Source organism: Leopardus geoffroyi, chromosome C3, assembly GCF_018350155.1.
Source record: "Leopardus geoffroyi isolate Oge1 chromosome C3, O.geoffroyi_Oge1_pat1.0, whole genome shotgun sequence".
Taxonomy (NCBI): Eukaryota; Metazoa; Chordata; class Mammalia; order Carnivora; family Felidae; genus Leopardus; species Leopardus geoffroyi.
The window spans coordinates 27,264,272-27,405,495 of record NC_059338.1 but is presented as its reverse complement, the minus strand read 5'-3'; the positions used below and the strand labels follow the sequence as shown (position 1 = coordinate 27,405,495).

The window sequence follows — 141,224 nt, the reverse complement described above, 5'->3', positions numbered from 1 at the left end:
TTCTGTGTCTCCCTCTCTCTCTGCCCCTCCCCCGTTCATGCTCTGTCTCTCTCTGTCTCAAAAATAAATAAACGTTAAAAAAATTAAAAAAAAAAAAAAAAGAAAAAAAAGAAGAAGAAAAAAAAAAACTCAGTAAAGGGCCACTGGCTGTGACGCTGACCATTCAGTACCTCTCAAATCCCAGAACTAAGACGAAGCTCACCATAAGAGAAGGAACTTGCCAGTGACTTGAGCTGTCCAGCCAAGGCACAGGTTGCTACCCTGAGTAGTGAGTCCTCCATTGCTGGAGGTATTCAGGCAGAGGCTGGGTGCTCACTGACTGCTGTAAAGGAGGCTCCTGCTTTGAGGGAGAGCTTAGGCCAAAGGATCTCTGCGGCTCTATTGGCAGGAAGATTCCCAAATCCATGGTTCAGAGTCTATGCATGCAACAGGCCCTCTCGGTGCGTGATGGCCCAGGGGCTGAGGGCAGAGCGGCGGACCCTTCCTTCCACGCTCTGCATTCACTGATGCAGCCGGCCTTCACCTGATCAGCCAGGTGGCCTGGTCATGACTTTTCCTGGAGGGCTTGAGTAGACACCTAAGGAAAACCCCAATTGTTCTGGGAACAGGAAGAGGAATTACAGAGGCTAGGACAACCACTTAGGGTACTGGTTGAAATGAAGGGTTGTGTCTCTTGAGAACCAGCTAAGAAGGTGGCTTTGTTTTCTCCGAGATCCAGGGACGGAGAGAGGCGGTATCTCTGGCCGGGAGAGAAGAGGGTCATTGTCAGGAGAAGAAAGAAAGGAGAGGCAATACCGTAAGCCCCCTGGGATCAGGGATACTGAAGTGTCTCACAACCCAGGCTACTGAGAACGGTGTAGCACCTGTGCCCCGCACAAGGGTACCCCACGGAGCAAGCAAAGTGGGGCTGAGATCAGTCACACTCTGCAAGCCAAGCAGTACATCCCGTGGGATAGGTGCTGCCTGGAGGAGGTGCCATTTTGCCAAATCTCCCCAAGTAGTGGCCCTGCTCTACTCCCAGCCCCACATTGATCTCCTGGGATCTTCCTACAGTACAAGTCTCACCATGACCTTCCCGGCTTAAACTTTTCAATAGTGTTCTATGAGGGGAAAGGCAGGTTTCTTTGCCTGGTTGACAAGACCATGAACCCCTGCCCCTCCTCCAGGTTTGGTTAACCTGTTTTCTTTACATCCTTACTGCACTCCAGCTACATCATCCCGCCTAGCTTTCCCCAAACCCCTCTCTTCCAGCTTCCTCGACACTTTTCCCAGCACAGGCGAGGCAGGGAACTTGGTTGCAAACAAGAGAAACCAGCTCGCACTAGCTTCAGCAGATAAGGAATATTCTGAAAGCGAAATCCTGGCTCAAGAATGGATGGGCAGGTTGAAACAGCAGCTCCCCCCAGAGAGGAACCAAGGGAGGCTGGATGGCAGAGAAGGTCGGTGACAGGGGGCATCTGGTTGGGACGCCTGCCGGTTCTGCCCCTTCCCTGCCTATATCTCTCTGCCCCCAGACTAGATATTTGCTGCTAAAACTCCAGACCAAGCCACCATTGCTGTGACTGATTGCCAACTGTCCCTGCCCTCCCTGTCACTCTCCGGAGTTTCAAAGTCCCAAAGACCCCGAAGGGGGCATCAGATTGGTTGGGCTCAAGTGCCAGGGCCCACGCTCCCTCTGCCCTCCCTCCGCCCTCCCCCTGCTCGTGCCTGTGCTTCAGGGAACACCTGGAGACCAAAAATCTGCCTCCTCAGCATGTGGTGTAGAATATGGAGTCCCATCTCCACTGAGACCCATGTGATGGGGCATCCCTCTGAAACAGGAAGGAGGTTCAGATCCTGGGCAATCACATACATGACAAAGCCCCACCCCCTGTCCCGCCTCATCTGCCCCATCAATTCCCATTCATTCCTCAAATGTCTCTTCTGTAAGCCCTTCCTCCTACCGAGGCAAGCTCGGGCGCTCCCTCTGTGTTCCCACAGCACCTGGTACTTCTCTTACCGTATTAAGATTTGTTTGCAGGTATGTCTTCCTGTCCAGACTGTGAGTTCCTTTGGATCTCACAGCAGGGCGCCCTCATCCATGACCTCTTGTCTGTATCCTCTGTCCCCACTCTAGTGGGGAGCGTTCGGGGGAGCTCAGTAAGTGTATGAGCACATGACTGAATGAATATGTGTGTCCCTGAGGCTCCTCGCGTTGTAGAAGTTCAGCTTACCACACCTTAGAGGCCTGGCTGAGTGTGATGAAAAAAGTGGGGTCCTTACTACAGAGATGGGGTGCTGAGGAGAGCCCAGGAGCAAAGCTAGGTCCTTGTTAGAGGAATCAGAGAAAAAAAGCCTATCGGCAGGTGAAGGTACGTCCTCCAAAAGAAACTCCAAAGAGCGGCCTGATGGGATACGCATTCCAGATCTTAGTTGCTGTAAATCCGGAATCAGGTGGGTTGAGATGAAAATGCTTTACTGTCATTAGGCCCCATTGTGAAGGTAATTATATCAAGTCCTGTTGCAGACACCTGGGCCAGGAGTGGGCTGGAACTGCCCTGAATGGCCCCCACAGGGGAGAAGAGTGGGAGAGAAGCATCTGGAAAGGCAGTGAGAACTGTTGAAAATAGAAGGGAAGAAGCAGAAGAGAAGAAGAAGGAGCAAAGCCCAGGGACAGGGACAGGGACAGAGAGCGGGGGAGGGGGGGCGGGGGGCTCCAGCCACGGGCGGGAATGTACGTACTGACCGTGGAATTGGAGGTATGTGCTTGGGTTTGCTGCGGGAGGCAGAGAGACGCAGCTAAGTCAGCAGTGAGTGGTTCCCTCAGTTAAGCAACCACTGATTAGTGCCTACTCTGCCCAGGCACTGTGGTAAGGCACTAAGGACATAAAGGTATATAACTGTGCATAAAAAATATGTAGGGTGCCTGGGGGGGCTCCGGTCAAGCGCCGGACTTCAACTCAGGTCATGATCTCACAGTTCGTGGGTTCGAGCCCCGCATCAGGCTCTGTGCTAACAGCCTGGAGTCTGCTTCTGATTCTGTGTCTCCCTCTCTCTCTGCCCCTTCCCTGCTCCTTCCTCTCTCTCTCTCTCTCTCTCTCTCTCAGAAATAAATAAACATTAAAAAAATTTTTTTTCGATGTGTAAACCTCTTACCTTCCAAGGTTTACAGAACAGTTAAGGAGGCAGACACAAAAACCGAGATTTTAAAAACCGTTTGGTCGATGTACAGAGGCATGTAGGAGAAAGAATACAAGAACACATTAATGGGGCGCTTCTCCTAGCCTGGGGGCTGGGGGTGCCCCACTGAGCTGGCTGGTGAAGGACGGGTTTGCCAAGGCAAGAAGGGAGAAAGTGGGTTCCTGCCAGGGAAACAACCTGAGCAAACACACGGGGACATGGGCCAATGTGGCAGGCCCGGACATGGAACGAGCTGGAGAGACAGGAGCCACGTGTCCCCAGCTGAGGAGCGGGGAACTGCAGGTGACTGGGAGCCACTGACAGGTTTTCTCGGGGCATGACACGGTAGGATACGCCTTTTAAGGTCGTCAACTTGACTGTAGTGTGAGAGAAGGATTTATCTGGAGGAAGACAGCAGTCCGGGAGACCCATTAGGAGTTGATTGGGGTTGTCAAGGTGAAAGATGGCAGGGCCATTACCTGAGGCGGATCACACAGAAGGAGGAGAACAGTCAGTGGGAGGGCAGGGAGACGATGGCGTGTTTGAGACAAGTGAATTTCGAGTATTTGTGAACCGTTGAAAGGCACGTCACACAAAGGCATGTGTGACACAGGCATTTGAATGTGAGCCTCTGAAACTAAAGGAAGAGACGGTGGCTGGAGACATAATTTGAGCCTCATCCCCAGGGAGATAGTAGTTTTAGTCAATGAGAGTGGATGGGCTCTCACAGAAAGAAAACACACAAAGCCACGCAGCGGGCCCAGGCCAAGGACAGAATTGTTGGGGAAGGAAAGAGAGGACAGCAGGGTCCGAAGCAGGAGACAGTCCAGGAGGTAAAGACTGAACGGTGGCCACTGGGATTTGCCAAATGGAGGTCGTGGATGCTGGTTTTTAAAAAAGGGAGGGATGTGGGGCAAGAAGTCAGCCAGTGGTGAGTCTGGGTAAAGATTACAGGGGAGCCCCTTTACCATGCTTGCAACTTGTCTATGCGCTTGAAATTGCATCAAAATAACGAGTTAGCAAAAAACAAAAGTGTTTTGTTTGAAAAGAACACAGGTACATTGGAAAGCATCAAACAATTCTAAAAGGCACCAAACAGAAAATGAAACTTCTGCCTTTTCTCTATCTGCCTCCAAATCCCACCCTCAGGGGTAACTGTACCATTGTTAATAGTCGGTGGTTTCCTTCCAGATTCATTTTATTTCTTTATCTGCTGTGATTGTCACCGGAATGGAATCGTACTGTGCGGCCTGTTTTGCGACTTAAAAATCATATTGCAGGCATTTAGTCATGACAGAGGACAGATTTTTCCCTTCACTCTTCAACGCTGTGCGGTATGCCGTCATGTACGAAAATCCAGGATTAACTTTGGAATCGAAAAACTCAAAGCAAAGCACGGAGAATAAAATAACGTACACCCATGTGCCCGCTGCCCTTTTAAGATAAATGCTAACCATTTGACATACATATTTCCGATTCTTTTTTTTTTTTTTTTTTTTTCAGACTAGAGTAGGTTTGTTTGAATGGGATATGATTGAAAAACCCAGGGTGCCCGGAAGTTGCCGACGAATGCCAACCTGACCTCATCACATCTTTGCCTCAATGCTTCCAATGGCTCCCCACCGCCTCTAGGGTCAGTCTGAACTCCATCTCACATGGCGTTCCCAGGCACTTGAACCCCAAGCCCCTCTCAGCTTGCACTGCCTCCCCACCCCCAGCTCAGCCACGGTTGGCTGTTCCAGTGCTGGCACTTTCCAAACAGGCATTTCATCCGCCCTTTCCTCGGACTCCTCTCTTTGGCTATGTTAACTCCCCACTCCACCTGCTACCCCACCATCAATCCACCCGGAGGCACCCCTGATGCCCCAGTGCCTGGCACACCGGACAATTCTCTTCAAATAGCCTTGTGGACTCCTGAATCTCTGGTGGCAAGCAACAGTTTAGGTGGCCCCACCCTGTTTCCAGAGGCCTCCAGAAATAAGGGTGCCTGGGACCACTCTGGATCTCCCGGGTCACTGCCTGCGAGAGCCCTGCCCCACTTTTCCCTGTGTCCTAACTGAGCTGAGCAGCCTCAGGCCTCTCCTGCCCATTCCCTAGCTCACCCGCCCACACTACCGGCCAGATCCCCTCTCCACAGAGTCAGCAGGGAGCACTCAGCAAAGCTCATTACTTAACGGTCAATGGCCCAGACTCCCATCTCCCCCATGAGCCCACAGAGGCTGTTGGAGCCCAGCCCCGATTCCTGTAAATGGAAAGCGATTTGCACTCATTCCCAAGATGAATCATTTTGTTTTAATCGCCCGTCCTTTTGCTGGCACTCCCACTGCCACGGCTGCCTGCTCTGCCTTTTGGCCGTCTATTGGCAGGATGCCCTTCCAGTCTCCGCTAATCACCAAGATGAGAGGTGCAAGGAGGAAGAAGGAGAGGAAGCCCCCGGAAGGAATGGGATGATGGGTAGGAGTGAGCCAGAGCTAATGAAAATAACATGATTGTCCTCTGGAACCCAAGCAAAGATCCCAAATGGGCAGAAAACAGCTCCCAACCTGTGGCCTTCGTGAGGGGGTTGCCCCGGAGACCAGATGGCTAATATGATGGAAGCTTCCAGTGCCCCCCGCCCCTAGGGAAAGCTTCCCAACCTGGAGTTCTGAGCTGGATCAGCTGGGTGACCTGGAAAACCATGGGGGAAGGGGCCTAATAATGAACAGGGAAATTCCAGGACCCATAACCAGTTCCCTGAATTTTGGTATGAAATGGGTGCCATGTTAGGAGAAGTGAGTCAACATTGGTTTTCCTTCTCGGGCAGCATTTCCAGAAGACCACGCAGAATGCAGGCATGTTTTCTTTCCGTCTACAAGAAGGTTCATTCTCGATCTGTCAGGGAAAATCCAGCCTGCCATCAGTAAACGGGAATGCTCCTGCCCAGACTCTGGCCTCTGACCATGGTACTGGCACCCAGCCCCACGGGCTGTTCCGTGCCAAAGCGTAGGGTCCAGGCTTCATGCGTTCCCTCTGAATAAAGAAGAACCCAAAGTCACCAGAAGTCCAGGAGCGTGCTAGCTTCTCCCAGTTAAAAGAATGGACCTTTAACCTCACTCAGGTCCTGACCTGGCTGGAAAGGGGAGATGGGGGAGCCAGGAGAGGAATTCCTTATAAGAAAAGCACGGAGATTGAACTGATCAGATTGAGCTGATCTCCCTCCCAGCTTGCCAATCTGGAGACACCCAGGGGGCCTGCAGCAGAGGGATGACCTAGATGACTTCGGGGAACTCTTCCTGCCCAAGGGTCCCGGGACTTCTAAAGTTTTAAAGCACTTCACAGCATGACATGGGCAAGGGGAGGAGGGAACCATGGTCATTCCAGAAGAGGCATCCTATACCACAGCCCAACTGTCTCTAAAGCCTTTGTGGAATTCAGGGGAAACACTTGTTTGCAATAACTTAAAACTCCCACCAGGAGCACCTGGTTGGCTCCGTTGGTAGAGAGTACAACTCTTGATCTTGGAGTTGTAAGGTCGAGCCCCACTTTGGGTGTAGAGATTACTTAAAATAAAATCTTTTTATCAATCAATCAATCAATCAATCTCCCACTGAAGAGGGCAGGCTTTCCTCGGTCCCTTTCTGCCTTCTTTCTCAAAGCCCTGCCCCTTCACCTTATGCAGCACGATGCCTGCCCCCCACACCCCCTTCCTCCTGTGACCGCATCCTCTGTGATGCCAAGCCTCAAGGGAGCGCCTGTGTTTGGAGTTTGCCAAGAAGAGCTCTCTCCCCAACCCTGCTCTGCTACGCCGGAGGAAAGGACAGGCTGGTATTTCCACAGCAGGTTACTGAGTCTGCTGAGAAGCCAGGACCCCAGGGAAGCTATATGAGAACAGCCAGGACCTCCACCTGCTCCCCACACTGCAGCTGGGAGCAAGTCCAAGGGCAGAGAGATGTGGGCTTCCTTGAAAACAATGTCTCTCCCAGGGAAGAAAGGATAGCGGGCTCGCTCGGCGAATATTTTCTGAGTGCCTACTGTGTGCCAGGCACTGTTCCAGGCACAGCTTCGTACAAAACAGGCCAAGTCCCTGCTCCCACGAAGCTGATTATAGAAGGTCAGAACTGGCCCAGGCCTGAGGAGACAGCTCCTGGGCTCCCACCGAGACGAAAATGAAGCCTCCAGAGGAAAAGTGAGTGAGGAGTGAGTGGGGACTAGACCCCAGACCCCCAGCCTCCCAGTCAGCACCCAGGAGAGGAAAGATTGGGCACAGGCTGTGACCCCAGCTCCGCATCCTTCCCAGAGGGCCTGTCAAGAGCCAGGGTCCCTGTGTCCATTGGGGAAAATGAGAAGTGTTGAGTGCCCTAGGCCCCTCTCCTTCCCCCTTCCCTCTTCCGTGCCTCCCCCTCCCTTCTCCCTGCTCCCCTCCTCCTTCTCCCAGCCTGTCCCATAAGCCTCCAACTGGCTTTTCTGCTCCCTTCCTGGCTTAGAGTCTTAGTCAATGCTGACCAACAGGTCCTGACAACCTGTTCCCTCAATGCTGCCCTAGGGGACAGAAAGTCACAGGGGCTACAGACCTGAGTTCCAATAGTCCCAGACAGAGGAAAAGTAAACAAACAGGGAGAAGTTGGGAGGCAAGGACTGCAGACGTCTGGGTTAAGTGCAAAGGAGATAATGTGTGTGAAAGCTTTAAGCAGAGAGAGCCTGATGTATGTCACCACTCAATAAATATTAATCTTCCTTCTTTCCTTCCTTCCTTCCTTCCCTGTCTCCACTGGACAATACCTCCAATTCAGATGCCTTATTAATCATTTATAACATCACCGATCGTAATAAGATTCATAAAAATTCAAAGTGTAGGAGCATCGCTCTAGCCTTCTGGCTTCAGATTCAGAGAGCTACTACACATCTCGCCCTCCGCTAGGGAAGGGGGCAAACTCTCACCCCCATTTAGGCTTTTAATTCAGATTGTCCCACCCCTGAGGGTGTCCTTGAGAAACCCAGGTATCAGTGCAAGTGTCTCATCTATGCAGACGTGGCTGAGATGGGGACAGACAAAGTGACCGCGGCTAGGCCCCTGATTCTTGCTTTTCTCTGGCCGCAGTTCCAAGGGCCCCATGTGGCAGGCGTCAGACGAGATGCCAAGGATCTCTCCCTGTGCCTGTCCTGGGTCCTGGCATCGGATCTCAGGCCCGGCCTCCTCTCTGCCCCTTTTCTGCTCTTCATTTACTGCTAATGGATCTCTCCCACATGAATTCTTAGCACCCGCAGATGTATGCATTGATTTGGATGAAGCCTTTATGTATTGCCTTCGATTTTAAAGATACCGACAACAGCAAGCTTAAACTCTAATGTGATCCAACAATAGCTCCAGCTCCCAGAACAAGACAGCCTCCCGGGGGGATTCCGAGCACTTAACAAGTTCTTTCTGGTACAGGCAACTGTTGTCCCCATTCCCCGGGAAAGTAAGACCAAGGGCTGCCTTGGCTTGTTTTGGGAAGAAGGGTGTCAAGGAGACGGGGTGGGGGGGGTGTGCTTCCTGGAGAGGGTGGGAGAGAAGAGTTAACATTTTGAAGAAATCAGTACCTGCCACCTTCTTCCATTTTTGGAAACCACCCCCGGGGCCCCCAGTTTGGGCCCCAAGTGAAGGTGGACACATGATAAGCAGTGGAAAGCGGATCCCCATGGGGTGCGCTCAGGACTTGGCTCAGTGCCCCAGAAGACAGGGCCACAGTGCCTCTCCTGGGCTCCCTCTGTCCCTCCCCCACCACCCGTTTCCATCCTCATCAGCGTCAATTTACTTCTCCCCTTCCCGGCCCTACTCCTAAAACCTTGAGGGATGTCACTGTCAGAAGCAGGAGACTGAGTGACCAAGGACACCTCAGTCCCCTTCCCCACCAGCCCTCCCTGACCTGTTCTGCCGGATCTTTCCGTTTCTGCCTTGGAGAGGCCCCATCCCTCCTTCCACGCCAGCCCTGCTGTTTGTAACCCACCCGACCCTCTCTCCCCACCAGCTGCTCTGGTGGCCACAGCTGCCTTCTGATCTCAAATGGGCAGTGACCCGTCCATCCCTAGGCTCAGTGGCCTCCCTGCAGTAGCCCCTGCAAGTCACCCCGTGGCCCCTTCGACAGCATTCTCTACCTGCCCCTGCCCCTCCGCCTCACTCCCCTTCTCCTTTTCTTCTATCGGTCCATCTCCTTTTACAGTGTTTGGAAACCTGTTTTCAGCCAGACCAGTGCTTCTGTTCTGTATGCATGTAGCCCCTTGTCTGACCTGTCTCCCCACACAGCCAGACTGAATTATTCATTAGCAGGAGCCAGCCAGGGAACTGACTGCAGAAAACCACCGATGAGGGCTTGGTGAGCTATTTAAGTATCTTATCGATGCGTTGAGCTATTTTCCTAACTTGCTAATAACATCCTACCAAATAGGAGTGGGGGGGGTGGAGAAGCTGACGATTGGAGACAAAAGGGCTATGTGTCGAGCCAGGACTTTCTTACTCCCCGGTTGTATGTTTGGCTAAACTTCTGGGTTTCTCGGGGGCTTCCCACCCTGACGGAGAAAAAAGGGTGGCTTTGTCCTCCGGTTTCCCAGACATCATAGGAAGACATGTAGATCTTCTTCATAAAGTGCTTTAGAGGTTTCTTGGGAGGTTTTTGAAGGAAAAGCTATGCTTTATGTTCTCTCCTCACCTTCCTGCCAACCCCGGGGACTCCAGGCAGGAGGCAAGTTTCCTAAGCATCAAAACCAGATAGGGAGCTCCATTCTGAAGACTTATGGTCTCTACCCTCAGGCAATTTCTGGTCTGGGAGCACAGAAAGGCACCGGGAAACAAAACAAAATAATAATGACACACAGCCCCCTAAACGGCAAGTAAAAGATAGTTACACTTCTTCTGTGGACCATGCATAGGACAGGGAGGGGGCAAAAGCAAGGAATGGGAACAGATGTGAGCACACAGCCCCAAGCTCCCCCCCCCCCCCGCCAGCCTGCTCCTGGGCACCGACCCCCAGCCTGTTGGCTCTATTGGTAAGAATCCACAAATCACCCCCTGGGCCACAGCTCTCCTCTCCCAAGAGAACAGATGGGGAAACTCAGGAGGACAGCTTCAGACCTCCGGTCCCTGCCTTCGGAGACTGCTGCCTGCAGAGAACCAAAGGCTCCCTGAGGGCAAAGGGCCAGAATCTTGCTTAGACTACTCTTCTCATCCAGGGCAACCAAAGCCTCCTCTGACTTCAGAGCGGGCTGCTGGGCTGCTGGTGCTTGCTACGGGCCTAGCTCACCCCCTCCCTCCCCGAGCCAAAGTGCTTGCCCACCGAGCCCCCAGCCCCCGGGCTGCAGCGGTAGGAGGGGCAGAAGGCAAAGGGAGGGACGGAGGGAGACCCAGAGAAGAATGGGGAGGAAGGGGGAAGGTGCAAACCTGGGGATCCCGGCCTGGCTGCTGAGCTCCTCTGGAAAGGGCAAATTCAAGAGAGAGCCAGGGAGATTTCAGATGTAAGGAGTTCCTGCACCGGTCACAAAAGAAGCTTTGGTGAATCAATCCCTAAACAACCACCCATCCTTCGGGCCCTCCTCTCCTGCAGACACTGTCTTTCACCAGCCTAGTCAGAGAGGACAGCAGATCTTCTCCCCATTCGATGATTTATTCGATTTGATCTGGGCCTGGTGCTCTGGCAGCCAATTTGGCCAATTTGAGGCCTTACAGAGCAGAGCAATGCAATTGGGCTTGGCCCGCTCCAAGGTCCCAGATCCCACCCCGTGCTCAGCTGGAGGGCTGGCCTTGAAAGAGAAAGCCTGGGCATAACCAAAAGGGGTTGTTAATAAAAACAGTAGGGGGTGGCCCTGGGACAGACACATACATGTGTATAGACCCACACATGCCCACCCATTGACACAGATTTGCCAAAGCACATCTTTTGCAGGTATGAAGACACATATACCCTCATAGAAGCAGGGACACACAGTTTCAGGTCCTGATGTACCCTCCCGCCTCCCCTCTTTCCCCCTCCTCCCCTCCCCACCCCCCCCCCCGCACCCCGCCACATACTAGACAGTCATGGGAGATCAAACACCTTCCACCCCACTCCACTTGTCCCTGCCTCCTGCAAGGTGGGCTTCTTCCAGAAAGCAGCCAGCCATGGGGAAGTAACTGACTTCACCTGCCACAGCCTGACAGCCTGACATCCCTGGATTTCACCCAGCTGCTCGGGGGAGACATGTCTTTCTCTGGCCCCTTCCCAACAGGTCTCATTTCTTCACGATGGTTCTTGGCTCTGGCCTGTCGAACTAAATCCTCAGTCCCTGAGTACAACACAACCCGGGTACCCCGACCCACCCTCTGAAAGGATCCAGGCCACTATTCTCTCTCTGGATGTCCTCCCAGCACCTTCTCTCAGGTTCTGTCCCATACCTGCCTCCTCCAAGAAGTCTTCTCTGATTCCATCTGTTCTGTTCTAAATGTCATGGCTCCTAAGCACCCCGGAAGAACCGCTTTCTATCTATTGCTTGTTGTCTGTGCTTGGGTTAGGTCTGACTCAGGTGAGTGCTGTCTCCCCCATGAGATGGGGGCGTCCTGATCCTCACAACAGTGTCCCCACCCTCCAGGGTCCTGCCAAATCCTGTCCTGGGAGCAGACTCAGGAGAGGGCGTCTGCTGTCTGGGCAGCACGATATTCGAGACCTCTGCTGCTGGTTTGCAGAAGACCCCGATGGATTTGGCTCCAAGAGTTAAAAGCTTTGCCCAGAAATGACTGTAATTCTCTGTGGAGAGCAGCTCCCCAGCTGGTTTCTGAGGCGGGAGATGCTTCTCACTCATTTCCGTGAATTCCCTGAGGAAAGTCATCCTACGCCGTGGAACAGAGGAGCATGGAACAGAGCCAGCAAGGTGAGCAGTGCCGGCAGAACAGGGAGGAGGGAGGAGGGCCACACACTCTGAGGGCCTGAGGACAGGCGTCAGAAAGGAGAAAGGGGGGAGGACAAGAAAGCGTGGAGTGGAAGACAGCAGAAAATGTTGTGGAAAAGGTAAGAGGAGAAGAGAAACAGAAAAAGGGAAAAATGAGGAATGACCAAAAAACAAAAAAAAAAAAAAAGAGCTATGACAGAATGAGAAACTAGATGGCCCAGAAACACATACCAAGACCGGGACGAAACTATAAGAACATCTCCCTCCACCTGGAGCTTCAGGAAGTGTTCTCAGGAAGTTCAAGTGTCCGAGCAGGGGGGCTGGGGACTTCAGCACCCGTGATAGGTCAGTGGCATTCTGTTGGACCCGTTAGCCTTGTAACACCCCTAGGGGGTAAGCACTATTGTTAATGACTTTTTACAGATCAGGGAACCCCAGATTAAAGTGGTGAAGTGACATCGCCCAGGTCACACAGCTGAGACGCGTCAGGGCTAAGATTCAAGTCCAAGTTTGACTCCAAAGCTCGTGCGCTTTGCAGCAGGCTTCCTCAGTTTTCTCCAGCTGTGAAGGCGCGCTCACCTAGGCTGACTTCTTCCCCAGCAAGACAACGAGCATTAATTAAGTGCTTGCTGTGTGCCCAGCAGCATCATAGAGGAGCTCCCTGCCCCCACAGAATTTACAGTGCGGCTGGGATTACCAGAGTTCCTCTGATGTTTGATGGCTTCGTCTTGAATCTCCAGGCCGATAGGGTCCTCCTACAGTGGAAATAGCTGTCCCTTTGCTTCGGAGTCATGCCCAAGTCACTGACAGGGACAGAGGGGATCTCAAACTCTTTCTCAGTCACCTGATCCGGATCCACCAGATAGGGACATTTTCTCATGGAAGTTCTTAATCTGCTCTGTCCCTAGTCCTTCATGAGGGCATTGTCTCGGGACGATGGGAATAAACTAGGAAAAGAGGGCGGTCAGAAGGTCATCTGGCGGCTGTGCCTTCTCTCCCAAAGGCCCCCTTTCCCCAAAAGGCCACAGACATCCCTTGCCTTGCTGGCTGGTCACACAGTGGGGCCAGTGGAGCGGGGGTAGGAACCAGCATGACCCAGAGGAGTCTGAGGGGCACTGAAGGAACCTACAGGGGCCGCTGCCCAGAGCCCCCTGCAGAGGCTCTCCCTCCTCACACCCAGAAGGAACACCTTCCCCTGAGCTGGGGGAAGGCACCTAGCACTACGTTGTGCTGTGGTCTTGGGAACTCCTTTAGCCTTAGAGCACGACCAGTTTCCAGGGGGTTACTGAGGTCTTGCCTCGAGGCTGGCGGAAGGATTCCATGAGCTCTCCAGGTCACTAAACAAACTGCCTTATGAACTGTTCAGACATTCAGAACACATAAAGAACAGGATCACAAAGGCACATCGTAGCTGCTCTTGGCTTCCATAAATAAACCGCTGTGAATACCACTGCAGGCCCTGCTCACTCCCCTCTTCCTCCCTAAGATGACCATTCTCTGGGATTTGGTGTTTACCACCCTCCAGAGTATTCGTCACCCTAGGATCCCTGCCTCTTCCATGAGGAACAGGCCAAAGAGGTCCTTCGGTCAGTCTTCGGCGTCAGGACTCCACTCACCCAGGGCTGCCTGCTAGGGATGCCCCTCCCACCCCACTTCTCTCTCTCTCTCTCTCTCTCTCTCTCTCTCCCCCCTTTCTGGATGGCCGAGCAGACAATCAATATTTATGTGAATCCACCAGGCCTGCTGGACAGGGAGGCCCAGCAGACAGAGACAGGGTCCCCATCCCCAACATGGGCAGGCTGTAACCCAGACACAAAGCAGGTGACCCAGGAGCCTGGCACTCAGGCTGGGCCAGGGGCTGGCCAGTTCCTGCGAGTCCGGGGAGCCACGTCTGATGTGCGCTCCCTGTGTCGTGGGGGGCGTCTCCTCCCGCCCCTGCCTGAGCTTTGTGCCTGTTTGCTCTGGCAGTAGGCAGGACGAAGTCCCTGGCTGAGACCACGGAGAGAATAATAAAAGGTTTATAGCCCCTACCGTGCAGGAAGCAACACAGCTGCCTGGCTGGGGGAGTTTGGGGAGAGAACCCCCGGCACCCCCAGGGTACCAGCCTACCCACCAGCAGCGCTCTTTTCTCCAGCTCATCATATGCACATCACAATCCCAAAGGGACACCTGCTCTCCCGCATTCTGCACGGGCCACCCGCACCCCTCTCAGCGGGCCTCCTGGTTCTCGTCCCACTGGCTGGGCCCCGTCCTCCTCAGGAAGCCTCCCTGGCCCTGAGCGCGGACCCCCCCCCCCATTCCTTCAGTTCTTACACAATCAACTGGCACAATCTCCTCTTGTGAAAAGAGAGCCTTGTGAGCTATGAATGGTCTTCCCTGCCCCACTATGAGCTTCTAGAGAGCAGGGGCCATGGCTGACCCATCCTGGGCGTCTTTCACATGTTCACAAGTGGCTCCGTGAGTGTTTGTTGAATGACTCAATGAGCTCTACCACCGCATCCGCCTGAGGGTTTCTCGAGGATGGGGCCACCCATGTCTTATCTTTTCTCAGAATCTCCCAGTAGAAACACTCAAAGGGGCACCCGTTCCTGTTGTTGAGTGACTAGAGGAAAGCCCCAGAAAAGTCTCTGCGGCCAACCCACTCAGCTTCCCTTCCCCCCACTGCTCACCGGCCCACCCAGAGGCCCCTTCCAGGCAGCAGGAGCAGCACCAACCAGTCTCCTCAAGCTCTGAACCCCCTGGCTGATCCTGTTTGGGCTCGATGGGCCTGATCTGAGGGTTTGTCTACTCACTTGCCGGTCTCCCCAAGTGTTTGCATCCCAACCATCCTAAGACAATGAAAGCATGCTCCGTGTGGCTTTCCTGCGTCCACACTAACACAGCTGCAGCTCCATTCTACGGATGAGGAAACTGAGGCTGAGGACACAGGCCTTCTGACTCGAGTCCCCCAGGTGGCCCTGAGCCCCCCTCTGGCTCTCTCTCCTTCCCACGCTGGATGCCACAAAACACAGCCTCCAGGAAAGGCGTCGATGCCTTTAGGCTGGATAGAGAGGTCTCTGAGGATAATCCAAAGCTCTCTGCAAGAAAGAAAATGGAGAGAGCCTTCGCGTCTGTGCAGACCCAGTGCTGCTCTCTGGGTTTCAGGCCAGCCAGAGATTTGGGTGGGGCCTGCAGGTCCCTGATAGAGGTCAAGTAGGCGCCATGCTTCCTCCCAGCCGCCAGCAACTGGGACGACAGCAGATTGCCAAGCAGCACGGACACACTCAGGGGTGATCTGAGAGGCCTTCTCAGCAAGGCATCCTCACTCTTGACCAGACACCCAGACACGAGAAGCACCCAGCATCCTTCTCTTGATGACCACGGTGGTCACAGCTGCCACAGCCTGAGCATACAGCTCAGACGGACACTCTACCTCACCGTGTGACCTTCCCCTTTAGAAGAGCCTGGAAGGAAGGAGAATCCCTATTTCCACTGGAGTGGGCTGGGACTCAACGACTAAGTAACTTGTGGGAAGACTTGTAGCTACTAAATGTCAGCCTGCAGATCGAAATGTAAGTCCTTCTAAAGCCGATACCCCCGCAGCCCCTTCACGACCTGCTTCCCGTGAACTGCCACCTTTCCCCCGTTAAGACTGCACCTCACTGGGGTGCCTGGGGAGCGGGGGGTGGGGAGCTCAGCCAGTTAAGCATCCAACTCTTGGTTTTGGCTCAGGTCACAATCTCAGGCTCCTGAGTTTGGGCTCAGGACACGACCTCACGTTTCTTGAGTTCAAGCCCCGTGTCGGGCTCTGCGTTGGCAGTGTGGAGCCTGCTTGGGATTCTCTCTCTCTCTCTCTCTCTCTCTCTCTCTCTCTCTCAAAATAAATAAAGCAACTTAAAGAAAAGAAAAAAGACTGCTTGCCTAGATCAGGACATTTTTTAAAAATATAGTTGACACACAATGTCACATTAGTTTCATCCAACAGGTTGATACCAGAACACTTACTTTTCATTTTACTCCTTTATTTTGAATGGGTCGTGCCTTCAAAAAGCCCCAAACTCACCCACGACAAAAGCGTATCCGATGAAGTCTTCCTCCCATTCTCGCTCTTGATAAGCTGCAGTTATTCTTCCCAGAAATAACCCCCGCTGTCTGGAATATTCTTTCCCCTATCCTTTTCAAAAAAACGACAGGATCTTACACACATTGCCCCGTGCTTGCCTTTTCTTCTGAACACTGTGTTCTGGGAAGCATTCCATATCCATACATCAAGCGTTCGTCATTTCTCTCGAAGACTGCACAGAGCATTGTATGGTCTACCCATCCATGTAACCAGTCCCCCGTGATGGGCATTTGGGTTGTTTCCGATCTTTTGCTGTGTAAAAAGGTTGTTGCTGCCAGAAACTGCGTAGGTAATGTCACTGTGCCCATTTGCCAGGGCACCTGTGGGATAAATTCGTAGAGGTGAAGTTGCCGAGGAAGGAAGGGTCTGGAATTCAACGTTAGCAGTGGGAAGCAGAATGGATTGGTGAATGGTATACGGACACCCTTCACCCTGGCTCTGTCACTTACCAGCCGTTTGACTTCCAGCAAGGATAACGGAACCTCACTCCCCCCCTTGGTTTTCTAGTCTGTTAAAGTGTTGGCTTCCTTGCAGGGTAGCTGTGAGGATTCAAGTGAAAGAGACAATGTAAGCAAGACGCCCGGCACAAAGCCTGGCTCATGGAGGTACCGAGGAGACAGAGCAATGACCATTTCCCCTGCTTCCCGGGCCTGGGAAGGAACTTCCCACACTGACCGGCCCTCTTGCCCTCCCCATTCCTCTCCTGTCCCATGCACTGTGCTCCCAGTGACTCCTTCCACCATCTGCCCGACACCCCGGTTCTTCGTGGAGTTCACTGTGTCTCTTGCCCACCAGGTAATAGGCTTCTAGAAAACACAGACCCTCTTAATCACTTCTGAAACACCCTCAGGCTTGGTAGAGGCTTGGTAAAGGTTTGCCGAATTGAAATCAGCTCTGGAATGGATCCCTCACAGCTCAACCTTCCCCAATCTGGGTACTTCAGCAGAGAGAGACAAGGGTCACCTGCAGCCAGCAGGCTGAAGAGGCGGCCGGCCTCCGTCGCAGGCTCACAGAGACTGGGTAATCGGGAAAGGTTTCTGTGCCATATTTAAAATCCCCAGCCTCTGCACCCCCATCTCCCACAAACCACCCACACCCCCAGAGCCTGGTATAAAGCATTCAGATATTCTACCTCTGGGGAAGGGGGTGAAGAATACTCCCTGGCCCCTGTTCAGCCCCTCCCTCATGTGTCCCCGGTTTGGACTGCGCACAATCAGGGAGATGATCATCGCTAGGGACCGTTGCCCAGAGAGCGTAGGGAGGTGGGAGGAAATCATTTTGATTTCTCTCTGGGAGCATAAATGCTTTTTTAATTGCTGTCAAAGGCAGCTCCTCGGGAATGTATTATTGATAGCGATTGAAATGAAAGCAGCAATCTCTGCTTTGCTGGGAGGTGGCCCTCCTGCCCCCACTCCACCTTCCCCTGCTAGACTTGGGGCCCCGAGGCGCCCACCCCTCTCCCCACTCCCCACTCCCCACTCCCCAAATCTCTCCTCTCACCTGCCTTTCCTTCTTTTTGTTCTTTTCCTGTGCCCCTGCCTTGCTTCTGCTCCTTAGGAGGGCTCCTCTATGGCCTGCTGCCTGTAGCTCTGTCACCGTCACTCTCTGCCTCTTCCATTAATGCCTGTCCCTCTGGCTGTCCATCACCCCCTCTTACTTTTCCTTAGCTAGCCGCCCCCCCCCATTCTAAATTCCCACTCTGTATTCTCTCTCCAACCAAGAGAGGGTGGCATTTCCTGACCGCCCCCACCCCTTCCTGGGATAGGGCGCTCTTTATCCCATCTTCCTCTTGTACCCAGACTTCTACCCATTTCCCGAATCCCCCCAGCCTGCAATTCGTGGTTCATGCCAGTTGGTTGGGTCAGTTTCCATCCGTGTGGGGCCAGCACCAGCAGAGCCCAGAGGAGCTGTCCCTGAGGACTCTGGGTCCCCCAAGCTCCTTCCTGCACGCAAGCAGTCAGCTCACTTGCCATCGGAGGGCTTCACCTGTCTCCTCTGACTGGAAGCTGCCCGGGGGCTCCCGTGTGGGCTGGGCGGCGGCCTCCTGTGCCTTTAAGAAAGCACAAGCCTCCGGGCACCACCAGCTCCTCCCCCACCCCTTCCCCAGTGGGGGAGGGGAGCCAAGCTGGATATACCTGAAGTGCCCCCTCCAGACAGCTCATAAATAATGGCTGATCTTCCCTAGGGGGACAGGAACTGTTCCGCTCTCGCTCTCGTGGAGCCTGGGAGAAGGGTGACAAGGCTCGTTTATCTATCTCCTCCTGTGCTCTCCTGCTGGCACGAGCAGCTTCTTGCCTCTTTCCTCTTTCCCCCTCTTCCTCTTTCCCCCTCGCCTCTTGCCTCTTTCCCCCTCTTCCCTTACCCCTTTCTGCCTCCCAGAATCTGTGAGAAGGGACTGGCATGAGGAAGAGGGGCGAGTTTGTTGCCTGCTTCCCCTGAGGCTTTCAATATGCCTGCCCCACACCACCGCCCCCAAATGTTTACTGAGCAGCTACTAAGCGCTGCTCACTTAGAGCAGCAAATCCTGCCCACCCTTCCCCCCCCCACACACACCCCAAATCCACCTTTTGCCCCAGGGAGCCAGGGGCCCTGATCAGAGCCTCACTCCACATCCCAAGGGGTCAGAGCGATAGACTCCAAAGGACTTGATGGGAAAGCAAACCTAGTTGCATCTGATGTGAGCATGGTTTTGGACTTTAGACCAAAGTGCAGTGAGTTTCCCACACCTCTCTGATAGCCCCCCAGTTCCTGCCTCCGCTCCCCTGTGCTGGGGCTTCAGCACCCCCACCGCCACCCCCCCCACCCCCCACTCACCCTGCCAGCCTGGTCTGGTTCTGCTCAGCTGGGTCAGACCCTCCTGATTGGGTTCCAAGTCAGCGCTTCAACCTGCCTGTTACCCCCACGGCCAAGGCCAGGCGGGTGTCGGGAGCCCGGAAGCAGATTTCTCCCCAGAGTGTCTGAGGCTGCACCCTCTCGCTCAACCGTGCTGGAAACCCACTCAGAGGGCACCAGCCACCTCCATTACCAGGAAGTGCTCCCCCCACCCACCCAAGGCCACCGGCAGACCCGAGGGACCCTAAGCTGCCTGAAGTGCTGCCCTGGGGTTCAGCTAATGGCAGGCCTGGCTCCGGATGAGGATGTGGGGAAGCGGCAGGCAGGGATGCAGAGAGGCGGCTGCCTCTGTTCTAATCGCTGCAGCAGGTAAGCAGTCGCCGAGGGTTGGGGTATGTGGGCCGGGCGCCAGCCTGGAGCCCCCTGTGTGTCACCCTGTGCACCACCACCCCCAAACCACCCCCCACGCTCACGCCTTTCACCCAAACAGAGCTGGGGAGGTCTCCATCTCCTTCCCTGCAACTCCTGCCTCTTCCTCCCCACCTCTTCAACTTCTGTTCCACCTTCCCTTCTCTTTCTTTGTCTCTCTCCCTAAGTGATCGCTGCCTCCTTTCTTTCTCCCTCCACCCTTCCCTTCCCATTCTCCTCCATGCTCTCTCCCTCCCTCTCCTGAGTCCCTCCCCACCCCGCAAACCCACCCCACCTTCCCTCCTACCACTATATTTAGCTCAGAGCCAGGGGGTTGGAAAGGCACACTGGGCTGGCAGCTAGTCTTGAAGGGTCTGTCAGTGTTTCCATGAAGAGGCCCAGCTGGGATGAGTTTATAACTGAGCTGTTTCTTTTTCCAGCATCAGGCCCCCGGGGCCGGGGGGGGGGGGGGGGGGGGGGGGGGAGGGGGGGAGGGCAAGGAATGGAGGCAGGGAGGGAACCTTCAAGTACTGGGGTGCTCTCCCCAGAGGTGGGCCAGCTCATCAAGGGAGAAAGGAAGTGCAGATTCATTTACAGAGTGGATCTGCGCTCAGGCTCCAGCACAGGTTAGGATTCTGTCCTAGGTTAGGACCTTGGGGAGACTGAGGACAGAGCCCTTCCTAACAAAAGGTGGACCAAAGAGTTGTTCTCCTAATGTGACCTGAGGAACCTTATTTTTTTTTTTTTAATGTTTATTTATTTTTGAGAGAGAGAGAGAGAACACAAGCGGAGGGAGGACAGAGAGAGGAGACACAGAATCTGAAGCAGGCTCTAGGCTCTGAGCTGTCAGCACAGTGCCCGACGCAGGGCTCAAACCCATCAACTGTGAGATCATGACCTGAGCCGAAGTTGGACACTTAACCGACTGAGCCACCCAGGTGCCCCGATCTGAGGAACTTTAAAAGATACCTTTCCCCACAGTATGACACCAGCGTGCTACGGACTCTGAAATCCCCCCACTACAGCCATTTCTTTCTGTGACACCAACACATTTAGAAGATCTGTAAAAATCCTATCGATATCTGAGGGACACTTTCCCGCTAACTACGTGGTTTGAACACACCCCTGCTTTTTTTTTTTTTTTTTTAATTTTTTTTTTTTAACGTTTATTTATTTTTGGGACAGAGAGAGACAGAGCATGAACGGGGGAGGGGCAGAGAGAGAGGGAGACACAGAATCGGAAACAGGCTCCAGGCTCTGAGCCATCAGCCCAGAGCCCGACGCGGGGCTCGAACTTGCGGACCGCGAGATCGTGACCTGGCTGAAGTCGGACGCTTAACTGACTGCGCCACCCAGGCGCCCCCACACCCCTGCTTTTGATCCTCACAATTACAAGATCAGGAGAGAGAGCTAATACGGTGACATAGGACATAGCTTGCTTGAGGACGCCCAGTTTAGTATGCGCTAAAGCTTGAACTTGAACGCAGGTCTGTCATCTCTAACTGTTGTGTTCTCTTCTGCTGCAGTGAGTGCCCGCCCCCCACAGGCTATCAACCACCAGGAAGCACAACCAGAAGGTCAGAGCCCCCTCTCCCCGCCCCCCTGCAGCAGGATCAGACAGAGACCTGGATACAATTCGGTTCTGCCACTCAATGCTGAGCCCCCTTGGATAGTTCCCTTCGCTCGTGTGAGTCCCACAGAGGACTCACGTGAGAATCGAAGGAGATCATGTTCTAAATGCTTGGCACATATTAGGCATTCAAGAAGGCAGAAGGTATCCCTGGTAGGTTAACGTAGGGCATGGATCCCCGAAGGCAGAAGACATGGGACAGCCACATTTCAAGGGGGAGCATAACAGGGTCCACCAGGTGTGGAGTATAGCGGGGTAGGTGAGCGGCGACCCGGTTCGCATACAGCAGGTGCACAAAAGCAGCAGAGTGGAGGCGGCTCAAATGCCAACTGCTGTCTCATCCCTGGTGTGGCCCCAAAACCTGCGGCGTATAAACAACATTCACGTCCATCTGTTCATTTGCTCCTAAGGGTGGGAGGATGGTTTGGAAGGATGGACAGGGTCAGAATTATAATCCCCATTTTACAGGTGTGGAAACTAAGACCTAGAAAGGGGAAATAATCTGCTCAAGATCACAGCGAATTATTTCACTCACTCCTTCATCAGATATCTAGTGAGTGTCTACGATCTACAGATGCTGTGTTATACCTTGGGCAGACCCAGAACACAGGGTGGGAATACCCAGTCCTCTGAGTTCTCTATGCCAAGACCCCCCTGTGGCCTGTGGGCCAGACTTACTGGTTCAAGTGGTGAGAAGTGGTGGTTGAGGCTGAGCACGGAGTCAAGAAACAGCCTGATGTGGACCATCTCCAACCCTTTGGCCTTACCTCTCACCAGCTTCACGGGGCTCCCGCTGCCATGTTTCTCTGAAAGGTGGGCAAAGAAGAAGCAGGTAAAGGGAACCCAAGTCAGTAGACTTCTTGGTCTCTTGCGCCCTTCTAGGTTCTTTACTTTTCTAAACCCAACCACAAAAGCCATATCTACCCCCCGTGGGAGGATGGCTGTTCCCCCCGGGCTTGGGACCCAGGAGTCCTGACTCTTCATCCAGAGCAGGGCTTGAGAGACTTCAAGCCAACCAGGGGACAGGTGGGAAGAGACATTCCATTCCATCCATTCCTCAACCCTCTGGGACAAAGGAAGTTACTTCCCAGCTTCTTAAGCTACACCTATGGTTTCCTCTTGGGCTGGGATGGCCATTTGTCATGAGATAATGGGATGGCCACCAATGGCCATCAATGAGATAATGATGTGTTAAAGGACAGGGGAGGAGAGAGTTGTCAACGGACCATGGGATAGGGAGGGTGTTACCTGAGTAGATGCGCAGTTCCCCCATCCGGGCATCCATGCAAACACTCTCTCACTCCGCACTACAAGACAGCTGTTGACATTCATTTCCTGTTCCTCTTGCTTCTTTCCTCACAAGATGCGTGGGTGGGAAGCAAGGAGACTTTCCAGAAGTCACCTCTTCCCTCCATCTCCCTCTAGGAAGAACCACACTCACTCCTCAGGCGGATAAACCGATTCCCGCAAGTAGCTCACGCCTGGAGTGAACAGTCTTTAATGTCGAGAAGCTTTTACTATGTTTAATCCGAAGGCCCCTGCCAGCTAAGCTGTATCTGCCACCCTCCCTCCCCCCCCCACCACTGACCCCTTTCTCTCTCCTCTTTGCTGTTCTGTTTTCCATTTGCTTCCTTATTCCCGTGGCTCCTGGGAAGAGGCGAGGACTTGGAGTCGGAAAACCTCATTCTGAATCCCAGCTCTATCGCTCACAGAGGAACGGGCACAGCCTTAGATTCTTCGAGCCTCAGTTTCTCCATCTGCAAAGGGAACATAATAATACCCAGTTGCTGTGAGGGTCAAATGCAATCATGGGCCGGAAGCTGTTTTGTGAACGGTAAACTACCATGCTTGAGGGAAGGCTGGTCATTAATTCCCCTTGTTTCTCGGGCACCAAAGAGAGGAGAGCTGGGGCAAGCGACGGGACTCCAGGTCAAAGACGGAGACTGCGCATCTGAACGCCAGCCCTGCCCTCTGGCTCTCCAGGCCACCGTGGGAAAGCCGTGGGGCCTCTCAGCCTTGGTTTCCCCATCAGTAAGGAAAGAGTCATTAGGCGCATCTCCTTCCTCCAGCTGAGGAGAGGAGTTTGCTCGTAAATGACGGTTGCTCACTCTCTCTTTTAGAGACGCTGTGAGCTCACCACCGCCAATTACGGTTTATTGAGCACACATGACTCCGTCTTCCGCGCTGGATAAACAGACCTTTCAAAGGCGTAGGCCTTGCCCAGGAAGGGCTCCCAACCAGCCCTGCCGGGGGGGGCAGAGCAAGGCATCATCTCTGTGCTCCTCTGCTCCCGGATGAACTCACCTGAGCAGAAGCGACACCTGGGTGTCACCCGTGGCACCGGCCACCAACAGCCAGCGGGACCCCAAATGATCAGAGAGAAGGAAGGGTGTCCTCCTCACATCTGGGACGACTTGGCTGCCAGGAGCTCGGTGTCCCTTGCAACTGTCCCTCATTTCTGCTCCTGCCACCCCCCTGGAGGGGCTTCAGGGTGGTACTGTTGAAGTAACCTCCAAACTCGTCCCCACCCCACTCGTCTGGCTTTGCCTCTCTCCCCCGCCAAGCCCACCCACTGCTGTCAGATGAATCTTCGAAAACCCTCCTTTAGCATCTCAGTTTCCTGCTCGGCACCGTCGGTCATTCCCCGGCGTCTAATGGATACAGTTCAAGGGCGACGCAGTGTGACACAAGGGTTAAAACCACTTCGGGGTCAAGAGAAGCCTGGCTCTGCCCTCGATGGGTAGGTTGCTCCAACCTCTGTCTGTCTCCTCAAGGGCAAAATGAGGCCAAGAGCACTGCTGTTCTGCTGTGATAAAACCTTACAATGTGTGGAGGCACCGTGCCCTAGGTCAGAGAAGTTATTCGGTACAGGGGCGCCTGGGGGGCTCGGTCAGTTACGTGTCTGACTCGTTTTCGGCTCAGGTCATGATCTCACAGTTCATGGGATTGAGTTTGGGATTTTTCTCCCTCCCTCTCTCTCTCTCTGCCCCTCCCCTGCTCACACGCTCTCTCTCTCTCTCTCTCTCTCAAAACAAATAAAGAAACTTAAAATAAAAAAAGAAGAGGCACCTGGGTGGCTCAGTCCGGAGTCCTGAGACTCCGGCTCAGGTCACGATCTCGCGGTCCGTGCGTTCGAGCCCCGCGTCGGGCTCTGTGCGGACAGCTCGGAGCCTGGAGCCTGCTTCGGATTCTGTGTCTCCCTCTCTCGCTGCCCCTAACCCACTCCCATTCTGTCTCTGTCTCTCTCAAAAAGAAATAAACATTTAAAAAAATTAAAAAAAAAAAAGAAGTTATTCAGTCTACGTTAGCCTCCTTCAGCTTTCCTTGCTATGACTTCCCTCCACATCTTCCCCGGCAAGGGACACAGCGTGCTCCTACCTGCACGCTCACCCTGGGGATTCTGGGAGACTGACACTGACAACCAAGGCGTCATATTCTTAAGGGCTAGGAGGACTGGAGAAGAAGGTAAAGGGCTTTGGGATGATAATCAGGCTGCTGACATACCAAGCTTAAGGCTCCCAATGGAAAGATGCAAGTCTACCCCAAGTACTGCGAGCATCGGAGGCTCCAGGAAGGCAGGAAACTCACCCTGAGATAAGAACACTGGTCCTTGATATACAAGAAAGACTCCTCGGATAACCGAGCATGTCATTTAAATGGCCTTGGCACAGCTCCTGGGGAACCCGGTCCAAATTCTTTCAAAGAAGACTATAATAATAATAATAAAACAGCACCATTGGCTGCAGAGCTCCAGCCCGGCAGCCAGGAGCCCGAGGAGCACAGGGACAAGGGGCCAGTGGGCACAGCACAAGCACAAGCAGCAGCGTGAAGATGACTTCATTTACCGAGTTATCAAAAACCACAATGTCTGCCAAGCAAGAGTGTGAGTCACCAGGACCCACAGGAAAGAGGGCCCAGTGACAGTGTGGGGTGGGGTGGGCACCAAGTATTTCGAATCCTGACCCAGTTCTGAGACCTTACACTCTCTGAGGCTCAGTTTCTTTATCTTCAAAAATGGGGATGATCTAAACGCTGACTGCATCGCCTTGTTTGGGAATTAAATGAGTTCATGTGTGTAGAGGGGTTTAGCAATACACATGACTTATTTTGATAGCCGAGTTCTTGATTTACCCAAAGTTGGCGGGGGGGGGGGGGGGGGGGGGGGGGGGGGGGGGGGGAAAGGCCCCGTTCTTTCTTCGTCTTCCACTGCCCCTGGCAAGAGCCCTTGGCTTCGATTAGACTGACCTCAACTCTGACACTCTTTGGAGGGGAGATCCCCCAAAGCTCTGGCCTTCCTGCCTCGGTTTCAGCCATCCCCTGGGAGGCCAGATGACCGAGTCCAGACTTTCGAAAGAGTCAGGGCCTGCATCAACCCTGACACCACAGCCTTCCATAACTCTTCCTGTGGCTACGACAAAGCTAGGCACACACCTAACACTAATGCTGTTTTGAATGAGTGAATGAGCTGAGCTTAGAGCATTAGGTTGCTGAGATCAGTGTGTGGGGTTCAAGCTATCCGTGGCTCTCAGAGTCCAGGCCACCCTTGCTGCTCTGTGCTGCTGGTCAATCAGGGATGGATGAGTGAGTGTGCATGGGCCTCCCACCACGCAGCCGGAACAAAGGCATGTGCCCTGCAGAGGGGTCCAGAGCCTTTCCCCCCTTCACCTTACTGCATTCTGCGATAGTGATCTAGTTCAGAGTGACGGGGGCCACGTAGGAAAAGAAATAACCAGATAGAACCAGACTGAGATGGCAGCAGAGGTGCTGCTGTAGGGGGTAGGCTGGGGAAAACTTCAGACAGGCTACGAATACAGTCCAAGCGAACACGTTCCCCTATGCTAACATGAAAGAAGTTGGTGCCGGGGATCTAATCAGCTTAATAGGGCATAGCAGACAGACAGCCAATTGTCTGGAGCCTATGAGAAGTGGTGGCCACTGGGAGAACAGTTCAAATGCAGAAGGAGCCCGGCCAAGGGGGCATCCAGCCTTGGGGAGGCACTGTGGACTGGGCCAGAATGAAGCGAAAGACTGAAAAAGCACTGGTCCCCTGTCGGATTGGAAGGGGCTCTCAGAGGGGACACAGGAGCCCGGCAGGCGGGGCTGCCTCATTAATCCTAGGTTGGAACATTCTTCAGCTTGCCTCCCTCAGGCATTTGCTAGTTGGGATAGGATGTTCTTCCTCTCATCTAAGCACAGAATCTCCACATGAAGAAGAGGAGGCCAGAGGGGAAGAATACTGTGGAGGTCATTAATACAAGTCCTGCTTCTCCCAGTGGTAATTCAAAAACTGGGGCTGGCCAGAAGCCAAGATGGGTGCAGGTGCCAGGGAAGAGAGGGAGGGAGCAAACAGGAGCGACTGGCACATTGCGCTGAAATACACCAAAGAGCAGGGTCCTCTTGGCTTCATGCATTATAGCAATATCTTACCTGACAGGTAGAGAAATCTGTGACCTAAGATGTGGCCTTGAGATTTGATGACAACACCGGCTGAAGTCCCTTTGCGCTTGTGGGTAAAATCTCCCCCCGCTGATTCTCTGAACGGGAGGAGCCTTGGATTGAAAAGGAGGGGAGCAAGGCCTCCAGGTGTCCCAGGGTCTCGAGGCAAAGAAGATAGTCGTTCGGTCTTGGGAACGAGAAGGTACAGGGTGAACAACTTCTCAGGAGGATGTACGATTGTCTACTGACCAGCTGCCACTCCCCTACCTAACCCTGGCAACCTAACATCCTTAGGGCTGTTCCTGGGATTCAATGCAGGCTGGGGTCACCTCAAAAGGAGGGCTCCTAAGGCAGGCTGCTTTGCCTCTGAATCCCCATGGCCTTGCCTGTCCTATCAGGACAATACTGCCTGAAGGCTTGACCTTCCTCCATCATTGACACATTCCACCATGCTTTTCCTGATGAAATCAGGTTAAACCAAACTCCAGGGACAACTCAGAAGGGGCAAGGAAGTAAAAAATGGTCAGTGTATAACAGGAGAGGTGGGGAGGAGGAGAAATTCACTCTTGTTCCCTGGGACTAGTGGAAAGAAACAATATACATATTTTAATGAGTATGGGTCTCAAGTCCAAAATTAGTCAGGATTTTTTTTTTTTTCATTGCAATGAAAAGAAGCACAACTGTCCCCGGCTTGAGCTAAATCTGTGAATATATCAGGCTGGCTTCATACAGAGCTCTCAGCATGGTCAAGACCGATTTCTCTCCAACTTATAGTTAGACTTTCGTCTACATTGGCTCCACTTTCCGGCAGACATTGGCAAGGTGGTCCCAGGAACCCCAGGTGTTAACCCTACTAGCTTTCATTCTACTGGAAGGAATTTTGACCAAAGTCCCAGATTTGAGTCTTACTGCCCAGTTCGGGTTTACATCCCCACTCCTAGAGTCAGGTGTGGGATCATCTGCTCCCACACTACAAGATCGGAGGGTGGAGGGGCAGTACTTTTTCAAATAAAAGTCAAAGTGCTGTTACCAGAAGCAGACAAAGCAAAAAATATCCACCTCCGACCCCATCTTGGATCAGTGAGTTAAGCTTCCTGATAGGAGGACAGCAAATTAACCACGTAAATATGCGTCAGGGTTAGGGGAAGCATTTAAGCAGGTACATGACATGAGGAATTTCTACCATACTGCCAGACTCCCCCAAGAGCTAAAGGCAGTCTTATCCACCTTTGTCCTCAGTCTCAAAATACAGTCTTAAAACATGAGGTCAGACCATTTGACTTGAACTGCCTCCAAGGCATTTAGGAAAACGGAGTTCAAGAAAAGTGAAGAATGTTTAGCAAAAATGTCATTTTTCCTTGGTGTCTAAAAGAGGCAGAAATGACTCGGAAAATCCCAGTTTCCCTAAGTCAGGGAAGCTGTTTAGTTAGCTCACAGGTTGAGTCCATCCTCTGTATTAAGAGAGGGAAAGTGGACCTAGGGAGTAGGGATGGAAAAAAGGGGGAGGTCCAGGAGCCATGAACTCTAGGTTTTGGAAGAGAAAATACAGGCTCTAGAGTGAGGAAACTAGGTTTGAAACCTAGTAGTGCTATTTTCTAGCTATGTGACCTTGGGTAGGTTACTAAGCCTCTCTGGCCTTCTGTTTCCTCTTCTATAAAATGAGGATAATGATACTAATCCCTCAAATTGTCATAGCTCAAATACAACAGCATAACTAAAACCTTTATCATAGTATCTGGAACTTCAGAAAGTATATTATCAATGATAAGTAGAGACTCCACCCAAGATTTCCTATTTCAAAGGTTTTTTTTTAAGATTTTGACATTTGTTTTGCCTCAGGCAGCCTCAGAAACAGCTGAGGGAAGAGGCTGAGTTCTTAGAGGGAGAGACATTGACCCTACTCTTCACTTTCTTGCTTAGTATCTTAGTATCTCCCAATGATATCAGAGACCCATAGCGTTGTCCCCAGGCTTGGTTAAACCCAGGATTAGCTCAGATCAGGCAGATGGCATGTCGTTCCTTCTTAAAAACCTCCAGGTAATGGATTTCTTGGCTTCCTTGTCTCTAGAACTCCACTAGGTAGGATGTTCTTCCTTGTGACGAACTCCAAAACCTCCAGCATCAACCACAGTTTACATCTACTCATGAAGTCGTTCAACTGTTGATTCGTTCTTGCTCTCATAATTATTGGGCACCTGTTATGCCAGGTACCATGCCAGCTACCGGAAATACAAAATTGAGTAAGATGCTCTTGCCCTCAAAGGGCCTGGAGTCTAGAGGGAAGGAGCACATCCATGGAGAGTCATTGTAGTACACAGTAAGCACCTTAACAGAGGTCAGCTCTGAACACTTGGGAAACCCCAAGGGGCATCTAACCTGGGTTTGGGAGAGGGAACTCAGGGAAGGCTCCTTGGAGGAGGTGACACTCGAGCTGAGTCTCAAGGGACTGCTGAGCAAACAGATCGGAGCAACAGTTATTTTGCAACCATTGTTTCTCAGCCTTTATCACATAAGAAGCCAAACGTTGGTTATTGTTGAGCTCATTGTCACATGGAGAGGATAGCGCATCGACCGCACGGGGGTAGTTACCCAGCAGAAGTTATGGTCCGATGCCTGTGATTCCAGGGTGATGACAGATTGGGCACTAAGACCTCTTGTGGTGAACGATGTCCTACAGTCCTGAAAGCGGGATGCACTATAGAGGTTGAGGCAGACTCCACCTTCAGTGGAAAGTGTGGGCATGGAAGCCGGGTCCTCACAGAGATGGGGAGGGGCGGCTTGCTGGGGTGGAGCGTGCAATCACCTTTTTCTCCTGATCCAGAATCAGCTACGGTGTGGATGGTAACAAAGGCCATCTTGCCTAGAACATGGAAGGGAAGAACCAGATGACCTCTAGAGGTCCCTTCTTATCAGGGGAGAGGATCCTTTAAGAATCTGGCTATTTCTAACTTACCCCAAGGATCTTGGCTCAAGGTGCTCCTGTTCTCCTTCCCCTCCAATTAACCAGCCAGATTTTACACCACAATAGGAAAGGCATCTGGCTCCTGGGCTGAAGATGTGGGGAGCCCGCAGAAGCCTTCAGAGGTTGACCACTTTGCAAAAGGCCACTCAGCAAACCATAAAGAGAACGCTGGCGGGGCACCTGGGTGGCTCAGTCAGTTAAGCGTCCGACATCGGCTCAGGTCACAAACTCGCGGTCTGTGAGTTCAAGCCCCGCGGTCAGGCTCTGTGCTGACAGCTCAGAGCCTGGAACCTGCTTCGGGGTCTGTGTCTCCCTCTCTCTCTGTCCCTCCCCCACTGGCGCTCTGTCTCTGAAAAATAAATAAATATTAAACTTACAAAAAAAAAAAAAAAAGAATGCTGGCCACTAGCATCGGTCAGAGAAGCTACACTCCTCCATTCAACGCAAAAAGCAACAACTTTTCTTGCCTACACACTTTCGCCCCGCCCCAAACACCAAATCCCGGAAAAAAACGGAGAAGATAAATGAAGCCAGATTGCAACAACCAGTTGAAACAATCCCTCTTAACCTCCCCTTGGCGGGTCCCCTTCCCCCATCATCCACACCCTGAGTTCCAGTCGACAAAGGTGCCTCTAAGGTAGAACCCTTGGCCACAGCTGTCAGTGTGGAGCGAGGTGCTGGGGAAGACTCAGCAAAAGTCCCCAAGTGTCCCACATCTCAGTTACTGTCCTCTTTCTGCTTCTGGTGGGTGCCTGTCAGAATTTTTTTTCAACGTTTATTTATTTTTGGGACAGAGAGAGACAGAGCATGAACGGGGGAGGGGCAGAGAGAGGGAGACACAGAATCGGAAACAGGCTCCAGGCTCTGAGCCATCAGCCCAGAGCCCGACGCGGGGCTCGAACTCAAGGACCGCGAGATCGTGACCTGGCTGAAGTCGGACGCTTAACCGACTGCGCCACCCAGGCGCCTCAAGAATTTTCGATAAGAAGGGCTCCGGTTAGACCTTCTGAAGAATCTGCTCGCTCCTTACAGATAAAAGCAGGAGTGTGTAACCGAAGAAGGCAGCAGCCTTCCCAGGGGGATTTTAAAGAAGAGCGTTCTCTACCTGTTGAGTCATACGCCACTCTGCTTTGAGACAGACAGAGTGACTTCCCCGGAGCAGAGGGCACCAACTTCTCCAGAGGGAAGGGTTCTCAGGACCCTTCCCTTCACATTTGGGTCTGCCCCTCCATTCCCCCCCCCCCCCCCCCCCCCGCTCTCCTCTCTTCACCCCTTCCTACTTCCCAGGTTAAATACAGAAAATAATTATCCCCTTCCCTCCTCCTTCTTCCTCTGCTAAGAGCCTTTGCAGGGGGCGGGGACGGTTCTGCCATCCTTAGTTCCTGCCTTCTGGAAGCTGTTAAACTGAGAAGGACACACAGAGGAGCCAGACATTTAAAATCTCTCCTCCCTGCTCCTGCCTCTGGGTTGGGCCTGGATACCGCCCCCTCTCTTTGTCTTTTCTTTCTTTTCAAGTAGCACGGAGGGGTGAGGCAGAGGCAGAGTGAAGGGAGCTGGCCCCTGGCTTTGTGACTTACTGGTCATCAGGCCTTTCTGGGCGTCATTTCCCACGAAATCAGCGTAAGGACACTGGCCTCTTAGGGTGGCCAGAATAAAAGGAGATAATGCAAGAGAAGTGGCTCACCCATTGTTTGGCACATAATAGAGATCAATAAATGGTAGTTGAATGAATGACTGAAAGGTAAATGCCCAACTCAAGCACTTGCCCGGGCCCCAGTGGGAAGCCTCGGTTCTAGGAGTCTCGAACATGGGGGTGGGGGGGGGGGTGGCTAAGGAGCTGCTTAAATAATGGGAGAGACTGAAAATGCTAGATGCCAGGGGAAAGGGCCCTCACCTGTGCCACAAAGCAAATTCCACTCTAGGTTTCTGTAAGGGCCTACCTCCCGCGGTCTTCACTGGGTGAGAAGGTGAGGGAAGGGGAATTTCTGGAATCCAGAATCCAGTCTCAGCTTGAGAATAAACCAGGAGGGCTAGAATTCAATTCCTGGAATGGAGGCAGATGCCACTGATGTCTCTTCTTCCCCGCAGCCCCTCCCAGCAAGGCTGCTCCCACAGGTCTCCCCAACCCCCTCCCAGTCTATGGATCCTGCAGCCTGAGGAATCGGCCTGAGTTTCCGTAGGGTGAGAAAGCCCATCAGCTCAAAGTAGGGGAGAAAAGCCCTGGGCCTGCCACCAGAGGACCTCTGTTCTGTTCCTTCCAAATGAATTGTGTGATCCCTTGCCGGACACTAATTTGCTGTACATGGAAACAAATGAGAGACACAGATTTCGTTAGAAAGACAAATCACGAACCAGACTTGAGTTTCAAAAAAAACAACAACAAACACCTGGTTACTGAGTTCAAGGCGAAATTAAAACCAAACCACTGCAGCTTCCGAACCAACTGAACCAGAAGAGAACTGGAACCACATATCATCAAAGGCCCTGCATTCAAAAGATGCTCCTGGACCTCACCTCCGTGGACTCTGGCTTTCCCACATCGGATTCTGCACTCGTTCATTTCCCAGGAGCATATGGTCCAACAGACAGGTTTTCCCTCTGCAAACACACTCCGACTGCCCAGCTCGAGTGCCTTCCCCGTCATCAACACTGCTCTGCCCGAGATCGCAGAGTAAAATGGAGCTCTTAGCACCCCCCACCAAACCTCGTTATTGCCAGAATCAGAGCACGAAACCGTCAACACAACAAAACACCAAAACCCCAACCAACAAAGGTCGAGCCACAAAGACCTCTGTGGTGACAGAGATCTGCGATCCTCTGAGTCCAGCTCCTCTAAGCCAGCAAAGAAAGAGGGCTGTGATTTAATTCTGCATCACCCCCTTGCAGATTCAGACACCCCGCTTTCTAATGAGCTCAGTAAAGGCTGTCCCATCCAGTCCTCTCCCCAGGAATTGCAGGAAGTGGGAAAAATGAAATTGCTGCTTGTCAAGAGTAGATGACCACCCACACCCAGCAAGGGGGTGAGCTGGGAGCCAGGCCTCCCGTGGAGGACCCAGCAAGGTTCCTGCAGTGGAAAAATGGGCCGGCTTGCTGCTGAGACAGCTGCTGAGATTTGCTCCTCTCTCATAAAAATACAGCCGGAACTGTCCATCCTTTGTCTCCCTCGGACCCTCCCAGCTGAAGTCACCATTGCCTTCCAGGGGCAGAGTCCTCCCTATCTGGTTCCAGAAGCAACCCTCACCACAGACCTGAGAGTTAGCTGTTTGATTACACTATGTTGGGAGATGAACCTTGGCTGTCTTCATACCTAGCTGCAGCCTCCTTTTATCTCCTGTCATCTTGGCCCAGGCCGATATTATGGCCTTCTGTCTTGATATATCTGCCTGGCCCTCTTACTCCCAGTCCCTAAAGGGGCAGCTTTGTCCCCAAGCCTTTAGGCCCAACCTGGAGCTACATTAGTTTCCCAAACTCTGTCTTCCTGGATCCGGTTTCCTCCCCTTGCCCTGGGTTATGTATGACAAGGACTAAGGGCATGGGACAGATACTGCCTGCCTTCAGCTATCACCAGACTCCTCCGCAGGGGAGTGGGAAGAGAGACACTGAGAAGAATTTCAAAGTCCAGCTGGAGCCCCACCAACTGTAAGAAGCTATCCCCCAAAGGCTCCCAGCCCATCTTCAGCTTCTCCACTAGACTTTCCATGGATTTTTCACCTAGATCCAACTTTTAGACATGATCACACAGTGTTTTGTTGTTATCTAGTTTATGTGTTTCCACAACTCGATCAGATGCTTCTAGAACACAGGGACAGTGTCATATAAAACTATGTTATATCGGGGCGCCTGGGTGGCGCAGTCGGTTAAGCGTCCGACTTCAGCCAGGTCACGATCTCGCGGTCCATGAGTTCGAGCCCCGCGTCGGGCTCTGGGCTGATGGCTCAGAGCCTGGAGCCTGTTTCCGATTCTGTGTCTCCCTCTCTCTCTGCCCCTCCCCCGTTCATGCTCTGTCTCTCTCTGTCCCCAAAAAAATAAATAAACGTTGAAAAAAAAAAAATTAAAAAAAAAAAAAAAAAAAAAAAACTATGTTATATGAAACTGCCCAGAATTGCCCTGGGCATGGACCATCCCTGCCTGCCACCTAGGTTTCCAATCTACCTTCCACACTGTTGCCACAGCGAGCGGGCTCGATGCAGACCTGGAGAGGCCACTCAGGGCCCTCAGTAGTCCAGCCCCAGACGGTCTTGCCAGCCTTCACTCCATTCTTCCTACCTCTGTACCCTTGCTCATGCCATTACCCTCATAGCTTCACCTCTCCCACCCGTCCAAAACAGATTACAGCTTACTCTTCAAGGTTTTTCAGGTACCTCCAGATACCGTCTCCTTTCTAGAGCCTTCTCACATTCCTGTCGGAAATAGTCACTCCCTGGAGTTTCCACGGAAGTGTGGTAGCCTCCCCCACCAACCCCATCCACAGTTGTCCTCCCCACGATCTCAGCTACCCACAATCAACCACACTCCGGAAGCAGATGATCCTTCTTCTGATGTACCGTAAGGTCAATAGCAGCCTGGACGCCATGTCACGGGGCCTACGTCAATCATCTCACTTCATCTCATCACATAGACATTTTATCATCTCATGTCAACACAAGAAGAGTAAATATAGTACATTAAGATATTTTGAGAAAGAGGGGCACCTGGGTGGTTCAGGTCGGTTAAGTGTCCGACTTCAGTTCAGGCCATGACCTCAGGGTTCATGAGTTGGAGCCCCACATCGGGCTCTGTGCTGACAGCTCGGAGCCTGGAGCCTGCTGAGGCCTTGTGTCTCCCTCTCTCACTGCCCCTCCCCACTGGTGCTCTGTCTCTCTCTCTCTCTCTCTCTGTCTCAAAAGTAAATAAACATAAAAAATTTCTATTTTATTTTATTTTATTCATGTATTTCTTTTTAAAATATAATTTATTGTCAAGTTGGCTAACATACGGTAGTATTCTTGGTTTTGGAGGTAGATTCCCATGGTTCATCGCTTACATACAATGCCCAGTGCTCATCCCAACAACAAAAAATTTCTTCAAAGATATTTTGAGAGGGAGAGAGACCATGTTCATATCACTTTTATTACAGTATATTGTTATAATTGTTCTGATTTGTTATCAGTTATTGCTGTTAATCTCTTACTGTGCCTAACGTATAAATTAAACTTTATCATGGGTATATATGTAGGTACATATAGGAAAAAACATAGAGTATACAGGGTTCAGTACTATCCATGATTTCAGGCATCCACTAAGGGTCTTGGAACATATCCCCCATGTATAAGGGGGGACTACTGTATTTTCATACTTCACTTTTTATTTTTTATTTTTTTAGATATTTTTTGAAGTTTTTATTTATTTATTTTTGGGAGAGAGAGAGAGAGAGAGAAAGCATGAACAGGGGAGGAGCAGGAAGAGAGGAGGACAGAGGATCTAAAGCAGGCTCTGTGTGGACAGCAGAGAACCCCTGACCTGAGCCGAAGGCAGATACTTAAACCGACTGAGCCACCCAGGGGCTCCCCCAACTTCACTTTTTAATAAGTACTACCTGGCACATAGTAAGCACTCAACAAATATGTTTCAAAGAATATAACACCTTCCATTGTGGTTACTTATGCTATGAATATATCTTTTTCCTCCACTAAACAATAAGCTTTATTATCTCTGTATATCTTGTCTGGACCCAATAGATGTTGAAGCAATAGACACACTGAGTTGAATAGTACATATTCAGTAATGAGTAGAATGAATAAATAAAATTCATTGAAATGAGTGTACCTAAATGGTAGATACCAGCTCAAAAGGTTTCTATATAACTTTCCTTCCATTATATATATATTATATATATATATAATATATATAATATATACATATACACATTATATATTATACATATATATATGTATATATATGTGTATATATATATACATATATATGTATATATGTGTGTATATATATATACATATACACATTATATAATATATAATATATACATATACACATACGTGTATGCATATATTATATATATTATAATATAATATATTATATTATAATATTTTATATATAATATAATTTTTTTTTTAACAGAGAGAGAGGGAGAGCATGTGTGCAAGTGCGGGAGGGGCAGAGAAGACAGAAAGGGAAAGAATCCTAAGCAGGTTCCACACCCAGCATAGAGTCGCACTTGGGGCTTGATCTTACAACCGTGAGATCATGACCTGAGCTGAAATCAAGAGTCAGACACTTAACCGACTGAGCCACCCCGGTGCCCCTACGTTACTTTCTATATTACTTAATACAAGGGACAAAAACCCAATTCAGTGTAGCTTATGCGTGCATAAATGAGTCATGTAACTAACTCATTTGTAGGAACAGGGAGGGCACAGTAGGATATGAGATACAGTTGACTCAGATGCTGCCAGTCCTCTCTTCACCTTTCCTCTTGGCCTCTCTCCCCACGTAAGCTTTATTCTTTCCCACTGGCAACCTTCTTTCATGTGCAGGAAACATGGCCGCTGATAATTCCAGAGCCTCACTCCTCACGATGCACACTGCTGGAGGGAATCAAGACTTGTCCTCTCTGTGGTCTTAGGTTCAAGAACCTCAGGAAAGGATGTAGCTGGCTCAGTTTGGGTCAAGTAGTGGTGGGACCTCTAATAAAATGACAGTTCCCATGTTAACAGTGAGGAGAAAGAGCGTCTTAAAGAAGCGGGTCTGGGTGCGGGGAGGATGGTTGCTGTTCTAGACAGCAGATGCTTCCAGAAGGGAGAGATGCAGCTTGCATTCCAGGGAGGTGAGGGCAAACAGCAAGTGTGATTTGGGGACCTCAAGATGGAAGCTCGCAAGAGGCCAGAGGAGCATATTATGTTCAGCACCTAAGGGAGAGACAAGGTCGACTGCATTTTCTTCAAGTGAGAGGAGGAGTGGGGACAGGGTCCACAGTGGTGGCCTCCCTGCCACAACCGGCCTGCTCTGCAGACGCCATGGCCTAGCTGAGGAAAGCCAGGCTGGAACTAATGAAGCAGAGAACGTGTAAGGTCAAGGGGGCAGTGTGGATAAGAAGAGAAAGGGGCTATTCAGAGGCTAGGGCAGCTAGCCATACACAACAGCCCAATCAGGAACTTCTGGTGTTGGAGGCAGTGCCCTCCCTCTTGCCATGGTAGGGAGAAGGGGCGCAACTCCAGTGTCATAGACCTCAAGCCTGCTGCTGGAAGAAACAAGGCACCGAGGCTTCTTGGTTTCCAGAAAATGCAGGTTTCGGTGGCTGGCTCAGCTGTAGACACCAGGCTGCAGCTGCCCTAGAGCCACCTTGACCTACCCTCTCACATCCTTGTCTCCTGCCTACACAAGGGCTGGGGGGTTGGAATAGGGTGGAAGGTTCCTCTTCTCTTATCCCACAGCCCCCACCTGGGCAGGGGGAGCACTAGGCTCTGAGAGAAGGGAGGATCTACCTAAAGGCTACCATGGAAGCCATGTTCCCGGTCTGCCCGTGAATCCCAGCCAGCCAGAGGTGGGACACACCTAAGATCCTCTTTGGTGGCACCTCCCCAACAGGGCCTGTCTCCCTGGGACCCAGGGAGTTTGAAGAAAGGATCTTGCCTTTCAAACTAACTAACTGGCTACGAACTGGCAGCATGTTCCAGCCCCCACTTGCCAGGCGGCCAAAGTAGACTTCTCCTTTAATGGGACCACACATCTGGCCTAAATTGTTACTCCCCCAAGACAAGTTTACTGAACAGTTAGGCAATGCTTCCACGCACAGCCACTGCAGAGAAGCTTAAAATATACTCTAATACATTTAAAGCACCATCCTGGAGACCGGCTTTCTCATGATAAAGATGCGACTGACCGACACTCATTGGGCTTTAAAATGTCAAGTTATTGCAATCCAGCAGGGAGCCTGACAAGGCATTAAATCTGAAGCTGTGTTCGGCTGATTCCTTTCCTCCCATTTCCCATGCCTTCCCCCCAAAATTGATCTGGGCTCCTGAAGCTGACATTTTGGTAGGACTTTCTGAACCGTAACAAGGTATGGTCTCTATCCCTGCTTCTTCCATGGAAATGCCCTGGGGAGTGGGGTGGGAGGGCCCAGAGAAGTTGGGAGGGGGGCAGGGAGTGAAAGAGGACACATCTCACCCTTGGTGTCCTCTAAGTGCCAAGGAGGGTGAAACTTGGAAAAGAAGTCCATGGATGGTTTCCATTAGAAGGTGACCCTAAAGTCCCCTCCACACCCCTGCAACGTTCCACCAGCTGGGCTGGAGAGGAGAGGCACGGGACAGGCAGGGGATTATCTTAGACCTGGTTCCCAAGATAGATGGTGATGGCATGGTGGCAGGCAGTCTCCCGCACCACATTCGGGAGCTCTAAGTGCTGAGCCCAGCGCAACAAGTCTAAAAATATGTCCTTCCTTTGATCTGTTTAACTTTCCCAAGGTCAGAAATAGGATGCAGATGGGTTACTGAGAAACAGTAGGATAGGAAAATAAAGAGGGGGGGAGCGGGGGGAAGGACCCAAATGTTAGGAAATTGGGGAGGATGGTAAAGGCCAGGAGGAAAGTAAACCCTAGGAGTGTAATTCACAAGTCGGTTTCTGCATGTGCAAACGGTTCTTCATCCTGGGGCAGGGAGGACAGGATGCAAAGCAGGACAGGTGCAGCCTGAGGGGCTGGTTAGGATCTAAGAGGCTTCTTCCCCAACCCCTGAAGCTCTGGTAGGTCACCTTCTTCACTACACAGTGTACAACTCAAACCTGTGAAGTGTATGTCAACCTGCCCTCCACAAGCATATGAATACAAATGACGGGTGTGCTGAGGTAGGTGTGGGAATATATCAGTCAATACAGATGTGTTCTGTGAACCAGTTGATGGTGCATGTTTGTACTTGAAAGCCACAAGCAAAATCCAGGCGAGAGCTAGAGGTGGTACTCTTGCACAATGTTGGTGGGGGTGTGGCTGTGGAGGTGTGATTAACAGTTTCTAGGCTGCATATAAGTGTGCGTGGATGTCTGCGTGTGTGCAAATTAAAATGGAAATGTGTGTCGGAGCATGATACAAGAGCGGGAAGGTCCGTGGGCTTTGAAGTCAGTCTGACTTGGCTTTGCATCCTGGCTCTGTCATTAATCAGGTGTGTAACCTTGGTCCAGCCACTGAGCCTCAATTTCCTCAACTCTGAAATGAGGACAATAAGTACCTTCCAAGATGGCCAGGAGTATTGGAAACAATGCCATGTGCTTTAGCCCACACATAGCAGGGCTGAAAAGAGGACAGCTGTTATCATGCACTGTGGATGGGCCTCTGGTCGGCAGAGAGGCAAGAGGGAGCAGAATATGACCCAGGATTGTGTGTGCGAAGTCTGGGTGAGGAGATGTGTGCTAAGATTTATGGGTAAGCAAAGCTGTGTACCTGTGTGCACCCAAGGCGATTCCTTCTCCTCCAGGGAGGCCCCTTTTCTGCAAGGGTTCGGAGTGGGGGGGGGGGGCCGGTGGCACAATTTCCGAAGACACCTTGGGCTTCTGGGTTCTGGGTCTGAGTGAGTTAAGAGGTTGAGAGGCCCGGTAGGAGCTGCAGGAAGCCAACTGCCAGCCGAGGCTTCCTTTTTTCCCTCCACCCAGCAACGGCTGAATACCGCCACCCACATCCACTTCCCACCTCCAACCCCCCACCCTTACTTTCCTTCCCACAAGTGACATCAAGGGCGGGGTGGAAACCCGAGAGAGGAGAGAGGATTTCTCCCCTCCATTTCGCCATTCCCCCTTAAGACAAACCAGGAAGCAGCTGCGGCTCCAAATCGGGCCACCTTAACAGTAGAGTAATGGTCTGGCCTCCAGCCAAGCCCCACCTCCGTTCCAGCTCTCGCTCCTCCCCCTTCTCCTCCCGCACTGCTCCGGGAGAGCTGATGAGCCGGAGTCTGGCCCGAGTTGGCTGGAGCTGTTGCCATGACAAGCATTTTCTTAAGAAAGCTCTGCTGTTGAGACCGTCCAAAGCTGGGGGTTGAGGAGGGGAGCACGAACTTCCTGGGAAACGATCTCTCCGAAGAGAGCTAGGCCGGAGACACCCGTCCAGCTTCCCTGCACCCATTTTCTTCCAGGAACCTGAGAGGTCCTTCCCTTTGGGAGCGCTGGGGGAGGAGACCCAGCCCACTCCCCGGCCGTAGCTGGAAAGGCAAGAGAGCAAAGCCAGCATCTCTAGCGTGGTTGCCACACTGGGGAGACCGGTGGGTGGTCACCCCCACCCCACCCCGTCCATGGAAACCCGGAGGGAGAGTCCCGCTTGGAGAAGCCTGGATCTTTGCTAGAAAGAGAGGTAGGCTTGCAGAGAATGAATTGAGTCGCGATTTGCAAACTTTGTTTCTTTCTTTGCTCTCAATGGCTTCTAAAAACTCCCTGAATTTCCTCTTCCTAGCATGTTTCTTGCGACTGGGTTTGGAGTGTGTGTGTGTGTGTGTGTGTGTGTGTGTGTGCGCGCGCGCACACACACAGATTTGTCAAATACTGTGTTTCCTAGATTCCGTTCTGAGAAACCATATAATCAAACAAGTGATTTCTTTCTCTTTTCCTAGTTTTTGTCATTCCTGGGCTGTGGGGGTAAGGAAATGGAGGCACTGTCTTTTTCACACCCAAACTGAGCTTTTGGAAAAAGCATTTATTTTCCCCCATCCGTTCCTGCCCTCCCCCTCCCCCTTGGCTTGGGAATGAGACGCAGAATGGAAAACTGTTGCAAAAATATTTTCCGCGTCTGTTCCCTTTCTCCGAAGCCCCAAAGAGAGATGGGAAAAAAAAAAAAAAGAAAAGAAAAGAAAGAACCGAGTAAGAAATCTTCAACAGGAAGGAGGGGCTGCCGTGGGGACCGGCCGAGGGGCTCACTGGGGGGTGGGCGGAGGTCCGAGAAGGAGGGGAATGGGAAAGGGGAGTGCACAAATTAAATTTCTTTAGCTTTGTAGAGAAACCTCAGCAGTTTCTCTGCCGCTTGCAAAACATCCTCAGACTTTCACGTCTATAATTAGCTGTGGAAAAAGCTGGGAGTTCCCTCGCCCCGCTGTTGTTGAGTGTGTGCCGAGCGTCAAGAACCAACTGTATGAGTGTCTCTGAGGGCACCGCCCCACACATCTCGGGTCCCGGAGGAGAGGAAAGAGCAGGGGGTGAAGTTGGAAAGTTTGCAGATCCAAGGCCGGTGCCTGTGGGGCCGGTGAGCGTTGGGCGGCTGGGGGTTGGTCCCCGGCGTCCTTGGGAGGGTCCCTGAGCGTCCTGGGCCACTGCGCCCTTGCAGAAGAGCTGGAAATGAAGGCTGGGCTGGTCGCTCCTGCTCTCCTGCAACCCGCTCGCTCCTTCGCATACTTGGCTGGCTCTTGGGGTGGAGGAGGCCGGCTGGCACCCTCCCCAAGGCGAGGCCCGCCTCACGTCTGCGAAGGACCCACCGCTCCTCTCCAGCAGCGGGGGCGGGAGGGGGGAACGCGGGAGTGGCCTGCGCATCCTGGGAGCGAGTGGGCACTCGGCTGGCCAGAGACGCCTCCCCCGGGCATTCCTTCCGGACTTACAACAACTTGCAGACGCGGTGTCGGCGCCGGCTGGCCTGGTAGGGGGGATGTCAGATGGAGAAACCGCGGGCACGCAACTGACGCGGCGGGGGAGGGGAAGTGAATCCCAGGCTACAGCGCCATCTCCTCCTCTGGGTGGGGTGTCTGGCAGGAGGCTGCAGATCCTCTCCCTCCTGGAGCTCCTCCTCAGAGATGCCCCTTCTCGACCTTCCTATACCGAGCCCCGCTTCAGCCCCCTGAGCGCCGGGCCCTCTTTCTCTGGAAGAAAGGGAAGAGAGGGTCATCCAAGGCAGGGACAGGCCGTGGAGAGGGGCCTAGGGGTCCGGACGGACTGGCTGGGAGAAGGTGGAGGAGGAGGAGGACAGGAGGCGATGGTGGCTCCGATGGCTTAGTGAGCCTGGTTCCCTGTTGGCTAGGGGTGGTGGCATGGGGGGCGGGCTCCGGGAGGTGGGTCCTGGACCCCACAGATCAGTGGGGTCAGTCTGGGGTAGGGAGGGAGAGGAAGCACCTGCCCTCTGCCCCGGCTGGTTTGGTTGGAGGGGTGGTAAAGGTGGGAGCTTAGAAACTGGGAAGAAGGAAGCAAAGGACTCTTGGAGGAGAGCTTAAGTGGAGGCCCAGGAAACAACAGGATTCAATTTTCATTTTGAGGCGTTGGATGATTGATCTGACTGCACCCCAAGGGCACCCTTGTCTTCTGATCCAGAAGGGAATGAGGCCTTCCCCAGGGGCCGAGGACCCAAGACAAGATCCATGCCCTTGTTCTGTAGGCAAGGGGGGCGGAGGAGAGGAGTCCTTTTTTTTTTTTTTTCCTCCTGTTGGGGAGCCCTATCCTCCCTGCCACCATCTTGCCGAGGTACAACCTCGAAATCACCAACGCCCCCCCCCCCCCGCGCGCGCGCCCTTCCATGGTGGGGGCCGATAATCCCACCCTCCCAACAGTTGGCCTTCCTATTTGCAGTTTTCTGACTAGGGGCAGATTCTGGTGGGCTCGGGGAGGGCTTCTCGCTGAGGAGCAGGTCCCTATTTAGCGCACACCGAGGCGCCTGCCTACCCCTCCCCCCACCCGCTGTGGCCTTGAGTCGCGGGGCGGGGGCGGCGGGGGACACCTTCTCTCCCTTCCCGCCTTGGCCGCACCAAACCCGCTGCCCCGGGGCCCGAAGCTGCCGGCGGCCCCGCCCCGTCGCGGCCCCTCCCGCAGCTCGGCCCCGCCCCCTCGGCTCCGCGCTCTTGCGAGTACTTTGCGCGGGAGGCGCTCCGAGCCGCCGCAGAGCTCAGGTTTGCTGCCTCCCGGCCTCCCCCAGCCTCCGTCCCCTCCCCGTCCGGCTGCCTCCTCCGCGTCCCTGGCCGGATTCAAGGGCAAGTCGACGGAGGCACAGGCGTAGCCCCGGGGCTCCCAGCACCTAGCGCGGTGGCTGGCACGTTCTAAGGTGCTTGGGCAATGTTTGGTGAAAGAAGGAAGTGACATTTGGGGAGATCCTGGGACCGATTGCCTAGCTTGCCCTGTGGGCTTCAGTTCCCCGCCGCACGATGGAAAGCCCGCACCCACTGTAATGGTGGGAGGGCGTGGCTGAGTCAGATTTGTCCGATTTCTGTGATCTTGGGTGTCTGAAGAGAAGTCAAAATGGGAACGCCCAGTTAGTTTGCCCCAGGTATGAGTGCTGGAAGACGGAAAGCGGTGAGGAGGAGGGCGTGGAGGTCCCTGAGCCATGATAACTGGAGAGCCTCACTCTTCCCCAGCATCGTTGGCTGGAGGGTCTTCAGAGGAAGAGGGGCACTGGGGGCTGCTTGGCTCTGACTCAGCTGCCCCTTGTCGGCAACTCAACCCTCCACGGGAAACTGCCACCCTTTAGCTTCTCCCGGGAATCCTCATGGACCCTTTTTCTCTTTTTTGCCTGTGTTCTCTGTCTTGGACCCAGCACCCAAAGACATGGATAAGCCCTGCCCTTGTGGGGCCTTCCAGATCCAGGAAGCTTTGGAGGGAGGAAAGGAAGATGTTCGTTCTGGCTCCCCAGGACCTAAGAGTCGTGTTTGGCTTAGGTTGACCCAGGTGTTCGGTTTGACCTTGAAGAAAAATGCTCTACCCTGGGCCTCACTGCCTTGGTGGAGGAATTCTTCCAGCCCTTTGAAGTCTTTCCCCCAGCCTAGCCCTCAGACAGTACTCTTCCCAGCCCGGTTCCCTGCTCCTCGGACTTGCGTTCATTCCTATCATCCGCAAATGGTACTTGGTCAGACAGGATGATATCCTTTCCCCACTCGTTTCCCCTTTCTGTAGAGTGGGTCATAGAAATGAAGCAGGCCCTCGGGCTGGAGTCCCCAAGGCTTGTGTGGAATGTTTGGTGCTTCCTCTTCCAACATCCCTTTGTCTCCTCTTTCCTCTTTCCCTTGTATGAGCCAGTCTTGTTCCACTGACTTATTTCCTCTGCACATATTAAAAGAGAAATGACAGAGACTTTTGAATTCTGCCTCCACCTGAAGCCAGTTCTCTGTGTTCAGCCCACAGGAATGTGGGTTCAAGAGGGAAACCAGGCAGGATCAAGTTAGGACCAGAGCCAAGGGCTCCCCAGGAGCAACACAGGAGGGGTTCGAACCAATTTGTGTTGAGGAGTGGTGGGTGGGATGGTGCAGAGGCCAAAGGAGAGAAAAGGGAGGTGAGGACTTAGGCGACCAAAGGCCAAGGATCCCTCCTTTCTTCTCCACTCTAGCTCCTCTCTGGCTGAAGTTTTCAGCCCCATCACTTCTCTGTGCTCTGGTTTCCCAAGTACAGAAATCTCTGGGACCATTCACATATGGGGCACCTGGGTGGCTCAGTCAGTTAAACGTCCGACTTCTGCTCAAGTCATGATCTCACTGTTAGTGGGTTCGAGGCCCGCGTCCGGCTCTGTGTTGACAGCTCAGAGCCTGGAGCCTGCTTTGGATTCTGTGTCTCCCTCGCTCTCCACCCCTCCCCCACTCACATTCTCTCTCTCTCTCTCTCTCTCTCTCTCTCTCTCTCTCAAAAAATAAACACTAAAAAAAAAAAAAAAAAAAAAATCTCTGGAACCGTTCAGAATGTTGAACTGGAATGGAATCAGTGAGACCCCTTTGCTCTTGCCTTTCTGCCATGTCACTAGGACCAGAGGATCTTGAGGCAGTGTGTTTACTGATGGGACCAAGGACTCTCAGACTCAGGGAAACTCTCAGCTCAGAACACCTCTAGCAAGATCCACCTAGGTTGCAAAATCAGTGCTCAAAGTGCAAACCGGTACAACTCCTACAGAGGGCAAGCTAGCACTATCTAACAAAACAACATATGCATTTACCCAGCTATCCTACTTCTAGGAATTTATCCAGAAAGTGCACGTTCACAGATACAAAAAGACATATGCACAAGGTGATTCTTTAAGGCATATTTGCAGCAGGAAAGGAAATCACTGGAAACCACCCAATGCCCATCTTTAACAGACTGGCTGAATGAACAGAAGTACGGCCACACAGTGGAGTACTATGCAGCCAAAAAAAAGAGTAGGAGCCCTGTGAACTTACATGCTGTGATTTCTAGGATATATATTTTTTTAAATATTTACTTATTTATTTTAAGAGAGAGAGGCAGAGAGAATCCCAAGCAGGCCCCACGCTGTCAGCACAGAACCTGACACAGGGCTTGAGCCCACAAACCGCGAGATCATGACCTGAGTGGAAATCAGGAGTCGGACACTTAACTGACTGAGCCGCTCAGGCATCCCTGTAGGATATGTTGTTAAATGCAAAATGCAAGATGCAAAAGAGTGCGTGTATAGAGCATGGCACTTTTGTTGAGAAAACAGGAGAAATCAGAATACTTTTTGCAAACACACACACACACACACACACACACAGGATAAACCAGAAATTAATATAAATGGTTCCCTGTAGGGTGAATAGGAACAGGATAGAGAAGATAGAGATGGCAATGAAACTTTACTAATGCTACTATTTTAGACAGTTTTGACTTCTGAACCAGGTAAATAGTTTTTCCTGGTTACATAGATCCAAAAGAAAGAAAAAAGCAAACCCTAAAGCCAACCACAACAGAAACAATGAACCTGGGTATCAATTTGATTCCTCTACAAAGAAAATAATTAATTCGAGTAATCTTTTTGTTTAATGCCTTGACTCTTAGTGGAATGTATATTCTCAGGATAAAAAGCACTACCAAAAAAAAAAAATCTTGAACTTTACTCTCTAATTGTGTTATTGGTCATGGGGTTGGCATCATAAATTGGAAACGGTTTTTTGTTTGTTGTAGGATAGTTCAGATGCGTATATTGACATCTCTGGAAGTCAGGGTTTTGATCTGGAAGAAGAGAGTCGAAAATACGGAATGGGGGAAGGTGAGGCAGAACCCTGTGATTTTTTATGTATCTCCTAGGTCTGTTCACTGGAAGGGTCTAGAAGTACTGCTACCCGGTAGCACAGAAGACACCTCACGCCCAGATGTTTATTTCTAAATACCACTTGCCCCTAAGAGGAAGCAGTGCTCCATGGAGAAACGGCTGATTCTAAATCTGGGACTGAGAAACCCACCGGGCAATTTTGGGACACACTGAACGTTGAAAAGAATAACAGTAATAGATTATAAGACGCTGAATAAAAGATGTCCATTCTGACAGCGAAAGCCGAGCAGGGAGGGAACACTCTTCACACAGGGATGCCCGCTAATGAAAGGTGGAGGCAATAACTTTAAATGTACTAGTTTGCAGCCCCTCATATAGTCACTGGTTCAGGCTGGGCTTGCTAATGAATGACACAAATCATTAGATGAAAGGTTGATCTCAATGTGTCACCTGGTGGATTGCTTACTCCTTGCAAAAAGAAAAACCTGTCTTTGCAACGGGGACATCCGGCACTGACCGTCTTAACCAAGCGACCAAACATCAGCAGTAGTGGGACCACCTGGCGTGAGTTCTTCCTGATGTGCTCTACGTGCAGCCACATCAGCTATAGTCTCGCCAAACATGTGTCTGTGGAGCCTAATGACGAGGAGACCAAAGCCAAATCTAGAATGTGAGCGATTCCACAGGACAACTGATTGAGACTTCAAGAAAGTGAAGGTCATTAAAAGAAGCCCTGAAATGATATGCTTGGGGAGAAGGGCAGGAAGACAGAAACCAGTCTAGATGTAAAGAAGCTAAAGAAACATCATAGCCAGGGGCGCCTGGGGGGCTCAGTCGGTTAAGCGTCCGACTTCGGCTCAGGTCACGATCTCGCGTTTCCTGGGTTCGGGCCCCCGCGTCGGGCTCTGTGCCGACAGCTCGGAGCCTGGAGCCCGCTTCAGATTCTGTGTCTCCCTCTCTTTCTCTCTGCCCTCTCCTGCTTGCACTCTATCTCTCAAAAATAATAACATTAAAAAAAAAAACATAATAGCCAATTGCAATATGTAAACTTTAACTGGACCTTGGGTTAAAAAAAAAAAAAAAAAAAAAGACTGTAAGAGACATCCTGGGACAATTGGACAACTTTTAATACAGATATGAGATGATATATAATTATTGTTAATTGTGGAATATGTCATAGCAGTAATGATAATGGTTTTATAGGAGCATATCCTCGTGCTTAGAGATTATGCAAAAGTATTTAGGGGCAAAGGGGTTTGCAAGTGACTCGGCTCCTCCAGCCCCACACAGCACATGGAGGGACCTTCTTGATGACGTAGTTGCCCCTGGGAGGCTTCCTTCTCTCCCTGCTGCTGTCAGCATTGGGCTTTCCCTTTCCTGGTGGGGGCAGCTGGGGCACAATGGGTGGGCCAGCTGGACCAGGGGCAACAGGTGGGAGCAGGACTTTCCTTACCAGGCCACGGGCCAGCTGAGGAAGCCTAAGAGCTGCAGGCTTCCAGAATCACCCACCTACTTTTCGAGGGGATGCCCCGGGCTGTGAGAGGAGGAATCCACCAATCACCCTGAGGCTGTTTCTGACCAAGCTTTCGCATCCCTTCTGAATTCTGTAATTCGGTGATTCTGAAAGAACTCGGCAGTGCCTGCCCCAAGCCTTCATGCTTGGGCTAAGCAAAGCCTTCTGGCCCCCCTTCTTGGCAAGGACCGTGTACCAGCTGCACTGTCAGTGACCCAGATCACCGTACTCTCCACCCCCGCCTTTCCAGCCTGGTCCCAGCTCTGGAGAGAGATCAGGTTTACAGGACTGCCATTCTCTCTCTCTCTCTCTCTCTCTCTCTGTCTCTCTCTCTCTCCCCTCCCTGGAAACCCTGGCATGACTCAGGGCTCTTTTCACGCAGGAGGGGGCTATTGATCCCTTCGTCAATTCCCCTTCTGTCTTGCTAGGGAGCCTGTAAGAGCGCGAGACAGGAAGTTGAAAGGGGGCAGACAGGGCAGAGTTTGTTCTCATGTGCTGCCACGCCTGCCAGAAGAGCATGGGACTGGGAGTCAGAAAACTGGTGACCTGGACTCTTGCCTACTGTGTGACCTTGACTAAGGTGGTGATGTCTCTGGGCCTTTGTCTCCCCCACTGTAAAATGAAGCCAAGCTTGGACAAAGGCATTTCCGATTCAAGACTCCTTTCCCACAAAGGGGTACAATTCTCAATGCTCAAACCAAACTCTTTACCTTAGAGTCTAGCACAAGGTAGTAGCCTGTGGCCAACTTCCATCCCTCTATCCAGGATGACCAGAGGTGGGGAGTCCTAAAGGAACCTGTCCTGTAGACAACCACTTTTAAGGTTTCGGAGTAGGACGGGTCCTCAGATTCCCCACCTTACCTGCCTTGGATGTTCAATTAAGAAGTTCTTGCTCAGTATCTCCCGAAGCTAAGATTCTGCTATGTCCTAGGCCAGAAACTAAGAAAGACTGGCTAGAGAGAGATACAGAGGTCCAAGCCTTCGGGGAGTTTACCATCTCCTAGACAACATGATTTTCCCAGAGTGATTAGATTGCACCACGAACCATACGAAATTGCCAATATGCAACCACTTTTGACCTACAGAGGGCATTTCACATGGTTCAGCCTCGTATTAACGGTAGGAAATACTGGAAATCAGTGACTACAGTCAGCGCCGTGGGATAGAGAGACGAGGTCTATGGGTTGGGTTTGGAGAAATGTGGCCAGCTGCTGGGCCAGCCTGTCCTCCCTCTCCATCCAGACTTTTGGCCTTGGAGGTAGACACATTGGCCAAACCCTTGTCCAGACTCTGGGTGAGTTTCCGGCACTAGCATTTCTGGTAACTGGCCAGGTCAGCTGCCCCTGGGGAGAGAGGAGAGTGCTGTCCATCCGTAGTGCCCTATTCCTGTGCCCTGACTGCCCTGCCTCATATTTTAGGAGCTGAGGAGGGAGGGTTGTCAGAAAGGAGGAATTCGGGAATATCCACTCTATTCTTCCCCCCCATCTGGGGGCAGACTAGAGCAGGATCGCACACAGGAAGCCTCATCTGGCACAGGGACACATGACCTGGTGGTGCTGGGGTCTGAAGGACGTGAGTAGGAATGTGGAGGCCAGAATTTGGCAGGGCTCACCTGGAATTGTTCTTGGAGGAGGTGATTGCCAAACAGGATCTGAAGGAGGAGACAGGCTAGGTGGAGGAGAGCTTGGGGGAGGGGAGGCGGGTTGGGATGAAAGAGCTGAGATGCTGCATCCGGCAGACGGCAGAGGACACTGAGCGTCCTGGAGAGTCAGATGCTCTGGCAGGTGAGGGAGGCCGTCTGCTGCCCCCCACTGGAATGGCTCCGGCCTGTGTCTGAGCCAGCACCCGTGTGGCAGCAGGATGGCGTCTGGCCTCAGCAGCAGCCTGCTGCCTGTCTGCTCTCCTGGTGCTTGTGGACCATTAGGATGCTTTTTTGATGTTTCCTGCCTGCCGTCTGTACCACAGCCTTCTTTGTGGGATGCACTCAGATGACATCTGTTAGCATCGCTAGGACAGACACAGCTGGCATCCACACTTCCAGGGGCTTTCTGACCTTGGTGCAGGGGAGGTCAGTTACCAGGCTTTGGCTGGGGGGCGGGGTGGCTGTTCGTGCTATTGAGCCAGAGCATTTGAGATGGACAGAGTTGGAAGAATGGTCCAATGTATCCTCTTTGGCAAGTGAGAAACCTGAAACCCGGAGACTTACGTGCCCAAGGACGCCAGGCGAGTTTGATAGTTTGATGCTGAGCCAGCGTTAGACCCCACTTCTCCCCACTCCAAGTCCGTGGCTGAGCCTCTGACCCCATCCGTGCAGCACTCGTGACCCAGCTCAACACCCAACCTCCCCACTGCCCGGTCTCTCTATCCAAGTAACAGGCAGAAGCACCCCAGCCGCTCCAGGGATGACGTGTGGTGTGGTGAGGTCGTGTGATAGAAGCACTTTGGAAGATGCCGGAAACCGTAAAAGTGCTGTGCCATGATTGTAACTGCTGCTACCCTTCTTACCAATCTGGGTCATTAGCAGTGAGGAAAATGCAAAGGAGGAGCGCTCCTGCACCGCCCTGATCGCCGTGTAGCTCCTAATGGAGCTGGGTCTCTTCTCCTGGTACTTTCCGCAGCTCCTCCCAGAGAGTGGGCCTGGAGCTGGGAGAAGCTGGGTGATTGAGAGCGGAAGCAGAAGTCCTGGAAAGGGGTGGGCAGAACCTTCCTCCTGCCTGGGTGTCCCCGGCCCTGCCCTTTCACACAGGGTGTGACTCCTCCGAAAGGTCGGAGGAAGTTTGAAGGGGAAGTGCTCTGCCCTGTACATCTTCCTCCACCTTCCTCTGGGCCCGGGTTGGCTGCCGAGCTCTGATTTGGGAGCGAAGAGGCAGCATGGTGGGGCCGCTGTAATGTGACAGCACAGGCTGGTTTTATTGCTGATGTTATTGCCGGAGCCAATCTGTCATTCATTTGCTTGTTCGCGTATTCGTTTGTTCATCCAACAAACATGAAGTGAGCACAAACCGTATGCCGGGCACTGTGTGAGGATCTGGGGAGAAGTCATGTCTCCAGGATGCAGAGTGGCTACGAATCACTCCTTTCAGCTCAAAGACAAGTGTCCTGAGCCTGGGGGCCCACGGCAAGCCCTGAATGGCACAGTGTCCCAGAGAACTTGAATCTGTGTCCTTGGAGAACAGGGAAAGGTAACTCCTGACTTTAGAGACATAAGGCCTAGACTCCATACACAATTGAGCTGAGAGGGGCCTTGGGGACCATTGTAGGGCAGCACCGTGTTACCAATGGCCCTGTGGCCAGATGGTGAAGGACATGCCCTTGTCCTTTGCCAGAAGAAGACTTCTCCTGGGCCAAGGCCTGATGCTGAAGCTGGGCAGTCATCTAGCCTGTATATCCGGTCCTTAGGCTGGCATCCCCGTGTTGTCTGACTTTGCAGTCCTCTGTTTACATCCTAGAGCCTCTGAGCCTGATGGGGCAGAGCTGTCCCATTGCTGGGATGCCCAGAAAGGATCTGAATGAAACCCTGGAATGAAAAAGCAAACTTTCCAGAGAAACTGTCCAATTTCTCCTCCCATGCTTCTTCTCATTTCAGCCCCTCCACCCTACTTTCCAGAGGCAGCCTGGTGTCACAGGATAGAAAAGTGGATTTAGAGTTGGGTGGCACATAGGACACAGATCTCTGTTGACCTTCAACTTTCCCGTCCGTAACCTGTATATGTTGTCACCTTTCCTGATCTACCCGATGGAGTGTTTTGATGGGCAAACGAAATAGGGTAGGGAGAGCATTGCATCAACACTAAAGTGCTAGGGCTACAGAAGTGCTAGGTAGGTGTAAGGCTTCTCATTCTAGGGCTTCTGCTCGTCCCCCACTGCTCACTTCTGTTCCTTCTCTGTGCTGCCCAGCCCCTTGACCCCACTACGGAGCCCATCCTTCTCTGTTCTCTCACTGCCCACTCCAGAGGCTGCTCTTCCCACATCCTCCCTCCTTGCCTAGATCAAGACCCAACACAACGCATCTTAAATAATAATGACAACAGTAGAAGCGATCGTCTGACCTACCATCCATCATTTGCTACCTACTAAACTTGGACGATCGCATTTAATATTTCCAGCAGGCAATAAAGTCAACAGCGTCTTCATTTTACAGCTTAATGAAGACATTCGTATAACATAAGGCTGAGGTCCAACCCTAGGCTAGAACATCTATAGATTTCTTCTCTCCATTGCCAAGTGACGGACTGACAAGAACACGGAGAGATTCGACAGCCTTTATTGAATGTCAACTAAATGCCAGCTGCTTTCACATTATGTCACAACAACCACCTTCTGAGACAGGTGCAGGATTCGTCTTCGACATCATCTGGTTGCAGGAGCAGAAACCCACTCAAAGCAGCAAAAAAAGAGTGAAAGGGGGCCTTACTAGAAGTTGACCGAGAAATATCACAAAACTTGGCGGGGGCAAGTGTGGCCCCTGGGTGGACCATGCTTTCTCTCTGGGGCTGCACGCATTCCCTTCTCTGCTCCCGTGTCCGTGTACTCAGCACCCATCGTGGTTAACCCGAGCAGTGGGTTCAGCCTCCAAATCCATATGACCTTCCCTCTTAGCTCTCCACGTAGATTAACCCAGTCTCTCATCCAAAGAGACATCAAGAGATACAGATTCCAGCTTAGGTCCTGTGTGTCCACCCTTGCGCCAATTACCTGTGACCTGCTGGAGGGAAGCGGGGGAACTAATCAAACATGATGACCCAGGCCTCACCCTTCCACAGGGGCTACAGGTAGGAGCAGGTGTTTCTGGAGGGGACATTCCTTGACCTCAGGTGGTGGGTGCAAACCCAACTATGCTCTTCACCAAACCAAACTGTCTCCAGGACATTGTGGAGATGATGCCCTGCTTTCAAACTCTGCGAGTTTTCCCAGCATCTGTGGGTTCAGGTGGGCCTGGAAAAATCAGATTGCCATTTGTGAACTCTGTGACGTGCCAGGCATTGAATGTACATTATTTTTAATCCTTACAGCATTACTGCAACATGTTATTGTCCCGATTTTACAGATAAGAAAGCTAACACCCAGTGAGTTAAGTAGCTTGCTCCCAGATCATCATCCAGAGATCATCCAGGCTTGGATCATCCAGGGTTGGGCTAATCTTTGACCCAGGCCTGTCAGACACCAAGACTCATGCCTTCTCTATAATGCAACCCTTACCAAGAAAAAGAACTGTTTTACTTGGATTCAGCTGGAAAGTAGACTCGAAGAGGGCAAGGTTCTTCATCTCTTTGTTCTCTGATGTTTCTCAAGCAGCTAGAGTAGTACCTGGCCCGTGGTAAGTTCTCAGTAAAAAATTGTTGAGTGAATTTTACCTTGGTATCTTCTATACTCCTGGGCTCCCCATGTTTAGAGGGGGAAAAAGGGAACATTCTAATCCTTGGAGAATTGTCCACTGAAACACACTGGGGTGACCAACTGAGTGTGCCTCTGATCTCCACTCAACTCTCATAGTCCGCTTCGATGGGGGACATTAGGAACAGTCCCTCAATGTGGAGGAGTCCAAAGGAAAGTATGGTCCTTGACCCATCTGTGTTTCCTGTCTGGTACATCTGACCTAAGATATTTGGTCCAGTGAGGGGAGGAGGAGATTTCCCTGACACTGGAAAATCTGTTTCCTGGGACTAGGAAATGGAATGCCAAGGTGTTCCATCGCTAGAGAAAAGAATGCTAATTTCTGTTGGGTTTTCAGCCCCAGGGGTTAGAGTTTACCAAATCCTGGATCTCTTCCCATGCCTTTCTTGGTAGCTATGCCCTGTGTCCTCAGTCATCCGGTCAGCATTCACAAGCCCAGCAGCATGGTATTCTATAAGAGTGAGGATTTAGGGGAGTCCGATGGAACTGGATACAAGTCTGCCTGGGCAACCCTGTGACCGTGGACAAATTATTTGACTTTCCGGACTCAATTTTCTCAAGTTGTACGCCCCTGACACATAGTAGGCGTTCGCTGAATTTAAATTTTTCCTCTTCCATTCCTTCATTTCTCTTTCGTCTCCGTGGATGCCGCCATGAGCCTGCCTACCTGCTCCCTGCTAACCCTTGGGCTCAGTACATTTATAAAAGGATCAGAGCCCATTATCCTCCAGTAACTGAAAGGCCCGGAGGCCCCAACCTCCCGCGACTCTCCACCAAGGGGCCCCCAGGGGCCAACTGTGGGTTCCATCATTTCCTGTGACCGGTTACCCTCTGGATGCCAGTTCCCAGATTGTGCTTCCGATTTGCACAACAAGAGTCCTAGAAGAGAAGGCAGAATGGCAGCGACCATGTTACCTTGTTTGCTCCTGCCCTGTAGTCCTCCCCCCGGAAGTAGGTGCTATGAGAGCCAACGCTGGGAAGTCTCTTGTTGATGGAGGGGGGCAGACTAGGCCACAATACTCTCTTTGCTTGTAGAAGCTGTGACCCGAGGATGCCATTACTCTTCGGTCACCCAGGTCAGCTGCCCACTGCCATTAGAATTGAGCAGGCCCCTTGATAAACAGGCAGGAGAGTCCCGGTCTGGGAGCTCCTCCTCTCTCCCCAGCACACACCCACACAGAAACTTTAGCTGGGATGAGATAGCCGCTTGGCCAAGGTAATGCATAAAGAACATACCTTCCCTGAGCCGGAAGGGGCTTGGCACTGAGTGCCTGGGTTGAGTCCTGGTCCTTGCTCCTGCTGCTGCCTATGGAACCCATAAGGGCTCCAGGCCCTCTGGGAATGGGGGGACCTTCTCCAGTCCCCTCCCAGTTTCTCGAGGATGGCATCTGGTAAGAGGAGTGCTTTCAGAGGAAGTGAAGATGTGAATATTAGCTAAGAGTCGATGCGAGCGGGCCTATGACAGCATGGTTGCCAGGCTCCCATCAGTTGGCTGGTTCTGTTCAGCGTCAGCCAAGCCCACTCACAGCCTGGGAGCTACTCAGAAAGAGGGGTGCTGCCTTAGTCATCTCTGAACACCCAGTGTTTAGCACAGCCCTTGGTTCATGGAATGATCATCACTAAATGTTGGATGGATGGATGAATAACTGAATAAACAAATAGAAATTTTTCATCAGACTCGAGTCGAGATCATAGCCAAGTTTACTTACTCTCTTCCTTCCCAGGGTCGCCATCTCTGTTCAACACTTCATCATCTCGCGCCTGAATACTTGCAAAGGCCTCCTCGTGACGAGCAGGGGCATTTAGGGGAATGAATTCTAGATTAGAAGTTGGGAGACCTGGGATTGGAACCATCAGGCCGCTCTCTTGCTTCTGGGAAATCACTGAACCTTTCCGGGCTTTGATTCGTTCGTGCGTCACGTGAGCAGTTTGACCTAAATGCACTTCAGGGACATTTCAACTCTCAAATTCTCTGTCTCCTCCTACCAAACAGCCCTGCAGATTAATTGTGATTGGTTACGAAAATTTTTAAAATCAGGAGATTTCAAGTAGAAATCCACGTTGCTTGCTTTGTCTCAAAAGTCAGAAGCGCTGACGACACTGGCCAACCTACTCCTCATGGCAACACTTAGCAGGAGCTGAGGAACTCCTGCCCCATTCAGACAAGTGTTGGCCGGTTTCCTCAACCACCACCACCACCCCCCCATCACCTAAGCCTGGTTTGCTTATTTTTGTGCCTGCCTGGTCCCTTAGGCATTTGAATTTGCAAACCTAGAGTAGGAAAAATAAAGCTTCTCAGTGTGGAGGCAAGGGCACCCAGGATGGGGTGACAGCCCCAGGAAGCAGCTCGTGCTTAGCTGGGTTCAGGTGGCAGAGACTGGGGGTGGGAGCTTCCTGGGAAGCTGGGTGACTGGCGTGTGGAAAGAAACAGTAGCCAGTGCCCCAGGAGACTCTGCTTGCCGCCCCCCCCCCCAGAATTGTTGAGCCCAGCTGTTCCCCACTCCATTACCTCTCTCCCCCTCAGACCCAGGACCCATGCCAGGAGGATAACACTGTATAACTCTATGTAACTATATGGCCATGGCTCGGAGGTGGGAGGAGGGCCGGGGCTCCATTTTAGACTCTTGACAATGGTGATAATTCCCATTCCACTCCTTTCTGCTGTCCAGCCTCCATTAGTATCTTTGGCACAAAGCGGGGCAGGGCGCATGAGGCAGTCCGGGATGGCCAATCTATTTGGATGGGTGGAGTGAACATTCTCGCTTGTCTCCTGCACCATTGCTGTGAACAGCTGCACCTCAGAGCTCCCCGGGACTCGCCCCGTCCGTGGTCCCGAACCCAAAGTCCCATGTCTGACCGGGAGCGAACTTGCGGCCCACGTGAAGTCAGGGCCATGTCCCAACTCCTTAGTCATCCTGCCCAAGCCCCAGGCAGCCCTGCCTCTCTGTTACCTTCTGTAGGGAGAACATCCCCTGCTTCCTCACTCACAGAATCTTTTCTTCAGACTTTCTAGTTTGTATGCTTTTCTTCAGCTTGTTACCTTTAGTTTGATCAGTTATTCTGCGGTCTGATCTAGTCGTGTGTGTGTGTGTGTGTGTGTGTGTTGTTCTAAAAAAACATCTCTACTTCCTTTCCCCAGCCATGAATTACTCATCATTCCTCATTTGACACCTTTCCCTTTTCATACGGACGCGACATACCTAAACTCTGGTTTACATGACGATTATGTTTTCCCAGTCACTTGCAGTGAGACTGTATGTTCTGGAAGGCTTTTGTGGTTTTCCCAATGTCCTTTAATCCAAATGGTGGATTTTGAGCAAAGTGGTTTTTTAATATTTTTACAGACCCCCCCCCCTTCCCGATTATAAAAGGAATGCATAAAAATCTGTAACTTTTACTGAGCATTTACTATGTCGGGCACCACACCAAATGCTGAAATCGCATGACCTCCTCCCCTCCTCAGGACAACTCTGTGAGCAAAGTGTCATTCCTATTCTCCTTTTCCAGAGAAGAAACTGAGGCTCAGAGAGATAAAATAGTTTATCAGAGGTCTCACAGCTACGAAGTGGGGGATGTGGAATTGAAACCATGCCTCTGAGATTCTAGAGACCTGAGCTCTGTACTGCTTCCACACAAGATCATTCTAGAAAGTTTGGAAAATTCAGAAAAGCATAAAGGAGAAAATAAGATGTCTGTAAGTCCAGAGATAGCCGTTAACATTTTGATATATTCTCTGTATTCTTTTATATATGTAGGTAAGTATATACCCTTTTTAAAGCTAGGGACACATTAAATATTCAAGTTTTTTTAAAGATTTTCTTTTTAAGACTTCATTTTTTAATTATTTTTTAATGTTTATTTATTTTTGAGAGAGAGAAAGAGACACAGAGCATGAGCAGGAGAGGTTCAAGAGAGAGAGACACACACAGAATCTGAAGCAGGCTCCAGGCTGGCTCTAAGCTATCAGCACAGAGCCTGATGTGGGGCTCGAACTCACAAACAGTGAGATCAGACCTGAGGCGAAGTCGGACGCTTAACCAACTGAGCCACCCAGGTGCCCCATTTAAGATTTCATTTTTGAGTAATCTCTACATCCAACGTGGGGCTCGAACCCACAACCCTAAGATCAAGAGTCACATGCTCCACTGACTGAGCCAGCCAGCCACCCTTAAATATTGTGGTTTTGATTCTAATTTTTTCCTACCCAACCCTAACTGTATTGGGACCGTTTTCCTACGTTATAAGGAACTGACCACAACTCAGTCTCAAATATGGTCCAGGGAATCCAATAATAGCAGGCAACGAGAAGCAAAAGGTCGGTGTGATTTTAGAAGAGAAAGAAAGATACAAATGCCTGAGGCCTTTTCCTTGAAAGTGGACAGTCTGGAGCCAGCCTGGGTGGGGCGCAGAGGTCTGAACCTGGGATGAAGAGATCAGAGAGAGGGCAGAAAGCTTGCAACTCTTGAATTGCCTTTGAGAAGTTCCCTCCCTCCCTCTGTGTGTCTGGATCCCACGTGGAGGTGCGGGCCAACTTGTGTTTGAAGTGAGAGTTACAAATGCAAGGTGGCTTTTACAACAGGCTCAGCTGAGGGCCAGGCATTCTGGAGGAAGATATTGAACACCCTAATTCAAGCCCCCTATAAACCTGAGTGGAATTACTCCCTAATGGCCGAGAGGCTGGCTCCGCCTGCTGGGTTGATGCTCTCATACTGGCCTCTGGTTGGAAAGAACTGTGAGGCTTTCCTGCCTTCGTTCTCTTAAATGTGTGTGTAAAAGAGGCTGGGTAGATTTTATCTGTGGCTATATATATATATAGATATATATATATCCATAGATATATAGATATATATATCCATAGATATATAGATATATATATATATATCCATAGATATATAGATATATATATATATATCCATAGATATATAGATATATATATCCATATATATATATATATAGATATATATAGATATATATATATATTTTTTTTTTTTTTTAAAGAAACTTTTTGGTTAATCATCCAAGAATAGAGAGCAGCGAGGAGCACAGAGGAAGGAGGTAAGAAGAACAGAAGGCTGCCACCAGCCTTAGGTTAATTAGCAAATGCAGGGCTGGGGGCAAAGACAGCGTCTAGTGTATATGGCAGGACAGAGTGACGCTTGCGGTAGGTGACTCCTCTTTGGAATGACAGCCTGGATTGTCAGCCTTTTTTAAAGGTTGCACCAGCTGCCTATTATGAATTCAAGAGTGACCGAGTCCTGGCGGTCTCCATGACAGATACAGTCTTAGCCAAAGAATATTGGCATGTGTTCAGTGCAGGCTCCAGGGCTGAGGTACGAAGTCTTGGGTTCATCCGTGTGCCCGTACCACCTCACTGTGTGACTCTGGGGAAGGCTCCCACCACTGTGCCCCTAGTCTGTCCCCTGGCATACAGGGAGATATCTATCCATGCACCTTTCTCCCTCCTAGGCCATCTTAGGAAGATAGATGAGAAAAATGGAGGGAGATGCTTTGGGTTTCCATGATGAATGTAGAGGGATCTTCATTCTTACATTGGTTCCTCCAGAATCTTCTGCAGCAACACAGGAAGAGAACAGGGTGCTACCATGACACATGTCACTTAACTGCTAAACTTGAGCCTTTTCATTCTACTTAATGTGTCAGATAATACAGTCCTGAATACCTCATAGGGTTATTACAAGAATCACATGGGATGATGGATGCGGAAGTGCTTTGTACACCATAGAGTGCCTACAAGTATGTGGGTTACAATTTATGAAGATTCTTGAATGAGGAAGCCCCTCCTCATTCGCCTGACTCCTCTGAGGTCGGGAAGGCTGTTTCTCCGGCTCATATAAAATTTGAGCCCTCTTTCTTGGGTGCAGTGGATTCTCGCTATGCTGTAGATGGAGGGTGGGTCCCAGCAAGTATGAATGAGTCTCTCAGTGTGGGGCCTCTTGGGATTCCCTCTCTCTCTCTCTCTCTCTCTCTCTCCCCCCCTCCCTCCCTCAAAATAAACATAAAAAAAATTTTTTTAAAGAGCCCCTTAGCTGAATTTCACTCCTGACCATGCCACCAGCCAACAGTGTGACCTTGAACAAGCCCCTTAACCTCTGAGCAGCAGTTTCCTCATTTGTTGTTGGTTTCTAATCACAAAGGACCGTTATGATAATCTAAGGGGAGAGTATGGAATCTATATACAAGTGTTTGAGAAGTTGAAAGCACTATCCACGTGTGAAAGTACACTGTTAGAGCTCAGAGGTGTTCCTGAGGATGCAGAGATAAGCCAGTATTCCATTAAGACTAGAAGTCCTAGAATCCTGCTATTACGTCAGTACTAGAAGGAGCCATAACTCGAGCCCCTCAATTATACTGACCAGAAGAAGTGAAGCCAAGGAAAGCCTGTGGTTCCCGCAAGTACCCTGACCAGGTCAGGCTCTACTCTAGGGCCCAGGCTCCCCACATGGTCAGTGGGGCACCCTCCAGTTTGCCTCTCCCTCATCCTACCACCGAGGAGTGAGGACTGAGACTATTCACTCTGTATATACTGTAATATCCTGTGTTAGAGCATCTGGGATTTACCTCTGCCTTCCCTTCAAGCAGGATGTGAACGGTGCCTTTCATGCTAACGTCCCAGAATCACCCCAGTGTTTGTCCCTGCCCTCGGACATCATGCACGTCTTGATAGACAACATTTAGGACGCCTGCCTGCAGGGCAAAGTGTGGAGCTGGGTCCTGTTCCTGGCGGGCCCGTGGCAGCTCAGGAACAGGGCTCTCCCGGAGAAACCGTGCCGAGTCGTCGCCTGAGCCACTGAAACCACAGGGCGTTGCTCTTGGGGTGTTAGGGAGGCCAAGGGAAGGGAAGGGCGGGGTGAGAACTGGCCGGCTCCCCCGCCGCGTCCTGAGGCTGGAAGGTGGAGATTCCTCCCCGAGGTGTGGCGGGAGGGAGGACGTGGGTCCCCGAGGGAGGGAGTGGGGCTGCCCGGCCTGCGGTGAGTCACTGCCCCCCCTGTGAGCAATCGCTAGCTGGCCGGGGCGGAGCCGCCCGCCTTCTTGGGGGGCTTTGGTGCAGAGCCAGACTTGGAAAGGGTGGAGGCGTCAGTTACCCCAGCTGCTCCCGGGGCCGGGGCCGGGCTGGGAGCCGCGCCGGAGCGGAGCTGGCCGACACGTCGGAACCCTCAGGCCCAGGGCGAGGGCGAGCGCGGGCCCGGTGGCCGGGCTAGCGGAAGGGGAGGCCGCCGCGCGCACCGGCTGCAGGGCCGCCACCCTGGGCACGCAGGTGCCGGGCTCCTCCTGCCCGCCTACCGGCCCGAGGTCACCGCGTGGGGGGCAGACCGGGACGCCGTGCCGGGAGGAGGCTCGGCGGCTCTTCCCCCTTCCGAGCCCTGGGCCCAGGGCCCCCTGTCCCGCTGGGGTTGGCTCCAGCTTTAGGACCCAGGAAGTCTCAGCGGGTAGGGGTTTGCGCTCTTCCCTAGCTGTTTCACTTTGCATCCAAGAGGAGACGGGGCACATGGGCCTGAGCCCCCGGTTGCTAATTCCCTGAGTCTCCCTCCCTTATGAAATGATGCCTCTCCGGGCGCCTGGGTGGCTCAGTGGGTTGAGCAACCGACTTGGGCTCAGGTCATGATCTCACAGCTCGTGAGTTGGAGCCCCGTGTTGGGCTCTGTGCTGACAGCTCAGAGCCTGGAACCTGCTTCGGATTCTGTATCTCCCTCTCTCTCTGCCCCTAACCCACTCGCATTCTGTCTTTGTCTCTTTCAAAAATAAATAAACATTAAGAACAATTTTTTTTTTTTTTTTAAATAATGCCTCTCTTCCACCTCTAGCCACCACCAAAGCAGGACACCAGGTCACTGCCGCCTTCTCCCTCCCACTTTCCTTCCGTGCGGCTCCTCACTTCCGGCTCTCTGGTCCCTACAGGAATATCAGCCCCTGTGCCTTGTTTCCCTTTTCTCCCACCCCCACCTGCACCCACAACCCCAGAATCAGAATTTCTAAGTTGACTGATACTGGCCTGTTAGGATAATACGGTCAAATGCAGTATACTGACTGTGTTGTTCAATGACCATTTTAGACCGTGAAATTGACAATAGAAGTTCTCATCTAAAACAGGCTGTTTGTAGATCCATGACTATCTTTGATCTTGCAGATTAAAAAATGTTGCTGGCAGAAAGAGTGGAAACCTATTTTTCTTTTCCCCTCATCTCCAGCTTTCTTTATTTCTCAGATGCACAAAATTGAATGAATCAAAACCCATAGTTCATGATCCATTTTCTTCACTGGTTAATGCATGTCTCTCGTCACTACTTATTTATATAGGTTATTTACTAATAACCTAACAAAGACACCTAAAACCACCACCCAAGCCAAAAATAAGATCACTACCATAATTTGCATCCACCTATGGGCCCTTTCGATCCCATGCCCTCGCCTCCTCACCCAGTCCAACCACTATCCTGAATTTTGTGCTCATCGTACTCTTGATAAATTTATGCGCGCCTATGCAAATATATTACTTAGTTTTGCTTTATATTCTTTATTAAAAATATATACTATGTAGGGTCTGTTGGGGCTTGTTTATTTTCACTCAATATTAGGATACTAAGACTTATCCCTGTTGGGTGTGGCTGTAGTTTATTCATTTTCACTGCTACATAATATTCTACTGGTGAAGTTCTCACCCTGTTCCACCATTATGAATGGTACTGCCGCAAACATTCCTATTCATGTCCCCTGGTGTGTATGTGCAAATCTCTCCTGGGTATAGATCTCAGAAGGGAATTGCTAGGTCTTGGTATATGAATATTCAACCTTACAAGATAATGACAGGCTGTTTCCCAATATATTTGTAGTAGTTTTGCCCCTACCAGTGAGGTGTAAGAGATACTGTTGTTCCATGTCTTCTTAAGTACTGGGTATCCTCAGATTTTTAAATTTTGGCAACTGAGTGTAAATATAGTATCTCTTAATGGTCTTGATTTGCATTTCCCCGATCACCAGTGAAGCCCAGCAATGGAAATAACACTGCATAGATCAGACCTCCAAAAATTGCAGATATAGGAGTTATTATATAAAATCATACTGGGGCGCCTGGGTGGCTCAGTCGGTTAAGCGTCCGACTTCAGCTCAGGTCACAATCTCGCAGTCCGCGAGTTTGAGCCCCACGTCGGGCTCTGGGCTGATGGCTCAGAGCCTGGAGCCTGCTTCCGATTCTGTGTCTCCCTCTCTCTCCGCCCCTCCCCCGTTCATGCTGTGTCTCTCTCTGTCTCAAAAATAAATAAACGTTAAAAAAAAATTATATATGTATGTATGCATATATACATATATATATAATACTTAGTATGTTATAAGAAATAAGAGGGTATTGAAAGAATGATGGGCAAGAAACTCAATGCAGCAGATACCCAAATGGGACTCCCAGAAATGAAAAAATATAGTAAAGGGAATTTAGATTTCAGTGAATAGTTAAAAAAAGAATATATCACAGCTGAAGATAATATTAGTGAACTGGAAGGGATTTCTTTTTTTTTTTTTTTTTTTTTTTTTACTGTTTATTTACTTTTGAAGGAGAGAGAGATAGAGCGTGGGCGGGGGAGGGGCAGAGAGAGAAGGAGGCACAGAATCCGAAGCAGGCTCAAGGCTCCGAGCTGTCCGCACAGAGCCCGACGTTGGGCTCGAACTCACAGACTGCGAGATCATGACCCGAGCCGAAGTCGGACGCTCCACCGACTGAGTGCCACCCAGGCGCCCCAGAAGATATTTCTGAAGAAATTACATAGATGATGAAAAAGACGATGGAAAATGTGGAAAAGGTATAGAGGCAGGAAAATAGAGCAGGGGTTGGCAAATTTTTTCTTCAAAGGGCCAGAGAGTAAATTATTCTTTACAAAAACGGGCAGCAGGCCAGATGTGGCTCATGTGTTATGGTCCACCCATCCCCGGAGCAGACTAAAAAAGATCCCAGTATACATTTAATTAATGTTTCAGGAGGAGATAATAGAGAAAATAGGAATGTGACAGTATTTGAAGAAGCAATGGTCAATAACTGACACAATACCATCGTTATATTTATGATACCTAATGAATCCCAAGAGCGATAAATAAAATTGACCCTTAGATACATCAAAATGAAACCACGGAACACCAAGGATAAACTCCTTTAGAGTAAACCCAGAAGGTAAATTCCTTTTCAGGGCCTGACATTTAGACCAACAACTGATTTCTCAACCTCAACATAAAAGCCAGAAGACAGTGGAGTAATATCTCCAAAGCACTGAGAAAAGAAGTGCTAACACAGAATTTTAGCATCAGTGACAATCTTCCAAGAATGTCTTGCAAAAGCCTTTGCAGACAAACAAGAACGTGTTTCTACCAATAGGCCCTTCACTAAAGTGACTTCTGAAGAAAATAGTTCAGAAAGAAGAAAAATTACCTAAAAGGCAGTCTAAAATTCAGGAAGGATACTGAAACACTAGGAATAATGTAACCTTCAAAGTAAAATTTCTAGGCTTACACTGAAAAACTAGGAATAATATAAATTCAAACTAGGGAAGATAATGGGAAGAAAGAAAAGGAAAGGTAAATGAAGACAATGGAAAATGTGGCCATTACAATTTTTTTTTGTTGTTTGAGTTGTAATCTAGATAGAAAAAAGAATGACTATCGCCATTTATGGAGTGGCTACCCTGGAATCATTTTGATTTGTTAACATTCTTAATTTCACGTAATATGTGTAAGAGTGCCAGGCAAAAAGAAGGCGTAAAAATTGTAGTTTCTGTTATCACTGTACCTTTGTGCTCAGAACAAGGTCTGGAACTCAGTAGGCACTCATTTACTGAAGAATGAATGAAATGGGAGTGAGTATTGATTCTATTTAAAGATGAGTCAACTGAGGTTCTGAGAAACAGCATGGTAAAAGGAAAAGCATCCACATGAGTATGAAATTCGCCTTTCTTACTTAGGAAATTTCTGGTGTTGAACATATTAATGGCCCTCAGTCGTCTTCTCTGTAAAAATAAGTCATGGAGTCCTTGACGCAAAATAATGCCCATTAAATGCTAGGTGCTCACTTAAATGGTAGATTTGGAATTTGACCACAGCTACTTTCCCCTCTACCATATAGTAGATTTTTTTTCTCTCTTCTCTAACGCAAAAGTATCATGTAATAGCTGAGAATATGAGCTTTGGAATCAGGCAGGCCTGTGTTCATGGCCCAGCTTGAGCGCTAGTTAACTGTAGGACTCTGGGCCTCAGTTTCTTCAACTGTTGAGAGGGGATAATAGGAGCTATCACAAAAGGAGTTGTAAGACAGAGAATGCGTGCCAACCATTGTGCTGGAGATGACAAATTAGAGCCCAATTTAATGTAAGAGGGAGTAAGAGCTAATGAGTTGGCTCCAAGGGACGAGTAGGAAGAGAATGGCCTCTAACACCGGGCAAAAGATTAGTCCAAATGACCTTAAGTCCCTTCCAACCATAAGGTGTTAATTTCTGCCTTATGCAGAAGCCAGGGAAATACCGTACCATTTCCACAGTCACCTTCTGACCGGTGAGCAGGCCCTAGTGGCCCCACACCCAACAGGTGAAACGGGCTGATAGATAGCGTGACATAATAACCACAATAATTGTATTTGAGGGCTCCCTATGAGGCAGCACTGTGCGTCTTTATGTGGATTATTCACGTATCTCAAAATCTGGCCACCCATTTTATACCAGGTTACTATTATTATCCCCCGTTTATCACTGCCACAACCGAAGAACAGAGACACGAACTAACTTTCTCAAGGTCAAACAGGTAGTGACAGTGGATCTGGGATTTGGGTCGGCCTGCTCACAGAGCCTGGGCTCTTGATGGCTGCACTGTACCTAAGAGACAACAAGCCCTCGTGTCCGGAAAGCACCCTCAAGGCAATATTGTGGAAGAAGTGTAGCCTTTGCCAAACTCTGATTCTAGCTCTGCTTTATTATGTGGCCCTAGAGAAGGTACTTATCCAGCTTTCTTCTCTGTAAAATGGGGGCCGTATTACCCACCTCCCAAGTTTGTCGGGAGGATCAAATGAGATAATATAGGAGGTCCTCGAAAAGACCGGAGATCCTGTATTTCCACTGCGAGTCAGGAAGGCCTTCGCTGTACCAGCTCTAAGCCGATGCCTGTGTGCTCTGAGCCAGTGATGGGGTGACCTTGGGAGAGTGAGTAGGTGAAAGCTGACATTTTCCCTTCTGCTTGCAAAAAGAACTGGTCCATGGCCCTGAACACCCTTCCACCACCACCCGTACCCACCCCCCCCACACACATACACACAGAGCCTTGTCTATTTCCCCTCCCCTTGGCCTTGCCCCTCCGCCTTGCCAGGCCACCTGTTCAGTGATGTGATGTTGTTCCAGGCCCTCCGTGGGCTGCCAGCCCTGGACGTGTCAGAGGCCGCTGTCTGGACTAACTGACCGCTGTGCCACTAGGCCCCCACCTCCGTTACCAAGGTGGGGCTGAGCTCCTGATGGCAGCAGCAACTGGGCTCCACGGTCCTGAGCCTCCCTCCGCTCTTGCCTTCTGCCTGTCTCACCTGTCTGCACCAGCACTGTGCCATTGGCTTTCCTGTCTTCCTTAAAAAACAAACAAACAGGGGTGCCTGGGTGGCTCAGTCGGTTAAGCGTCCGACTTCGGCTCAGATCATGACCTCACGGTTCGTGGGTTCGAGCCCCGCGTCGGGCTCTGGGCTGACAGCTCAGAGCCTGGAGCCTGTTTCGGATTCTGTGTCTCCGTCTCTCTCTGCCCCTCCCTCACTTGCACTCTGTCTCTCTCTGTCTCAAAAATAAATAAAAAACATTAAAAAAACAAAAAAACAAAAAAAACAAAAAAAACCCCAAAACAAACAAACAAAAACTGCGGTAAAATAGAACACAAAATTTAACCTTTTAACCAATTTGGAGTGTACCGCTCAGTGGCGTTAATTACGCGCACACTGTTGTGCAGCTGTCACCACCATCCACCTCCAGACTTTGTCATCATCCCAGACAGTAACTCTGTATCCGGTAAACGATAGCACCCCACCTTCTTCCCCCGGCCCCTGGCCCCCTCTGCTCTACTTCCTGCCTCTGAATTTGGGCCTAGAGTAGACACTTCGTCTAAGCAGAATCATACAGTATTTGTCCTTTCGGGTCTGGCTTCTGTCACTGAGCGTAATATCCTCAGGGTCCAGGAATGTTGTGGCAGGTATCGGAATTTCGTTCCTCTTTAAGGCTGAATATTGGTCCCTTGTATGGATAGACCACATTTTGTTCATCCATCCATCCATCTGTTGGCGGATGCTCTCTTTAATCAAACTCCCCTGGGTCTATCATAATTTGCAGTGATATGGAGAGAACAGTCTCTTTCCTGGCAGCAGGAAGCTGAGGTGGGTCAGTGTCCCAGGCGGTGGGGGAGGGTGCAGCCCAGGGTGCTGTTTTTTTTTTTTTTTAACTTTTTTTTTTTTTTTTAATTTATTTTTGAGACAGGGAGAGACAGAGCATTAACAGGGGAGGGTCAGAGAGAGGGAGACACAGAATCTGAAACAGGCTCCAGGCTCTCAGCTGTCAGCACAGAGCCCGTCGCGGGCTCGAACTCACGGACCGCAAGATCATGACCTGAGCGGAAGTCGGCCGCTTAACCAACGGAGCCACCCAGGCGCCCCCCAGGGTGCTGTTTGTAAACTCTGCTGTGGAGCCTCTTCTGAGGTTTCGCCCTTCTAGAGGTCTCTCTTCTCAACAGATACTTGACGTGAGCAACAAACCCCGGAACCTAGATGCGCTGGTTGGAAAGGAGAGCAGGGATTATCTGGGGCCACAACCTTGCCTTATCCTGCGGACCCAGCCTGCTGTGGCCCCAGGCGTGCTCCGTTGCCAGTATGGAGACAAAGGGGCTGGGGGCTCCGGAACAACTTTTGTTTAATGTGCATATGTTTTTAAGGTTTTTGTTTTTGTTTTGTGGATTTCTTCTCATCCATCTCTGTCATTTCTGGTCTTCTGCTTGGCTCGATGCACTTGGGGATTTCTGTGTGCTCTGTGCTAGAAGTCGGGGGCTTCTTTTTTTTTTTTTTTTAACATTTATTTATTTTTTTGAAAGAGAGAGACAGAGTGCAAGTGGGGGAGGGGCTGAGAGAGAGGGAGACACAGAATCCGAAGCAGGCTCCAGGCTCTGAGCTGTCAGCACAGAGCCCGACGCGGGGCTCGAACTCACGAACCGTGAGATCATGACTTGAGCCGACACTTAACCAACGGAGCCACCCAGGCGCCCCTGGGGGCTTCTTGATACAGGCATGTCTGTCTTTATGTCTGGGAGTTTCCCTCAGGAAGGGCCCCCTTCCTTCCTTTCCCTGAATCTTCCTCGCCCTTTTCTGTTCTCCTTTCTCTGTTTCTCTCCCTCCTACACCACTTCAGTGCACCAGCAGCTGCGCTGTCTCTGTCTGGACCACAATCTGTACCCTCAAGGTGTCCACAGGCTAAGAAGGTGACACATACTGACATCACACCTACCCTCAGCATGTCTCACAGGTACCTCTGGGAGGAAGTGGGAGAGCCTATATTAATCCTCTGAGGTCATCAGGACAGGAATCCCCCAGCTCCAGAGTCCTGGGTGGGGCCTAACAATGATCGGACTGTTTTATATGGGCTCCTCTCTTGGTCCCTTTTCCTGTCTCGCCACCTGCCTTATAGGACCTGGTAGCATGTGGTGCGCTAATGTTGGCATTGAGGCTGGGCAGGGGGGTGGGCAGGGGGGTGGGCCTCAGCTTCTTGCTGGCTCTTCCTGCGGTTGCCTGGCCTTCACTGAGTCATGTACCTTTCAGACCATGTTTTATAAAATTGGTAGAAGGAGTATTATCATCAGTCCTGTCTACCTTAAAAGCCCGTCCCTAAGATCACACATCAGAGTGCTTTGAAATGGTGAGGCATTGCCCGGATGTGAGTTCTTACCACAATCTTCTTTGATTCTCGTGAACGTTACTGCCTTTCTGCTCAGTCTTGCTGATACCACTTACAAGGAACCTCGGGCAGGCCGTTCCCCGGATATAGCTTGCAAACGATGGAGATTCTAGAGAAGTGAAGTCCGTGAATGGGGAGCACCACTGTCTTCCTGGTACATAGAGCCAGGGCCCAGGGCTAGGAAGCATGGGAACAAGGTGGCCGGAGGCACTGGGGGCCTCTGACAGAGAAGCAGCCTCCTCACTTTGTTTTCATTGTTCAGTAGCTTCTTTTTTTTTTTAAGTGTTTATTATTTTTGAGAGAGAGAGAGCACAAGCGGGGAAGGGGCAGAGAGAGAGAGGGAGACACGGAATCCCAAGCAGGTTCCAGGATCTGAGCTGTCAGCACAGAGCCCGACGCAAGGCTCGAACTCACGAGCTGTGAGCTCATGACCTGAGCCGAAGTCGGACGCTTAACAGACTGAGCCACCCAGGCGCCCCTGTTCGATAGTGAGGCAATTCATCTTCATCCAAGAGCGGTGGGACTTTGTACTCTAAAGAAGTGATGATCCTCTCAACTTCTGTCTGAGGTAGGCTATTCTCATTGTCTCTACTTTTCAGATGAGGATACGAAGGCCCAGGAAGAATGGATTTGGAGGAAGGGTGTGCTGAGGCAGAGGCAAGCCTAGGGCTGCTTGGGAAGAGCTGTCACAGGAGAGCCTGTGGGCTGAGAGGGGCAGGAGCCTGGCCGACTCAGGGCTCGAACTCACGAACCGTGGTCACGACTTGAGCCGAAGTCGGACACTTAACCGACGGAGCCACCCAGGCGCCCCAGGCAGAGCTCCAGGAGGGACAGGGCCCGTGAGGCTGGCTGCCGTGGTGCCCTGAGCCCTTCTGGTCAAACTGGATTCCCTTCTGGGTTTCTCAGATATTTCTTAGGGCCTAGTGACCCGGGGCCATGTGCCAGGCTGACAGCTAAGTGCCCATAAGCCACCTTTATGAAGATGTTCGACACATGCCCCCTTCGGATGAATATGGCCCGTGGGCGCATGACCTACCCAGCAAAACTTAGGGTGTTTCATGTCCCAACCACCTTTTCACTTGATACCCATGTTTAGGGGCAGCTCTGGAAAGCCTCGAGAAAGCTCCCCTCCCCTCGTGGTGTGGGCTGAGCCCAGCAGGGAGAGGCCAGGCTGTGAGGGAGCTCTCCCTGGCGGCAGCTGGCAAGCCGGCCTGCAGGGCGGATCCTGGCCGTGTGGGACACACACAGGCAAACAGGTAAAGGAGGTATTTCCACCCTTCATTGGACACCGAATACGGATTTCTTTGTATCGTGTGCCTCTCCCTGTACCCTGCTTTTCCGCCGAGACGGCATAGCCTTTTTGTCCCAGGGCCCGGCCCCGTGTTTGACTCAGACGTGCTTCACTGTAAAATGAAGGGGTTTGTATTATATTGTCCCTCAAGTTCCCTTCACGACTGTGATTCTGGAATTCTGTGAGATGTCTGATACAGTTGGTAGGAAAAGCGGAGGGTCTCCTCCCCGAAAAGGCCGGGAAATGGACTGGCTAGTGCGGTTGCCGGGGATGATGAAATTGGGATTGGGTCCGGCCCTCCTCCCAGCTTGTGATCAGTCAGGACCTGGCCCCGCGCGGCTCTGAGAAGGTAGCAGGGCGTACGTGGGACTTACCTACAGAGGTGCGGTCATCGCCGCTTCTGGGTGTAGCAGAGTCCTGCGCGGCTCTGTCTCCTTTCCGTCTCTCCAGTGTGAGCCAAGCTGGCACCAGCTCCGGAGGAGGCATCCAAGGGGGTTCTCACACGATGCCGAGAGCTGCCCATGAGTCTGAAAGGGAATTCCTTGGCCAGGTGGCCCTGTTCAGCAGACAGCTCCTGCTAGGAGGACGTGGCAGGATTTTGGCACTTGGCAGTCCTCTGCCCCATCTGGCTCCTTTGGAAAGAGTCCTGACCCGGGGGCCTGGGAAGGCGGTGCGCTAATGTTGGCATTGAGGGTGGGCAGTGGGGTGGGCCTCAGTTCTGGGGAGCAGCCCCTCTACATATCACTGCGGGGGCCTAGTCCTCTCCCTGCCCTCCTTGCAAGCAACACTCAGAGTCTTTGGAAGTCTTCGCCCTTCCCAAAGCAGCTCAACTTCTGCTGTGTTCTCCCTGCCTCCTACGGTTGGGTTGGCTGGGCATTTTATCTTCCTATTTCCTTCCTAGGTTTGGCTCACCGCCTGAGCAGTGTCTTATCGTCCTATTAGTGGGGCCTTCCACCCTAGTCTCCCCGGGAAGAATGGGGACCGTCAAGACTGTCCACTGTCGGGGCACCTGGGTGGCTCAGTCAGTTGAGCGTCTGACTGCGGCTCAGGTCATGATCTCACTGTTCGTGGGTTCGAGCCCCGCATCGGGCTCCGTGCCGACAGCTCAGAGCCTGGAGCCTGTTTCGGATTCCGTGTCTCCCTCTCTCTCTGCCCCACCCTCCCTCGCTCGCGCCGTCTCTCTCTGTCTCAAAAATAAATAAACATTAAAAAACATTTAGAAAAAAAAAAAAAGACTGTCCATTGTCTTTCCCCTAGAACCTTTCTGTAACCGTCTCGGTGTGTTTTACTGTATGCCTCTCCTGCCTTGGCCCTTCAAACTATTCCCATGGGGAGAAAAAGGCCGTTTGCCCTCCTACCCCTCTGTAGAGCCAACCCTCTGTTTGTTCTCATGGAAACCGTGGCAACCTGGCCAAGAGGCCACTTCTTCAATCTTGGAAGTTCATGTCCCAAAGCCTTGCACTCACACCTGTGAGCCCTCTGGCTCTCTTTTTTCCAAAGGGTGGCAAGAGCCTCCGATTTTTCAGATCTGCTAAGGGGAGAAAGTTTCAAACCAACCAAGCCCTAGGTGATCGTTGCACAAGCAGGTTAGGGTCTGGAGTGCGAAAAAAGGCAACATTAGCTGGGAACCCTGAAGAGTGTTCTGGGGTGTGGTTGACGCTTCTTTTCCTTCTGCTCTTTTCTTCTTGCCCCCCCCCCCCCCCACCACACATACTCAGTCACTCAGAGGACGAACGTCGGAGGCGGTTATCTGTGAGCTGCCACCAACTGCTGTTTTTTCTTTTTCTTCTCCTCAACATGTTTGGCCTTCTCGCTCTGGTGCTACCTTTTAAAGCCCAAATCGGGAATCCAGGGAGCCACAGTGATGAACTGCAGGAGCCCGGTAGGAGAATTCCACAGCCTTAGACGGCAAAGTTTCCAGGCCTCACTGCCCTGGGACTTCCCCCACGGAGGAGTTCTCTTTCTGGCCCTGCCTGTGGGAGGAGGTGGGGGGAGGGAGGGCCTGGCGGTATGTCCTCAGCTTCTCTTTCGACTTGGCTGCCTGCAGAGGGAGGGTTCAGTGGCTGAGACCCTGAAGGGAGAGCATGGACCCCTCCCTCCAACCCTCCGACCGAAAAGGATTGTTCTCTGGTGATGGAGAGCTTACAGATTTGGAACAGCTGGCCAGGGTGTGTGAGCCTTGTGGGGGGGGGGGGGGGGGGGGGGGGGGGGGAGGGGGGGCAAGGGGACTTTTGCAGAAGCAAGTGTTGGGCAAATAGTGTGAGACTGCCTGCAGAGGTCTGGCTCTGCTGGGCCTGGGTCCCTCTGTGAATCCTCGAATCCTCGCACAGTGGCGGGGCAGAAGGCAGCCATGTGGCCAAGAAGCTGGTCTCCAGCCTCTACTCCCTACCCACGTTCTCTAGGCTCAGCGTGGAGGCGAGGTGGGATACTGGAGTATCTTGCAGCTTGTGGTTGGGTCGGACTAGCTTCTTGTGTTCAGTTCTGGACTTTTCCGTTTCTGTGGACACTTTGAAAGGAGCCAGAGTCAGACTGTAGTCCTGGGTGCCTTTCAGTCTGTCCAGGCTCCCAGCCCCTTCCTGCATCGGGCCGCTCCCTTATTTGTGCCACATTGGGAACTTGGCTGAGCGTACTAAATCCCGACTCTAGTAGCTTTTAGTCCATGGAATAGTCTCCTATCCTTTCTCTTCCCCCGTCTCGTTAGAGCTCCTCACTTCTGGGGCCTTGGTGTTAGCCTTTTGCCTATACCTCAGGCACAGTTAGATGCTACCTATTTGGCTTGGCCCAGGCAAGCTCCAGAAGGCTGTGGGAGGGGGCAGGTAGACTCACGGAGTTCATCCTGTGTGCCCTCGGTCCATCATCTGTGATCCCAGTGACATGGATTGGCGCTGTGTTGGTGCTCGCCGTGACAGCCCCGGAAGTGCCCCACCTGCTTCTCAGCCCATCTGTACCTGCCCCTACTTGAGCCAGTGGGCGCTGGACCGGGCTGATGGGTTCCAGAAACTACTACATAAAGAGAATGGAACTCCATCCAATCAGGCTGTTGCTAAAGTTGTGAAAAAGAGAAGGAGAGGGATTTTGAGATTGAGACAGATAGATGAGGGGGGCGGTGCTAAGGGGGGTGATAGAGAAGGAGAGAGAGAAGGAAGGAGGGAGACAGGGAGACAGGGAGAGATGGGGAAAGTGATATACACAGATAGAAAAAAAAAAAATAAAGTGAGAACCTTGGAAATGAGGTATAGCGAAGAAAATGAGATGGAAAGAGTTTGGAATGAGGTATTTTTCCTATGATTTCTGGCAGCACAGTGCCTCAGATAGAATCCAGAAAGAAGCCTTTTTTGTCACTTCCTCCAGGCCTCCCCCCTACCACCGTCACCATATTCTCCCAGACTTTTCCTTGGAGCTACTGCAGTGGTGTTTAAAATGCTGTGTGTGGGAGTTTGGAATCGAATGGGTGTTGGGAGAACTGAAATTCTTTGTGTTTACCTTTGCCTCCTCCCTAGAGAGTGGGGGACCCCTGCAATGATGGCTGGTCCCCCTCTACCTGCACCAGAAGAGCCCTGGGATGGTGTCCTGGAGAACAAGTGAGATGTGCCAATCCGTTCGGTCTACCAGGGCCCCAGGAGGGAGGAGGGGGAGATGAGACAAATGGTGAAGGAGTGGTTCTTGGGACTTACAGGTACCTGGTTCTCTCTGGAGATTGGGTCCCCTTCTGGGAATCCCGTGCTTCTCCTTCCCTTGGAAATGGAAGCACACTGGAACAGAGAAGGGTGATTCATTCATCAAGTCCACATGTTAGGTCAGGCACTAGGGCAGGGGTTGGGATAGAGAGATGAGACAACCTTTCTGCTCACTTGGAGGAAGAATACGCCGTACCCTCCACTCTCTCTCCTCTTCCGGCTACAGTGACCAGCTGAGGCTGAATCACCTCTTCGCCGGCCCTTTGTCTCTTTCAACAATGGGCCCTGTGTCCATCACCGCGGATCTGAGCTCTCTTGAACAGATGTTCTTTCTAGTCCATGACTTTTGGGAAGCTTCCTCTACCTTGGGGGTGTCTGCTTCTCTTTGTCTTTCTGTGTATTCCTAAGTAATGGCCACTCTGCTTGAATTAATACCCTGAGACTTAGGAACAGAGACGCTAACGTCTGGGACACCAGCCTTCCCCCCCAGCCTACGGTCAACTGTCCAGGATAGTGCCCCATACTGGACCCTTTCCTCACCTCCTGCCCCCTCCCTTTGTACCCTACAGGAACAATGGGATGCTGATGACAGTTGCTTTGACAGGCTTAGCAACCATGACTACTCTGCTCTTTTGACCCCAAGGTATTGCCAGGACTGATTTCCGTCCCAGGTTCTGATTTTCCCAGCCAGACTTTGTCGGCTAACCCGGGCTGTCAGTTAGGCCTTCGACCTCTCCTGGGGCAGCCGAGGATGCTTCCCTGGTGGAAAAGCTGCAGCTGCCCCCTTCTGCCCTCTCTCCTCCTCATGGGGTTGTTTTCCTCAATACCCTTTCAGAGCTATGGTGGCAGCTGGAAACATTCGGTTGTAATCTGAGATGGAAGAAATGGGAACAGTTCATGGGATTTGCTCTTAGCACTGCCCCAACTTCACTTTTATCTGATTCACACGCTCATCAGCGGGAAGGTTTTTTTTTTCCCTCCTCCTAAGGATATACCAAATCCGAAAGGAGCTGGAATAAGGTGGAAAAAGAGGGCTGATAAAATTCTGCAGCATTGTTTGTATTCCAACCAGCTGTTTCTGGAAGGTGACTCTCTTACTTAGATGCTATTTAGTAATTGTCAACCTATTGGCTTGTTTATCAAAATTGGTACACATTTTGTGTGTGTGTGTGTGTGTGTGTGTGTGTGTGAGAGAGAGAGAGAGAGAGAGAGAGAGGGGAGATTACCACATGGGCTAGTTCCTTCCACTCTCTTGCCCTTCTTGAGATGCCTGTGACCCACAGCCCATTTCGTTTTTCTTTTTTGTTACTTTATTTGGGGTTGGACGAGTGGAGAAGGCAGGGGGCAATAGTGCCCCATCTAGGGGCTCATCTCTGGTCACTCCCTACCTCTTCTGCCAAAATCCTTTCTTCCCCATGTGCCTGGCGCCTTGAAGACATGGGTGTCCAAGGAGGAATCAATCTGACTCCTAATCATCCTTCAGCATCTGAGCCTTCAGTGCCAACTCCTTGGTGCCAGCTCGGGGCCCTCGCCACGTTGACTACAACTCTAAATCTTGTGCAGGATACCCCTTCACCCCAGAGCTCCCTGAGGGGTGAGAATTGGATGAAAGTTCTCTGTGTAAGTGGGGAAACACGGGTCCCCTTCAGAGGTACCTCTAGAGGCCATTCCCTGCAGACCTGCAGCCGGGGGGACGCCGTGGGGCTCTCTTCCCGTGACTCCTGGCGGAATCTCCCGTGTCCTCGCCCTGATGACATTGGCGGCCAATGGGGGCCGATGGCAGGGGGTGCCGAGGGGGATGTGAGGAACGTTGCTGGCTGGAGCCTGCCTTTGAAAGGATGCTAGAAGATGAAGTGGCTTTGCCTCCGCTTAATAATGTAAGTGGTACAGAGGTGAGGGACACCGAGTTTGGCCTTTCTCCTTGTGGGGCTGGGGTGCCTGCACACCTGTATGAACAAGAAGCCACACATTCCCTTCTTGAAAGAAGTGGGCCATATCCCCCACTTCAGGTTTCCCTTTCCTGGCTCAAGTCCCAAGCAAGCTCTGTTTTACAGCTGCACACTCTTTTTGTTCCTGAGAAAGTTACGGTGGCTCTTTTTGGTTTTGTTTTTTTTTTTTTTTTTTTTAAGCCATACTAGGGGGTTGGGAAAGGAAAGCTTGAAAAGTAAAATAATAAAAAACAGACCACTCTGCCGTTGCAGGCACATAAATAGCTTCACTGTAGCCAGGCTGCACCCTCGTTTCGCCATAGCAACCTGGAGCGGGTGTTTATAGCAGCCTGTCACCCCGACTGGAAAACAGCTGCTGCCCCCGCCCCCCCCCCCCGCCAGCCGCACCCCAGAGCAGCGGGCAGGTGCCCCCGAGGGGGTGCGGGGGGTGGCGGGGGAAGGCAGCCTGGGGTCCGGATGGGCCAGTGGCGGGAACACTGGGGGAGCCTAACGCGAGGGGTGGGTGTCCTTGGTTCCCAGGCTTCCCGTCACCTGCGGGCGGCCCCCTCCGTCTCTCACCTGGGGTCAGTCATAGGAAACAGGAGCGCAGAGGGCGCTTAGCTCCAGCTGGACCCAGGAGAGGCCTGGGTGTCCTCTGAAGCTGACGAGGTGGCTCGTTTCAACTTACGAATAAACCTTGGCTCCTGTGGCAAGTTCCGGGGAGTCCTCTCGAGTCCGTTTTCTCAAGGACTGACAGGAGAGGGGCTTCCCTGGGGAAGATCACGGGTGTCTGGGAAAGGGGGTGCCCTGAGATGCATGCAAGCAGCGATCGGCACCCTGGGAGAGTGAAAGGCAGGAAGGGATGTGTGACGTGACCCTCCTGTGCCTCCCCTGTCAGCCTAGGTCGGAGAGCACCTTCCGGACCGGGCCCCTATTCGAGGCCCCCAAAGTACATTAACCTGGGGTTGTGAGAGGGGTTCCTGACGTTCCTCGCAGGGATGCCTCGTAACCTGTGCGGTGTCCTCTGTGTGGGCCCCAGACCCGCAGCTGCGGCACCCTTGTTAGGGAGCGTGTTAGATATGCACATTCCCAGGCCTGCCCTCCCCCCTCGGGAATCAGAAACTCTGGCCACAGCAGCAGCAGGGCCCAGCCATAGGTTGTCATCAGCCCTCCCGGGGCTCCTGATGCCCACTTGAGTTTGAGAACCACTGCTCCAGACCGGGCCGCGAGCGCAGAGGAGAACGGCCAGTTCGCTTTCTACGGCCGGGGGCTGCCGTGGTGGCCGCTGTGTGTGCAGTTTGTGGACAAGGACGGACAAAGCCGGGCGAATGGGACGACATGTTATCAGGGAGTGCCCCGGCCCTCTCTCCTGATGCACGTCATCTTCTCAGCGTGGGGTCCTTGCCTGGGACTTCCAGGAAACAGCTGGGCTGGGAGAAGGGCTGGGGGGTGGAGGGCATTCTCTGTGCTCTGTCCAGGGGACGCTGTCATGGAGCGGAGGGAGGAGATGGGACGGTCTTCCAGGCACGATGTCCAGCCTACTCTGACTAGGGTCACACAGGAATGTTATGGGGGACAGAGCAGCTCTGTGACACTCCCTTCTGGTGGCTGAGCTGTGGCCTTCTCAGGCCGAGGCCAGGGCCTTCCCCCCTCCCCTCTGGGGGCCCCCGCCAGAACCTGAGGCCTAGGAGCTAGCTACGAGGTCCTGCTCCAGCAGCCAAGGGAGACTGACCCTCCTCTCCCTCTCCACCAGCCTGGCATGACTCTGCTGAAATTCGTTTCTAAAAATAACCCAAGATCCAATCCAGCTGCTAAAAAGCCCCTTTGTTCCCTTGGAACCAAAATGTGGAAAAACCACGGAAAGCAGCCCCAAGAAAGGCAATGTGTGTTGTCCGAGAGAGTATACATACTGGACATTTGCGTGTGACCGGCCAAGGTCTGCATCCTGTCCCAGTTCTGAAGAGCTGCTCCCTGCTTAGGAGTGAGAAGCAGACACCCTCGCTGCCCCATATCCTGAGCATTTCCCATGAGCAAGTGGGAGGGCCTGGGGGAGGCTGCCAGCTCCCCTTCCATTAAACAACAGGCCTTCTTCCACGCGGCACCGTCACTCCCGCCTGCAATCGGCTCTCGTCGTCCTTAGTCGACTGAAGGGAATGGTCAGTGTTGTTTCGTCCTCCACATTGTTTTGAGCTCTGGCTTGCTGCGAACACTCCCCCACAGCTCTTGGGTCACAGGAGGCCACGGAGGTGACCTGGGCCAGTATGACTCAGATTATGTGGAAGTGGGTACATTCCCCATGGCTCCGAGCCTGAGGGACTGCCCTTTTTCATCCTGATCTATTGATGCTATTTTAGGAGAATACCAGAGGGGTGACATTGCCCTCTCAGGCACAGTCTGCTTTAGTGTCCCGACCCAGGCCATGAAGCCTCCTGTCTCCATCTTGATGGTTCCTGGAGTCTCTGACGTGAGCTGACTCTCAACAAGCCAGATGATTAGGAACAGGCTACCAACCGTGGGTCAATTCTTGGTATCGCTGTGTAGAGAAGTTTGTGCTGTCGATGGGCCCTACCTTTTCCTGCGCCCTGAAGGCATCAGGCTCGAACCGATAAGTTTGGTCACCGTTGCCTTAGTGTCTCTTAGACAGTATAGCCCCTCGAGGACTGCACGGTCTCGGGATCACCATGAGTTTTGGATTTATTTGTTGGGGTGTCAGGTGCAGAGTATGGAGCTGACCATACCATTGGTTCATGGCTCATTTTGTCACTGGTCCATGAGGGGCCCTTTGTGTGTTCACCGTTACTCCATATTCCACCTCTATCCCTGTCCTCACCCATTTCAATGGACTAATATGTATCTTTTGTTTAAATATGTCCCTTAAAGGGGCGCCTGGGTGGCTCAGTCAGTTAGGCATCTGACTTTAGCTCAGGTCATGATCTCACGTGAGATATAAGCCCTAAATCAGGTGAGCTCGAGCCCCGCTTCGGGCTCTGCCTTGACAGTGCGGAAGCTGCAGGGGATTCTCTCTCTCTCTCTCTCTCTCTCTCTCTCTCTGCCCCTCACTCACTCGTGCTCTCTCCCTCTCTCTCTCTCAAAAAGAGACTTAATAAAAAAAGACTTTGCAAACTCTTCATCAAAAAGTAAATAAATATGTCCCTTAAAATATAGAGCATTGCTTTAGATGATGTGTTTTCAATTTGTGTAAAAACTATTAAAGGATTTTCCCCACCCCACCCCCCCAACACTGTTTCTAAGATCACAAGTGTCCTTGCGTGTATATCTGATCTGTGCCTCACTGTTGGCTTATATCCCCTGTTGTCTAGCACACATATTTTGCCTGTCCATCATTGGGACAGGGAATCCCAGGTTGCCTACCACTTCCTGTCACCACAGTAATGTCCCTGTGAACATCTTCACTCATGCCGCCTCCTGAACCTATGTGATTATTTCTTTGGGCGATACACCCAGTAGTACATGACTAGGCCCAGGGTATACATAGACTTAGTTGGCTTGTTTGTTTGTTTGTTTGTTTTTAATTTTTTTTTTCAACGTTTATTTATTTTTGGGACAGAGAGAGACAGAGCATGAACGGGGGAGGGGCAGAGAGAGAGGGAGACACAGAATCGGAAACAGGCTCCAGGCTCTGAGCCATCAGCCCAGAGCCTGACGCGGGGCTCGAACTCACGGACCGCGAGATCGTGACCTGGCTGAAGTCGGACGCTTAACCGACTGCGCCACCCAGGCGCCCCAGTTTGTTTGTTTTTTTTAATGAAGTCCCAAGTTTCATTTATTTATTTTTTAAGGTTATTTACTTATTTTGAGGGAGCACGCATGCACACACACGCGAGAGAGAAAGAGAGAGAGAGAGAGCAGGGGAGGGGCAGAAAGAGAGGAAGAGAGAGAGAGAGTCCCAAGCAGGCTCTGCACTGTCAGCGTGTAGCCCCACACGGAGCCCAAACTCACAAACCATGAGATCCTGACCAGAGCTGAAATCAAGGGTCAGATACTTAACCAACTGAGCCACCCAGGCACGCTGCATAGACTTAGCTTTGACTTAGAAGTACCAGGCGACCGTGGAAAAGAAGGAAGAATTCTGGATTCCTGAGGCTTAGGGGTCAAAGGTGACGTATTTTCTCCAGAAAGATCCTTTGATGCTAGCACTGCGTTTCTGCTACTGAATTGAAGACTCCTCAGCGTGGCCAACTTGGGGAGGAAAAGAGCGGGCACGAGAGCCTCATGTGTCCCCGCTTCCTCACCGGGAAGTGATGCTGTCTCTTCAGGAAGGGCGTAGCCTCTAGAACCCTGGTCCTAGGAGCTGGCTGAGAATTAGCATCAGGTTCCAGGACCTCGACCAGGACCACGGGTCACATTGTGCCATCCTGTGGTCAGTGCGGAGGCCTGGTTTTGGTGCCCCAGCCCTCACTTGGCTTCCTGGCATGGGCACGGCTGTTGGGTGACGGTGACAGGTGGTAACCCCCACCACCTGAACTTTAGCCAACGTACTTTCTTCCCACATGCCTCCAAAGGGCCTCAGTAGACGGAAGGAGGGTGTGTGCCCAGGTCTGCTTCTGCAAGCCAGGAGGCACTGGAGAAGCAATAGGGCAGGGCAGGCATGGCGGTGGTGGGGGGGGGGGGGGCGGGGAGGAAGAGCCTGGCACCATGATAGGCATGGCTGCCAGACCCAAGAGGCAAGAACTGGCAAGAGTGAGCTAGGATCTGGGTCATGGAAATAAGGGACCTGTAATGAGGAGGGAGCAGAGAGACCTCTGTGTGGGGTTTAGACCTTCAGAGAGAAGGGCCAGCCAAGGATGTTTCACACCAGCCAGGCAGCCTGCCATGTTCAAGCGCTTGCCAGCTTCCTTGACAGGGCATGGCCCTCTTAGAAGCATGGGAAATGCCTGAGAGAAGAAGTCAAACCTCAGAAACTGTGGGTGATGGCACAGGAAGTGCCCCTGCCGGAGACAGCAGAGAAGAGAATGTCGAGCAGGACCTCTCGGTCTCAAGTCACTACTGAGAAGGTGTTCGTGGGCAAGGGACAGAAAGGTTCACGTGGACCTTCTCATCAGGCTTTAGGAAGTAAAGCCACGGTTGGTTTTTTGGGTTTTTTTGGTTTTTCCATTTTGTAACAGCAATGTCCTTGTACTTGAGACAAGGTGGCTTGGATTCAACTAGAGCACAAACCCTAGCTCTCTGAATCTTGATCTCCCTGCTATAAAATGGTGGCGCCCTCCCCGTGGGACTGTTGGTGAGGATTCAGTGAGACAATATACGTGGCGATGACCAGCCGGTACGTATCAGCCGCCACCTAGGCACTAAATGTCGTACGTGTGTGATGTCTCTCTCATTTCCCCACGGAGTGCCTCCTAAGGTACCTGGCAAACCTTCTTTCCCTCCCTTCCAACCCCTCTCCCTCACTCCATCCCTCCCCTTGCAGATAGGGAGAAAAATAGAGCCTCACTTGGGAGAGGGAGCCTCCGGATCAGAGAGAAGGGCACAGGTTTGGGGAGAAGAGGCGACTGGAGCAGGTTTCGTATCTCAGTTTGGTGCTTCCTGAGGAGGACCGGCCTGTCCCTCCACCCCCTTCGAAGTCTTCCCTCTTTCACGCCTTATGTCCTGCGTGGCAGTGACGCTGACACTCCAACCACAGCATCTCTGAGTGCTCCCGACTCGCTCCCGAGCAGAGGCTCTCAGCCTGGTGAAGAGGTCAACCCAGGGTAGAGCAGGGCACCAGAGGCCGGCTCTACGAGGCAGCCCTCGCTTGCAGCCTGGAGGCCAGAGCTGAGCGTAGCCCTTATTATTCTAGGCAGGTCCGGCTGCAGTGCTGAGCCAGCCTGGTTCCCTGGGCCCTGGCCCCTCCTGTTCCCTTTCTCCTGTTTCCATTCATACTTTATTTCCCATGCATCGTGCCAGATTCGATAGGAGCCTCTGGCAGGGAAGAGTCAGGTTGTGGGCTCACTTTCAGGTCCTCAAAAGACCCTACTCTATCCCTACACGGGAGCTGCCCTTTCTCCTCGTAGCCTGGGGATGTATCCCTTCTTTAGCGCCCGGGAAGATTTCCAAGAGTAAGGGATTCCGTGGACAAAATTGGAGGAAACAGAATGTCTGACTATTGTTTATGGTTTGGTGGCTTAGGGCATGAGGTCCTTGTCTCTGGCAGCTGCCTGTTTCAGAACTTCCTAGCAAGTCTCGCCGCAGACTGAGTTATCTGGAAGCGTGGGGTGGTTTGTTTGTTTCTCAGGTATGTACGGGAGCAGGAGAAGGTCTGTTTCAGCCCCTGTGATGTGATGTAGTTGTGATGCGATGTGGTCGATTCTGAAGGAGAAAGAGCTGGTGAAAAGTCAACATTTCCTCTAGGTGGAAACGGCTATTTTCTCCACTCCAGAGATGCCTGCATTTCTGATGTTTGTCAGAAAATAAGGAGGTCCAGGGGTGCCCGGGAGGCTCAGTCAGTTGAGCATTTGACTTGATTATGGCTCTGGTCAGGATCCCAGGGTCGTGGGATCAAGCCGCACTCAGCATGGAGCCTGCTTGAGATTGTCCCTCTCCCTCTCTCTCTCTCTGCTCCTCCCCTGTTCATGCATGCTCTCTCTCTCTGTAAAATAAAAGATGAAAAGGGGTGCCTGGGTGGCTCAGTCAGTTGAGCGATTGACTCTTGATTTCAGCTCAGGTCATGATCTCACGGGTCTTGAGCTCGAGCCCCATGTAAGGCTCTGCACTGCCAGTGCAGAGCCTGCTTCGGATTCTCTCTCTCTCTGTCTCTCTCTCTGCCCCTCCCCCGCTTGCTCTCCCTCTCTCTCTCTCAAAATAAATAAATAAACTTTAAAAAAGGGGCACCTGGGTGGCTCAGTCGGTTAAGCGTCTGACTTTGGCTCAGGTCATGATCTCGCGTTCCGTGAGTTCGAGCCCCACGTCGGGCTCTGTGCTGACAGCTCGGAGCCTGGAGCCTGCTTCAGATTCTGTGTCTCCCTCTCTCTCCTGCCCCTCCCCTGTTTGCGCTCTGTCTCTCTCTCTCAAAAATAAGTAAACATTAAAAATTTTTAAATAAGTAAATGAAATTAAATATAAAAAAGAAGAAGGAGGAGGAGGAGGACGAGGAGGAGAAGGAGGAAGAAAATGAGGAGGTCCAGACTCGAGGGAGGGAGTAAGGTATAACAAAAGGAGGGCCAGATGGTCAAGGGTGCTGACTTGCCAAAGACTAAATCACTTTTTTTCTCGTCGGACCTCAGTGGCTTCATCTGTAAAGGGGGGGGGGGGGGGGGGGGTCAAAGCTGTCGTACGTAGAATTGATCAAAGACAATGTTTTCACCGTCATTACAAATTGTACAAAGGATGTTACAAGACTTTGGGCCGAAGAACATTGAAGTGATTCAATGATCATGTACAATAATAGGATGTCTTGCCCCTGTAGGTAGTGTTTGCTTTTCCGTCCTATCATCCTCTAAGCTGGCAAAATGCTAGAAACTGGGAGTGAGCACATACCTTACCCAGAATGCCCCAGGGCTGCGTGACTAATCCTGACCTGACAAGAGGTGGTACCTCCCAGGCGTCTGAGCGCTGCGTCTGAGGCTGAGGCTGAGGCTGTGGCCGAGGGGGTGTGAGAGCACTTACAGATTATTCTTTGCCAGTTGCCTAATAAGGGTAGGGGCCAGGCAGACTCAGCAGCTGTGGAACGCTCACATTCTGAGAGCTCAGAGAGGCGTATGGGTGCCTGCTAGGCCTCCGAATTCCGGAAGAACGTCCTTAGAGATCCCACCTTAAGCTGGGGGCCCCAGCTGACAACGGCCCCCTTGACTCTGTGTCAACGGCTTAGTGCGTGACCTCCTCTGTAAGCGTCTCTAGAGCAACCCGAAGCAGACAGACCTCATTCTCTGCCACATGCCCCACGTGCTCTAATCTCAAGTGACCTTTTCTCACTGGTCGCCTCCGTGAGTGAAAAATTTCTCCCCTTTCATACCTCGAGGAGGGGTTCAAAGTAAGGAACTCTGACTCAGACCGTCCCTTCTTCTTTTCTAGAAATCGAAGGCTGCATAGCCTAGTGGTGTTGCCAGTGGTTATAACGTAGCTAATGGTTATTGCTAATGGAGCTGCCTTGGAATTTTCCATTCTTTCTGAGGGTTGGGCATTCCCTTTGGCAAGGAGAGATGGAGGGGGACGTGGAGCTTATTGTCCTTCTGCTTAAAGGGCTAGATACCAAAAGTTCATTAAGATCAAATTAAGCCTTCTCCCATCACTTGAGAGTGGACATACTGGGCACTGGTCATCTTTCATCTGAGGTTTCCAAGCACTAGGGGCTCAGTCAGTTAAGTGTCCGACTTCGGCTCAGGTCATGATCTCGCGGTCCGTGAGTTTGAGCCCGTGTTGGGCTCTGTGCCGACAGCTCAGAGCCTGGAGCCTGTTTCAGATTCTGTGTCTCCCTCTCTCTCTCTCTGCCCCTCCCCTGCTCTCACTCTGTCTCTCTCTCTCTCTCTCTCTCAAAAATAAACATTAAAAAAAAAAAAAAAAGATTTCCAGCACTATTTCTATCTCTTATTCTATTCCTTTGTCACTTTCTTGAGATGGTGTGAAGAGGTAAGGCTGATTTTTTCCCCCAGGTGAAGGTGGGAGGAACTGAGCCCTAAGAAGGCCAAGTGACATGCCCCAAGGGTGCCTGGGAAGATGGTAAATCTGGTTCTGAAACTGCTACCAGTTAATCCAACAACAACAACCACAACAAAATGAGCTGAATGCCGATGTGTGCGGGCGCCCTTATGGCACTGGGGATAAAGCCGTGAACGCGACAAGTGCAAAGCTTAACCTTCATGGGACAGACACTATAGTGGGTCGAGATAGAAAAAGTAAAGTCTGATTTCCAGTTTAGCACTCTGTCAGCACTGTTGTCAACATCCTCTTGAAAGGTTAAGGAGCTCTACTTAAGGGTCAAGATGGGCTCCTTACTGCTGTAGCCCTTCCCACTGCTTCCAGGCTTCGACGGGAAGCTGAACTGGAGGGAAATTCTGTCGTACCGCCTATCATGGGGCCAGTCTGAATGAAGGGAGTTTGACACGCTGCCTCAGGTTCTCTCCAGACCTCTGTTCCCCAGGCTACTCTGATGACATCTAAAAAAGAAAACAAAGGAGGGGGCACCTGGGGGGCTCAGTCAGTTAAGCGTCCAACTCTTGGTTTCGGCTCAGGTCATGACCTCACGGTTTCGGGAGCCCCGCGTGGGGATCTGTGCTGACAGCATGGAGCCTGCTTGGGATTCTCTCTCTCCCTCTCTCTCTCTGCCTCTCCCTCCTCTCTCTCCCTCCCTCTCTCTCAAATAAATAAACTTTAAAAAAATTCTTTAAAAGAGAAAAAGCAAAAGACAGTGTGATGTTTGAAAAACAATAGCAACAATAAAGCAAAGCCCTGCTTGCTTAGCCCTCTGTAGGTCAGAGTAGCTCTAAAAATCTCTGCTAAAAGGAGGAGGCAGAGTGAACACTGGGGGAGGGAGGAGTACCCAACTCCATCCCAGGGGACCTGCCGGGAACAGGATTGGTAGGAAACTTTGGCCACACGTGATTTGGGGAAAAGAAGCCGGTGAAAGAGCCCAGCCCTTTTCTGATGGTTCTTGTGCCTCTTTGCTCGCCTTCTACAAGTGAGGATGTCATCTATGTATTAGAGGGGGGCTGTCCCGAGATCCTTGCCACTCCCTGGTAACAACTCAAGTCACTGGGGACTGTTTAACCAGGGCTGGGCCCCCATGTTCTGGTGCCGCGTTCAGAAAGAGCCGCCTCACATTTAAACGGCTGCTGTGTGACGATGGGTCCCCCACGACACGCAGGAGCTGCTCTCTAAAGCTAAGAACAGGGGGGCAGGGGGAGCCTGGCCACCTTCAGCCCTTTAGATCCTCACCTGCACGTAGCTCCGCCCTTCCTCCCACTCAGAGGGGGCACACATGCCTTTCTGAGGGGAGAAATGCTGATCTGAGACCCTCCGATGCTGACTCACACACGGGCTAACCCTGCTTTCCCGCTGACCTTGCCATGGCCCTGGGCTCTATCTGAACTGATAGCTGCCTTATCCCCGCCACCCCGAGTAACACTGAAACCATACGCTGCAAACCTCCTTCTCAGAGGTCCTTCTGTCCCGTTTACCTAGAAAGGCTGCACCCTGGGGGTGCCTGGGTGGCTCAGTCGGCTGAGCGTCCGACTTTGGCTCAGGTCATGATCTCATAGTTTGTGAGTTCGAGCCCCACATCGGGCTCTGTGCTGACAGCTTGGAGCCTGGAGCCTGCTTCGGATTCTGTGTCTTTCTCTCTCTCTGCCCATCCCTCACTAGTACTCTGTCTCTGTCTCTCTCTCTCTCTCTCAAAAATAAATAAAAGCATTACAAATTAAAAAAAAAGAAAAAAGAAAGAAAGGCTGCACCCTGGATTGCCAACTGCCAGAGCATTTTACTCTCCCCTTTTGGAGACGGCGAAAGCTTTTTGGAGGGATGGGGCTTATTAGCTCCAAGACCTGAACGTAGTCCCCAACCTGCTCCCAGCTGCAGCGGGCTGGAGGCTGAGTATTCGGAGGGGCCCCGGAGCGTCTGGGCATCTTCTATCAGGTTGCCCTCCTGGTTTGTCAATGTGGGTGTTGGGTACAGGGCGCAGGGTTCAGGGGCGCGGGGGGGCAGGCTGGCAGGCCACCCTCCAGGCCACTCTGGTCTGGACTCCTCTTCTGACCTCTTCTCCCCAGTTAGAGTTAAGATCAGACTAAAGGAGTTCATAGTGGGGCCCTCATATGGATAGACGTGGAGAGCGTGAGAGCCATTAGGGGTTACAAACCTTTTATTTCCAAGTTCCTGAAGTCGCCAGATTGTCACTTGGCTTGAGAATGGCGTGATGTGAAGGCTGGGGTATATCGGAAATTACTCCTCTCCACGGGGGTGTACAGGCTGCTGGGGCCTCCTAGGGAGAGGCGGGCCCCTCCTGAGTCCGATCCCTCAGCTCAGGCCTCGGCGATCGGTTCAGCTCAGGCACCCGCTGTCATCTAAGCCCTAAAATGAGTACCTCTTGCCTCGCAGGTGCTGGATCCTCATGGCTGCTCTAATTGTTTTTGTCTGTCTTCGAATCTTTATTCCAGAGATCCAGTTGTCAGCGGTATCCAGGGAGCCCTCCTCTTCCTCCTCCTTCTCCTGCCGCCTCTCTACCACCGCAGTTGCCGGTTGTTGCTAAGGTAGCCTCCATGGTAACACGCACATCCTGTTTATACCTCCATCTGGGCAAGCTGGTCTAAGCTAGGAACCTACCTACCCTGGACAACGGCTTCCATTACCACCTGGGGACACCAATCGTCGTGACACGTGGTCCGGCTTCCACTTGGCTCCCCCATCCCCTTCCTCCCCTCGCTGCCGAGCTTCATACACAAAAAAGGATCTGGGCTAGAGGCTGCTACCCTGAAGCTCATTGCACAAGATATAGCCCAACTATTTCCTACCCAGGCTCCCAGAGAAGCAAGAAGTAAGAAGTGAGGCAGAAGGGCAGGAGTTCCTGACCAGTTGAAGGGAAGCCACATTTTCTCTGGTCGAGGGGCTTGGTAACAGCAGGCAGAATGACGAACCCAACAGAACGTACCTTGCCGGCCAACTCGATGGTTGAGAGCCACGAGCGGGAGTTTGGCTGCACAGTAATGGACCTGCGGAAGCTCATGGAGCTACGTTCGACCGACGCAATCAACCAGATCAACGTCCACTACGGGGGTGTAACGAATCTCTGCAGTAGACTGAAAACCAACCCCGTGGAAGGTAAAAACCACACCAGGGTGGGGAATCAGAGGAAGGTGGCTAGTGTTCAAAACTATGGTTTCCCGGCTTCTCGAGAGGGCAGTAAGAGACCTCACTGGTGTATCTGGGTCGTTTGAGAAAAACATGGCCTCTGAAAGGAGGTGAGACCACGGAGAGCCATCTCTTTCCCAGCGACGGTGTTCGCTGACGGTCGGACTTTCTTCCTTTTTCTGTGTCAGTGTACAGAAAGGGGAGGATTTGGCTCTGCTTTACAAGTGTTTGTGTTAGAGACGCTTTTATCAGTAAGTGATCAAGTCTCTTATTCAATATCGGTCTTTGATTACAGAAGAACTTAAATACAATTCTGCCCCACACCGATCTCACAGTGTAACTGGGGAGAACGGGCACAAAAAAAGTGACCCAGTGCATCCGCCCAACGTGGCATCTCTCTATCGTGCACAGTTAGAAATAGGGGGGCAAATCACAGGGTAGTACCTACCGTACCTTTGGATTATTCACTTTGCTTCGTGTCAGGGAATTATTGATGACTTTTTTCAACCCTGCCTGGCACACTTTAATATAGTTCTTCTTAATGTGCTTTTAAAATTTTTTTTTTCAACATTTATTTATTTTTGGGACAGAGAGAGACAGAGCATGAACGGGGGAGGGGCAGAGAGAGAGGGAGACACAGAATCGGAAACAGGCTCCAGGCTCTGAGCCGTCAGCCCAGAGCCCGACGCGGGGCTCGAACTCACGGACCGCGAAATCGTGACCTGGCTGAAGTCGGACGCTTAACCGACTGCGCCACCCAGGCGCCCCCTTAATGTGCTTTTAAAAGAGAACGGAAAACCTGGCTTCATGCTTGCCTGGCTCACTTCAGTTGCCCGATAAGCCATGGTAATATAAAATTTTGCCTCATCAGAATGGAGACAGAATCAAAGGAACCTTCCTTTCTCACTTATGCATGGTTATAGCATCTGTGTTACAGGGTCTTACTTGGCCCCGTCAGTGAGGCGGGACATGGCTGAGTAGCATTAGGTAAATCAGAAATCTTGTCCTTCAGAGCGGCCTGGGTGGCTCAGTCGGTTGAGCATCCGACTGTTGAGCATCCGACTTTGGCCCAGGTCGTGATCTCGCGGTTCCTGAGTTTGAGCCCCGTGTCGGGCTCTGGGCTAACAGCTTGGAGCCTGGAGCCTGCTTCGGATTCTGCGTCTCCCTCCCTCTCTGCCCCTCCCCCACTCGCAGTCTGTCTCTGTCTCTGTCTCTCTCTCAAAAATAAAAATAAATATTAAAACAATATTAAGGAAAAAAAAGATCTTGTCCTTCAGATGCCTTTAGCCTCTTGAAGTAGACTATTTCTAGCCTTCCTTGGAACCTACATCCTATGTTTTGCCAAGTCTAAGAAGTTTTGACCCCCAGCCAGTGCTGTAAGTTTGGAGTTGGACTTGGACACGAGTCCAAGTCTCTTTTCCAGATTCTTTAGGATTGAGAGAGAGCAGGAGCGAACGAGCAAGAGATTTTTATCTAGATATCTGTACATTAACATGTCTTGTTTTCTTCGCAATCTGAGGGAGCTTCCTTCCGTGTTCTCTTGACTGCTAGAATCCAGTTTCCTATCTCTCATGAGTTCAAACACTAGCTCCCCCATTTACTGAGTATCATCGAACAGTTTACTTAACCGCCCTGAGTCTCTTCCTTCTTTGAAAATGATGTTAATACCTAGCCCATTCAGTTATCGGGATTAAAATATTGGGATTCCACGTACATATCATGTGCATCCAGCGCTCAAGCTTAGGATGGGTATTCAGTTAATGAGCTGTCTCAGATTAAAATGGAGCCCACCTGTCTGAAGGTATCTGCCAGAGTATGAGCGCCCGTGGAGTGCGATGTATTATTTCCTCTGGAGAGGTTCCTGCTTGTATGACTGCAACCAATGGCCATTGCGTCCTTTCACCTCTGGATGTCAAAGAGATCTAGTTCAGATGGCAGGGCTTGGTCGCTCTCCCACGGCTCAGTCTTTGCCCTCTGGCTAGAATCTAATGACTGCCCTTTGGGCAATGCTTCTTGTCAGCTAGGTTTCTTTATTCTGCCACTTTTGTAGTAGTGTTGACTTTAAACAGAGGCTATTCGCATTCTATTTTCACTGAGCAATGCAGGCGTTTAGAGACACCCATCAGAATGCAGGCAGGATCTTCCTTTTTCCCCTTCCTATACCACTCTTGATGGCTTTGGCCAGTCGTTTCTCTCACAAAGCAAAGCTCAGGAGTCCAAATCAGTTGGAACCTGGGACGCTCCTGATAGAAGGATCCAGACTCTCCTCCCAGTTTTCCTAATCCATTTCTCATAGCTGCTACTGTCTCCTCCCTGATTCCCAGACAGCTTCCATTCCCAAAGGCCATCATATATGCTGCTTTAATCTCACCATCAGACAGCAAATGTTGTCGATGTAACTAATGCCCTTAGATTCCTCCCCACTCCTAGTTTCAGACCTGTGGTGGAAAGCCATGGCTTCTGATGGCAGGTGCCTCTGCTGCTACAGGCCCCGGCCATGCCCCAACGCCAGTCCCCCTACCAGTGGGGCGGCTGTCTGCCGCCATTCTCCTGCTTCCTTAGATCACAAGTCTGTATCCTGATTTGTTTCCGTGTAAGACTTAATCATAGGGCCGGTCCTGGAGCTGGGGAGGCAGGGAGTCCGAAAACAACTTTTCCATGAGTAATGTTTATTCCCCCGTGCCAACAATGACCTCCTCGCATGTGCGAGGAATACGAGCATAGAAAAGGAGGCACAGAGGAGCTGTGACACAGAAGTCTCTCCCCAGACAAAGGCAATGCTGAGCTGTTTCGTGCAGCAGGGCCGAGAAAAGAACTTCACTCTCCAGGTGCCTCAAAGAGCTGATGCTGTAAAAAGCCAGCCTGGTCACAGGAGACCGCACTGAGGTGCCTAACAACCTACTGTAGTCCTGTCCCCTGTGGCAGGCCCCTGCAGACTAAGAAAAAAGAGGGGTGCCAGGGTGGCTCAGTCAGTTAAGCGTCCGACTTCGGCTCAGGTCGTGATCTCACAGTTCGTGGGTTCAAGCTCCGCATCGGGCTCTGTGCTGACAGCTCAGAGCCTGGAGGCTGCTTCGGATTCTGTGTCTCCCTCTCTGCCCCTCCCCCACTTGCACTCAGCGTCTTTCTCTCTCTCTCTCTACCTCTCTCTCTCTCTCTCTCAAAAATCAATAAACATTAAAAAAAAAAAGAATAAAGACATTCACCTGGTGCTTGAATTCTGGTAGTTGGTAACCTGGTGAAGTAAGGCTGGGGAAATTGGTTCCTAGAGTATGACCCTTCCTTTTTATTATCTGTTGGGTTGATAGCATCACCTATATAGATCTGACAGATTTTTTTTTTTTTTTAAACCATAGCTTTAAGAGGCCTTATGGAACTGGGAGTTTATAATATTTATGACACGAGCATGGTTTTATTATACCGGATTTACACAATTCTAGAGGCAGGTGGGATTTAATTTTATTCATCCCCCTCCCCTCCTTCCAGGTCCAAAGGCTTAAATGCCTCCCCTAAGTTCTTACGACTGGGTAGAACAGAATAGACTGTTCTTAGGCTAGAGCGGGAACACAGAGAGTCTCAGAAGCACAGGTAATTCAAAACTTTGCTCTATATTTCAATGCCTGATAAAATGTCTAATTGTGACCCAGTGCTAATATTAACCGTGGCTTCTGCCCCGTCAGTGGGCGTGGCTAGTTGGGAGCATGGACCGCTGTACCTCTGATTGCCTGGGGAAGCTGAGGCCTGGCCGTGCTCGATGGCAGCTGCTAGCACTCGCCGAATGTTCCTGACAGAAAATGGCGGCGTCTTCGCCCTGCATAGTTACTGGACAGCCACTAAGTTTGGGAAGCTGAGATTCTTTGGGGAGTAAAAAGCAAGAGGGGAAAGAATCTGTTTTAAGACAGTCCCGCCTGAATTACCATCCTGGTTCATTAACGGCAATGTTTAGGGTAATATTTCCTGCCATGTTAAGATCTCTGGGGTTTAACTGTGTTCCTGTCCCCAAGCCTTCTGAGGTCAGTGGCGTGTCCCACCAAGCATTGTCCATTTTCCACGAGCTGGGACACACTAGGATGGGCTCTTCCTCCCTGTGCAGACTGAAATTTCCAGTAGCATTTTCTTTGTTTGCTTTTTTTATTTGAGAGGGAGAGCAAGTTGGAGAGAGGGGCAGAGAGAGAGAGAGAGAGAGAGAGAGAGAGAATCTTAAGCAGACTCCGCAGTCAACACAGAGCCCCATGCGGGGCTTGATCTCACGACCCTGGGATCATGACCTGAGCCGAAATCAAAAGTCGGACACTCAACCGACTGAGCCACCCAGGCGCCCTTCCAGTAGCATTTTCAATCTGGAAAAAAAGCTGAGCGCATGATAAATAATACGTGCTTACCCACAACTCTACTATATTACTATTAATGCTTCTAACACTAGTATTATTTACATAGTAAGAGATGCAAGAAATAGAAGTGGATGAAGTCATATAAAAAGTTCTGGTGCTTCTCCCACGCTCCAGCAGATGGTTGCGTGCCCCCTACTTAGAGGCCGCTGCTTTAGAGAATGTTAGCGTAGGGGTGGGGAGGGGTACAGAACCAGGGGAGTGGATATGAGATGCAACGGACGTAAGAGGAAGATGGTAACTGGCCTCTTTGATATCTTCCTCCCTGTCTTTAGGGCGGATCGCGTGTTTTCGGAGTACCTACTTCTAGGGCACCTGAGCGGCCCAATCGGCTAATTGGCCGACTCTTGGTGTCAGCTCAAGTCATGGTCTCACGGTTGGCGAGTTCGAGCCCCGTGTTGGGCTCTGCACTGACAGTGCAGGGCCTGCTGGGGATTCTCTCTCTCCCTCTCTCTCTGCCCCTCCCCTGCTCTCTCTGACGCCCCCCTCAAAATAAAGAAACTAAAAAAAAAAAAAAGAAAAAAAAAAAAAAAGACTACCTGTTCTTAGGAGCTCGTCAATTCCAGAAGAGAAGCATAGCCGAGCCACCTCTCTTTCCTCTGGCCCTCCGCCCCACAGCCATCACCTTCAACTCTTGTCCGGACACTCAACCGACTGGCTACCAAAAAGGCCAGAGAAGTGATCCTGAAAGCAATGCACGTGGGCATGGCTGCAGAGGCTGGCAGTCTGGCCCTCTCTGCCCATCGTGCTTCGGGCAGATCTATTAGCGCTACTTTAAGATGTGAGAGAGACTCAAGCCAGAAGAACATCTGGGAGGGAAGGGAAGAGAAGGTGGGCAGGCCAGCGAAACAGCCAGAAAGCAGCTATGCTGTGATGTGAGAAGCTGAGGCAAGTCTAGTAACTTCTTCCAAGAAATACTGAGTACTTTACGGAGGGGTGGGAAAGGTTTCCACCAAGCCCCAGGGGAAGCAGTCTCAACAGCTGGAATGAGGAAAATAGGTGATTGAGAAAGAGAGTGAAAGCGCCCTCCCTCGGAGCCTCCCGCCCTCCTCCACCCCCTGCAGGGGATTCCATGTTGCATCCTGGGAGTCCCCTGTGTGATTTGTGCGCCCAGGGCTGAGTGAGGCCAACAGTGCGTGACAGCTTTGGACCTTCCCTCCCCAGCCCAACCCCAGGCTCTGTGAATTCTTTTCGGTTCAGCCCCTCCTTGCCCAGAGCCGGGCTTCTGGGATGGCTGGCATAATGCTGCCAGGCAGGGGACAGGGCAGTCTTGATGGGGAGAGGGGATGAGTCTTCCTGAGCCTGAGAACCACCCCCTCCCCCCACCGCTTTGCCCCCGCTTCCAGGCCGGGAACCCTTTGTGCCGCATTCCTTTCGCAGCTCAGCAGAAAAGCTTGCAAGTTCTGTTTCGTTCTGGACCTTCTTGTTGCCTTGCATGGAACATCAGCTAGGGGCGGTGGGGAGAGAGATAGCACTCCCTCCTGGGCCGAGGCAGATGTCGCATCCACCCTTGGAAGTAGGGCTTTCACTCTTTTTATTTAGCTCTGACGTGTGAGCACCGGGGAGCGTGACACTGGAGGGAAGCACCCGCGTGCGGTGTGGGAGCAGGTGGCCGAGCAGAGGGCTGCGGAGGGCAGACCAGGGAGCTTTCTTGCCCTGCGCCAGCTTTGGGGTGTTCAGAAAAGGCGTGGAGAGGAGGGCCAGACAAAGGGAGACACTCCCTGCCGACGCTGCGGGGCTAGGTTCACTGAGCATCAGGAAGGGGCCATTCTTCCCCAAGTCCGGCATCCTCTTGCGGTGACCCTGAGGAGATGGCTTTATCTCTAGGGGCTGGAGGTCCAGCAGCCAGAGAGCACATCTCCGAGCTGTGGGTGTGCTAGGCTAGAGATGCTGAGGTCGTGACATTTGCCGAAAGCCTGCCGGTCCCTGTGCTGATGTCAAGCTCCCCCTCCCCTCAGCCCCCCCAAAGCAAGGTTTTTAAGGTAGGACTTGAAAGGTATTCTGCTGCCTGTTCTCCTGTACCAAAGAGGGCTGCCTTCCACCCCACCCAGGGCAACCTGTCCCTGGTACTATGTGTGTGGGAGATGAGTCTGCTTCTCTTTGGCAAGGTGTCATAACTCAGCCAGCTGGGAAGTCCCTCGTGATGTCTGACCCAGCCCCACCCTTTCTGGGGCTGAGCTGGCTCTCGTGAGGGGTGCCACTGCCGACAGCGCTTGGCGTCCCAGGGAGGCTGGCCCTGGCCCTTCCCTGCTGGAGCCAGGCCACTGAGGGCCGGGCTGCCGCCTCTCCTCCCAAGCCCTGGTTCCCCGCACAGACCCACAGCAGACACAGATTTTCCACTGCTGCGTATTCCGTCTCCTGCCAGCCTGGGCAGGGGCCGTGAAACTCCCCAGCACGGGGTAGGGGCGATGACTTCAGAGCCTGACATTCTTTGTCGCCTCTCCCAGCTCATGTGTTCAGTCAGGTTCTTAGAGCCAAAAGCACTCCTGATTTGGGTGGGGCTTTCTCTCTCCCATGTTCTTGGGGACAAAGATTCCTCTCTCTCTCTCTCTCTCTCTCTCTTTTTTTTTTTTTTTTTTTTGATGTATTTCTAAGGGAAATCCTTTTCCTGTGTTTCCAGCATTCTCTCCCTGCCAAGCTTCTCTCCAGGAAGCTGCGTATTTGAGAAGCCACTGCAGAGATCAGGGTCTAATACCTTGTCCTCGGCTAGACAAGGATTTATGCGAAGTTACCTCTGTGGAGAGCAGGGCCTGAGAGCCTCTGGGGGCAGGAAGAATGGAATGAAAAGCCCAAAATTGGGGATTGGCTGAGCTCCCAGGCCCGCAGGCTTTCCCGTGCCCTGCCACAAGTCGGAGTGAGGATTCCCAAGGCTACTCTGCTAACAGTCCCCACAGGCCCCTCCCTGCCTCAGGGCACACTGGGAACTGGGACGGCCACTTGACTTCTTAAGATAGCTACTGCAACAGCTTAGGGTGACTTAAGGTGGAGCAGAGAGATGAGAGAAAATGGCAAACAGGAAGTTCGTGTGTGACTTTGAGGCCATCGAGGCAAGAGCAAGGCCTGACCTTTCTGTTTTCCGTAATGTGTGTTGTTTGGTTTGCTTGGATCCAAAAAAGGCCATAATGAACCTTGTATCGAGTGCGAGATTCATAGGTTGGACTCTGATAGACCCGGTGGCACCATCCCTGAGGACAGGAAGGAGACACTAACTCGGCCCGGTTGTAAACCGTGGGATCAGGGCCGATTGGCGTAGAGGCGCAGAGGAAAGCGGCACGCGGGCCACCAGCCATGGGACCCAGGGGGTGCCGGGTGGTTTCCAGGAGGCGGGAGCTTCGGGGCCCAAACCTGGGAAGTCCCGGTCCAAGCAGGACCAGTTAGTCACCCTGGAACGAAGCCGCTTCCACACCCCAGCCCCCTCTGCGTGTAGGTGGGCGTGCAGCTGCTTCCTGGGGAGTGGAATAGACTGTGTCACACACGAGCCCGAGTAGTTACATAACCTCTCCAGGCCTCAGGCTGCTGATATGTAAAATGGGGTTAACAGTAACTGTCTCATAGGGGTTTGCAGCGTCTGAACGAGAAGGCACCAATGTGCCTGGTGAAGCATCTGGCACCTAGTAATCACTTAAACGTTAGCAACCTGATTTATTACTCATCCATTCAGTTCATTCAGCACACTTGTATGCGTACAATGCCGGGCACTGTTGTAGACCTAAGGAACAAAGACAAAGCTCCCGCCCTTGTGGAGGGGGCGGTGGACGGACATAATGAATACGTCGTATAACATATTAGGGGAGAAGACCTGTGGAAGGAAACAGTGACACAGCATAAGGGGATCGAGAGTGCTGGAGCGGAGAAGCCATATTATTAAATCAGTGAGGTCAGGGTCGGTGTACAAACACCGGAAAGAGGTAAGAGAATGAGCTAGTGAACAGCAAGCTGAGCCAAGGAGGAGCTACTGCAGGGCCCTGAAATAGAAGCTTCTCGAACGCGTTCAGGGCATGGCAGGAAGGCTCGCTGGGCAAGGAGCAAATAGTAGGAGTTGAGGGGTGGGAGGCCGGGGGCTCTTGAGGGGCCTTACGGGCCATCATAAAGGCCCCGGTGCCCGCTTTCACTCCAAGTAAAAGCCACCAGTGGGTGAGTGCCAGGGGTTGGGTTTGAAAAAGATCGTTCTGGCTACTGTGCTGGGAGGAGACGGGGCACAGGACAGCAGGGGTGGGAGCAAGGTTACCAGTTAGAGGACAGTCGTCATCACCCAGGCAAGAGAGGGTGCCAGCTCACACTAGGATGGTGGCAGTGGAAAGTGAGAAGGGACTAGACCTTGGGTATATTTTGAAGATAAAGCTGCCAGGATGTGCTGGCTGAATGGATAGAGCACGAGAGAGAGGGAGGTCACAGGGTATTAATCTGAGAACAGAGAGGGCAGGATGACCTCAGATGGGTGCTTTCAGCTAGATTGTTGTTGCTGCTGTGGCTTTGGCCTCCGTTGGGGTCTTGGGATGTCCCTTAAGATGACCTCTAGTATCTGATATCTGGTTTGCCCTCACAGTCATCTACTCACCTTGGTAAGGGGGCAATGGCATCTCCTCGCTGCTTCCTTGAGAAACGTCCCTGGGGAGATGAACAAGTGATCAGAACTCCTGTTTCCCTCGAGCAAACCTGGCCCTCCAGTAGAGGGGTCCCAAACTGGCACAGCCTCGCTCTCTCAGGTCCTCGGGGAGAAAGAACCGGCCAGGACCCGCCGACTGCTCCGCCTCTGCCTGCCTGGGGGTCACGATGCCCTGCCCAGAAACACTCCTTTCCCAGGCCCTTGCTTTCCCTTCCCACTGGGAACCCGACTTTGCAGTGCGGTGGAGGCAGGGAGCCTCTGGGAAGCAGCCCAACTTGCTTCTAGTGCTTTGGCCAAACCCACTCCCCCACAGAGTTGGCTACGCCACTCAACCAGAGGCCAGGGTGGCAAATCTGGGCACTGGGAGGCAGGAGGCCCTGGATTAGAATATGGGCACCGCTTCCCTGACCGGCTCCCCATTTCCCTCTCAGACTGAGCGCTGGCAGGTGAGAGTGGTCTCTATTCCCCAACTCCACCAGTGTGGAAGCCAGTTCACCACCACTGCCCCCCGAGCCCGCACGCGCGCGCGCGCGCGCACACACACACACACACACACACACACACACTTTCCCTCCACTCAGGGTCCTTCATCTACCCTCCCAGACAGGGGAGTATCTTGAGTACCCCTCCTGATGGTTTTTGTCTTCTGGATGCAGAAATGGAGGCCATCTCAGACCCTACAAGCAACACCCCTTCTGGTTTCCCCTTTCCCAAGTCTTTTTCTGTCCAAGTACCTTCCCGAGATCTGACCCAAATCTCTCCTCTTGCCACTTAAGATACCACTCTTGGGTCCTGTTGAGCGGAGACGGAGAGTAGAGGTCTGCCTTCACGCCGCGCCCCCCTCCCCACCGGGGGAATAGCCCTTCCTGTTGACCAAAGTGTGAAGCAGCCCTCTGGCATCAGCATCTCCAATTCTCCTTGCAGTTTCCTGTCCCCTGCTCTCCCTCGTGAGGCTTCATGGAGTGTCCCTGCCCTCTGATTCTAACTCTCCTCTGCTAGGACTTTCTTTTCCCCAGACAAAGCTCGCCCCACCCTGCCTGTGGGTGGGAACCCATGGAACAGTGCAGCTCCAGGTGCCAAGCCCAGGGCTTATCTGCTGCTCTGGGTAAACAACTTGAGAAATGCCACCTGGCATCCGTTGAAGTTTTAGGATTTCCCTCCTTCCCCTACAGTATAACCCCCTCCTGGGGCCCAGCAGAGGAGCCTAAATATAAGGCCTGGGGGCCCCTGGGTGGCTCAGTCTGTTAAGCGTCCGACTTTGGCTCCGGTCACCATCTCACAGTTCATGAGTTCAGGCCCCGCGTCGGGCTCTGTGCTGACAGCTCGGAGCCTGGAGCCTGCTCCGGATTCTGTGTCTCCCACTCTCGCTCTGCCCCTCCTCCCCGACTCTCTCTCTCTTTCAAAAATAAATAGACATAAAAAAAAAAAAAAAGTCCTGAAATAAAGGCGGCACTGAGAATAGGGAATAATTCTGCCTATCCCTTTTCTCTCTGGAACATGTCTGGAATATGGGTGCACACTCATACAGGTTTATAAGCATATGTGCTAGAGGGAAGCATGCTGGTAATCAAGGACTGCATACCGTCTGACTTTGCCTCTTCACTTTCGTGTTCTCTTTTCAATCAATGTGAATAATAGTGCTTCTCTTAATACCTAATACTTAGTCTAAGTAGTACTTCTGTAAGTCCACAGTACTTACTAGAATGGTAGCACCTCTTAGCGGTGTGTGTCTGTGTCTGTGGGGGAGGTGACAGAAAACGGGGGAACATATGCCTCAAGGGGATGGCCACAGTTGGGAGTCCGAAAGCCTCTCCTGTTCTCCTACAGCCCCTGGAACTTCCAATCGGGACAACTGGTCCGGCTGTCTCCTAGCTTCCTAGCGTGACCTTGAGCAGAGAGCTTATTCTTCCGGGCCTTTGTGTGTGAGCCAGTGGATGGAAGCTAACTCTGTTGTAGAATCATCACCAGTAGTTACATGTTAATGTGAGAGGAAAGTTCTGTCAGCCCCAGGGACCGTTTGAATGTCTGTGTTCTCAGAGCTGGAGCCTGCAGCATCCTTGGGAGGAGGCGGTGAGGTGTTAGATCTAGGCTAGCTTACCCTGGGGACAGAGCAGCAGCCAGTGGCCGCCTGTGACCACCTTGTCCCAGTTTGCCCATTTTGAGACTGAAGGTATCACACACACACACACCCCCTCCCCCCCGCGTCCTGGGCAAAGTGGGGAGATTGGTCACCCTGGCTGGATCTCACACTTGGGCAGAACAGGAAGCGGAGGGTCTTTATTTAGGTCTTTCAACTGCCTTCTTCTGTCCCTCATTTCTTCCCCTTTTTGCTCACCTGCTCATCCTACTCGTATCTCCTTCCCAGGTCTGTCTGGGAACCCTGCGGACCTGGAGAAACGTAAGCACGTGTTCGGACAGAACTTTATCCCCCCCAAAAAGCCCAAGACCTTCTTAGAACTAGTGTGGGAAGCCCTTCAAGATGTCACACTCATCATCCTGGAGATTGCAGCCATCATCTCCCTCGTCCTGTCCTTCTATCGGCCCCCCGGTGAAGAAAATGAACGTGAGTGTCCACAGCAGCCCAGCGCGGCTCTGATCGGCGTTCTTTCCAGCACCTCCAATAAGCACTGGTCTTAGCAGTTGGCAGGGTGTAGCTTAAAAGTTCGGAGGGGGGCGGGGGCAGGGCTCTCCAAAGAAAACCAGCAAGTAGCTAGTAAGCTGTTCTTCCAACCCATCCTGATTCCAGGGTCTCCCTCCCCTTCTCCTATCAAATCCTCATGCAGAATATCAGCAGTCCTCTACCCTCACCCAACCAACAAAACCTGCTTCTCCCAGTGCCCCCCCGCCAGCTATTTGGCATCATGGGAAATAGCAGCGACCTGGAGCCTGACCACGTTAGGAATCCTAAGTTGTGCACATGCGACTGGCCAGTCATTGGCAATGACATGTTTCGTGCTATCTAGCACGCAAATAATTCTATTGGCAACGAGACGGTGCCCAATCGTGCCATCCTCCAGTACCCTCAGAGGATGGCTCTACTACCCAAGGGTTTTATTTTCTATTATTCTCCTTCCCTGACTTGCCGTTCTGGGGATTGTGGAGACACTACTTCCGTTTTGAATGTTAACAAAAGGTCCCCAGCTGACCCTTCCACTCTCTCCTTTCCCTGGGCTAGAGTGTGGTCTACCCGTAAGTAGCCCAGAAGATGAAGGAGAGGCAGAAGCCGGCTGGATTGAGGGGGCAGCCATCCTGTTCTCCGTGATCATCGTGGTGCTGGTGACTGCCTTCAATGATTGGAGCAAAGAGAAGCAATTCCGGGGGCTGCAGAACCGCATCGAAAAGGAACAGAAATTCTCCGTGATCCGAAATGGTCACATCATCCAGCTCCCCGTGGCTGAGATCGTGGTGGGTGACATCGCCCAAATCAAATACGGTGAGAACTCGAGCTTCTTGTACCTGTGGCACCCTCCCTATCTGAGGGCTAGGTCCTTTGGCATAGGGGGCTGGGAATCACCGAAGACCCAAAAAGATAAGACCGCAATCGTGTTAGCTTCTAAGTCAGGGGAAGGAGGTTGTGGAGAAGGATCTAAAGAAAGAAGAAACTCTCCCTAAAAAGTGTCAGACTTGTACCCTGTGTGTCTTAGGGTTAAAAATCCATAATGTTGAGGCCATGAGAAGTAACTGTTAATTCATAAGGAGTTGACAGGTTGTCAGAGATGAAGTCATCTTTCAGAGGCTCTCCAGGTACCCCCCTGGGCCATTGCCCTATGGGCAGGGCCCGTGGAAGCAGCCCTGAAATGGGGTTGGATGGTTCCTACCCTCTGCCAAGCTCTTTCCTCCCCTCTTTCCCTGTTGCCCTTTCCCCTCTCTGCACTAGGTGACCTACTGCCCGCAGATGGGATCCTGATCCAGGGGAACGATCTCAAGATTGATGAGAGCTCTCTGACTGGGGAATCAGACCATGTCAAGAAGTCTGTGGAAAGGGACCCAATGCTGCTCTCAGGTATGGCCTCTGGCTGCTTCGGCCCCCATTCTACTTCCCATTCTACCTCCCCCAGCCAGCCAGGCTACGGAGACCTGCTCCAGGCCTCGCTCTCTCTTCTGGCCCTACCCCCTCTCCTTCCCCTAGCTTTATCTGGGGCAGCAGCATATCGGTGGGTTGCATACAGGGTTATTGGGCAACCTAAAAGAGGTTCTCTACAGCAAGTGCTCTAGGAGCCTTGGTAGGGCGCTGCTGGTGGGGGTGGGGGTGGGGGTGGGGGAAAGAGTCTTACCCTAAAGCAGTTAGACGCACTTTTCTCCTTACCCCCCAATCTGCTTGGTCCATTTGTTTTGATTTGATTATTATTTTTTAACTGTACATATATTTATTGAAAAGAAACCATGTGCAGTTGAAACCCGTGTTGTTCAAGGGTCAACCATATTAGCTAAAGCTGGGAGCAACAGTACTTGGGTGAGTAAAGATAACCAGCGTTCTAGAGCAGTGATTCTCAACCTTGGCTACCCGTTGGAATCAGCTGGAGTGCTCGGTCTACTTTAAATGGGCCCAGCTCTTGACCGTTTCCCACTATCTGCCGAGCGGATCATTATCCGTGGGGAAGGAAGGCAGAGGGACTGTTGTTTTCTAAGTTTGCGTTCCACACCAAAGCCTGGCTAGGTATAAAAAACAACACTCCTCCCACCTTCTCCTTTCTCACATAGGGACCCATGTCATGGAAGGTTCTGGCCGGATGGTAGTGACAGCTGTGGGTATCAACTCTCAGACTGGAATCATCTTTACCCTTTTGGGAGCCAGCGAGGGAGAAGAGGAGGAGAAGAAGAAAAAAGGTAAGGGGCGTTTGAGATGACATTCTGTTCCCACCCATGCCCATGGACAAAGCGGGAGGCAAGAGAACACACCCGGATGGAACATCTGCGTGGAAGAAGCTGCTGGATGAAGAGCACAGATATCTGAACGTCTTGCCGAGATAAAGATGTCAAGCCTGGCTCCCCAGGGTGCTCTGATGAAAACCAAGTCAGGTCACCTCTGAGGCTCAACTCCCGTGTCTGTTAATGGCTGTGCAGGGGCAGGGAGCTGGCTAGGTGCTCCGGCCCCAGATGCCCTCCGTGCAACCCCCCAACCCTTCTTCCACAAACGTGGGGGATTAAATGACCCGTCAAGGCTGAGGGTAAACTGCCAAAACCGTGGGCTGTCAGGGGAAGAGAGACACAGCTAGGAGAGTGGGAACAGAGAGGTAATGTCTCCCCCCAGAGTTAGTCCTGTCTCTGCCATTCACGTGCTCCTGAAGGGAGGAAACACAGAGGGTGAATGAAGAAGAGATACTGAAAAGAAGTCTTCCCCTTTCCCTAGGCATTCCTTCTTTCCTTGGAGGAGGGAAGGATTTCTGTCCCTTGGCTAGAGGACCATCTCAGGCTGTTTCGTGGAGGGCGGGTTATCAAAAGGAAATGAAACACGTTCCCCCAGGAGCTAGACTAGTGGTTTTTGCAGCTACCTGCAAATGAGTAAGGAGGAAGCTTGCCTGGTGCCGGTGAATTGACACGGAGACCCCTTTCAGAGCTTTCGCCATTAGGCAGAAACAGTTCCAGCCTCTCACTTTCTAACCCCCACCCCATTTCTCCCAGCGATGTGACTCAGGCCGGGAGCAGCCTCCCAGCAGCGGCCGGGCTCCGGGAGAACGCAGCTCAGGTGTGGGTGTGCACTCACCTGCACGAGTGGCTGGTCTGCACCCCCAGGATTCAGGAGAGCCCCTCGTGAGCATGGATGTGAGCAGAGACGTGAACTTCCTTTATAGTCCCTTCCCTGCCGCTCAGCCCCTTTGCTGTCGCCCTTTTGGGCTCTGAGCAGGACCAACAGATTGGATATCTGATCTCTTAATAGTCGCTTTGGGTCTCCACCCCACTTTTTTCTTTCTTGTTCAAACAGGTAAAAAACAAGGAGTCCCTGAAAATCGCAACAAAGGTAACCTCGCCACCCACTCATTTACCATCTCTACCTGCCCACACTCAAATCAGACCTTTCCAGGCCATCTGCCTTCTCCCTTTGTCCTCTCCATAAATCTGTTATCTGCTGCTGTGGCCTGGATGCCTCATCCTGAGGAAGGTGCAGAGATTTGGGGGCGGTCTCAGGGGGTCCCAATCCCAATCCAAAATGGGACAACAGCACCCTCTGCTGTTGTCTCATGGAATCTCCTGTCAAGGTTTCTCTTGGGGAGCGTGTGGGATGGATCAGCTCTTCTCTGGGCTCTGAACGCATTGCTTCATTGCCCTCGGCCAGATTTAAACACCAAAGGTCATCGGTTTCCGGGCTGGAAGACTTCAGGGTCCTCACGGTGGAGGGAGATGGGGTGGGCAGTCCCTGCACCCTCCTCTTGCTAGCTGCCTCATCGGTGTCCTCTTCTGGTCTGGTCTTCTCTTCTAGTCTTCTCGGGGGTGCTTGGACAGAGCCCTTTCTCTGTACCTCTCCCCACCTCTTTCTTTGTTCTCCCCTCAGTCTGTTTTCTTCCTCCCGATCTGGTGTGTGTTTTCTTTTTGGTGGCTGTGTCTACATCCCGTCTCTGTCTTGTTTGTGAGTCTGACAACAGAGACAGTATCTCAGGAAGGGCATCCTAAGCAAAAGGACTGAGCTCCAACGGGGGTGAAGCTGGAGGGGTGCTAGGACCCAGCGAGAATGGCTCTCTTGAGACAGCCACTAGTGATTATTTTGCTCTTTGGACCCGTGTCATAGGAGTCTTCAGGAATAAAGTCATCCCATCGGAGAACCAGGGCTCCACAGAAATAATTCTTTAATTTTAGGTCTCTTTAACTCTTCTTTCGAAAGCAAAATGGGTTTATATGTCTGTCTTTATCCCTCTCATTCCAGAGGGTCCCTCATACCAGCTTCTTCCCTCTCCCCCGCAAAAGACTTACCCCTGTACCTCCCCACTCTGTGCCTCCCCACCTTCGTCAGACAGGGGAGAAAGGGCATTTCCTTCCGCTGTCATTCGACTGATATGAGGAGGAACTGGAAAACATCTTGTATTGGGGGGGGTCTGTGTTTCTCCCCTGACGGTCTATAGGAAGAGAGAGATGAACCATTTAACAGAGCAGACCGGGAGGGCCCTTACGCTCTAGAAACGTCTTCCAGCCTTCCCCATCGGCCCCTTCCTGCAGTGAAGATTCACCATTCTGAGCACTGAATTCCAGGAGGGATGGTTGTTGGTAATAGCGCTTAGCGGCATGACTAATCCTCTTGCTGGAATAAGCCTGGCTTGGGGCTCTGAGGTGGTGCCAGGAAGCTGCCACTGAAGAGGAAACCCATATCCCGAAAGCACTCCCGTTTCGTCTCCAGTTGTCAGAATATCATTCCAAGGCCCCAGTGGAGGGTGCAAGGCAAGTGCCCCGTCTGGCACGGGGTGAGAGTGGTCAGAATTGACATCGGGGGTCCGAGGTGGATTCCAGGAAGGAGACAGAGGAGTTGGGGTTCTCACGTGCTTGCCACTCGCTGCCGTCACCTTGCGCGCTCACCTGTCCTCTCTGTTGTGCGTACCCTAGCAAAAACTCAGGATGGGGTGGCCCTGGAAATCCAGCCACTCAACAGCCAGGAGGGGACCGACAACGAGGAGAAGGAGAAGAAGGCGGCCAAGCTGCCCAAAAAGGAGAAGTCGGTGCTGCAGGGCAAGCTGACGCGCTTGGCTGTTCAGATCGGGAAAGCTGGTGAGTAGGGCGGCGCCTTCTTGTTGTTCGTTAGTGCTGTTCTGGATCCTGGCCTCCCTGTCTCCCTTCGGTACCAACCGGGCTGGCAGAAAGAAGCCGAAACTTCCAAGGGGCTCGTGCAGCCCAGGGAGTAGGCCCCCTCTCCCTGCCACCCTCCGGCCACTCCCTGGGCCTTTTCAGGGAGAAGCGTGTCCCAGCGTGCGAGGGTTAAAGGCCCCGTGGTCTCTTGCCGCCAAGTGGGAAATAAAGAACTTCTGTCCCACAGGGGAGATTTACTTCAGGGAGACGGAAGACTCTGGTAACCACCCACCTGTTTCGTGTATTGACTTATAAATTCCTCAAGGGCAGAGAAGGCTCCTGTTTCCTGGAGGCAGTTCCCGAGTGTGGTCCTAGCATCTGGCCAGGCACAGGACAGTAAATTCAGAGTAAGGACTGGAGGAAAAAGGAAGCCTGTGGTTGGAGAGGCTCTTTCCAGACTGCCTCTATATTCTCCCTCTACCTTCTGTTGGGGGTTAAGGGGTGGGGGCGGGGGGGGGCGGGGCTGGAGGAGGAAACAGAAGGAATATTGCGCCTTCAGTGGGCAGAGCCCTCCAGGTACGGTCTTGTCCCACTGTTTAATTATCTCCTGACCCCACCCCTCTCTTTACCACAATCAGAGGCTAGACCAGTACATTCTGTGTGGACAATTCACCCGGAACCTGGTTAAAGCGCAGATTCTGAGTCAGGAGGTCGGGGCCTGAGAGTCTGCACTTCTGACAAGCCCCCAGGCGATGCCAGTGCCGCCGATGGGCTGACCACACACTGGGGAGCCAGAAGCTTTGCAGAGCCATTAACCCTGGGTGGTTGTTCCCGCTTACATCGACTGACAATCAAATACAGTTAAACATTCAGTTCCTCGGTCACATCAGCCTGAGTTCAGTCGGTCAATGTCCACACTCAGGTCGTGGCTACCTTATGGGACAGCGCACGCAGCGAACGTTTGAAGCATCGCAGAGAGTTCTGCTGGACCGCATTAGTCTAGCCCTATTCTTTCAGTTCTAGTACCCAGCTGATTTTGACCGCTGTGACATCTCTCGCGTATAAACTGTACACGGATGAGATGAATTGCGGGTGTGGAATCACATTCCTGAGCCTGGTGCATAGGTGTGAAACATTAAACAGACCCCGCCTGACCCCTTCTATTGTCCTCCGGATCCCTGCCCTGCTCTTTAGGGAGTGCGAGCTACCTGGTGGGCCGGCCACTGGGTCTCCTCTCTTGTTTTAGTTTACGTATCAAGCTAGGCCAGGAGTCGGGCGAGGCAATGTGTCACCCTGGGAGGGAGCACTTCCTTAAATTTTGGACCCTACGCACCCAGTTTGCCTCACATCAGCCCTGACCCTGCTGAAGCAAAGCTCAAAAGAATACGCTTTCATTGGTATAATCACCTCTAGCCTTGCTCTGATTCTCTTGAGTCATTAGGCCCTCAGGAAGAGCAAAGACCCAAACTAGACTGGGGTTTGAAGCAAAGCTCTTCCCAGATATTTTGCCACAGAGAGGCGCAGGGTGCCCGGATAGTGATTCCCTCAGCCTTCAGAGTGGCCAGACAGCACCCGGGCCAGGTGCTTTCTGACCTTGAAAAGATTCTTCCATTTACATCAGTGTTGTAGGATGACCAGCTGTCCCTGTTGGCTTGGGACTGTCTTGATTTTAGCTCTGAAAGTCCCACATCCCAGGGAACTGCACAGCCTCAGGCAAACCAGAATAGTTGGTCCCCCAGCCAATGTCCATTCCAGAAAACTCTCTGTGGGGAAGGGGGTGAGGGGATAGATGAAATAGGTGATGGGGATTAAAGAGTACACTTATCATGAACGAAATAAATAAATAAATAAATAAATAAATAAATAAATAAATAAAATTTAAAAAATTTAAAGATCATAATTTTGTTTTGATCTTCTTTAAAAAAAAAAACAAACCTCTCTGTGCCTTGATTTCCCCATGAAAGGGGATGATCATAGTAACTTACCTCACAGGGGTTTCGTGAGGATTAAATGGGTCTGTATACGTGAGGTGCTTACCTGGCCTATAGCAAGCACTATAGAAATATTTGCTTGTTGTAAACATACAAATTGTTGTCACCTCCTATCTATGCTGTGTCAAGAGAAAGGTCAGGAAACACTGTTCTGGAAGTTAGTCATGCAGGTGACCTTAGGGACATCGCTGTGAACGAGTCGTGAATTGATAGGGGAGAAACCCAAATTGATAAACTACTAGGAAGTAGGCAGAGACAGTCACTACGTTATGAATTGTGGAAAGAGGGTAGGTCTGAGATAGAATCATAAAATGCTGGGTTTTTGTTTTTGTTTTTTTGTTTTTTTTTTTTAATTTTTTTTTTCAACGTTTTTATTTATTTTTGGGACAGAGAGAGACAGAGCATGAACGGGGGAGGGGCAGAGAGAGAGGGAGACACAGAATCGGAAACAGGCTCCAGGCTCTGAGCCATCAGCCCAGAGCCCGACGCGGGGCTCGAACTCACGGACCGCGAGATCGTGACCTGGCTGAAGTCGGACGCTTAACCGACTGCGCCACCCAGGCGCCCCGGGTTTTTGTTTTTAGGGTTTTTTTGTTTTTTTTGTTTTTTGAGAGAGGGAGAGAGAGAAAACACATGTGCACGCACACGGGAGGGGCAGAGAAAGAGGGAGAGAATCCTAAGCAGGCCCTTCACTCAGCGCAGAGCCTGACGTGGGGCTCGATCCCATGACCCTGGGATTATGACCTGAGCCAAAATCAAGAGTCAAACACTCAACTGACTGAGCCACCCAGGCACCCCAATAAAATGCTGTTTTAGAAAACTAGACCTGCAACTATGTGGATGGAACTGGAGGGTATTATGCTAAGTGAAATTAGTCCGAGAAAGACAAAGATCATATGACTTCACTCATATGAGGACTTAAAGAGACAAAACAGATGAACGTAAGGGAAGGGAAACAAAAATAATATAAAAACGGGGGAGGGGGGGACAAAACGGAAGAGACTCATAAATATGGAGAACAAACTGAGGGTTGCTGGAGGGGTTGTGGGAGGGGGGATGGGCTAAATGGGTGAGGGGCGCTAAGGAATCTACTCGGGAAATCAGTGCTGCACTATCTGCTAACTAATTTGGGTGTAAATTTTTTAAAATATAAATATAAATAAAAAACATAAAGTATTAGATGACCTTGCCCAAAAGGAAAAAGAAAACTAGACCACCTCCTTGTTTATGAATGAGGAAACAGGCCCAGAGAGGGACAAAACCTGGCACAAAGCCACGAGTCCAGTTAGCGCAGGGCCGAGACTAGAGCCTGTGTCTGTGGGAGACAAAACCAGCGTCTTTTTCCCTGCACGGTAATGTGTAAGCAACAGAGAATGGATAGGGGATCTGGGTACGACTCCCTAGAGGGAGTGGTTCTAAACCCTGGTAGCAAAGCCTCTAACTTCTGCCAGCCCACCGCTGGCTAGGGCCCCGGGAAGGCCCTGGAGCCTGGGTTCATGTGACTTGTTTCCCGGACAGGCCTCATCATGTCTGCCATCACGGTTCTCATCCTGATCTTGTACTTTGTGATTGACAACTTCGTGATCCACCGCAGAGCCTGGCTGCCCGAGTGCACTCCCATCTACATCCAGTACTTTGTCAAGTTCTTCATCATCGGCATCACTGTGCTGGTGGTGGCTGTGCCAGAGGGGCTGCCGCTGGCTGTCACCATTTCCCTGGCCTACTCCGTGAAGGTGAGACGGGAACGAGACTGGCTCTTCTTTCAGGACAGAGATGGGAAGGGAGGGCGCCGTGTAGCCTGGGGTGAAAGGCCGGGCCGTCTCCACAGACCCTGCGTGGCACCTCGCAGGGGCAGAGGCCGCTGGCACTGCTCACAGGTGAAAGGCCCTCTTGATCAGCCACACCAGTGTTTCGGGAGGCCAGTGGAATCTAAAGAGGATTCGCAACAATGGTATCCTGCGTTTTTGTGCCAACAAGAGGATGAGAGGTGGAGACATGTTGGCCGAAACATGGCCTTTGACCTGTATTCGGTCCCCTCTCAAGTCTGCTCTCATCTCCTTTGTAGAAAATGATGAAAGACAATAACCTGGTGCGGCACCTGGATGCTTGTGAGACAATGGGCAACGCCACAGCCATTTGCTCTGATAAGACCGGCACGTTGACCATGAACCGCATGACCGTGGTACAGGCTTATATTGGAGACACCCATTACCATCAGATCCCGAGCCCTGATGTCCTCCTGCCCAAGGTCCTGGACCTTATTGTCAATGGCATTTCTATCAACAGTGCCTATACCTCCAAGATTCTGGTAAGCTCTCCCTTTGCCTGGACACTTCGAACGGGGTGGTCGGAAGGGACCGTCAATCTCCTCTGGACAGAGCAATTGTCTCTTGTTTGTTCTGCCTCAATTGCCATCCCCCGTCACGTTTCCTACTCCTCACTGAACGTGTTTGGCGTGACTAGGGAATGATCCATGGGAGGAGAGCGGAGGTGGGGAGGCAGGTAGAAATCTACGGCCATGAAGCGCCCACCAGGCACCATCTGAGGGCGGAATCTCTGGAAGAGACCTCGTGCTGGTAGCGGAATTGGGCTTACCAGGAAGAAAGTACATATTGTCCAGAAACTCAGAGAGGGGGTTAGAATGAGACCCGCACAGGGTGAGATTCCAGCACCACCCCCAGGGTAAATGGAGCCCCGGACGGCCCAGCGACCACAGTCGCCCCTGCCCACTGCCCGCTTACCCTTGGGAAGAAAACGCATGAAAGTTTTGTCCTTTCCTTCCTCAGCTCTCTCCCTAGTCGAGGCCCGTTACTCAAATGCCACGTATGATTTTTCTCTCAGCCTCCGGAGAAGGAGGGAGGTCTGCCGCGGCAGGTGGGCAGCAAGACCGAATGCGCTCTGCTGGGCTTTGTCACAGACCTGAAGCAGGATTACCATGCGGTGCGCAATGAGGTGCCCGAGGAGAAGCTCTACAAGGTGTACACCTTCAACTCGGTGCGCAAATCCATGAGCACGGTCATCGAGAAGCCCAGCGGGGGCTACCGCATGTACAGCAAGGGCGCCTCGGAGATCATCTTGCGCAAGTGAGCACTTCCTTCCCCCGCTTCTCCTTCCCTGCGAAATCCTCCCCCCCAGGAAGGTCCGGGCAACCCGCGCCGTGCTGAGCCCCGCCGAATGATACGTGAGCCCCGCTTCGGGGCGGTGACCGCAGAACCAATATCTGAGCGCTTGCTCGGGGCCACGCAGTTTTCACGTGCCTTTGGGTGGCCTGTTCCATTTAATCTTCACAGCTCAGTGCAGCAGATACTGTTGTTATCCCCCCTTTACAGGTGAGAAAACAGAGGTCCCGGGAGGTGAAGTAACTTGCTCAAGGTGATACAGCTAAGAGTGGCGCAGCCAGGATTCAGACCGCAATGATCCAAGCTCTCGTTTGCTAGCCTGAAAACAGAATAATGCCCATGGGGTTCCTATGATTAAATGGTTCAATGTAACTTTGGCCTATGTCAGAGACGTTGTGAGCTCGGATCTAGATCGCCACAACAGAGTGAGGCAAATGAATCTTTTTGATTCCCCAGTGCATATACGGCTCATGCTTACACTAGACTGGAGTCTATTGAGGGTGCCATAGCATGATGTGTATATATATGTATATATATATATATATATATATATATATATATATACACATACATATATATATGTATATACATAGATATATGTATATATATATATACATATATATATGTATGTATATATATATATAACATACTTTATTTTATAAATACTTTATTGCTAAAAGAATGCTAACCATCATCTGAGCTTTAGTGGTCATAATCTGTTTTTTTTCATGTTTATTGATTTATTTTGAGACAGAGAGAGTGTGTGTGCATGCATGCATGAGTTAGGGAGGGGCAGAGAGAGAGGGAGAGAAAGAATCCCGAGCGGGCTCTGCACAGAGCCTGATGCAGGACTCAATCCCATGAACCGTGAACTCATGACCTGAGCTGAAATTAAGAGTCAGATGCTTAACTGACTGAGCCACCCAGGCGCCCCTAGTGATCATAATGTTTTTGCTGGTGGAGGCTCTTTCCTCGATGTTGATGACTGCTGACTGATCAGGGCAGTGGGTGCTGAAGGTTGGGGTGGCTGTGGCAGTTTCTTAAAATAAGACGGTGAAGTGTGCCGCATAGATTGGCTCTTTTCATGAACAATTTCTCTATAGCATGAGATGCTATATAGAGATGCTATTTGATAGCATTTTACCCACAGTAAAACTTCTTTCAGAATTAGAGTTACTTCCCCTCAAACCCTGCCACTGCTTTATCAACTAAGCTTATGTACTATTCTGAATCCTTTATTGTCATTCAACGATCTTCACGGCATCTTCATCAAGAGTAGGTTCCATCTCAAGAAATTTTCTTTGCTCATCCGCTAGAAGCAACTCCTCATCTGTCCGTGTTTGATCGCGAGATCACAGTCATTCAGTCCCATCTTCAGGCTCCACTGCTCCTTCCAGTTCTCTTGCTATCTCCACCACATCTGCAATGAATTCCTCCCCTAAAGTCTCGAACCCTGAGGGTCAAAGTCATCCATGAGGGTTGGAATCAATTGCTTCCAAACTGCTGTTCATGTTGATATGCAGGCCTCTTCCCATAAGTCATGAATGTTCTTAATGGCATTTGGAAGGAGGTTTCCATTTACTTTGCCCAGATCCACCAGAGGAATCTCTATCGATAACCTTACAAAATGTGTTTCTTAAATAATAAGCCTTGAAAGTCGAAATTACTCCTTGATTCATGGGCTGCAGAATGGATGTTGTGTTAGCAGGCATGAAAACAACATTAATCTCGTTGGACATCTCCATCAGAGTTCCTGGGTGACCAGGTGTATTGTCAATGAGCAGTCATATTTTCAAAGGAGTCTTTTTCTGGGCAGCAGCTCTCAACGGTGGACTTAAAATATTCAGTAAGCCTTGTTATAAACAGATGTGCTGCCATCCAAGCTTTGTTGTTCCGTTTAGAGAGCACAGACAGAATAGATTTAGCATAATTCTTCAGGGCCCTGGGATTTTCAGAATGGTAAATGAGCATTAGCTTCAATGTAAATTCACCAGCTGCATTAGCTACTAACGAGCAAGTAAGGCTGTCCTTTGAAACTCTGGAACCCAGGCACTGACTTCTCTCTAGCTGTGAAAGTCCTGGATGGCATCTTCTTACAGTATGAGGCTGTTGCGTCTACACGGAAAAGCTGCTGTTCAGTGTAGCCACCTTCGTTAATCATCTGAGCTAGTCCTTCTGGAGAACTCGCTGCATGTGGCTGTCTGGTTTTCCCAACACCGTTATTCTACATCAGCACTTGCATTTTTATATTATGGAGATCTCCGCTTTCCTTAGACCTCATGACCCAACCTCTGCTATCTTCAGACTTTTCTTCTGCAGCTTTTTCACCTCTCTTAGCCTTGATAACATTTAAGAGAGTTAGGGCCTTGCTCTGGATTCGGCTTTGGTTTATGGGGCCGTTGTGGCTGGTTTCGTCTTCTATCCAGACCGTTCAAACTCGCTTCATATCAGCAACAAGGCTGTTTCACGCGCTTACCACTTGGGCTTCGCGGAAACAGTCTTTTTCGTTTCTTCTAAGAACCTTTCCTTTGCATTCACAGCTTGGCTATTTGGCACCAGAGGCCTAACATTCAGCCTCTCCCGGCTTTCCACATGCCTTCCTCATCAAGCTTAATCATTTCTAGGTTCTGATTTAAAGTGAGAGATGTGCACCTCTCCCTTTCACTTGAGCACTTAAGAGGCCACTGTAGAGTTATTAGTGGCCTAATTTCAATATTGTTGTCTCTCAGGGGATAGGGAGAGAGACGGGGAAAGAGCTGGGCAGGGGAGTCAGAACACACACAACATTATCGATTAAATTTGCTGTCTTACATGCGCGCGACTCTTGATGTCCCAAAACAATTACAATAGTAACATCAAAACTCACTGGTCCCAGATCACCATAGCAAATATAATAATAACGAAAAAGTTGAAAGTATTGTGAAACTTACCAAAACGTAACTCAGAGACAGGAAGTGGACAAATGCCGTTAGAAAATTGGTGCCAACAGACTTGCTGGATGCAGGGTTGCTACAAACCTTCAGTTTGTAAAAAACAAAACAAAACAAAACAAAACAAAACGAGGCATGCCTGTACAGAAAATGCCTGGCACACAGCAAGTACTAGAAATGGTGCCTCTATGTTCCGTTTTCCTTCTCGCGCTCAGTTCTGATTATAGAAAGTTGCCTAAGTTAATCAACGTGGCTAGGCTATTCGCAGGTCATTAAAGGTCAGGCGTAGGCATAGGGCCAGTAGCTGAATTAACCAGTGCCTCTAGTTGGCTGCTAATTAGCCACTCTCCTTCAATAAGCACATTCCCGTGGAACACGCCCTATGCACTGAGGACTATTCTAGGTCACGGGAATTAAAACTGTCTCTCCACCTTTGAGAAGTTCAAAAGAGCAGGTGATCCACAAAGGACTTCACATATGAGTAGGGACAGATGGTAGGGGGGAACGGCACCTTCTGCTTACGTGGACCTTATCCGCCTACACACCTCCCCACCTTGGAAAAAGGGACTCAGCTGGGGGAGAGGGATGAGAGATTTCTGGCCTCAGAACAGCGTCTGGCCTCAGAACAGTTGCCAGAATGTCTGCAGGTGACCGTAGAGACATATTGGGTGAGACGGGGTGCTGCTTCCTGACCGTGTGCCTCCCCAGGTGCAATCGAATCCTGGACAAGAAAGGGGAAGTGGTGCCGTTCAAGAACAAGGACCGAGATGAGATAGTGCGCACTGTCATCGAGCCCATGGCCTGTGAGGGCCTCCGAACTATCTGCATAGCTTACCGGGATTTCAATGACGGAGAGCCCCCGTGGGACAACGAGAGTGAGATCCTCACCGAACTGACCTGCGTCGCGGTGGTGGGCATTGAGGACCCCGTGCGCCCAGAGGTGAGGCTTTGGCTTGGCCAAAGGGTAAGAAAACATGAATGGAAGTCTTCCAACAGCCCCTGGCGCGTGTGCGAGCTGAGCACGGTCTAACGGGAAGCCACCCGGGAGTCACAGGAACTGGGGTACTGGTTCCATTTCTAGCTGTGACCCCAGGCGTGTTACCTAACAGCTTCTCACTTGCAGGGATGGATGTTCCCAGGCTTCCAGCTTCACAAAACCGCTTTAGAGTGCTGAACTGCTAGAAGGTGCCGTTCTGATGGTTAATGCCGTCTGAGGGGTGAGAAGTGTAGGTTTCACTGAGCTTATGATTTGATACCTGGAACAGCCAGGAGGCTGAGTTAACTGGGACACCATCCCCGCCTCCAGCCGCCTTCTTTCAAGCAACACATTCTTGTTGAGCGCCCCTAGGGTAGCTGAACACTATTCTAGACGCTAAGGCATCGGAAAAAGTCTCTGCTCGAAAGAAATTCAGACAGATGGACTGTTAGTTGTCAAGGCCCCCAGGCAGGAGAGGGCAGCATGCATTGGGGAAACTGCAAAGAACTGATATGGTTGGAGTATGGGCCAGGGGGGTGGAGAATGGCAAAAAACGTCTGCTAGGGAGGAAGACAGTGGCCAGATCTCAAAGGGCTGTGTATATGCCCTGCTAAGGAGTCTAGATCGCAGGGAGAATAAGCTTTCACACCCAGCTCCTGAAGCAAATTTCCTCTTCAACTCAAGTTACACTAAAAGGCAAATTCAAATGTAGTACCGTGGGTAGGACAGAAGTGAGGTGACACCGGACAATATAAAAATGACCGGACGTAGCCAGTGCCCCGTGGCACTGCTCCTGGGGTACCTGTCTCCTGTGTACAGTGAAGGGACCCTGAACGGGGACAGCCTAGCAGGCCTCACGACCCCACCTCCTCCTTTCCCCTTGCCTTACTCTCCATAGGTCCCAGATGCTATCGCCAAATGCAAACAAGCTGGCATCACTGTCAGAATGGTGACCGGTGACAACATCAACACAGCCCGGGCCATCGCCACCAAATGTGGCATTGTCACACCTGGGGATGACTTCTTGTGCTTAGAAGGCAAAGAGTTCAACCGACTTATCCGCAACGAGAAGGGCGAGGTGGGTCGCGGGCGGGAAGCCTGGGTCTCGTGTGGCGCAGCTGGGACGCGCGGGAGAAAGCAGCTGGCTTTTGTTGTGGTGGTCGTGTGTTTGTTTTTGTTTGGTTTTTGTTTTTTGGAAGATCTAATCGGCTTTATTAAATGGTTTCATGAATCGGGCAGCAGCCCATAGAGGAGGGAGGGGAAGCTGTGAGGAGTTGTACCGCCAAGTGGGTGGTTTTTAAACTAAAATCTATTCATAGCGAGACGTTCCTTCTACCAAAGCTGCTCAGGGGGTAAAACTGCGAGTTTCCTTTCTCCTCGTTATCTTCATTCATAAGCTAACTTTGGAGACAGCCTCACTAACTTTCCACGTCTTCCCGATTTTTTTCAGTTAAGGAGTGATTTTGTACTGATTTCCCTCCATCCTCACCCTCCTGTGTCACCACCCTGTGACTAATGCTGGCACAGGTTTGTAAGAGGATGTGGTCTGGGTGTGAAGCAGACCAGAGCTTCCTGGTCTACATAGAAACCACACCTAAGACCTTAGAAGCACTTTAGCCCCTGGAGCCAACAGCTAACCCCTGCCCACCTCCTGTCAAGGCTCCAAGAAATAGGGGATTGGCTCCCCAGTAGGGAACTGGGAGGAAAAAAGAGACATGCGGAGCCTGAATGGTCACCATCAATGAATCTGCCCTTGGAGACTCAGCTGGATGTTTCATGTCCCGTGGAGGCCATGGTCGCAGCCGCCATGGGCCATGGAATGCCAGCTCCCCCAGAATCTCAGAGCGTGGGGAGAAGTAAGCTTCTTCTGGATGACTATTCTGGGCTTGCCTGACCTGGTGTGGTCTCACGTTGGCAGGTGGAGCAAGAGAAGCTGGACAAGATCTGGCCTAAGCTTCGAGTCTTGGCGCGATCGTCCCCCACTGACAAGCACACCCTGGTAAAAGGTAAGCTTGGCTGCTGGCCAGGTACCTGGGGCAGAAGACGGCAGTCTGGGGCAGGGCAGACGAGGACCGTTGGCCAAAGGAACTCTCCTGTCCTGAACAGGAAGGTCCCAGGAGAGCTCTCCAGCTCGTGGGGGGAACAGACAGCTTAGCCAACATCTGTAGTCAACACATTTAATAAATTTGTTTTTAAACATCATATCTTGGGGCACCTGGGTGGCTCAGTCGGTTAAGCGTCCGACTTCGGCTCCGGTCACGATCTCACGGTTCGTGGGTTCGAGCCCCGCGTCGGGCTCTGTGCTGACAGCTCAGAGCCTGGAGCCTCCTGCTTCGGGCTCTGTGTCTCCCTCTCTCTCTCTGCCCCTCCCTCACGGTGCTCTGTCTGTCTCTCACAGGTGAATAAATGTTAAAAAAAAAAAAATTTTTTTTTTAGTAAATAAATAAATAAAATAGACACCATACCTTATTCGACCAGGGCAGGTTAAATGATTCCCATTTTGCACATAAGGAAGTTCGAGGCTGGGAAGACGAGTAGCTTACCCAAATTGGCCAACTGGTAAATGCAAGTGGTACAGTTCAACCCCCAGGTCTCTGTCCTTAATTCAACCGGTGCTTCTCCACCAAACACCAGCTGCCTTAGGGCCCTTGGGCTGCCACAGGCTACCTGATAAAGACAGACTCGTAGGTCAAGGTGCCACCTGTGAAACAATTCACAGCCCTGGGGTGATGCTGTAGAACTTCCAGCATAGAGAAGAAAGAAGGAAAAAACAAAGTAGAAAGGGAGATGGTCCCACACACACACACACACACACACACACTCACACTTGGGCACCAGCCTGGACGCCAGAGAAAAGGCATCCAGGTATCATGTATGTGCATGTAGATGTGTGCACGTGTGTGCATGCTGGTGTCCAACTCTGACCTCCCGACCTTTCTCCTGTCTTCTCCTTGGTCGGAAGAAGCCAGCCTCCTGGGAAGTATCATTTTCTGCTTTAACTCTTCCCCCCCCCCGTTGTTTTGCTTCCTCTTCCTGCTCAGGGAGCGCATGGCCCTCGCTGGCTGAGATGGAATGGAAGGATGGCTGGGCTTCCCCAGCTGGCTTCGGGACCCTGCAAGGCGTTTCCTCTCTCTGGGTTTCAGTTTTCTCCTCTGGAGGATGATGGGAGTGGCATAGATGGTCTGGATCCTCTCCAGCCTTCTGAGTCTATACCACCTGTGGCTTCAGGCTGGCTGTCACTGTGCCCTTTGCTCCTCCCTCTTCAAAGTGCTAGGCCTCCTGGCCTTGGAGGCTGAGACACTGCTCTCCTCCGACCACCAGAGGGCAGGAGTGCACCGTCTGCTCTCATTGCCAGAGTGGCTGCCCAAGACCGGATCAGTCCACCTCACCTGGTCTTCACCCCCCCTTCCTGTGGTTGTTTTCAGCTAGTAGCTGCACTTCTGTTTGTAAATTACCTGTGTTTACATGCCTGCTGCCACATGGAAGGCTGGACAAGGTGCTCCTCTAGCCTTTCCTTACCTCAGATGCCTGCACAGAACAAGGCAAAGCAGTAGCAGCTTCTCAGGAACTGACAGATCTGTCAGGGCTCAGAAGGATGGTTACACTTTCAACATGCTATCAAGTGAGCTTGTAACCCACAAAATAAAAAAGAAAGGAAAGAAAGGGTGGTGGTAGCAGGGACCAGGGAGGAAAACCCCAAAAGCACCTTCGAGGGGAGCAGAGGACTGAGATGGCCCATGTGGACTCACCGGGGTGTGTCTGTTTCTCCCAGGCATCATCGACAGCACTGTTGGGGAACAGCGACAGGTGGTGGCTGTCACTGGCGATGGCACGAATGATGGTCCGGCCCTGAAGAAAGCAGATGTTGGCTTTGCCATGGTAAGCAGCTCAGTACACCGTCTCTCTGCCTGCAGGCCGCCTTCTCCATCAGGAAGCCAGGACAGGCTCCTCGTAGCCTGCCGCTTCCTGTGCCTCCACGTCCCACACTGCGCTCTTTTTTCTGACTCTGTCTCTCCTAACAACCCAGCCAGTGAGAGTATGTGTAGGGGGAGAGCCATCAAGTGTGAAGACTAGACGACACAGGCAGGGAAACCACGACGTATTCCTTCGCCAGCACTGTTCATCACTCTGCTTTACGCTCGTGAGGCCAAGCGCATCAGAAGCACTTGGAGAGTTTATTTAAAATCGCATATTCCAAGGTTCCACATTTGGATATCTTGATTCAGTAGCACATGGGTGGGTCCCAGAAATGTTTGGCTTTTCCTAGCAGGCACAACTGGTTCATTCTGACATTCCAGCAAATGTAGAAACCCCCAAATTGCAAATGTCATTCTCACACTCAAGTAGCTTATGATTGTAAGCCTCCCATATGTATTGCACTATTGGTGATTTTTTTAAGCCGTGGAAGGATATTCAAGAATAATCCGTGTTTGGGGTGCTGTCTTTAAAAGCAACCAAAAGGGGCACCCGGGTGGCTCAGTTGGTTAAGCATCCGACTTCGGCTCAGGTCATGATCTCACGGTTTGTGAGTTCGAGCCCTGCGTCGGGCACTGTGCTGACAGCTCAGGGCCTGGAGCCTGCTTTGGATTTTATGTCTCCTTCTCTCTGTGCCCCTCCCCTGTTTACTCTCTCTCTCTCTGTCTCTCTCTCTCAAAAATAAGCATTAAAAGAAAACCACTTAACTATTTTTTTAATACCATTATGAACTCATGGACTTAAGTATACTTGATGTGTTTTGATCCATTGCCCTTGTTGTTATTTTGACATTCACATTGACCCATCATTAGCCTCATGAATATTGCTGGGTCTTTAGATACAACGGCAATTGTCTTTAATACCTTACTTGGTTTCTGGCATGATAAAAGGTTCCAGAATCATCATGCATATTTCTCGTCCTGCCTGGAATCATCCATTTCTCAAAGGAGTCCTGCTTTTTGGTGAGAAATGGTATTTAGAGAACACAGTCTACATGTCAGGGTGTTCCTGACTACTGAGTAATTCCTTGTTTCTAGATCTTTTCAATGGGCAAAGCGAGGAAATGTATCTTTTATGCCTCTTTTTTTTGTTTTTGTGTTTCTTTGTTTTAAAGTAAAATACTTCATGAATCCATATTGGTATTTCCAAAGCAAATTTAGAATTATAGAACTCTAACTTGCTAATTTTATTTAACTTCCTCGATTTTATATTTATATCTCTTAAGCTGAAAATTCCGATCCTAATGTCATTAACATAATCATAATTTGCTTTACCCTAAAATATAGGTGATAGTCTCAAAAGAGCAATAATAATACAATTACTCTACTACAAACAGTTCAAGATCTTTCTTACAGTTCTTTTTTTATCCTGGAGGTATATTCTACCAGGTTCCGCCATCAAGGGACTATGTCTTTCAAACTGTCGTTTGGAACTTTTTTTTTTTTTAATTTTTTTTTTAATGTTTGTTTATTTTTGAGAGACAGAGAGAGACAGAGTGTGAGCGGGGGAGGGGCAGAGAGAGAGAGAAAGATACAGAATCTGAAGAGTCTCCAGGCGCTGAGCTGTCAGCACAGAGCCCGACGCGGGGCTCGAACCCATGGACCGCGAGATCATGACCTGAGCGGAAGTCGGACGCTTAACCGACTGAGCCACCCGGGCGCCCCTGGAACATTTTTCCTTTGTGTAGTTGTGCTACCAACTGGTTATACCAGTTCATTTATATCGTGTTGCTTTGCCTTTTGGAAATTGCTTTTTAAACTTAATTTCATTTTTTACTCATATAAAGTAGTTCTCAGGTCTCCGTCTCAGGTCAAATATACAAAACAAGGTCTACACCAAGAAATCCAGCTTCTGGGGGCTCCTGGGTGGCTCAGTCGGTTAAGCGGCCGACTTCCGCTCAGGTCATGATCTCGAGGTCCGTGAGTTCGAGCCCCGCGTCGGGCTCTGTGCTGACAGCTAGAGCCTGGAGCCTGTTTCGGATTCTGTGTCTCCCTCTCTCTCTGACCCTCCCCCGTTCATGCTCTGTCTCTCTCTGTCCCAAAAATAAATAAACGTTAAAAAAAAAATTTTTTTTTAATAAAAAAAAAAAAGAAACCCAGCTTCTGCTCCCCTCCACCCCGTTTCCTCCCCTCTTAACCCTAAGTAACTTCTCTTGTTTTTGGTGTATCCTTTGTTTGCTCCTTTAAAACATAATCAAACACGTAATATGTTTGTATCCCATTCTCTTAGCTGAGTGATATTATCTATACTACCATCTATGCTTATCTATTTACACACCATACACTCTTTCTTTCGCATTGCTTTTTCACTTCATGTAACCTGGAGATTATTCCATAGTAGTAAGTACATAGAGTCCTCCTTCCTTTTTCTCCCCCTTTTTACAGCGCATGTTATGGCATTGTGTGGATTTATTAGAGAACTTTTTGATGGGGAAACTGACTGGTATAGTCTATGACAGGTATTTGTTTATTGCAATCCGAAAGGGAATATATTATTACCTGGTAAAGAGAACAAAATCATCTACTACTAGAAGCCCAGTTAATGAATACACTCCTCTATGGATTGTAGGATTTGCAAGACTTGGGATAGAAGTATGGGCTGGTGGTGTTAGGGATGGTTTTGCAAAGCAAGTAGGGCTTAATTGCAAGGACCATTGACAACCGATGAGATTTAAATGGATGAGGAAGGAGGATGTTCCAGGTTTAAGGAAATGGTGTAAGTAGAAGTCCATATTGAAGAAGTGAATTAGAGATTCAGAGAACTGTGAATAAACCAGTGGGTTTTGAGCAGAAAGATTAGATAGGAGTAGGCTGGAGAACGAATCCATCCGAGTTCACCTGTTGAGGGCTTTGACTGTCAGTCTAGAAGAGTTACTGTTTCTAAAAGCACAGCTTTCAACCACTGATAATGTCTCTTCAGAAACCTTTAGTGGTTCCCCAGGAAGAGAATTTTGAACAAGGATAGGACATCTGAACTGTGCTGCCAGACTCTCCTCCTGGAAAAAAAAGTAAGGTGACTTAGAGGTGGGGGGGGGGGGGAGGGACAAGGACTTGAGTGAAATACTAGCAGCAGCAAAAGAAGTATAAGGATTTAGGGGCACCTGGCTGGCTCAGTCAGTGGAGCTTGCGACTCTTAATCTCAGGGTTGTGAGTTCGAGCCCCACGTTGAGGGTAGCGATGACCTAAAAATAAAATCTTTAAAAAAAAAAAAAAGAAAGAAATGTATGAATTTGGAGGTAAAATAGATAGGACGTGTTCCCTATCCTTTCCTTCATTTCTAAGGTGGGGGAGTAGGAGAGAAGGGAGAAAGGAATATCAAAAGATAACTGTCATTTCCAGCCTGGGTTCAGGAGTAACACGGTGGCATCAGACCCCAGCCCTGTTTTCTGTGGACTGACAACGTCACATTTTCCCTTGATCTTTGGAAGCGAGAACTCAAAATACGCTGGCTTGGTTATTAGCAAGGCAAGTGCGCCCTCTGGCGTTTCTGCCTGGTCCAGAAGCTTCTTGGAGGTCACGAACTGCAGCCCTGGTCCAGAACGTAGATAAGCTCTGCTTTAACCAGTTTCTCACTGTTCTCCTTCCCTTTCTTCCTCAGGGTATTGCAGGCACGGATGTGGCAAAGGAGGCATCAGACATCATCCTAACAGACGACAACTTCACCAGCATTGTGAAGGCAGTGATGTGGGGGCGAAACGTCTATGACAGCATCTCCAAGTTTCTGCAGTTCCAGCTCACTGTCAACGTGGTGGCCGTGATTGTGGCCTTCACCGGAGCCTGTATCACTCAGGTGAAAGGAGCGGAGTGCGGGGTGGGCGAGATGGGAGAGGTGAGGTGGGGGCTGGGGAACGCAGGAGGCGGGGTACTGTCTACTAAGGATTACGGACAAGACTTTCCCCGGTGGTGTTGGGGCAGAAGTTAGCTCTGCTGAGTCTCCATCTGCCCGTGTGGAAGGATGGTAACTCATCTACCATTAATTAGCACATCCTTGTCAGCCGCTGTGATGGGTACTCCTATGTGTTATCTCTCTTCTTCAAAAGCAGTCTTGGAAAGTGGGTATTCTCTCCATTTTACAGGTGAGGAAACCAAGGCTCAAAGAGGTTAAGTAACTTTCTCAAGGTCACTCAGCTAAGAAATGGCCAGATCCAAAGTCTGGGTGGATAGTGGGAGCTAGGCCATTGCAGGGGCAAAGGTGAGGCTGAGGAGGGAGGTAGGGGGTGTTTTCCAAGGAAAGCTAAAAGGACTGGTTCTTCTTCCCACCAGGATTCCCCACTGAAAGCCGTGCAGATGTTGTGGGTTAACCTAATCATGGACACTTTTGCCTCCTTGGCCCTGGCCACTGAGCCTCCTACAGAGTCTCTGTTGAAGCGTCGCCCCTATGGCCGCAATAAGCCTCTGATCTCACGTACTATGATGAAGAACATCTTGGGCCACGCAGTCTATCAGCTCACTGTCATCTTTTTCCTTGTCTTTGCCGGTGAGCCGAGGGTGAGGCTGGGGCTGGGGGAAGGGTCGGAGGGCTAAATGGAGATGGGGGCAGAGAATGGCCCGGGGAAAGAAGGTAGCAATGGTGCACACTGAGCACAAGACTGGGAGTGATAACAGCTGCGTTTACTGAGTGTGTCCTCTCTTCCCACTACCTGGCACATTATGCTATTTGATGTACCCCTCTCAAGAATTTCACAAGGGTGGGGGTGCCCGGGGGGCTCAGTCGGTTGAGCGGCTGACTTCGGCTCAGGTCATGATCTCGCGGTGTGTGAGTTCGAGCCCCGCGTCGGGCTCTGCGCTGACAGCTCGGAGCCTGGAGCCCGCTTCAGGCCCTGTGTCCCCTCTTCTCTCTGCCCCTCCCCTGCTCGTGCTCTCTCTCTGTCTCTCAATAATAAATAAACGTTGAAAAAAAAATTAAAAAAAAGAAAAAGAATTTCACAAGGGTGGCTTTCTATAGCTTTTTTTTTTTTTTTTTTTTTTTTATAGATTATAAAAACCGAAGCTCAGGTCACATAATGAATAAATAATGGTACTAAGGTCAAACCTGTGTCTGCCCTGACCCTGGTCCACAGTTTTACCACCACACTGCACTACAAGAAGTCGAAATCAATGGAGCAAACTGAGAAAGAGGGTCAGATGCGTTGAGATGAGAACTAACACTTAGAAGTATTTGATAACTAGTGTAGCTCAGATACTAACCTGTTAGAACGGACACCGGCCGTCAGCAAGCAGTTTGGCCATGCCAGCGTGTTCTGACTCAACCTGAGCCCTCGTGGAGCTCACACTTCCCCCACTAATGCTTCCTTCTTCCCCACTAGGCGAGAAATTCTTTGACATCGACAGCGGGAGGAAGGCGCCTCTCCATTCCCCACCCAGCCAACACTACACCATTATTTTCAACACCTTTGTGCTGATGCAGCTCTTCAACGAAATCAACTCCCGCAAGATCCACGGAGAGAGGAATGTCTTTGCAGGCATCTTCCGCAACCTCATCTTCTGCTGTGTGGTCTTGGGCACGTTCATCAGCCAGGTGAGCCTCCAGCTGGAGTTGGGGTAGGAGGTCTGGGATGGCAAAGGCCAGAGGCTGGGAACAGGATTCCCTCGGTACACAGGAGAAGACATGAGGGAATGATGGGCACTCGGGCTGTAGATTGAACACTTTCGGATTCCCAGGTGGCTTCCATTTGCACATGGCTCAAGAACTAGAGCCTGCTGGGTCAGGTGCTCCAGGGCAAGGCAACGTGTTGGTAGCCAATCAAAGAAGACTTGTGGGATCCTTTGCTTATCTTTCTAAAACACAGAAATTTCACAAAGTGACCAAAGAGAGGGCCACTCTCCTAGGTCCTTTCCATGCCTCCTGCCAGCACGCGTGAAAGGTGCAAATACGTGCTGTACGGGGACCCCCTTGTCCCTGCCCCTTTGTTCACGAGGGGCTCGTGGCAGAAAATGCTGTGCAATTCACAGAGAAAGAGAAGTATGTGGTTCGCATGCAGTTGGCAATAAGCCTGACTTAGGCTCCTCTTGTAGAACTGGGGTCAAGGGCACAGTTGCCCTGGTGGTAAAAGGATTGGGTTCCTTCCTCCTTGCCCTAGTCAGAGGTAGACTAAAACATCTGCAGATGCAGGAGACTATGAGCTGGCCCTATGACAAAGGGCTCCTGAGTCTCTCCCAGCAGGTATCTCCCTTATTTGCCCCCCTCCTCAATTCCCCCTCTCCATCCCTTTGCCTTCTCTTTGTCACCCACCGGCTTTAGTCACAAGAAGCCTCCAGCCCCCCTGGATCGCCAGCTCGTCCCTTAATAATAGTCATAGTAACGATATCTGTCCCTCCATCGGAGTCTCTATAAAGACTGTGTCTCTCTTCCCTTCTCCCCTTCTGGTTTCCTTCCTTCTCCTTCTCCAACAAGCCGATCAGGGCTTGCACCACAGGGATCATGGGGCAGGGGTTGATGTGGCCATGACGGCCTTGGCTGGACAGCTAGCTACCTGTTACCCATCAACCTGACGGTAGGCTGCCTCTTTCTCGGTTCTAGATTCTCATTGTGGAATTCGGGGGTAAACCCTTCAGTTGCACGAAGCTCACCCTGTCTCAGTGGTTTTGGTGTCTCTTCATTGGCATCGGAGAACTGCTGTGGGGCCAGGTGAGTACCGGCAGGGTCGCCGTGTGGGTCCGCACAGCCGGCGACGCCCCTTCCTCTAGAGGAGATGGAACACGCACCGCGGGGACTCCCAGATCGTCCCCGTCATCTTCTCCTTCCCACCCCTCCCTACCCACAGCTTTCAAGATCTTCCCATCTTACAGGATCCCAGAGGGGACTGATCAGTGCCCACCCCTTCAGAGGCTTCGGATCTCTTCTCTAACCATGCCTAGAGACGGGCACGTCCCTTAGCTTCTCTGAGATGGGAGTGGAAATTGTCAATGGGATTTTGCTAAGAAGAAAAAAAAAATTGAGGGTCTTAGAAGCCGAAGAGTTTACCAAGGAGAAGTCTTTATTCTGATGAAGCCACAGTCTGGCTATGAGCTGTTGTGCTGACAGTTTTTGTCTGGTTGTTGTTGTTGTTGTTGTTGTTGTTTTTAATGTTTATTTTTGAGAGAGACAGGGTGTGAGTGGGGGAGGAGCAGAGAGAAAGAGGGAGACACCAAATCTGAAACAGGCTCCAGCTCTGAGCTGTCAGCACAGAGCCCGACACGGGGCTTGAACCCACCAACTGTTGAGATCATGACCTGAGCCAAAGTCGGACGCTTAACTGACTGAGCCACCCAGGCGCCCCACTGTGCGGACATAGTTAAGGGCTCCCCAGCATCCTGTTTTTCACCCCGACCTCATCTGGGTTGCATGCCTGACCCTCATCTAAGATACATCCAGACTCACAAGGTCTCTAGAGAAGCAGATCACACAGTTCAGAGCATAGATTCTGGTACCGGCCACCCGGGTTTGAATCCCCATCTCCCTTCTACAAACTGAATCACTTCGAGCAAGTGTCTTACCCACTCTGTGCCTCAGTTTCCTCACCTTAAGATAATAGGATCGGTGTTCATCGTTGTTGATCAGCCAATGACTTACAACAATGTCCAGGACCCATAAGTACCCCGTAAGAGTGAGCTGTTAATATCATAACAATATCATCACGTCTGGTTAAGTTTTGTTCCTTCCCTATGACCACCGTGTGCATCCCCCTCATCCCCGTCTCTGACCCGGGCTAAGCTCTGCTTTGCAGACCCCACTCTCTACTGACTGGCATCTGGCCCCCTGGGTGGCTTTGCTCTAAGTGGCCCCAGAGGTCCTTCCCTGGGACCGCAGGCCTTCCCCCATAAACCTGCTAGTTGCTTCTTTCATATCCCCGAGGTGCCTCCCTGATTAATTGCCATCCCAGTTCCTAACACAAGTCCTTCTGCCCTGTCTGTCTGCCGGTATATATTGATCAGGGGGTCCCTTTTATACTTGGGTGAAGCCCGCTTGTTTCACTGACTATCTGAAACTCCCGTCTGCGTCTGGTCTCATGTGTGGCCACATAACCTTGGTGCCGGATAATGGCCTCCCTTCTGTACCACGGAGCTCCTTCCGGTCATCCAAAAGTTGCACTTTGACCTTCTTCCTATTTCAAAATACTTGACTCTGCATCGGAACGCTCATACAGTCCCCGTCTCCTCCGAACCCTGTCTGCCCCTCGTCTGTCTGTGGAAGAGAAGTGATTGAGCTTCCTGTGTGGTTTATTTTGAATTGCAAGCCCAACCCACTGCCCCATGTCTTCTGGTAATACTCCTCTGTCCCTCCCTCCTTGGCCTGTCCCACCCACTCCCTCATCCCAAGCCCAAGAAAACCTCTAGTAGCCTTTCACCCCCGTGTCATACACAGAAATTACTTTGCCCGTGGTAACTAGAAGAGGGTCATTCCCTTCCTGCACTCTTTTCTTCGCCCATACACATGCAGTGTGACCGTCCTGTCCCCAGACTTGTCTTCCCCCTGGTCTGGTCTCTGTCCCTTCCTACTCTGTATCATGCATTGCAGTTCTACTTCCCTTAAAAGATCCATGGCAAAGTGGAAAGGAAGCACTGAGACAGAAGGAGAATGAAATCTACAACTAACCAGGCAGCTGGCTGGTCAGATACTAGAATGGAAGTTCTCCTTTGTATGTCCACAAATACAGAAGGCCTTCGTGATGGTCCGCCAGTTGGTAGGCACCGCCTACCTCCCCACCATGGGTGATAGGGTGAAGACTGACCTACCCGGGGGCCTGACCGTGCAAGCTGAGTGGGCAGCTCTCCCGCCCTGATTCTGGTGTCTCCCCTTTTGCTGCACCTGTTCTCAGATAATCTCCTCGATACCTACACAATCCCTGAAGTTCCTGAAGGAGGCCGGGCATGGCACCACGAAAGAGGAGATCACCAAGGACGCGGAGGGGCTGGATGAGATTGATCACGCGGAGATGGAGCTGCGCCGAGGCCAGATCCTCTGGTTCCGGGGCCTGAACCGCATCCAGACTCAGGTACTCTTCCTAGTGGCCTGTCCTCCCTCCGGGAGAAGAAATGTCTCCAGGTTGGGAGGTGTTGGGAGGGCAGCAGCTGTTCTTGGTGGCCGACATCTCTTCCCTCCCTAAGGCTCACTGCTGCTGGACAGCCCGGGCTCCCTTGCTTCAGGACAGATCGGGCAGCAGCTGCTGCGGGGGCTCCATAGTCAGAGGGCCTAGAGCATGGGACACCAACTGGTAGCATAGTCCTTTAGCTTCAGGTTGGCTCTAAACCCCACTTTGCCACCCTCCCGTTGGGCCGGCAAGCTTCCCGTGTAAGGTCTCTTGCAAGCACCAGACCTCACTCTAAGGTGGGAGACGTTCAGAGTCCTTCCCCACCCTTGAGGAGGAAGGAGTTAGACAATAGCTCTCAGCCAGCATCTCCAGCATACGCTGCACACACATCCTCGAGCTGCTGTTAGGATAATGTAGCTGTTCTCCAGAGGGATCCTGGTCAAAGAAACTCATCCTCTTCCCCACTCAAACTTTAAGGCCATGGTGGGGAATCTGGTGGCTAAGTGTGTATAAATGACAACAGTCTTTCACTGCCGAAGCATCTTTTGCAGGATTCAGACTTGCTTCCCAAGAAGGAAGAAGCTATAATTTCCCCAAACCTTTTCCCTTCTCGAAATTTGTAAAATGGGCCTCAATGCTGCTTGAGCCCCCCGCCTATGAAGCCCTACAGCAACTTTTTGTTCCCTCCCTTTCCACGCAGCAACTGTAACCCACCTTCTCCTGGGTGGGCGAGCTGGTCTAGGCCGGTCATCCTATCTCTCGCCCTGTCCTTGCTCCATATGCCTCTATTGTCCTAGTCCTGAGATTTCCCACCCCCAGAGAGCAGGCCTGTTCCTCTCTGCTGGTTGGCTGGAGAGCCCAGAAACAAGTTCACTCTCTAAAATTAGCCTCGCAGATGGTTTAGAAAGTTCCCTAGTCAAGCCCACCTCCTTAGTGCATAGGGAAGAGAGATCAAATGAACCTTCACAACTGAATATGCTGGGAACTTGTTTCCCACAGACGAGACAATGATGGAGATGGGAAGGAAGGGAAGGAAGGGCTAGGTAGGGAAACATGGGGGCTCCTCCCTCGCGCTCCTCCTCCCAGAGAGGGAAATTCCCATGGGACCTGCCAAAACCAAGCCCTACCCACCCCCCCCACCCCCCTGCCCTTCCAGGCCACTGGCTCCTGTCTCTAAGGCCCGGTGCTTTCCTTCAGGTCTGCTCCTTTCAAAATAACCTGTCTGCTTTTCTCTCCTTCAGGGTCACTGCCTCCTCCTATGTAATTTTTTTTTTTCTTAGCCAGGATTCCCTCGTTCCAGCGTCTCCTGGCCCCTTGCCAGACTTCTGTCCTGGGGGGCTGAGAATCATGGATCTTCCTTCCCCTCCACTACCGATTTCCATTCCCTCAACTCTATACCTCTCGGTTCCCTGCCTGCATAGCTTTTAGGAAACTGCCTTTCCCTGTGGGGGCCTGAGGCAGCTGGGCCAGAATGGCATGAAAGCCTAGGCAGCAAAGGCAACCCTCGAAGATGCCACCATGACCAAATCCCTGCCATCGGCGGTGTGCACCTGACCCCATAAGCAAATAGGCCTGGCTGTGCTCACCTGAGTCACAGACACCTGACACTCTCTCCCGGCATCAGCCGGTCGGCCTCAGCAGGGCTCTAGCGAAACCCCCGCCATCTGATTGTTGGTCCTCATTGTCATTCTCATTGGCACACGTGGGGGGTGACAGGTGTTGCCCAGCTGTTGTCCCATCCTGGTCCCTTTAGTTTAGGGAGACCCAAAAGCACTAGAGAGCCGAAGCTTGGGAAACTTAAGGGCTAGACTCTTGGGAAGGTGACCCTGGGATCCACTTTCACTGTGGAGGTTGGGACTTTGTAACACTAACAGGCACTAAGGAAGGAGTGTGCACCGAAGCTCTGTCCTCCTCACGTGCAAACCCTTTCCTACCACGGGATTGGGCTCCTCAGTCCCCTGGAACTAAAAACTATATAACGTGATGAAGGGATGATAGTTTAGCTCAAACTTTGGTCTGAATCCAGAAATGCGCCCTAAACATTTCACAGCTTCTCGGGAAGCTTTAAAAATAAGAAGAACGGTCTGTCTCATAAGGTGCCTGCCCTCCCACCTTCCCACCTGGGGAAATGAAGTCACATAAATGGAACCAGCCCTTGGTATTAAGCCTGTGGGCATTTTTGAGATGAGTCAACCAGATCCTGAAGGAGAAAGGAATTCTTTTTGATTTGTTCCTTGTCACCTCGGGGATCAGGGGTAAGGACGGGAGGTCTGCCCCAGGCCCCAGACCGAGACCGTTGCTGGAAACCAAATGGCATGAATTCACCTCTGTCTCTGAGAAGTAGCACACAGAACACCAGAGGCCACTTGTGTGGGTTAGACTTGTAGCCACTAACCACCACCGGCCAGCTTCCTCCCCCTCCCTGGATCTGGCTACTGAGTCATTGTCAGACATCTGTCAGACATTTATCTCCAGTGTGTGACCGCAGCTAGTAACATTCTCACTCGAGAGCCTGGCCGCTGGATTCCTCAGCTCCCTTCTCAGGGGCTCTGTCCGTTTCAGCCCCGGGAGAGGGTGTCCCAGAGAAGAAACCCAGAAGCAGGTGAGCCCAGCCGTCGTGGCCTGGGAGGCTTTCCACCCCGGCCACCTGTGTGTGGGCTACTCCATGCCTCTGTTTTTGCTTTAAACACAGGAGTTAGATTCCTGCAGAACCTGCAAAAACAGGTCGTCGATTTCATTGATTCAGAGGTTCCAGAGCCTCAAAATTCAGTAATCTATACTTTGCCTTGTGTCTTAAATTCCATGCCTTATTTTTTCAGAGGACAGGTCAGCACAGTGAATAAGCTGTCACTACCTGCCAGGAGTCATGGGGTGAAGTACCTTTACATTTTAGATACATTTGGACACCCACACACCTAAAATGTCCTTCATAGGCTAAAAGGGAAGAGAAGACTGGATTCTGGCTGGGTATTTGGACTCCACGCAAATTGTTCCTTAAATGAAGTGTAATGTGCAAATAACGGTTTTCCCCCTTCTCCTCACTCTTGCTTTGTGTCTGAGGGAATGTCGCTCTTTTTCCCGGCTCCTGTCCCCCTTTCCCAGCACTTTCCACCCCCCTTCCCTGACCCTCCAGGACCCCTGCCCCCTGCCTCTTTCTTCACCCCTCTCTGACTGTGGAGCAAAGCTGTCTCACTCTCTGATTCTTTGCAGATCGACGTAATTAACACATTCCAGACGGGAGCCTCTTTTAAGGGAGTCCTAAAGCGACAGACCATGGGTCAACACCTTGACGTAAAACATGTTCCTAGCTCATCCTATGTAACAGTTGCGCCAGTCAGATCTCCCCCCACCACTTCTGTTCCTGCTGCTGTTCCACCTCCTACTCTGGGCAGTGAGTGACAGTCTATTATGATGCATGATTTGCTAAAATGACCACAAGAGAGCACGTGGCATCCACTTTAACCAACCGTGGCATCCACTTTAACCAACCGTGGTTATCTTTTCCTTTTGGTTTTTCCCTTTGATCTTTGACTTAAGGGAAGAAAAATGGGACAGAAATCCCACTCCCAAACCAGCCTGTGTGCCCTTTTATTTATTTACTTTTTTTTAGTGTTGAAAAACTATTAAACCATAGGCATTTTAAAGGCAATAATCCTGTTTTCTGATTGTTCCTCTGCATTGCTCGTTTCTTCCTGGAGTTTTGTGTTGGTTTGTTTTGCTTTACTTTAGTTTTTTGTTTGTTTGTTCTGCTTTGTTTGGATATGTTGTTCCTCTCCTCTCCTCCTGCTCCGTGGAATCTAAACCTTATCTCCTAAGGTTAGATGTGAGCTTAGGCCAATGAAAACCCTGCACTCGCCTCATTTGGGGGCAAGTTTCAGATCTCCTGAAAATGAGTATGAAGGGAGCTACATTCCCATGGGGTTTTCTTACCAGTAGATCTGTCATAATTGAGCCAGTGTTGAAGTCGGTCCCTTAGGCTACCTCTCTGTCGTGAGCTGGTCATACTGGCATAGAGTAGCTGAGTGTGAAGAAAAGAAGGTGTTCGGTTCACATGCACAGGACTAAGTGTCCCTAAGGTTTCACCTTTCAGGGACTTTAAACCAAACTTTTCAGGGACTTTAAACCAATTGAATTCACATGTGGGCAGGAGAAATGTATAGGCAAAGGTCAACATAACATGTTTTTCTTCACTCCAACTTTTTTTTTTTTTTTTTTAAGGAATCTCTCAAGAGCAGCTTTTGCTTTGTTTTGTTTTTGTTTGCTTTTCCTTTCCTCTAGTTTGATTGTGTCGGCCATAGCCAGCCCTCCGCGTTTTATTGTGCGTATAAGGTTTTAGGAACCCCTTTCGCAGCCAGACTGTCAATTGGAATGCTGCCGTGTTTAACCTAAGATCTGGTGTTCCCTTCGGTAGATTACTGGATTCTTGCTAATGCTTTTGCCTTCCTGTTCCTGGTCACTTTACCTTCCCCCAATGGGACACAGAGAGGTGAGAGAAGGCTCTTTGCTGATAGTGCTGTTAAGGTACTTGGTGGGGAAGGAGTCTCTGTGTATGAAGTTTATTGTGAGCTTCAGATAGTTGAGTGTTTTATTTATCTCTTTCTCCCCCACTTCCAACCTCCCCCCCCCCCACCCCAAACCCTGGAACAGGGAGGTAAAGAAAGAACAGTTGCATTGTCTATGGTTCACGTGGTTGTGACCTGTGCAGGTTGACCAGACTTAGATTATTTGTTGTCTTTTCAGCCAACTCTAAGGGTTCTGGGGTGACATATAGGAGGTGGGGTTTTCTACAGATACATATTTCTATAGATACATATTTCCTAGGCCCCAAAGCAGTCAAAGAACAAAGTAAGTCCTACCCTTCTCTCTCTGGTCCTTCCATATTCCTCTCTTATTTCCTTTTTTCATCTAGTTCTTCCCTGTCCTTCTAACTAGCATCTGTTCTTTTTTAATTATGCCCTTCTTTTAGGAAGGGTTAGTGGCAGACGTCCCTGTGATGTGAAGGTAGAAAGAGACTAAGCAGAAGACAGAGCCCATTGGGCTCTTAGGGAGTTGCTGGTAGAAGGTGTGGTCCACACCCTCAAAGATAGAAAATCAGTCAAGAGACACAGCCACACCTGCTCTTTCTCCAGCTGTGCCTCCTTACTTGGCCGTCCTAGAAGAAATAGTCACGCATTTGAAGACCCCCTTCCCCATTCCAGATCTCTAAGTGAATTCAGTTATTTATCTAACTTTCTGTAGATAAATCTTTAAGATTCCCTCTATAGGAAAGCCCTACTCCCTTCTCTTCCCCTGGTTTCTGAAAAGAGAACAGAAAACTGTAGAATATAGCTGAAGAAATGGAGTCTTCATCTGCCCCTTCATAGAGCTCCAGAGAGTGGCCCTTAGCCCTCATACCTAGTGGAAAGTCCAGCCTGGTTGGGACTCCTAAGACATGAGAAAGAGTTACCCTTCAATCCATGACTCCACGCATAGGACAGGGGCCACAGAAGTGTCATTTCCCAGCGGTTTTGAGAGATGAAAACTGGGGAAGGAAGGGCTGATTGGCCGAGGGGAGAGTGTCAATGGCTTTCACAGCACCCTCTTCACCAGCTATGTCTTGTTCCCCCGTATACGGCTCACGCACCAGACATCAAGAAAGGAGGATCCCACCTCTGCTTGGGGTGGATTGGTGATGATGTATCTGTGTGATTGTGTTACATACTCTCTGAGGCCAGTGCTGGAGCCGAGGAGCATTCTGGCACCCTTCTCCCTTCTCTCTGCCACCAGGCCACTAGATGGTGCCACCTAGCTCCCTGACCCCTCTTCCTTTGAGCTCTTTATGCAGGATGCTGGTTTCCCTTTAGATTCTAGAAGCCCTGCAGTCTAGCCGGATGACTGTTCCTTGCTCCCCCAAAGAAGAAATCATCCCTATTTTTCCATCTACCCATTTCAATTCACTTTTATTTCCCTTACCGTTTACCTGTAACAATGTTATTGATCACCCAAACAGGTGAGAGGAAAAGCCAGAAAACAGGGCTCCAGACCCTGACTCCAACCCCCATTTTAAAAAATCTGTTTTCTGTATTGGACTTCACACAGAGTTGTTTTCATTAAGTATTCAGTGACTTAAAAAAAAAAAATAGAAGCAGGAAGTTTGAAAATCACTGATATTGAAGATAAGCAACTGGTGGTATAAAGGTACCTGTTCTTCAGCAGCACTTGTTAAACACTTTGAAATCTCAAGAGCAGGTGGAAAGCGTGGGCCATGCCATCACTCCTACAGGGGGGTGACATGGCTTTGAACCCACCTCTTGAGCCTCTGTTCCATCCGATCTGACCTAGATCTGGAGCAAAGAGCACATGACAGGTAAAATTCACCCGTCAGATGGTCACTAAAAGTCCTAGCAGGGTGGAAAAGTAGGTCCTTATTTCCATTCAGCATGGTGAACGTGTGTCCAGGTTCCTTGCTTCTTCTTGGCGGAAGCGTTGAGCTGATCCGACCCAGTGGCAGAGAGTCCTTTGCCTTCTAAGCTCTGAGCACCCTCAGTCCCGGGTGGGTCCTGCCGTGCTGTTGTGGGGTGGAGGAAAGCCTCGGCTGGCAAAGACACAACGTTAGTGGGTCCTCCTGGCGCATGAGTCTCAAAGGTTCTGTACAATGACCGAAAGCACGGCCTGACTCTTTGTGTCTCTGCTGTGTGCACATTCTTGCCTCTTCTCCAGGGACACATTCTCTGCTGCAACAGCAGAGGGGTGGAAGGGGTGCCTTACGCCGACGTTCATCATTCCTCGCCCTGCCCCTCCCCCACACAGCAGTTTCTCCCGCATTGCCCCCGTTTCTTTTCTGATGAAACAATTTTTGGACGAGACTAGAATCAGCCACCTCCCAACAACTAAAACTGCCCTACCACCACCGTCTCTTCCCCCCCAGCCTCTCCCTCCAACCTCTCGGGATCCAACCTCCTGCCCCTACCCCAATTCTACTAACCCAGGTTCTAAACCATACTGGAGAGAGGCCTACGGTTCAGAAAAGCAGGCCGCCGAAAGAGCTAGTTAGTGCCTGTGGACAAGGCGCAAGGTGGTCATGGGAATCAGTTGTTTATTTTTCTCTCTTCTCTTAAGTTGACTGAATCCCTTCCCTTTTTGTGCGGTAGAAAAAAAAGACCTTGACACTTCTAGGACAGTGCGGTTCCCTCTGCCCGTTAAAACTACAAATTGTCTGTAGCACGGCCCCCCCGGGTTGGGTGCCTTCTCTCCTGGTCCCATCCTCTCCCTTCTCCGCCTAAGATCGTGCTCCTCTTCCAACCTACAAACAGCTGGACAGAGCCACAAGGCCCGGCACAGGTGCTGTGCATCAGAGACACGACGTGCATTTGAATCATGCAGGCCACCTCTGCTGTCAGTAGTCAGAAGGAAGGCATCTTCTGATACCTGTATTTCCTCCCCGGGATCTGCCAGGGGAGGGCCTGAACGGTGGAGTTCTGCTTTCTTTGGGGGAAGGGGACATGGTTGAGGTGGCAGGATATAAGCGTATGCATGTTCCCTGACAGAGCAACTATTAAGCTGGAGAGTCTCAATTTCTTGCATGCTGCCAACACAAACGAAGATTGTTTTGCCTGCCTTGCTGCACGGTATCCGTGGTCACTTATCACCCAAAGTATATCCTGTGTGTGTTTGGCTCTTTAAGGGGTTTAAACAGATAACTAAACGTCGGTGTGTGATTTTTCCGTTCCACATTCGCAAAATGTTTGGCCTCAACACAGAAAGCCACGTGTCTGAATCATCTTTTAAGTTTGGCTATTAATTTGCACCTAGTTCCAATGCCCTTGCCTTCCATCCAGAAGAACTAATGAATCTTTGTTTTCTGTTTCGTTTTAAGAATGGATTGTTTGGGAACGCTAACTTTGCTTTGGGTTCTCTACCTTTTTTTTTTTTTTTTCTTTCTTTCTTTCTTTCTTTCTTTCTTTTTTTTTTAATGCAGCTTTTGAAATATTCAGTTGTTTGCCATCACTCACCCCACCCCAACCCCGTGCTTGGAAGTTGATGTTCCTGGTGTTCCGTGATTTCTTATGTGTTTGATTTTGATTGTTGAGCAGTAGTGTCTTGTAGTTTGGGTTTTGTTTCTCTCCTCCAACCACCAGTTCTTTGTTCTACTGGCCAATTCTCACCTTCGTGTTTTCTCGTCCTCCTTTTCCTTCCCCTGGTATAGATCAAAGTGGTCAAAGCGTTCCATAGTTCCCTCCACGAAAGCATTCAGAAACCCAAGAACCAAAACTCCATCCACAACTTCATGACCCACCCTGAATTCGCCATAGATGAGGAGGTGCCACGAACACCACTCCTGGATGAGCATGAGGAGGAAGATCTCGAACAGGCTCCTAAGGCTGGGACTAGGGTGCTCCTGTTGGATGGTGAGGTCACCCCATATGCCAACAAGAACAACAATGCAGTGGACTGCAGCCAAGTGCACATCGTTGCCTCCCATGCGGACAGCCCTCTACACAGCCTGGAGACATCAGTTTGAACTTCATTCTCTGGCTCCCATCCCCGCTTTCCCCATTTCCTTTCTCATCTGTCCCATCTCTAAGGTGACGATGGGACTTTTCACTGTCATGTCAGCTGCTCCCAAGTATGTGTGAACCCCCACCTGACCATGAAGAGGCAAGAGTACAGACCAACAAGGATTTCAACTTAAACTTGAGTTGGGGTTTGTAGCAGGACCCAGTCAAACCCCAGGCAGGTAATGAATGGTAGAATCTACCCCTTGGGTGTATCAGTTGTCATGTTTAAAGAAATGATGACAATCCTCTTGGCATCTACCCCAACCCAGACTCTTCCCGGTATGTATACATATGTCATCAACTCCTGACTTCTGGATTTTACCCTATGAGTCTGTGCCATTTATAAGCGAGGTTGAGGGTTCAGAGAGATAAAATATCCCCAAACGAAATGTGTTGAGATAGGAATGGAATGTATAGAATCATCTTATAGAGTGGTTGTTTTTAAAATGACTTTCCCATTTTCAAACCTTACACCTAAAGCCCTCTAGCTCTTTCTGCCCTTCTAGTCAAACCTCCCCAAGGTTCTTTTGGTCTTTTGTGACCATTTTCTTCCTTACTTTCACTCTTTCTTTTTTTTTCCCCCATTTTTCTTTTTCTTTTTCTTTTCTCTTTTTTCTTTTTCTTTTTTCTTTCTTTCTTTTTTTTTTTTTTTTTTTTTTTTTTTTGTCATGATGATTGAGAAATTGGAAAGGACATGGCTGACTTGAGTCAACTTTGGCCATTCTCCCTTCTGGCCCCAGTGGAACCCTTGGTTTAGTCTTAGAGGAGGAAAGGTTTCTCTGCTAATAAGATCCTTTTGAAGCAATTGAGAGCTGGTAAGAATGCGTTTCTGTTGTTGTCAGGTTACCCTCTACTTCTAAACTGCCATCTTGTCAGGTGTGTATCATTTCTAAGTGCCAGGGAGCTCAGCCTTGACCATGAAGCTTTCATATGTTTGGTATGCAATTTTTACCATAAGCCTGATTGTTCTCCTATTCCCAAAGTGGTAGCAGAGGAATTAATTGAGACCGGCCCTGCCTCCTAAGTGGACTTGGATATTGAGGACCAACAGCTGGCAGTTCTAGGACAAGACAGACCATCAAAGCCAACTCTTGTGCAATCCTCCTTGGGTTGACCACTACCGCTTTCAAGGCCTTCTGCCAAGGCTCTTCTAGGACAGGACCTGATTGTTGGGGAAGTGAGTACTGAGAAGCCTTGGGAGAGGCCAAAGGGCCATCCTAACAGGATCAGAGAAACCCTTCGTCCGAGAAAACCAGACACTCTGAGGTTAGGTGCCCAAGTACCAGCTTTGACATATCCTTCATCTTTCTTGTTCTGCTCTTTCATGGCCCCCAACTCGTCTGGTCTCTGAACAGGTCCCAACCTTTCTCAAATATTCTGCTTTTGAAAATACACATCCCAAGTGGACTCCAGTGACATTTTGCTGACTTGAAGGAGCAAAAGACCCACCCTGAAATTCTCTCCTTCCTCTCTCCCTTTCTCCCACATGACCCACTCAAGGCCCTCCCCAGAATGTGCTCGACTGTAAAGCCCTGTGCCTTTTTTCCCTGAACACTGCCCAAAGCATCCCCTTCCTCCCTGCCTCTCAGGAGTTGGGGACTTTGCCAGGAGATTTTTTTTTTTTAAGTGTTCCTTAATGGGACAAGGTGGAGCCACGTTTGCAGGAGCTTCATTTTTATCCCTGCTGATGTGGACATCAGCTCTTCTGTGCAGGGATTATTAGCTCATGTCTACCGGTTCCCAGTAAATAAATGAGGCCTGTCCCCCTCTTTCAAGAGTGATGGGAGTAGGGAGTAGGGCTCGAGGCTCTTATGAACTGCCAAATGTCCACTTGTGACGGTAAGGTGGCCTGAACCTATGCTCTCTGGCCTTCTCTTCTAGATCCCTCCTCCCTTACCCCTTCCATCTGAGCTGTCCGAGGTAGAAAGAGCAAGGAAACAATACCCCCTACCCATCCCCATTCCTACGCAACCCACCAAATTTGATTTGGGTTTTATAAGGGTCACGTGCTTCAGCCATCTTTTCTCTGTCTTAAATACTCCTGTGGGGACGAAACAGCTCACCCAAGGTGTTAGGTGTGCACATACATATTTATTAAGTACATTGGAAGATTTAGTTCTGTCAGGTCTTTTATTACCTCAGATCAGTTTGAAAAACAAGCCAATAACAAACTTTGGAGGCTATTTTACCATTCCTGCTCCCAAAAGACTCTCATGGTGCCTGACAGGTTACTCTTGAGAGCTTGTGTCTACTTGTTTAAGCTCAATGGTTTTTGTGTGTATTCTAGTTTCCGTGGTAGGAGAGAAAAAAAAATAGAGAAATATTATGCAAAAAATATAGTTTTCTTTAGATCAGAAACTGATATTTTTGAGTCAGCCATATGTATTTTGTTTAAAGGATTCGAAATTAAGTGCTGTCATGTTACCCTGTGGAAGGAGCATATAACCAGCTGTTTGCCATGACAGGTGACTTAGTATATTTGTAATTGGTTTTAAAACCAATGCACCGTACTTCCTTTCTCCAAACAGCCATCTTTATACTTAGGGGAAAAAAATTTGTTGGGTTCTAGACTTTTTTAATATAAATTTTGTTGATATGGAATTGAGTAAGTTTAAGTGTTTATGTGCATATGTTTTTTATATAAGTTTTTTTCTATTCAGTTTTAGTGATCCAACTGGCAGTGAGTCAATATGGCACAAGTTACTAAAGCTTTCCCCCAATATGGTGCTTTAGATCTGAAAAGGGTCTGATGGGGAGAAGGGGAAATTACTATCCTAGATGAACCTAGAAAAATGGGCAGTAGACTGTGAATGGGAAGGAAAGCATCCAGCAAGAAGGGATAGCCAGCAGAAAATGAGGGTATGTCCCCCATGGAGATGGGTGCCAGGCTTTTCAGTGACTGGTGAATTAAGATCAGGGGCCTTGGTTGGATTTTGTTTCTTGATGGGTAGCTGGCAGAGTGGTACCCACAACACGAATATCTCTCGGGCTGCAAGGATGCTCTGATTTGGGGGTTGCATTTTTTATGGTTCTTTCACCTCCTGTTGTCCCAGGAGTTTTCCCTTAATGAGTCTTTGTGCAAGGATCTGATTTGGGACTTCCCCTCCCCTAGAAATGTTGTGTGCAATATATTAGACGGGGGATAGATTTGTAAGTGGAAAAAACAAAGGCTGGTTCTAACCCCGGGTGGTAATCTTGGGGCTAGGTCCTTCCCGTAGGTGCCCTCTGAAGTGACTCCCCCATCCCTAAAGGTGTTAGACCACTGAGCAATCCTTCTGACACTTGTGGGTTCTTTAGGGTCTAGGTTTCTTCTTCCACTTGAGCGTCAGAGGGGAGAGTTTGCACTGTTATATCTGAGCGTTGACCTCGCTGCCGAAAACCCCGGGGCGGGGGGGGGGTGGCAAGCTCGCATGTGTCCTGCAACCTCTAAATGCCTCACCTCCTTTCTCTCCTGCTTTCTTTTGCCTAACGGTTGAAGCAGCCTGGGATGCCATCACAAAGTGCACACTTCCTCACTTTCCGTATCTAGGGACCACCCGCTGCAGCGGTGGGGATGAGGCACTTGTAAATGCCTGCTATTCTGAAGCCATTCCAGCCTTTTCCTCAGAATAGACCAGACGCCCTTCCATTTAGCTCAGTGCCAGTGCTCTGCCTTCCCAGCCCTGCTGTTAGGCCTGCTGTCCCCTTTCCTCTTGACGAGGAGAGACGGAGGGAAGTGAGCTCCCCGTGACCGAACTGGCCTTTGGTTCAGATTTGCTCCCCAAATGTATATATGCCATATGTGAATATGCCATATATATGTGCCAACAAATCTATCTACGTTGTTCTTTTCCGATCAGCACGCAGATAGGAACTTTGAGTTTCTTCTTCTCTTTTTTTCTGTTCTTCTTCTTTTTTTCAGTAATTAGTATAACAAGCACCGGTATTTTTGTATAAAAAAGAAAAACAAACAAAACAAAAGATTGACTAGTGTGGTCTGCATGCCATCAACAAACATGGCGACAGCCAAGCAGCAGTATGCGCCCCAGTGTGTGTTACCATAATTCGCAGTTCAGCCAAACGGTGCACCCGATCTGTATTTGCGTTCCGATATTATTGAAGCTCTCTGTACAACGTTTTGCATGTATTTATATGGTTCTTAAAGGAAAAAAAAAAATGCCGTAAACCGGCAAATCTGAAATTCAAATATGCTGTCCACTGAGACGGGAAGAAGAGGAGTTTTAAAAGACGGGGGAGAAAAAGGGATATATATATATTTTTTGGAACCAATAAAGCTTGTTGCTGATGAGAATCAGTACTGCCGTGCACTGAAAATAAAAACCCATGCCCACCTGTAACTGCGCTGTCCTCAATGTGTCTCCGCTGGGGGGGGGGGGGTCATGTCACCGGGGGTCCGTGGGAAGGGGAACCTGCCACCGTCACATCAGGAACCCCATCCGTGCAAGCCCGGAGCTCAGCTTGTCACTGGACCCTGACATGCTTCTCTGCCAGCACGTCCCTCTGGTGACTCGTGGCCCCGCTTGCCAGGCCCCTGCGCCGAAGGTACGAGCTTGGCTCCCCTTGCTTCAGGCAGAATCCACAGTTGGTGGCGCTGCAAAGCTAGAGCTTTTGAGAAAGGAGATTTGGAAGGATTAAGAGTCCGATGTGGCAGTCCTTTCTTTTTTTCTTTGCCTTTATCCTTTTTTTTTTTTTTTAATGAAATGCCCTTTGGAAAAATTCATTCCCCTGATATTAGCACTTTTTTACCTACCTTGCCTCTGGGGTTCTCCAGTCCCTCCCTTCCCAAGGTTTCTGTTCTGTTCTGCTAATTGTCCCGTTCCGTTCGGTGAGTCTCTAGCATGACTGATTAGGCCCCACGTTTGGGCCAAAACAGCTCCCTGGCAGCTCACTTGGGCTCTGAGCTTCAGTATTTCAGAACTCCTAACTCCCTGCGCCTTTCATCCAGGTACCCAATCAAGTTCCACAGCTCTCTCTGGAAACATCAAAGAGAGGAAAGGACTTTGTCGGCTCCCCAGGGTCCTTTAGGGAAAGTATGATAGGGAAGGACAGCCCAAACTCTCCTGGCTGTTTGAACAGGCTGCTTCTGAAAGGAGGAGCCAGCCCTGAATGAAGCCGGCTTCTGTAATGAGAAGTCTTGTCCCTACTTCTCTGCCTGTCCCCGGTTGCCCTCCACAGGCACAGGCGCCCTGCCTGTTTCGGGTCTTTAAAACGGGCTAGGGGAGAAAAAAAAAAAAAAAACGAGTAATAACTAACAGGGGGCTAGGCCTTGTCTGATAACAGAAACCATTCGCAAAACAACCCAGTTTCTTTTTTTCCCCATTACAGATTCCCTCCCCATTCATTACCTTTGCTAGAAAGGGATGCAAAACACACAGACATGTATACACACACCTTGAGTCCTTTCTAAGGCTCGGCCCTGTGTCTCCCCTCACTCTCACCTTGTCTCGGCTGGACCTGAGATCTGTGCCTCTGCTGTGCCAAACTGGGTCTTTCTCATTTTCACCTCCTAACCCCAGCACGTGGTAAGTAAGGCCTGGAGAGGCATGAGCTTCAAAGCAGCTCTCTGGCAGAGACCAACAACCCTGAGGTATTGTTTTAATAGAGAATAAAACCAGCTCAGCTCCTTGGGCCTGAGTTACTATACAAAAGAAAGAGTATGCTCTTTTCTTCCATTTTTTTCCCCCGCCCCCAGTTCTAGAAAAGCACAATTTCTCTGCCTTTATATATGGTTTATGGCCTTATATGTGGTATATGGTCTTTAATAATGGTTTGCGAGCCTTTCTCAGCCATCCTATGCTCTCCCTGTGGTCACTGGCTTTGTTGGAAGCTCTCCACCAAGACTCATTGGTCCCCTCCCAGGTACACACACACAGCTGGGCAACCCCCTGACTTGATCTGTGGCAAATCCAAAGATCAGTCATTGGGGACCAGCGAACTCGTTACCAGCCCCTGACCTGGCTCCGTTAGGACATGGCCTTCATGTTACTGCAAGCATGAAGGAAGGTGGAAATGGCACGTCCTTTACCGGCAGATAAATCTGGAAACCCGGATGTAAACAAAACACGTCAGCATGTTCCTATGTTTGCGGTGCCATTTCTGTTCATTTGTCCCCAACATGAACCTAAGCCATGAGCGATAACAACCTGCTAGACCCTTGGACTGTAATACTTTTAGCCGTGAAAGGAAGTGGCTTCTGCGTCCTGGGCCTGCCCGTATGCTGACGTGGGATTAATCCTTGTCCTCAGAAGACACACACATAGAAAGGAGCAGCCTCTCCGGAACGGCCTGCCTCTGCCATCTCCTCAGAGGCTGGTGTCAAAACCAGAAGGCCACTGGACGCCTCCAATGAGAATTTAAGTGGTCCGCATATTGGAAAAGCCAAATTGCCGTCAGAAGCTTGGCTTCTGCTCACACAGTCTGAACAAGGGGAGCCCCTTGAACCGTCCGAGTAGTCGGAGCCTTCATACTCAGACCCAGGTGTATCCATCTCTGCTCTTGGACAGACCTGGTCCCTGAGTTCAGGGTCAGCCAACATTTGGTTTCTCTGATGTCCCCTGTAATAGAGGCCGTCCTCTGTTACATGGACCATCCTCCAGACACGGCACATTCATTGGGTGATAGTTTTTTTTTGCGTGCTGGACCCAGGAACACTACCGTGAACGACTGATCTGTGTCTTAGAACTCGAGATCCTCATGGCTGGGCCTGATTGAAAGCAAATACACATGAAAACTGACTTGAAAGAGGAAGTGAGGCCGAGGAAGGCAGGGCTGGGGACCCACAGTTGCCTTCAGCACCTGTGACAGGAAGAACAAATACACCTGTGGTCATCCAAAGCCCTTCGTCTGCGTCAAGAATCCCCACGTCTTCCTGCCGAACCTTTGTTAATTTTTTTTTTTTAATGTTTATTTATTTTTGAGACAGAGAGAGACAGAGCATGAACGGGGGAGGGTCAGAGAGAGGGAGACACAGAATCTGAAACGGGCTCCAGGCTCTGAGCAGTCAGCACAGAGTCCGACGCAGGGCTCGAACTCACATACCGCGAGATCATGACCTGAGCCGAAGTCGAACGCTTAACCGACTGAGCCACCCAGGCGCCCCTTCCTGCCGAACCTTTGAACTGAAACTGCTGCTCTTCAGGTAGGAGAGAGAAGGGGTTTGAATCTTGTCTGCTCACCCTCTGGCGGAGAATCTGAAACAGAGAAATTCGAGAGGTGGAGTCGGATCCTGACGTGCGGGCAGCCCAGAAGGCAAGAGACTGGCGCCCCACACTCCGCTGCTTGAGGGGCTTGATTCTCTACCTCAACAAGGGGACAGTTGAGCTACATCAATGATTTTCAGGTTACCCTTTGAAGATCCAAAAGGGATTCCTCAGAGATAATTCAGAGCCCACAGGTGTTCAACACAAGTAGCCTCTTTTTTTTTTTTAAGGTATTTGGCTTCTAGGTCAGTGGTAGTTTTAAAAAATTACCCAAATTGGGGGGGGGGGGCACCTGGGTGGCTCAGTCGGTTAAGCGCCTGACCCCAGCTCAGGTCATGGTCTCGCGGTCCATGAGTTCAAGCCCCGCATCAGGCTCTGTGCTGACAGCTCGGAGCCTGGAGCCTGCTTCGGATTCTGTGTCTCCCTCTCTCTCTCTGCACCACCCCCCCCCCCACCCATGGTCTGTCTCGCTCTGTCTCTCACAAATAAATAAATGTTAAAAAAATATTTTTAAAAAAAATTGCCCCAAGGGTACTGTGGACCAGTCCTCTCTGAGGCCCCTCACTAGCACCCTGAAACGATCCAAACACGGGGGACACAAGTTTTGTGTGATTAAATACACCAGCAAGCCTAATTTGCATCCTGTCTTGATTGGCTCCCGTTACAGTTACCAACATCAACACACATGCATTAGAGTAAAACTTACTGATTGTGGTCCATCCTGCCGAGATTGTGACCTCGCTGATTCACCCTTGGAATTTGTTGTGGAAAGAGCAGTAGTCTGGGGATGCAGAGATCTAACCCAGCAGAATGGCATAAAGTTACAAGCTGTCTCTTTGAAGCCACGGTGGCGAGGGCCGGCCGGGGAATGGGAAGGCCTAGGATGTAACCCTGACTCTGCTACTAATTTGTTGCGTGACCTGAGGGTCTCCTCAACTCCGACA

The 141,224-nt window shown here is 51.0% G+C and overlaps 1 protein-coding gene and 2 long non-coding RNA genes across 17 annotated transcripts; 1 reads left to right on the top strand and 2 right to left on the bottom strand.

The window, feature by feature from the left end:
* Window positions 1–16,017: 16,017 nt before the first annotated feature.
* On the bottom strand, window positions 16,018–21,842 carry LOC123586238. 2 transcript variants are annotated; one of them, XR_006706699.1, is made up of 3 exons: window positions 21,684–21,842; window positions 16,585–16,674; window positions 16,018–16,455 (listed from the first exon to the last, which is right to left on the bottom strand). It is a non-coding gene; the product is annotated as an uncharacterized LOC123586238 (long non-coding RNA). The 2 variants fall into 2 exon arrangements; XR_006706698.1 differs by lacking the exon at window positions 21,684–21,842 and adding an exon at window positions 17,636–17,782.
* Window positions 21,843–39,288: 17,446 nt separating this feature from the next.
* ATP2B4 (ATPase plasma membrane Ca2+ transporting 4) lies at window positions 39,289–137,418 on the top strand. Of its 14 annotated transcripts, none has more exons than XM_045456407.1 (22): window positions 39,289–39,730; window positions 85,152–85,812; window positions 97,199–97,396; window positions 98,009–98,266; window positions 98,711–98,836; window positions 99,535–99,660; window positions 100,757–100,792; window positions 102,364–102,525; window positions 106,053–106,267; window positions 106,600–106,842; window positions 107,376–107,617; window positions 111,292–111,523; window positions 112,458–112,637; window positions 113,478–113,565; window positions 115,332–115,438; window positions 119,132–119,323; window positions 119,797–120,010; window positions 120,840–121,051; window positions 122,054–122,161; window positions 124,332–124,508; window positions 127,755–127,862; window positions 132,730–137,418. In XM_045456407.1, exons 2-22 carry the CDS (start codon window positions 85,620–85,622, stop codon window positions 133,042–133,044), a joined length of 3,732 nt encoding a protein of 1,243 aa, XP_045312363.1. In that variant the 5' UTR covers window positions 39,289–39,730; window positions 85,152–85,619; the 3' UTR covers window positions 133,045–137,418. The 14 variants fall into 14 exon arrangements, with proteins under 14 accessions (XP_045312363.1, XP_045312357.1, XP_045312360.1 ...); XM_045456401.1 differs by having other exon boundaries at window positions 127,755–127,935; XM_045456396.1 differs by lacking the exon at window positions 127,755–127,862 and adding an exon at window positions 70,297–70,344 and having other exon boundaries at window positions 39,306–39,730.
* LOC123586850 lies at window positions 83,050–85,187 on the bottom strand. The gene is made up of 3 exons (XR_006706988.1): window positions 85,079–85,187; window positions 84,854–84,976; window positions 83,050–83,159 (listed from the first exon to the last, which is right to left on the bottom strand). It is a non-coding gene; the product is annotated as an uncharacterized LOC123586850 (long non-coding RNA).
* Window positions 137,419–141,224: the final 3,806 nt, after the last annotated feature.

Bases quoted from the DNA above. Each gene is read 5' to 3' on its own strand.
- ATP2B4 (XM_045456407.1), top strand. From the start codon at position 85,620: ATGACGAACCCAACAGAACGTACCTTGCCGGCCAACTCGATGGTTGAG. The intron at 98,267-98,710 runs GTGAGAACTCGA...TCTCTGCACTAG, and splicing joins CATCGCCCAAATCAAATACG to GTGACCTACTGCCCGCAGAT. The intron at 112,638-113,477 runs GTGGGTCGCGGG...TCACGTTGGCAG, and splicing joins TCCGCAACGAGAAGGGCGAG to GTGGAGCAAGAGAAGCTGGA.